We start from the raw sequence: 144,179 nt of genomic DNA on the forward strand, positions 1-144,179 counted from the left end.
TGTTATTGTGTGTGTACATTCTTGCTTGTTAGTTGCACGATTACGTAACGACTATAAGACTTACATACTTAGAACATATACTGGTACTGCTAATGAGATTTTAATGCAACATTTTGGTTGACTTGAAAATACATTCTGGATTTAAAGTACTTTCAGTGAGATACCAGATGACACAGTGGTTAGTTTCTGTGACAGCTACACGATTTTATCACGACGCTACTAATGAGTGACAATTTACAATGTTGCTTTTGCGGTGTATCTGTTTCATATCTGCACAGTTTTTCTGAATTCTTCTGGAAAGTAAAACATGTTTTAGTATTAACTTTTGTGGTACAGCTACAAGGAGACAGCCCTTTTCCGTAGCACAACAATACGTTACAGCACAGTACTTTCTTCATCACGCCAATAAGCGTAATAACTGAGATATCTATATGCAAAGCATTTAACTTTTGTTTATCATGAGGTAAGTACACTGACTTCTGCAGAACGTAGCTTTCGGAGGACGATAACTACGACACTTCCACAGAGATTATCTTACAACAAGATGCACAGTTTAGCGCTACAGTACACGTATTTGAGTGATTAATTTTGTACTTAAAACATTTATTTTTAAAGATTTTTGATTTAAAATGATATAAAGGTTTTCCGTGATACATTTCATTCCATTGCCGTAATCGGTAACACCTGAGGGTATAATTACATTAATCCTCAGGGGGTACACGCTTACTTTGTGTACCATGTGTTTGGCAAGCACAAGGAGCCCTAGCTGATATGGTATTTGCTTATACAACTTTACACATCGGTACCATATTTCTCTAACACATAAATTACACAGCTATCTGTTCATTTAACTGAGAGAGACAAACATATTTTTTACCACATCAGTGACAGATGTTTGCGTAATTACACAGTTGAATAACTTCACACTTATGAAATTGTATTTTGTCTGTACTGTGTGAACTCTTCATATTTTTTCGGAACCATTGTGATACTACGATAGCTTTGAAAGTCGTCTTTGGTATGGGATCATGATTTTTAAAATACGTTTGAGGTAGATGACACTTTTGAAACGAGAAGAGAATTTTTGTTATTTTCAAATATCCAGAAAGCTACGACGATTTTGGGATGTGATTGATCTGTTATGGTTTATTATTATGACGATGATATGTATTATGCTGTTGAGGTATGTTTATGATCAATTAGCTGATGCTATATGAGGAATTTGATTATGCTATGTATTTATTATGATGAAATATTGAAGTGTCGCTGCAAGATTGACGTGTCGATGAATATGTACATGTGTAATAAGATAAGGAATAAGGAGTAGTGGTTAGGGACTCTGATTTATGAAAAGGATGTTGGAAACCAAGAATCGTACTTTAAGAGTTATGAAATGTGTGTATAAGCGTGAATGTATCACAATGCTGGCGAAAATTTTTTGGACACTGTTATATTTACAGGATTTTGTTTCTACACATTTGTAACGCAAATTCTCAACCTGTGAAAATATTTTTATATGAGACTGTCACTGTAGCGGAAACTGCTGTCGTAAATATTTCAGTAAGAAAGGTAAGTGACCTTGGCGTATTGCGTTTTGGGTGCCCAGCTGAGAGATAGTCGTCTGACAACAGAAAGCCATTAGGTGGAGAAAAAAAAAAAAGATGCCATTATCCTCACTACACGCTCACGACACGCTCAAACTTGAAAACATATGATTACACCGTGGAGCTCTTAATTTATGATATTTACTAAAATGCCTAATGAAATGATGAGAAATATTTTACATCTATTGTCTTTGCAGTTTAGAGATTGCTCATTTTGTTTAATATCTAGTTTCTAGCTGCACTGCAGCATTGGTTAAAATAAAATTTTACAGATGTACTAATATAAATATTTTATGCCTACAGATCCAGTAAATAATAACTTTATAGTCTATTCCAAAAAAATGAGGGAGCACAAAAAGACATTTCCCTTCACAGGAAATGCGTACATAATTTTTGTCAATGACTAGGTAACTTATTTAGTAGTGTAAGTTAAGGTGATCCATCACCCTAGTGTTAAGATGTGACATATTAAACATGGCCATTTTTGCTGTAATATTTTTTCTGCTTAAGCTTTTTCATGTTTAGATATAAGTTATTGCATTTGCTGCTGCTGTTTGCCTGGCATAATGTTACTGAATTTGACTTTGTATTACTCTGTTAAGCCAGTTTTACTACGGATTTATTTTTCTTGTTTGCTGTGCATTGCCTTATATTAGTTGTAATATTGCATTTGCTTTGCTAATTTATGCTGCTTGCTTTGACAATTTCCATTTGTTCCATTGCTGTTTGTATTAATTGTTTGGTGCTGCTGCATTGCCTCGTCCTTTAGTTTAGCATCTGAGCTCAGTAGATTTAAGTTAGCTTAAGAGGGGTAGACAATATAAGAGAATGAGTTGCGATGAATTGGAAGAAATGCATTGAGAAGTTTTAGGAAAAAAGTACAGAAAGCAGGTATAGATAGGACTTTTTGGAAATAATGAAGAACGAAGAGAGATTGCTGAGATGTAAAGAAAGTTTTGTTTGCAAAATACTGCAGTGAAACAAACCCTGTCCTTTCCTTGTGTTATCCCACTGTGTGTTTGTGTACCCTTGGGTATTTGTGATCTTCCTGTCTTTATGTGTTTATCTGATGAGAGTTACATTGTAGAATTTTTCTGATAATATGTTATTTACTTTGTAAAATGTTTAGACATTTTTTATTCTGTTTTGTTTTAATGCTCATGTGTGAAGGTGATGTTTCAAAAGTTAGTCTGATCTTTTATGTGTTTACTTATGTCATAATTCCTGTAACAATGATGTATATGTTTATTTCTATTCTTTTGTAAAGCCTGTATTACTACAAATGTTATCTGTACTGTTATGTTCTTTAATGATGTATTTTGTACTTTTGTTATTGTATTCTTATGTTATAAAATTGTAATTGACACCAGTTCATCAAATTAAGTAACTTGTAAGTTACATTTCACTGCACATGTCTCTGTTGCTCGTAGTATATGGACAATATGTGAGACGTAGGGACTCATAGTGTTTGCACGTGTGTTAATAATTCAGCAAGGGACTGGTTAACAGCATTGCTGGTTCTAAGGACAATTCCAAAAACTTTGTGAGTTCACAAGTGGTGGTTTATGGACTTGCTATATTCTCTGCAAGACTCTTCGATGGTGATGGTGCACCCGCACAGTCGCAACAGAGGGCTGCTGGCCATCTCTACATGGACTACAGTGGGTCTGCATCTTTGATGGCCCACCAATACCATTACCTCTACAAGGACTATAGTGGGTCTGCATCTTTGATGGCCCACCAATACCGTAATCTCTACCAGGACTACAGTGGGTCTACTCTGTGATGACCTACCTACCAATATTCTTCAAAACTTCGACTGACTCTACAGTGGGTTTGCTCTGTTGTGGCCCATTACCTGTCTGCATGTCAAGAGTCAGCACTGTCTATCCGCTGGAAGGACAACACTACTTCTTCAAGACTGCATGGAAATCCACTATTTCCGTGTGCATTTTCTTTTACTGCTCAGACTTTGAGAAAAACACTGCAATTTTACTGTGATGAAGGATCAGGATTGTCTTTATGGACTGTGAGAAAATTTTAGCTTTTGACCAACATTGTATCAATAAGTGTATGCATTTGATTTCTTTGTTATTGTAATTATGAAAATTTTTTTTTTAAATCTGTATTGGCCACTGCCCAAAACAATTTGTAAAATTTTTTGTGGGGAGCATGGGGGCTATGTAAGTAGGTTTTTATATTGGTAACACCGTTTAGGTTTTTATATTTGTAACGCCACGTAGCGCTCTGTATGAAAATCACTGGCTGTGCTGTGTGCACTCTGTGGCTAGTTTGCATTGTTGTCTGCCATTGTAGTGTTGGGCAGCTGGATGTTAACAGCGCGTAGCGTTGCGCAGTTGGAGGTGAGCCGCCAGCAGTGGTGGATGTGGGGAGAGAAATGGCGGACTTTTGAAATTTGTAAGACTGGATGTCATGAACTGCTATGTATATTATGATTTTTCAACACTATTAAGGTAAATACATTGTTTGTTCTCTATTAAAATCTTTCATTTGCTAACTATGCCTATCAGTAGTTAATGCCTTCAGTAGTTTGAATCTTTTATTTAGCTGGCAGTAGTGGCGCTCGCTGTATTGCAGTAGCTTGAGTAACGAAGATTTTTGCGAGGTAAGTGATTTGTGAAAGGTATAGGTTAATGTTAGTCAGGGCCATTCTTTTGTAGGGATTATTGAAAGTCAGATTGCGTTGCGCTAAAAAATATTTTGTGTCAGTTTAAGCACAGTCATGTATAATTTTTCTAAGGGGACGTTTCAACTCCTTGAGGCAAAAATTTTATTTTCATCGTGTTTTGTTGTTTTTTGTTTTTTTTTTAACTTTTTTAATATACAAAAAAGGTTTTTTTTAAATTGTTTGTTTCCACTATTCTTTGCGCGAGACATCTCGGCTTATTGACGGCACTCAACGCTCGTCTTCTCGAGGGTTGCCTATTATGGTATACCCCAAGCATATAGCTTGGTCTCGTTTCTTTTCCCCGTTTGTATGTGATCTCCCTTGTCGGCAGTTGTCTTCTCTTAGCACTGAGTGCCCAATTGCCGGACGCCACACACTGGTTGTGATGTGGAAAAAAAAACCACTGCCATCAACGTTATTAACAGTCGGACGCAGTGCATACATCTACTTTGTCGTTCCTTGTTCGTTTTTTTTTTTTTTTTCATCGTCGTTGTCGTACATAGTGTCGTTATTCTGAATGCTCGTATATACACTCCTGGAAATGGAAAAAAGAACACATTGACACCGGTGTGTCAGACCCACCATACTTGCTCCGGACACTGCGAGACGGCTGTACAAGCAATGATCATACGCACGGCACAGCGGACACACCAGGATCCGCGGTGTTGGCCGTCGAATGGCGCTAGCTGCGCAGCATTTGTGCACCGCCGCCGTCAGTGTCAGCCAGTTTGCCGTGGCATACGGAGCTCCATCGCAGTCTTTAACACTGGTAGCATGCCCCGACAGCGTGGACGTGAACCGTATGTGCAGTTGACGGACTTTGAGCGAGGGCGTATAGTGGGCATGCGGGAGGCCGGGTGGACGTACCGCCGAATTGCTCAACACGTGGGGCGTGAGGTCTCCACAGTGCATCGATGTTGTCGCCAGTGGTCGGCGGAAGGTGCACGTGCCCGTCGACCTGGGACCGGACCGCAGCGACGCACGAATGCACGCCAAGACCGTAGGATCCTACGCAGTGCCGTAGGGGACCGCACCGCCACTTCCCAGCAAATTAGGGACACTGTTGCTCCTGGGGTATCGGCGAGGACCATTCGCAACCGTCTCCATGAAGCTGGGCTACGGTCCCGCACACCGTTAGGCCGTCTTCCGCTCACGCCCCAACATCGTGCAGCCCGCCTCCAGTGGTGTCGCGACAGGCGTGAATGGAGGGACGAATGGAGACGTGTCGTCTTCAGCGATGAGAGTCGCTTCTGCCTTGGTGCCAATGATGGTCGTATGCGTGTTTGGCGCCGTGCAGGTGAGCGCCACAATCAGGACTGCATACGACCGAGGCACACAGGGCCAACACCCGGCATCATGGTGTGGGGAGCGATCTCCTACACTGGCCGTACACCACTGGTGATCGTCGAGGGGACACTGAATAGTGCACGGTACATCCAAACCGTCATCGAACCCATCGTTCTACCATTCCTAGACCGGCAAGGGAACTTGCTGTTCCAACAGGACAATGCACGTCCGCATGTATCCCGTGCCACCCAACGTGCTCTAGAAGGTGTAAGTCAACTACCCTGGCCAGCAAGATCTCCGGATCTGTCCCCCATTGAGCATGTTTGGGACTGGATGAAGCGTCGTCTCACGCGGTCTGCACGTCCCGCACGAACGCTGGTCCAACTGAGGCGCCAGTTGGAAATGGCATGGCAAGCCGTTCCACAGGACTACATCCAGCATCTCTACGATCGTCTCCATGGGAGAATAGCAGCCTGCATTGCTGCGAAAGGTGGATATACACTGTACTAGTGCCGACATTGTGCATGCTCTGTTGCCTGTGTCTATGTGCCTGTGGTTCTGTCAGTGTGATCATGTGATGTATCTGACCCCAGGAATGTGTCAATAAAGTTTCCCCTTCCTGGGACAATGAATTCACGGTGTTCTTATTTCAGTTTCCAGGAGTGTAGTTCACGAACTTTACCGATGTGATGGAGATTGTCTGTCTAGCTGTCCTGCAGATAGAGGCAAGGTTCATTCTGCACCATTCCCAGACCAATTTATTTTCTCCGCAGACACATCTGTGTAGCAAGTTGTCTATGAGGGCACACTCTCCACATCTGTCAGTTGCCGACAATCGTATTCTGTGTAATTTTTCTTTCGTGGGTATGGTCTCATTAACGACTTTATACCACGTTGAACTGATATCTGTTCCGAGCACTTTGTTGTGGATGTTCTTCCAGATTTGAGCCCAATCCCGTAGGGGATATTTCGTTTCCATGCGGTTTACTCTTCCACCAGTATTCATTATCCGGTATAGTTGGGCGGTTATAAGGTCCTGTATTGGTGCGCTCAGTTTCGCTCGGAGGTAACTAACTTCGAGCAGGAACATCCTGATGTGTTTGGCTTTGTAGTGGGTTTCCCCAGGTTTATCGGTATTGCCATATTAGTAGGTGTATACATCCGTAGGGCCATATGGAGCGCGCTGTCTGAGTAGTCTTGAAACAGCTGAATTGTTCTCCGTATAAGAAGAGCCTTGCATTTAATTTCAACATCTATTAGCCCTAGGCCCCCTTTCTCTGGTGGGAGAGTAATAACATTAATTTCGCCCCTCCAAATATACCAACAAATTGCCGTCATTATTTGCTTGTAAATGCTGTTGACCACAGGGAATGTCTGCCCTACATACCAGATTTTCGAAAGTATCATTTTACTGATAAACTGCACTCTTTGTATGAGGTCCTGTTCTCTGCCTTTATTTTGCTGGAGACAACCTCTCGTCATAGCCAGTAGCTCTTGCCAGTTGTCCGTAGTAGTTTTCAGAGGGCAGCGGCTCATTTGTATTCCCAACAGCTTGATACTCTCGTGTACTACATATGGGCAGTTATCATCGATTCTAAAACCTCTACCGATCGGTATTAGTTTAGTCTTGCGATAGTTGAGCTTTGAGCATGAGGCTCTTTCATACTCCCGTACACTATTAGTGACTTCTTGTAGGTCTCGCTCCGAACGTACGATGACACTAACGTCATCCGCGTATGCCACACATTTTACAGTCGTCGAATACAGGGTTAAGCCCCAGCAAACGAACAAGTGGCTCAATGGCAATGACAAAAAGAGGCATTGACATGGGGCACCCTTGTCGTACAGATCGCTCAATAGTTATTTGCCGGGAGAGTTGCCCATTGATGACGATCCTAGAGCAAGCAGAGGTGTACATATTTTTGACCATCGTAATAAAACCGTCACCAAGACCTAAATGGTTCATAATTTGAAAAAGGTAGCAGTGCGAGATCCTGTCAAAGGCTTTGCATTGATCTAGAGCTAAAATTGCAGCCTCCGGTTGGGTAATAGCACTAAAGGAGATGATCTCCCTATAATCTGCGAGACTTCTAAAGATCGTTCGACCAGGTACGGCTGCGGTCTGGCTATCATGTATGATTTTATGTAAAACATGTTTAATTCTAGCTGCTAGAACGCGGGCCACAATTTTGTAATCGAAGTTGAGGAGGGAAAGAGGACGAAATTTATTGACATCATCTGGTGGGTATTCTTTGGGGACGAGTACAATTAGACTATCACTGAATCCTGCTGGTAGTTGCCGACCTGCTTTAATTTCATTACATATGTTCAGAAAGCAATGTTCCAGTAAATACCAGAATTGTTTGTAGAATTCAATGGGTAGGCCATCTGCCCCGGGCGATTTATTACCCTGAGCCTCCCTCAAAGCCTCCCGAAGTTCTTCCTCAGTGACGTCACTCAGTAATAGTTGTCTGTCCGTCTCGTCGAGGGTCGCTGTGAGGTAGTTTTTCATCGTCGTAATTGCCTCATCATTCGTGGGCTGTGACATGTACAGCCGTCGGTAATAGTCGGTTATATATTCCTTTATCTCATTCTGGGTTGTGGTGACACTGCCATCTTCTGTTTTTAATCTGTGAAGCAATTTCTGTCTTGCGCGGCATTTCTCTTTCGCAAGATGGAAGGAGGATGGTCTTTCGTCATAGGCGCTGTTACCATCGCGAGAACATATTTTAATTCCTTCCAGTTGTCTTCGTTTCAATAGTGTTAGCTTCGCCTTAATCCTTTTGGTCTGTACAAAGTTATCCTGTGTGACATGAGGAGCAGAATACAGCTCACGGAGACATCGAAAATAAAATTCGAAAAGCTCTTTCTGCTGCCGGCTCCTTTCATAGCTGTAACCTTTCAAGCAATTAATAAGTTTGGGCTTTGCGCAGCGGCACCACCACAGCGTGACCGACGGGAAAGTTTGTTGGCGCCGTGAGCAGAGATCCCATACTTCCTGCACCCGTTCTCTAAAACCTTGATCATTGAGTATTGAAACATTCAGCTTCCAACCCGCTCTGCCACGGTACGTTCCCTGCCGTACCATTCGGATTGTTCAGTGATATGCCTCGTGGTCGGAGAAGTACAACGGCCACGTCACCGTTGCAGAGATCTTGTCCCGCAGGCGTTTTCCTACATAAATTCTGTCTAGTCGGCTGGCAGTTTGAGCTGTTAAATAGGTAAAACACTGACGGTCCCCGTTCAGGATTTCCCAGGTGTCTTCTAGGTCCATCAGTCGAACAGTTTCGGCAAGTGTCGCACAACCGTTAAAGTTCGGCCATTGGTCTTTAGGCTTTAAAACACAATTAAAATCCCAGCCGACGATCACGTCCTCCTCATTCCTCCGTAAAAGATTTAATAAGTCAGTAGCGTAAAAATGTGCTCTGGCAGCTCTATTTTGATTCCCCGAGGGAGCATAGATGTTTATCAATCGAACTCCATTAATAAGGCACGAGATTCCTCTGCCAGACTCTAGTCTTTCCACGTCCGAGACAATAATACCCTCTTTGAATAACAGAGCTGTGCCTGAGGAGCTATCTGGGATGATATTTGTCAGTACGTCATACCCAGAAAAGTCAGGTAGGAAATGGTGAGCCACCTCTTGCAGCATCGCGATGTCTGCATCACAGCTATACAAATAATCGCGGAGACTGTGTATCTTCTGCTCTGAAGTTATTTTGTTTGTGTTTACAGTGACTATCTTGTAGTCCTGAAAAGGAGGCATTAAGTTCTTTATGTCAGCAAAAGCATAATGTCGGTGAGGAAATTAATACGTATCCGAATCATCATCTTTTCTCAGGTTCATTGAAAGCTGTCGTGTCACAAGTAATTCTGCTCTTCCGGCTGGCGTAGCCACCTTTGGTGGTTCAGACGTAGTTAGTCCTCGATCCACCGACATGTCCTCGATATCATCAGCCCAGCTGCCCGCATTTGACATGTCAATCTTCTGATCTGAGCCCTTTCCCGTTGGACACTGTTCTTTTCGCCCCTCTCTCAGGAGCTGCTGAGAGACCCGATCCTCGTCTGCTGCAGCTTGATTTCCAACCCCAGCGTTCGGCGTGGTCACTGTTATCGCCTGGTCGTCGCCACTCGATTGCTTCGCATCTTTCCTGCCAAGAGTTGCGTCCGTTAATTCGCGGGCAATTTGCGAACCTTTCTCGCGCAGCAGTGGAGCTGTTTTCTCAGCATCCTTGTGAGCGATTCGTCGCTTTTTGTGTTTTTTAGGAGAAACGTCAGCCCTTTCATTTGCCACAGAGCAAGAGCTGCAGATTGGTATTCCGGTGTTGTCGTCGCTTCCCATTGATTTAGAATCCGCTCCTTGGTCGGTGCGTGGATCATTCTCAACATCTTTGGTTTTCTCGCCAACCTGGGCGCTAACCAAACACGTAGCCTCCGGATCGTTCAGTTTCATCGTCACGTCGGGGGTGGTGTCAGCGTTGCCCTCTGGGGTGGCAGTCTCCATTGTTGTCTGGTCAGCTTCATGGTGTTGACAGTTGTGTCCATGTGAGTGACCTCCGTCGCTGCCATGGTCGAACGGACTGCCGCCACGTACGTTAGAAGCATTGATGACATCTTGTTACTAGGAACACTTTCGCCTGGTGGCAACTGTGTCACTCGTCTCTGTACGCATTGTGCGCCAACATGATCAGTTGCACCACACCCAGAGCAAGTGCGAGGCTGTCCATCATATATAACAAATGGTTCAAATGGCTCTGAGCACTATGGGACTCAACTGCTGAGGTCATTAGTCCCCTAGAACTTAGAACTAGTTAAACCTAACTAACCTAAGGACAGTACACACATCCATGCCCGAGGCAGGATTCGAACCTGCGACCGTAGCGGTCTCGCGGTTCCAGACTGCAGCGCCAGAACCGCGCGGCCACTTCGGCCGGCCCATATATAACAATTGCCCTGTATCCACAGAGCGTAATATATGATGGAATGTGTTTCTCCAGTTCTATTTTCACCTGCCGAACACCTTTCAAGACAGGAACTTTGAAGGACATCCACTTTTCTGCAATATTGCTGATAATCGTGCCATAATTTTTCAGAACTGCATTTATTTCGTCGGCAGGAACTTCAAAAGGTAGTTCGAAAATTCTAACTGTGCGGACACTAAATCCTGCACGAGATACATGAACTTCGCCAATATTGCCATCGCTGTGAGTAAATTTAAGGCTGCCACCGCATGACTGAACAATTTGATCGCATATTTCAGCAGTTTTAAACTTTATGTGCGCAGTACTGCTAACGCTCGAAAGATGTACACCTATTATTTCGTCAAAAGATCGTTTCAAAACATTCTCAATCCATGCTTCGAGTTCGTAAGCATATTTCGGATCGAAACTTAATTTCAAAGTATCTTTTCGTGCTAGTTCATTCATAGTCAATTCGTGACGTTTTTCACACAATAACCCTTAGCTGTTCAAAAATGGTTCAAATGGCTCTGAGCACTATGGGACTCAACTGCTGTGGTCATCAGTCCCCTAGAACTTAGAACTACTTAAACCTAACTAACCTAAGGACATCACACACATCCATGCCCGAGGCAGAATTCGAACCTGCGACCGTAGCAGTCGCACGGTTCCGGACTGCGCGCCTAGAACCGCGAGACCACCGCGGCCGGCTAACCCTTAGCTGTGTACGCTACAATAGCGTCAACTCACCGTAAGCAGCGCTCAGCCGGCAGCAGCAGAGACGTAAACACCAGCGCGCGTCCGCTCGCCACGGCCTCCGAGGGCCGACTCACCGTCTGAGCTACCCAAGCACGACTCACGCCCCGTTCTCAGGGCACTTGCCCGCGAAAGGCAAAGGTCCAGATTTCAAGTTGTAAGTAGGCTGTTTATGTTTTCTTATTGGCAACGTTACGTAGCGCACTGTATGAAAATCACTGGCTGTGCTGTGTGCAGTCGGTGGCTAGTTTGCATTGTTGTCTGCCATTGTAGTGTTGGGCAGCGGCAGTTGGATGTGAACAGCGCGTAGCGTTGCGCAGTTGGAGGTGAGCCGCCAGCAGTGGTGGATGTGGGGAGAGAGATGGCGGAGTTTTGTAATTTGTCATGAACTGCTATATATATATTATGACTATTAAGGTAAATACATTGTTTGTTCTCTATTAATATCTTTCATTTGCTAACTATCCCTATCTGTAGTTAGTGCCTTCCGTAGTTTGAATCTTTTATTTAGCTGGCAGTAGTGGCGCTCGCTGTATTGCAGTAGTTCGAGTAATGAAGATTTTTGTGAGGTAAGTGATTTGTGAAAGGTATAGTTTAATGTTACTCAGGGCCATTCTTTTGCAGGGATCTTTGATAGATTGCGTTGCGCTAAAAATATTGTGTGTCAGTTTAAGCACAGTCCAGTATAATTGTTCAAAGGGGACGTTTCAGAGTCTCGGTCCGGCACACAGTTTTAATCTGCCAGGAAAGTTTCATATCAGCGTACATTCCGTTGCAGAGTGAAAATCTCATTCTGAAAACGTCCCCCAGACTGTGGCTAAGCCATGTCTCCGCAAAATCTTTTCTTCCAGGAGTGCTAGTTCTGCAAGGTTCGCAGGAGAGCTTCTGTGAAGTTTGGAAAGTATTAGACAAGGTACCGGCGGAAGTAAAGCTGTGAGGACGGGGCGTGAGTCGTGCTTGGCTAGCTCAGACGACAGTCTGCGTTCGGCAGGGCAGCAGTGCGCACCGCGCTCGGCCGTCCACGCCGCTGCGCGCGCGGAGTGTTTTGTTTACTTCCTCGTCACAGCGCTTCTCAGTCGAACAAGCTGTAATGGCCAACTCTTACAGGAAGAACACTCTTAAGTTCACCTCAAACGAATACGCACGACCCAAAGCACTGGCCGTCGAACGCTTCCTACGCGAAGACGTGAAGATCCCGCGTGACGAACTCATCGGCATATACCTATCGATCATTAGCAGCGTCGTTTATGTTAAGATGACTTCCGACGCTGCCTGCAACGAGATCATTCAAAGGACGCGACATGGACTAAAATTTCGGCACTCCGACGGAAACGTAGGGCCTGTGGATGTCGACCATGCAGGACTTGGCCTTCGGACGATCCGTGTATTCGAACTGCCTTTCGAGGTGAATGAAGATGAAGTCATCGCGGCGCTAAGCCCTTTCGGAAAAGTCCAGAGCCACGTAGCCGAGACTTGGGCACAGTTTACGACGTATCCGGTGCTTAATGGTGTGAGACAAGTCCGAATCGATCTCAAACGGCACGTTCCATCGTACATTTCTATCGGCGGCTGCCGTGCGGTGGTCATTTACGACGGACAACCTCGAACATGTTCCGGTTGTGGCAAAGAAGGCCACGTCCGTAATGAATGCCTGCAACGCCGCATCACACAACTACGGCCCGACGATACGAACACCGACAGAACCACGACCACCCTTCCAGTCACCTATGCGGCGACACTGCACGTCCAGCCTTCACAAGGCGCCGTTCATGAGCGTCTCTCTGGTCCGATATACCCGGAGGCGTCCCAGCACCTTGACACCGGCGATGCCGCCCGTGAACATGTCCAACAGCCGGACACACCCCCGCTAGAAGATCACAAGGATACCAATGAGAGTGTTCTGGAGAATGCACCCGCGGCTTTTGTACCGGAACGACGTGAATCTCTTCCTTCCTCCGACACCGAAACTCATTGCCGAAAGCAGAAGTCGCCCAAACGACGAAAAAAAACGCCGTAAGACATCAGACTCGACCATTGAGCCCCCTCCGCAGGACGAAGAGATGCCACATCACTCCGACGGAGAACACGATAACACTTTCTCCTCTGCCACGGAGACGCGTCATCCACAAGACGGTGAACCGTCCAACAGAGATCGTGCGCAAGCCCCGCGCCCAGAAGACATGGAACATAGCACGCCTGTTGTCACCGACGCCATTGAGCCGACTCGGCCAGAGCTGCCACCTCTCGCCGATGTCAAACCTATCGGACACCTTTCATGGGCGGATGACACGGATTTCCCACCTCCATCTGATGCGGAAATGAGATCTGTTTCTCCGTTAGACCAAAACTAAAACGGGGGAAGTTTCTACGGCGACTCCTGCGACTTCTATGGACTTCCAGCATCCACCACAACAATCTTCACCAGCTACGAACCTATCGGCACCACGGATCTCCCATCAGGCGTACCGAATAGCTACTATCAGTACTAATAATATCGGCTCCCACGCTAAACTTCAACTGCTCCGTGACACGCTAAGAGCAGCGGACATCGACATCGCCCTATTACAAGAACTGAGGACAGCGATTTGGACTGGGTGTTATGGATATGAGACGTACGCCGCCCCTGCAGCTATGGAACACACAGGCGCAGCCATCCTCCTCCGAGAAGGAATTGCAGTTTCCGATGTCGCATACCTCCCAACAGCGCGAGGGGTGGCCATAACAGTTGAAGGCCTCAAAATCATCAATCTCTACGCCCCATCGGGCACTGACAAACGGAGGGATCGCTCCCAGTTCTACGCAGAAGATATCACGCCTTTATTCCTCGGTCGATACGATCATCTCATCGTAGGTGGAGATTTCAACTGTGTTCTCGAGCGCACAGACCAATACCCCCATTTCACCACATGTCCGGAACTTCGCTTCCTCGTCCGCCGCCTTCATCTCCTCGATACTTGGCGAGTGGTACACGGTGACCGCCCGGGGTATACACACATCACGAGCCACTCCGCCAGCCGACTCGATAGAATATACATCTCTGACGCTCTGAAATCAGTTCTCCTCGACGCGGAACGTTGGCCGTCTGCCTTTTCGGATCACGACATCTACATCTGTACCATGAACCTACGTCGACAATCTATATGGCGCAGTGCAGGACCTTGGAAACTCAATGTCGCGCTACTGCAGGACCCTGAATGTCGACAACAGGTCTCCGACACGTGGCACACCTGTGTTCAACGCATTATGCGTTACGAGACCACACTGCAGTGGTGGTTGCTGTGCGCCAAACCGGCCATCCGACGCACATTGACACACTATGGCAGAGCCAAAGCCAGGTGGAATCACCATACAACTGATTTCTATTATAGCGCTCTACGTGAACTCATGGATCATCCTCCATCCCCGGATCGCCTCAAAGAAGCTCAACGCATCAAGGCAAAGATTTTATCCTTGACCAGATGCCGTCTAGAGGGAGCCATTCTCCGAGCCCGTAGCCAAGACAGGATTAACGGTGAAGAACCTTCTATGCATCATATTGTTCAAAACGTTCGTCGACGTCGACAGGCTTTAATGACAACTTTAGACTTACCTGATGGACGACGGCTGACTTCGCAAGCTACCATTGCGGATGCATTCACAACGCACTATAGACTTTTCTATCAAGAAGTACCTGCCGGTGCAGAGGCCATTGCTGAGGTTGCCCAGGAGACACTTGGTACTCTCAACGCAGCAGCTGCAACCCTCCTGACTGCTGAAGTGACCACCGACGACGTCCAAGGCGCTGTGGCCAAGGGGTCTCTGAATCGATCTCCCGGCCCGGATGGTTTACCTCTCGAATTTTACAGAACCTTCCAAGATTTGATGATGCCACGATGGAGGGACATGTACTGGGAACTTTTGTCCGGCGCGGCGAACCCGCCACCAATGTTCATGGAAGGCTTCCTTGTACCAGTCCCGAAACCCGCAGGAGGCACACGACTCGACAGTTATCGGCCGATCACGTTACTCAATTCGGACTTCAAGATTTTCACACGGCTTCTAGCAGTGCGACTCAAACGTGTCTTACGGGACATTGTTTCCCACGAACAAACATCCTTAGGCGGCGATCGTAATATACAGACAGCCCTCAGTGAGTATCGAGATGTGATCGCTGTGGCAACACACTCGCGACTGCCAGGCGCTTTAATCTCCATCGACTTCAAACAAGCGTTTGACCGCGTCAATCATGCATTCCTCAACGCTGTGATGGACCGAATGGCAATTCCCCCGACGTTCACGCAAGTGATTATGCGGCTCCTTCGTGGAGCAACGTCCCGACTTCTCGTCAACGGCAGACTTACAGAACCTATACGGATTGAACGTTCAGTACGGCAGGGTTGCCCTTTGTCGACGGTGCTTTATGCCATTGCGATGGAACCACTCATTTGCGGATTACGGCGACGTTTGACAGGTATTCCACTCCGGGATCATATGTTCCGCTGCCGAGCTTACGCGGACGACTTGGCCCTCGTCGTACGTTCAGCGGCCGACGTACAAGCTGCGATGCAGTGGATTACCCGTTACAGTGCAGGGGCAGGGAGCGCTATGAACGTGGCAAAATCATGCGCCATGAAGATCGGCCGCGGCCTTCCCGCAGACAGCGTAGTTCCATTTCAACTGGTGGACACCCTTCGTTGTCTCGGATTGGTGTACACGCGAGACATTCGCCGCACCTCGGCGATCAATTTTCGGGCGCTGCTGCAACGCATCCGGGCCAACATACAAAACCACATACTACGCCCGCTGAATATGTGCCAGAGAGTCACCTTCGTCAATACCCATCTGGCAGCTCGGATACCCCATATAGCGCAGATTCTGCCCATCACTGCGACAATGGCGGCCAGGTTACAGGCGGCATTCGGCTATTTCATTTGTTCTGGACACATCTTCAAAGTCCAGTATGAAGCTCTCACCTTACCGAAGCGGGATGGTGGCCTCGATCTGGTTAATGTGAGAGCCAGGACTACGGCACTTTACACCAATACTATGCTCCTGTTATGGAAAAGCCAAAATGCTAGTTTTACTGGAATGTTGACCACCGAGCTCGCACCTGTTTCGCGACGACCACCGACGTCTTTGGCACACATCCCACCTCCGATGTCACATATCGGCCGTTTCTTTTTGGAGTACAGCTACATATGCACCGAGCTCCCCAGGACCAGGAAGACGACCACCCGCGACATCTACCGCCTTCTCCGAAAGTCTCCACCCCGCAACCCCGTCGAAACACGTCACCCCCAGGTTTCATGGCCTACAGTTTGGAAAACGATCCACCAAATTAAAAACCGATTAGCTCCTATTCTCGGTTCACAATAATCAACCAAATGCTAACCAGTCGGAGTTTACAGACTAACTAGAATCTTACGGCAAGACTTACTTAAAACACAGCTGTGGAGAACTAATTTAACTGTCATCGCCCTGAGTGGCGCTTACAGCAAAATTAAGGTTTTTAGAGTAAGTGAGCCAGGAAATGAACAATTTAAAATATTACACTAAACACACTATGGAACATGAAGCGGGTTTTCTGTCATTCATGAAACAGACAAAATTCCTAAGTATGCGGCGCCTTGTGCCCACGCAATGCACAAAACTAATGGCAAAGTCATGCACTGCAACATCGAGCAAATAAAGTGAGCCACTTCCCGCTGTCCATGTCATGCACTGGAGAGTTGCTTGTCCTGAGCCATAAGAATCCATCAGTCATGTATCGGGAAAGCATCCACAACTGCAACTAGTACAGACAGTGGTTGGCAGCTCCGACTTATCCACCTGATCGCGCACAAATAACACCTCTGTTAAGGGACCGTATTCTCCAACCGTACACTGCAGCTACCATGACTGGTCCCTCCAGTGTGCACTGTGTCAACCATCAAACGACTACGTGCCCATGAGGCTACAGTGATTCCCCACAGCCCGCACAAGCTCTTCCCTCCGCAGGAGACAACAACAACAACTTACTGTCCAGAGAAGGCACTATACAAGCCCCTCTTAGATAAGACAATAGTTGATAGGACACTCGGAGACTTCTCGCTCACGAGGAGAACACGGCAAGTGCCATAATCTGATATACCAGAAACTTCGAAGTGTGGAAGAGAAGGAAAACAAGCGAACACGTGCCTCTGCTTATCCATACATATTTGACCGTTTCTGGCAAAACGACCGTCAAAGTTTCGACGTAATATAGATATCCTTCAGCGCAAGATATCCTCAGCAGAAATGGTGGCACAGTGGCTAGCGTTGAAGCTTCTCACATTCGCACCCCGTGTTCGAAACCTGATTATTACTTTTATTTACTTTAGTTTCATTTATCTGCTCATGTCTGTAGACGGTTACCAGACGACTGTTTCTTGTCAAGGTAGTGTATACTAGGACGTTATATTAATTGTAAAATTACAACTGGGTTCCACAATAAGTGTCTTACATGTATTATACAGGGTGGTCCATTATAGTGACCGGGCCAAATACCTCACGAAATAAGCATCAAACGAAAAAACTACAAGGAACGAAACCCGTCTAGCTTGAAGGGGGAAACCAGATGGCGCTATGGTTGGCCCGCTAGATGGCTCTGCCATAGGTCAAACGCATATCAACTGCGTTTATTTTTAATAGGAACCCCCATTTTTTACTACATATTCCTGTAGTACGTAAAGAAATATGAATGTTTCAGTTGGATCACTTTTTTCGCTTTGTGACAGATGGTGCTGTAATAGTCACAAACATATAAGTACGTGGTACCACGTAACATTCCGCCAGTGCGGACGGTATTTTCTTCGTGATACATTACCCGTGTTAAAATGGAGAGTTTACCAATTGCGGAAAAGATCGATATCGTGTTGATATATGGCTATTGTGATCAAAATGCCCAACGGGCGTGTGCTGCTCGGTATCCTGGACGACATCATCCAAGTGTCCGGACCGTTCGCCGGATAGTTATGTTATTTAAGGAAACAGGAAGTGTTCAGCCATATGTGAAACGTCAACCACGACCTGCAGCAAATGATGATGCCCAAGTAGGTATTTTAGCTGCTGTTCGGCTAATCCGCACATCAGTAGCAGACAAATTGCGCCAGAATCGGGGATCTCAAAAACGTCAGTCTTGAGAATGCTACATCAACATCGATTGCACCCGTACCATATTTCTATGCACCAGGAATTGCATGGCGACGAATTTGAACGTCGTATACAGTTCTGCCACTGGGCACAAGAGAAATTATGGGACGATGAGAGATTTTTTGCACGCGTTCTATTTAGCGACGAAGCGTCATTCACCAACAGCGGTAACGTAAACTGGCATAATATGCACTATAGGGGAACGGAAAATCCACGATGGCTGCTACAAGTGGAACATCAGCGACCTTGGCGGGTTAATGTATGGTGCGGGATTATGGGAGGAAGGATAATTGGCCCCTATTTTATCGATGGCAATCTAAATGGTGCAATGTATGCTGATTTCCTTCGTAATGTTCTACCGATGTTACTACAAGATGTTTCACTGCACGACAGAATGCCGATGTACTTCCAACATGATGGATGTCCGGCACATAGCTCGCTTGCGGGTGAAGCGTTATTGAATAGCATGTTTCATGACAGGTGGATTGGTTGTCGAAGCACCATACCATGGCCCGCACGTTCACCGAATCTGACGTCCCCAGATTTCTTTCTGTGGGGGAAATTGAAGGATATTTGCTATCGTGATTCACTGACAACGCGTGACAACATGCGTCAGTGCACTGTCAATGCATGTGCGAACATTACGGAAGGCGAACTACTCGCTGTTGAGAGGAATGTCGTTACACGTATTGCCAAAAGCATTGCGGTTGACGGACATAATTTTGAGCATTTATTGCATTAATGTGGTATTTACAGGTAATCACGCTGTAACAGCATGCGTTCTCAGAAATGATAAGTTCACAAAGGTGCATGTATCACATTGGAACGACCGAAATAAAATGTTCAAACGTACCTACGTTCTGTATTTTAATTTAAAAAACCTACCTGTTACCAACTGTTCGTCTAAAATTGTGAGCCATGTGTTTGTGACTATTACTGCGCTATCTGTACAAAGCGAAAACTAAAACATTCATATTTCTTTACGTACTACACGAATATGTAATTAAAAATGGGGGTTCCTATTTTAAAAAACGCAGTTGATATCCGTTTGATCTATGGCAGCGCCATCTAGCGGACCAACCATAGCGCCATCTGGTTTCCCCCTTCAAGCTAGACAAGTTTCGTTATTTGTAGTTTTTTCGTTTGATGCTTATTTCGTGAGACATTTGGCCCAGTCACGATCAATGAACCACACTGTATAATATATATGTGTGCGGGATATTTTCAGTGGTCACAATCTTTTGAAATTCTCCTAGTCTTGTATTTCATTCTTATACCAATTATTTCATTAATTCTTATATGTTATTCTTATTAGTAAACGAAGATTTTATGCGTTCCCTTGCGTAATACCTGTCGGGAAACATCGAAACATAGAAATTCCGAACACCACGAGGATCGAGCGAAAGCACGTCTCACACATTGACATTTCTTCAGCTGAATGTCACTCTAGAAAGATACTCGCTGACATTGTTGAAGAATTCATGCGCTGGCGATAATTTCCAGCATATCATCTATAACAGGACACTTTACCAGAATCTGTCGCTTGCAATGGATTACTAATCTAAATACAGTAACGGAATTTCACCAAAAATAATTTCAGATCATTTTCTCATTAATTTGTTGTTCTTTTTTTATTTCATCCACAGTTACAAGACAAACAGGCGCGAAGTTATTTCAGTACACAACGGAAAACATTCATGTAGTAATTTTCTAAGGACTTTTGTAGATTATAAGACGAACAAATTCAAAGTTACTTCTGTATACAACGGAAAACATTCACGCAGTAATATTCTAAGGACATGGGCAGATAAATGTAAACCAAAAATAAAAAAATAACTTGGCTTCGATTGCATGGCGCAAAACGTTCAAGTATTTATGGATAAGCTGACACGCGTGTTCACTTATTTGATCCCTCTTCCACTGAGCGAATTTCTGGGAAATCGGGTTCAGGCACTTGTAGTGTTCTCCTCGTCGGATGGACCGCGTGGCATCCCGTATCCCGACTCAAGCACCTCGGCCGCTTCTTAAAGAGGCGCCGGGGTAGTGTAGCTCTTATCGCGGCCGCAGATCATTGACTATCGACAGCGTACCGGCTGCGAGGGAGTGTCAGTGGGGGGAGAATGGTTGCGCTAGCCGTTACCGCACTTTGTCATCCCAATCATCCTTATTATCCAACTTAAGCTGGCTCAAATGGACCTACATGAGTTTCTTAGTTTTAGGATTCTGGACCCAGTAAGCTGACTGTGGTAATCTTTCGGAAGACCTTACATTGGCCTGCAAATTGCAGTAACATCTTTTCCGTAATGCCGTACGTACCTCTACTATGCGCTCAAACGTTCTTCACGTACACAAAGTCCCTAAGGCGTAGGGGAAGCCCACACGAGCCCCACCCCCTTTCTTCTTCATACTTCCATCTTCTCGGGTAGGAGGTCGCCGATAGTTCACACATTACTGAGTGGGGAATGACTTTCTTCCATTGCTCCACAGTCCAGGTTTTATGGCTTCGGTACCATGCTCTCCTGATACGGGCATTCGCCTGAGTGATGAGCGGTATTTGGATTCCAGTTCGCTCTGCAGTTCCCTATTTCTCGACCTTCCTTCGTGTTGTTTTAGTACAGACAGGGTTCGCAATGCGACATTAAGTTCTGCAGTGATTTTCGCAACTGCCGTTCTCTTATCTTTCTCACAATCCTCTTCAATGATCTTCTGTCACGATCACTCGACAAATGCAATTTCGTTCGCGTTGTGTCTTAGGGATGATATTTCTCCGTTTTCCCTGTATGCGGTTTAAATATTCGATACAATATCCCTTGAAACATAAAACACTTGGACAACCTTGATTACGGAATCACTTACCATACGATCACCAACAATCTGCCCCTGCTCGAAATCACTTAGTGCAACATAGTACAAGTACGCAACACTGTTCTGGTCACGAGTGGTTTTTGTAACGCACTGAGGACATTGCACAGGTCTCTTCGTGCTCAAATGCAACAGCGAAACCCCCCAGGCTTGGTTAGCATATGCATTTGTGTTCATGCATGCATTTATCACCGTGTTTCCATATTTTAGTTCAACCCCTGTATGTTTGCTATAATATTATTTCTATATCTGTTATCATTCGCAATTAAATTATCCACAAATCCCATCGCTCCTTTATACTGAAAGCGTTCTCTTTAATTATGGTCGTCGTTTGTAATCTCTAGCTGCATTATCTTGTCCATCGTGTTAATAGTTATATGGTCTGGTAGCGTAGTCTGGCAGCTTAGCCTTGGCGCGAATAGTTCACGGGTGTTGCATCATTTGCTGCTGCGTAAACCGCCCAATATTTCCACGACGCTGTTACTCGTCATTTTCAGCTGATAATGACGCTTCGTTCCTGTGGCTCGCCAATTTATGGTCTGGCTCCCTAGAAAGACGGCGCATAAACTGGCCAGCCACAGGAGCGATGCGTCATTAGCACCTGAAAATGATGAGAGATTGTGTCGTGGATATTTGTGCCAGTTACACAATATCATCCGACACAACGCCCGTGTCAGACAGCTCACCTGGTACCCCCACGGGGAGGAGATGGTCGACACAATACGTGAGGTCGATAAACCCCGTGACAACATGAATAGATGTGGTGCTCTCTCTCATGTTTACTGTGCTGTCTGGACCATCAGGCTACACCTACGTTCGCCGAGTATACCCACTATACCGACTCTGCGGCCGCTTAGAGGATTTAACAGTGAATCAGCAGGACACTGATGAGAGAAAGAATCCGTTATACAAGGCGAGAATTAGACAGTGTCCAACAGTTTTTGCATCTAAATATCTTGTCGTGCCTGTCAATGGATTCCTGGGAGTGGGTGGACGGCGCTGAGTGGTCGCCTTCAGACAGCATGCGACATCAGGTCATTGCATGCCAGATTCCCAACCCTTTTTACGATGACTATTGAAAGAAGATAATCTACATGTACATCTACGTATATACTCCGCTAGCCACCAAGCGGTGTGTGGCGGAGAGCACAATTCGCGCCCAAGTCATATTTCCTCCCTTCTGTTACACTCGCGGATCGCGCGAGGGAAAAACGACTCAGTACGAGCTCTTATTTCCCTTATCTTTGAATAGAGATCAATGCGCGATTTGGAAGTTGATGGTAATAATATATGCTCTACAACCTCGGTGAAGATCGGATTTCGGAATTTGGTGAGCAGCCCCTTCTGTTTATCGCGCCGTTTATCTGCAAGTGTGTCCCACTTCAAACTTTCTATGAGATTTTTAACGCTCTCGCGATGGCTAAATGTACCAGTCAGGAATCTTGCCGATCTTCTTTGGACCTTCTCAATCTCCTGAATCAGACCCAACTGGTAAGGGTCCCATACAGACGAGCAATACTCCAAGACTGGGCGAACTAGCGTATTGTAAACTATTTCCTTTGTTGAAGGACTGCATCGCTTCAGGATTCTAACAATAAACCGCAATCTAAGGTTCGACTTACCCGTTACTTGTGTAATCTCATCATTCCATTTGAGATCATTTCGAATAGTCACACCCAGATACTTGAATGACGTTACCGCTTCCAAAGACTGGGCATTTATTTTGTACTGTTACATTAATGGGGATTTTCGCCTTGTTATACGCAGTAGGTTACACTTACTAATATTGAGAAATAACTGCCAGTCATTACACCTCGCATTTATTTTCTGCAAATCCTCATTGATTTGTTCACAACTTTCGTGTGATACTGCTTTCGTGTAGACTACCGCATCATCGACAAACAGTCTAAGGCTGCTGTCAATAGCATCAACCAGATCGTGTATGAAAATCGTAAAAAGCAGAGGACCTATTACGCAGCCCTGGGGCAGACCTGATGTTACGCTTGTTTCTGTTGAAGTCACGCCGTTCAGGACGACCTACTTCTCCCTGTCTGTTACAAAACTTTCTATCCAACCGCATATGACATCGGATAGACCGTAAGCGACTACTTTTTGTAGCAAACGACAGTGTGGAACTGAGTCGAACGCCTTTCGAAAGTCGAGAAATATGGCATCAACCTGGGAGCCGGTATCTAGAGCCTGTTGTGTATCATGCACAGAGAGGGCCAGCTGTGTCTCGCATGACAACTGTTTCCTAAAACCGTGCTGGTTTCTGCAGATGAGCTTCTCAGAGTCTGAACACAAAATATGTTCCATGATTCTACAACAAATCGAAGTCAGTGAAATTGGCCGGTAATTGTGTGCATGCGATTTTCTACTCCCTTTATAGATTACTTATAGATTGCTATGACCCGGGCCTTCTTTCAGTCCCGTGGAACTTTCCGCTGTTCCCATGATCTCTGATAGATGATGGACAAGAATGACGCTATATTTGTAGCATAGTCAACATAAAGTCTTACGGGGATACCGTCTGGGCCAGATGCCTTCCTGGTGTCTAACGATCTTAACTGTTTTACAATGCCAGATACACTAAACACTATGTCAGCCATCCTTTCGTTTGTTCGATAATTGAGAGGGGGAATGGTGCTGCAGTCCTCTACCGTAAACGAATTTTTGAAAGCTCGGTTTAGAATTTCGGCCTTACATTACCCGTACTGTCAGGTGCACTGTATTTACTTTCACATAAAAACTACTCAGTACTCTGAGATATCGGTGTTGGAAAAAGGGAATAAATTTTGCGCACTCTCCAAAGACTTTGCCCATCGAAGATATTATCAGCACCGTAGATCAGAATGGCTTGAAACTCTCCCAGCGCGACTGACCAAGAAGTAAGGCTCGAGATCTGAGCGTCTTAACTAGAGCACCCGCGCCCAGTTAGCCATATTACACAACTAACAATGCAAATCCTGCAGCGCACAGTCTGAACGTTCTTTCTGTAAAGTTGGATAGCCATACGTTAGATAGTTTTCCATCTACACTGGCAACCGTCCTGCATTCAAGAAGCTGGTTTCTGTCATCCACCGTGAGGGATGGACACTATCTTTTTTCCCTGCAGGACCATCTCTGATAAAGTGGGTCTTGAAGTTAACCCTATGGCGATGCGAGAAACGGATGCACAACATCCATAATTCCACTAACAGCTAAAGCCGTAATCGTAAGTATCCTCTTTCAGCAGACGATACCCGCCCTATTAGATAACATCTCCTTCGAGCAACTATCCGGCCAGGCCTTGGATTGTAGTGATTCCAATTTCATCTACATTCTAGGGGTGAATTCCAATCTTGTCGAAACATTGTTCGGCTCATCAAGAAACAAGGCACGAAACGAGAGTGTCGGATGTCGCTCAAAATTGGGGTACTTTATGTTGACAGGCATATGCATAGGTATAGGAAAATCACCGATTTTTTTTTCTTTAAAAGGTCAAAGTATATGTCAGTACCTTTGATAAGGTACTCACCAGGTATATTTTCCTGCATTGCACATGATCTGGACTCGACTACGATGGACCTTTTACAGTCCTCAGTGTAGATCTAACTACACTGATCTATTTGCGGAAATAAGAGGTTATTGTTGCTACAGCCTGCTTGGTCGTGGCGTATTCTAGAGACAGTTAAAAAAAAGAAAGAAAAAAAGGAAAAACCTATCGACCTTCATGCCCCTACGGCCAATGTGTCCCGGTCTCCACTACTTCAGGAAAGGACACATGAACTTCTGTTACGGTCTTCAGAATTAAAATTCCTCCGTAACTGATAGGTTGAAACGTGTATGTACTCGGTAGCAGCGATGGTGAGGCACGATAAAATCTTTGACCAGAGTTCCTAGTCTGCGCGTGACCGCGCGAGAGAGCAGTTCTGTTGCAGTCGAGTTACGAGACAGTTCAGTTGCGAGTTAGCAGTTCGAGAGTAGTAGCACATGCGAGATGACGTAGTCTGTGGTAGTAGCGCACGAGAGATAGTTTAGTTGTGTGCGAGGAGTCGGCGGGCGTCGACATCGCACTCTGGTCATGATTCAGGACGAGGTATATTATTTTTATAAGGTAATGAAGCAGCATTGCGCTCAGCTAATAATGTAAATTAACTGTAACTAATTTGTGCAAGAATCGCCCCAATAATAATTTTGTTTTCAAAGCAATTTTTAACAAAGAATCGTTTAATGAAAGAAATATTCCCTTGCTATTCCTTAAAGAAAAGTTTCCCTTAAATTCAAAATTTTTGCAATGAATTTCCTCTAAGCTATGGCGAAAAATAAGAGCAGATGCAGTTTTACTAAGGTAAGAATTACAGTTTAATTAATGAACAGGGCCTAAAGATCGACATTTCGGTCTATTTGCATTTTCATTGTCACTGAGATTTCATTATCACTGAATTGACTTTCATTTTTGTGAGGAACTTATACTTGGGTCAGATTGCTAATTTTTATTTAATTGTCATTGTCATTAAATTTCTCTGGGGAAGTTACACTTAGCTCTAGGTCCATTTGCATTCAAAATATTAACTTTAAAATTTTCTAGGTCTATTTTCATTTGAGTAATAACCTTTTAAATTTTTTTGTGGGGAGGTTACACTTGGCGACCCTGCCAGGATCGTATTTCGTTGAGAATCTTCTGAAAGGTAGTCAGATTCTGCTCTTATTTGCTTAAATATAATTAGGATTTGGCGCAACGCTTCTACTAATTTGTGATTTTCTTTCCTCAGATCATCGGCAATTCTTTGCTCTGTTGTATTTGTGTTTGTTGTTTTTGTATTGTGCTTATTTCTCTTTTGAATAATTTTGACTATTGTAAAAATGCCGCGAAAAACTGTGAATAGTGTGTCGCGAGGTATAATGAATGAAACTGCCGACTTAAACAACTTTACCGATAGTACTTGTGACACGCAGTGTAATGGTGACAATCCTGCGTTCACTGACAATCAGTGCGTTCCAACCACTAATAATGATGTAGATCTTAATGATGAACAAACGAACTCAATTGTCTCCTCTGTTAATTTGACGACAATTGATGACGCGGGGCGCCCTATTGTTATGAGCGCTGCCCAGCTTAACACACCCGGTTTGGAAAATTCAAATAACGTACAGACAAATTTGTCTAATGAAAATGAACAGGATACACAAAGTACGACGGATTTATTTAATTCTGAAATAATGTCTGACAATGTACATCCGACTGATAAACCTTTTTGTAAAGTACAGAATGACCAAATGGTCACACAAAACGCGACAAATGCAAATACGCTGTCAAACGGTACAGAGAATGGAGTAGACATTGTTAGATTGGGTCAAATTATGGCAATATTGCTACAAAATAGTGAAGATTTGAAACAACAACTTAGTGAACAGGCAAAACAACAGAGAGAAGATAACAAACAACTTAGAGAACAGAACAAACAAGATAACGAAAAGCTTAAACAACACTTAAATGAAAAATTAGACAACAATTCCAGGGAACTTAGTGAACAAATTAGTGCCGTTGCCGCGCAGTGTCATGATACTAAGGTACAGTTACGCGTGGAAATTGAGGCTTGTTCAAAGAAAAATAGCGAAGAAATTAGATCTGTTGCTCAAGAATTAAGGGAAATGCAAACAGCTACAACAGAAACACTTAGAGCGGAAATTAGTACAGTCGCTAAACAATGCTCTGAAAAGGCTACACAATTACGTGACGAGTTTAAAACAATGACAGCCGAACTTGCGCGCACAATGGATGAAAAGATTGACGCGAAATTCGACCAACAGAATACTCAAATTAACGAACGTCTTAGTCTTCACGTACAAAACAGTGATACGCGTTTCCGTAAATTTATTCAGGATCAAAATAAAGTAAAACGTCAAGTAATGGAAACAATCACTGCACAGAGACAAGAAGACAAACGTAAAATGTTTGCGAAAGCAAAGACATACGTAGACAACAATATTGCTACAGTGTCCGACAAAATTAATACCATCGAACAGTTGAACGCGGAATTACGTGATGAAATTTGCGATCTCAAATCGAAAACAGACACATACACAACAGATTTTCAGACAGTGACAGACAGGCTCGAACAATTAGAACTAACACAGGATTCCGATGTAATTCAAGCTGATGTTAAAAAACTGAACGAAACAACACGTAAATTGCAAAAACAGATTAATGCTTCTGATTCTAAAACCGACGATCAGGTAAAAATACTGACTGAAAAATGTGATGAACTGGCCAGTCGTATTGACGTTGTTGAAACTAATAATGACAGCAAATCAGACGATACTACACCGGTTTCATTTAATCAAACACCTGAATTTCAAAATCTACAGCAGACAATTAATGAGATCGATTCATCTAATAACACGTTGCGTAGAAAATTGTCAAATTTACAGCAAGAAGTAACAGAGATGAAAAGTATTTCAGTTAATAACACATCACAGCAGACGCCACTTTTCGAACATTTGTCAGACTCACGCAGCGCGTATAATTTAAGCAATTTACAAAGACTACGCGACTTAAAATCTGAAAAGCCACGCAACTTGAAATCCGAAATGACACAGACCAACAGATTCTCACACAAACCTGAACGTTTTCTTAAATTCAGTGACGAGAACGTACATTACGAGCAATTTTTATTTGTAAGAAAATCTAAGGAACTTAATAACAGCAGAGTACAGATACACGATTTGAACTGGTTACGTCGATTTATTTTTGTACTTTCACCAGCTTCGTCTGTAACAGTGAAACAAACTTTGAACCGGATACGACAATTTGCTTTTGCATTTTCAACAGCATTGCGTGTAATACAGAAAATAAAATTAGCATGGATACTACAATTTTCTTTTGAGTTTTTACCGCGGTTGCATGGAACGCAAAAGTTAAATCTTATTTGCAGTGCGTAATAGACCTCAGGGGATTCATTACGCTTTAATGAATATGTGCCGTAGCGAGCATAGGGCCCCGAGCTGTAGTAGTGCTGTTTCATCTTTAGTTTTCTGCACTGCTGCTTTCTCTTCTACTATCCTTTATATCTATCAAAACAGCTCTTCAACTATTGCTCTATCTAGAATTAAGAAAGATGACTAATGAAAACCCGATAAGACAAATTTTACCGAAAATGACATTCTCTTTTGACGCTCCAGAAATGACAACCACGAGAACTTTAATATTAGACAAAAATTTAATCATCAGTATGTGTAAAATTAACAGCAAACGCATTTTTTAGTAACAATAGACGTTTTGAACCACAACAGCATGAAGGTCAGCCGGTTAACATACCTAACCAACAATGGAATCACAAGGTCAACATAACTTTAATGTTTCGCCGCGTGCACGTATAGTCCCAGCTACAATAAATAGTAACGCACAGCAGAGAAATAACTACGTATAGAAACACATTATTTCAATTCCTATCGCAAATGCGCCGTATAGAAATGAGTATCATGACAGACGTAAAAATAATGAGCACAATTTTTCAGCGTACATTTCATAACAGTCGATCTTTTCAGCAGCAAGAACGTTAGCAACAACACATTATCATGAATGAAACAGACAATAGGTGTCATCCATAACGTAACACGCCAGCAAGAAATAACAGAACGATACAAGTAGTCGAAATGCCACAGCATCGTCCCGTAAATTTATATCACGTACGACTGAATTTGACCAGACACAGTACAGGTTGCATATTCCAGTAACGTAAGCCATAATTTTGACACGCAAAATCTTGTTCACGAGAATGTTATTTGAAACATGCTTTGTTGAATGCTCCACTTTTATCGCACCCAGATCTCACTAGAAATTTTTCCATTGCCACCGACAGTTCTAACACCGCTTTAGGCGTACACATTTTTCAGGAAATTGAAGAAGATGGTTCTAAAGTAATCAAAAACATCGCATTTGCAAGCCGCATTCTGTCACCTGCTGAGCGAAATTATTCCGTTACAGAATTGGAAACATTATGTGTTGTATGGGCTTTTACGAGATTTCGGCACTTTCTTTATGGAAGACATACCACCGTTTACACAGACCACAGAGCGATACAATTTTTACTTTCAGCTACATTTACCCACGACAGGTTAAGCAGATGGAAACTGTATTTACAGGAATTTAATTTTACAATAGTTCACATTCCCGGTATACAAAATGTTATAGCAGACGCACTATCGCGTTCTCTCAGCAACAATCAGCAAGACGTAGCAACCAACTTCTGCAAAGCAAATTTCAGTGTCATGTACATTCAGCAAGTTGCATTTGAAAATTTTATTTCATCGTCATTGCAGGACATAGCACAAGAGCAACGTAAAGACAATGTGTGGAAAGAAATTAAACACCTTTGGCAAGATAAGAATAATGTTACGATTAGGAACCACTACACTGTACGCAATGACATTCTGTTTCGCCGCTCTCATCCAGACAGCAACAATTGGTTATTATGCATTCCTGACGAACTTGTTAACAAATTAATTGGTACACTCATTTAAGCTACGCACATTACGGAGCTAGAAAATGTTTTCTTATACTGAGACAAAACTGTTATTTTACAAACATGGAAAAACGTATACGACGAGTTTTAGCGTCATGTAAAATTTGCCAGGAAGCTAAGTCCGACACCACTTCACATATTCCTCCATTATATCCCATTGTACCTGTTAAATTAAGACATATGGCCGCAGTAGACATTTTTGGTCCAATTCCGAGAACTAATAGAGGTTTTTGCTACATCTTTGTCGCTGTTGAACTCACTTCAAAATTTGTTACTTTCACTCCGTTACGCAAAGCTACTGCTAAAACTGTTTCGAAAGCATTTGTAAAACATTTTCTATTTCATGTAGGGCATGTGATGAAAGTAATTTCTGACAATGAATCACAATTTCGTTCTGCTATATGGACACGCATGTTACGAGCTAGAAACATTTCTCCGATCTATATATCCAAGTACCATGCTTCTTCGAACCCCTGTGAACGATTAATGAAAGAAATTGGTAAACTGTGTAGAATATACTGCCACAAAAGACATATTGATTGGGACACACACATATTCTCCTTCCAAGATGTAATTAATTCCATACCAAATGAATCCACTATGCTATCTCCGTCTGTTATACTGAAAAACGTTGAACCACCATACAAAATTAAAGAATTAGTAAACTTTCCTAGATCAGGTCGACTAAGACACCACGAAATAATTGACATTGCGCTGAACAACATCAAACGTGCCGCAGAGCGCCGGAGAAGACAGCAAAAACAGGTTTGTACACGCCAAGACTTTCACATTGGACAGAAGATATTAGTACGTACACACTATTTATCCAGCAAATTAAAAGGTAGGTGCAGTAAATTTGAACTTCTATACGCAGGTCCATATCGGATTCGCAGTATTCCTCACCCCAATGTTGTACACGTCGAAACTCTGAGAACCAGAAAATCGAAAGGAAACCACCACTTATCCAACATAAAACCCTTTATTGAGTGAACATACTTTACGATTTATCACACTGTAATGCTATTTACTAATTTTTATGATCATTTCTGCAATTATATTTATGTGACTAATTATTGATGACTGTCGTATTTTTTCTTGGCAAGTGCCCGGCAAGGTAAGGTTAGCAGGTCGCTCTTCTTATCGTTACATATCAGACCGTGCATAATTTCCAGATGAACTTACGCATTTTATGAATAATTATGCAATTCTATGTAATGACATATTAATTTTATCAAATTCTCTCTCCATTAAAGTCTTTAATTCTCGCCTCTATTAACTACACTACATACAAGCTGAACACAACGAACGTCACATTTTGTCTTTTTATGTACGATTGTTTTCATGTTTTGTTTGTATGCACTGTGAAATAGATAAGATATAGCAAACGCCAGTTGACTTTGACATTTTTTTGCCCTATGATATCTCAACATCGTGACTGTTTTACATTTTTCTTTTTTGCTGCTGCATTGTGATATTCTCTGTACATTTTTGCCTTTGAACACTGTCTATGCTTTTGACATATTACTTTTTCTGTCATGTTATGCTGTATGCTTAATTGTGTCACCATTAACCAGTCATTATTTAGTGGGTATATGACTTAAATGCAAGAGATTAATCTTTGTTCATCAATTTCAGAAAGAAATGATGCGTAAAAGAAATAAATTAAACAAAAATGGGAATTTCAACTACGGAATAGACGAAAGAAGATACAAACACCTTATGAGGAAGAGTAAATGGATCAGAATTAACAAGCATTAACAAGAATATACTATACACATCGTAGAATATCAGTCTTAACTAATTTTTTCTTTCAGAGTACAAGGCGATTGATGCAGGCTGTCAGACAGAACTACACATCTTAGTTTCTTCTTTCAGCTCAATAATCCATTTTGTATTTTTTCCAGGAGAAGCCTTTCATGATACTTACTAAACTTGTTACTTATTATACCTGTTCTAGTACTTGCAATTTTATTTTTTACCCATTTGTGTCTATAATTTACAAATGTGATCACATATACTGTTTTGTGTCACAACCTTGCTACAGCTGACTCATGACGAATGACGTTACACATTTTTCATTTACAGGAACAACCTAGAAGCAATTTTTTTTCTTTTTTTCTTCTTGCTTTCCCTTATAATTACCCAACGCAATGCATTGCTAGCACAAAAACAAAATGTATTACCAGTCCCAAATAATGATACCAGTTTCAGAAAATTCTGAATAATATTGATCAGCTCTGAATAGTATGTCACTTCATTAATGACTCCTTAATGATACAAAAAAAATAATGCTTTGTAACCGGCTAATAACTGCCACTGTTTATTGTAATGAGACTACTATTAATGCCCATGATTATTAATGCTATGGTTGTAATTAACTGATTTTTAATAATGACTTCTTAATGATCTGAATAATACTGAATGATGAACAATGTTTTATACTATTCAATACTTGCTGGCCACTGAGTGCCAATAATTAATATAACTAAATGATTTATGACCTTTCTTGTTCTGTAACTGGCCAATGAGTGCCAATAATTGGTGTCACTAAATGAATTATGTTATTAATTATGACATTAATTAGCTCCTGTTTTCAATGATGACTTTTCATGCTTTAGTAACTGGCCACTGAGTGCCGATAATTAATGTAACTAAATTAGCTGTTGTTTTCAATAATGACTTCATGTTTTAGTAACTGGCCACTGAGTGCCGATAATTAATGTAACTAAATTAGCTCTTGTTTTCAATGATGACTTTTCATGTTTTGGTAACTGGCCAATGAGTGCCAATAATTTGTATAACTCAATGTATTATGTTAATGCTAGGCCAATAATTGACTCTCCTTTTCGATGTAGACTTCTGATGAACATTATTCTGTCATGCTAAATATGCTTTGTAACTGGCCGACGACTGCCGCTGTTTATTGTAATACAATTGCCCATGATGCCAATAATTTAATTTTATGAACATTATTCTGTAATACTAAATACATGGTACAGATATATTCAATGACTAGGCTATGAATGCCGCAAACTACTAATGTAATTACTAATCAAGACTTGTCTGTTACTTAATGTCCTTCACCTTCTGACCTAACTACCTGGAATTACTGTAATATCCATTTGTCTTGTCCATCCTCATGATCACGGAGCACTATATTTGGTTTTTGCACTAATTCTACGTTGGTGTGCCTTGTAAGAGCGTGGTGTTGACACGACATGCTGTCCACCACCGTGAGCGATGGAGACGATATTATGGTCCCACTGTTTGGTGTACCTGATGTACTACCTAAATGATAACAAGAAATATTACTACGACATTTCAGTGTCTTGGATACGCTGATAAATACTTCTGGGAAAAGAACTGCAAATTGTCTCACTTGGTGTTGTACTTCTGTGGAAAGATATGGACTTTCAGTGCAGCTGCGTGCAACCTAAGTGCTACAACCATGACGCAATCCTTCCTATTCCTTCCCTAATTCTTGTAAAATGAAAAAGTCATATACAGTGCGTGTGTATTTTTGCCGTTTATTAATACATTTTGTGATTTGCTGATATATTCTCAACTTCACTGCATGTACACTTATGTCAGTTGTCAAAATGATTTTTTTTTTACCTTTGCGTTTATTTGTTATGAAAATGTTCAAAAGTTTTTCAGTGCAAGTGCACTTATGTTATGTGTTAATATGTCTTCTACTGAACTTTAGTGCCTGTGCATTTTTCTCATTTTTCAATATGATTTGTACTTATTCTGTATACCTTTTGTCAACATGATTTTTTGCCATTCTATTTATTTGTTCTGAAAATGCTAAAGAATTTTTTCAGTGCGTGTGCACTTTGTTATCTATCAAATAATTTGTATATACGTTTTTCTGATATGTTTTGTACTTATATTTTGTCTTTGTCTGAAATGTTTTGTACTCGGTGCATGTGCACCACATTTAATTCATGTACTACATCTGTATATATGCTGTAGTTGTAAATTTAATTAAGAAAAAATTTTGCCGCACTTGGCAAGTCCAAAGGACTCACCATCGTTGCCAAATTTTGGCCCCCCCCCCCCCCCCCCCCCCAGTGGAGGGTTATGAAACGTGTATGTACTCGGTAGCAGCGATGGTGAGGCACGATAAAATCTTTGACCAGAGTTCCTAGTCTGCTCTTGACCGCGCGAGAGAGCAGTTCTGTTGCAGTCGAGTTACGAGACAGTTCAGTTGCGAGTTAGCAGTTCGAGAGTAGTAGCACATGCGAGATGACGTAGTCTGTGGTAGTAGCGCGCGAGAGATAGTTTAGTTGTGTGCGAGGAGTCGGCGGGCATCGACATCGCACTCTGGTCATGATTCAGGACGAGGTATATTATTTTTAAATAAGGTAATGAAGCAGCATTGCGCTCAGCTAATAATGTAAATTAACTGTAACTAATTTGTGCAAGAATCGCCCCAATAATAATTTTGTTTTCAAAGCAATTTTTAACAAAGAATCGTTTAATGAAAGAAATATTCCCTTGCTATTCCTTAAAGAAAAGTTTCCCTTAAATTCAAAATTTTTGCAATGAATTTCCTCTAAGCTATGGCGAAAAATAAGAGCAGATGCAGTTTTACTAAGGTAAGAATTACAGTTTAATTAATGAACAGGGCCTAAAGATCGACATTTCGGTTTATTTGCATTTTCATTGTCACTGAGATTTCATTATCACTGAATTGACTTTCATTTTTGTGAGGAACTTATACTTGGGTCAGATTGCTATTTTTATTTAATTGTCATTGTCATTAAATTTCTCTGGGGAAGTTACACTTAGCTCTAGGTCCATTTGCATTCAAAATATTAACTTTAAAATTTTCTAGGTCTATTTGCATTTGAGTAATAACCTTTTAAATTTTTTTGTGGGGAGGTTAGAAGGTACACACACTAAGATAAAAAGAAAAACCCTGCACCACGGTGGAATTATCGGAATGAGACGGAAAATTGTCTTCGACTTGGGATATCGTTGACTGGAGTAGAAATGCCTTCAGTGATTAGTCTCGCTTTGACACGAGCCTCATTGACCAGCGAAGATGTGTCTGGAGGCGTCTCGGCCAGACGGTGCCATTTCATTTCACTGCAGGACTCTTCTGGTTGTCATCCGGGCCTCGCTCACAGCACAACGGTATGTCAACGATATTCCACGCCTCGTTGTGTTGCCCTTCATGTCAAGCCATCCAGGGCTTACATTTCAGCAAGATAATGCCAGTCCGCACACGGCGAGAGTTTCTACTGCTTGTTTTCGTGCTTGCCAAACCCTACCTTAGCCAGCAACATCGACCAATCTCTCCCCAGTGAGGAACTTTTGGAGCATTGTGGGCAGGGCCCTCCATCCAGCTTTGGATTTTGGCGATCAAAAGCGCCAACTGCACAAAATTTGGCGCGATAATCCTCAGGAGGACATCCGACAATTCTGTCAACGCCAGGTCAAATACACTACTGGCCATTAAAATTGCCACTCCAAGAAGAAATGCAAATGATAAACGGGTATTCATTGGACAAATATATTATACTAGAACTGACATGTGATTACGTTTTCACGCAATTTGGGTGCATAGATCGTGAGAAAACAGTATCCAGAGCAACCACCTCTGGCCGTAATAACGGCCTTGATACACCTGGGCATTGCGTCAAACAGAGCTTGGATGGCGTGTACAGGTACAGCTGCCCATGCAGCTTCAACACGATACCACAGTTCATCAAGAGTAGTGACTGGCGTATTGTGACGAGCCAGTTGCTCCGCCACCATTGACCAGACGCTTTCAGTTGGTGAGAGATCTGGAGAATGTGCTGGCCAGGGCAGCAGTCGAACATTTTCTGTATCCAGAAAGGCCCGTACAGGACCTGCAACATGCGGTCGTGCATTATCCTGCTGAAATGTAGGGTTTCGCAGGGATCGAATGAAGGGTAGAGCCACGGGTGGTAACACATCTGAAATGTAACGTCCACTGTTCAAAGTGCCGTCAGTGCGAACAAGAGGTGACCGAGACGCGTAACCAATGGCACCCCATACAATCACGCCGGGTGATAGCCAGTATGGCAATGACGAATACATGCTTCCAATGTGCATTCACCGCAATGTCGCCAAACACGGATGCGACCATCATGATGCTGTAAACAGAACCTGGATTCATCCGAAAAAATGACGTTTTGCCATTCGTGCACCCAGGTTAGTCGTTGAGTACACCATCGCAGGCGCTCCTGTCTGTGATGCAGCGTCAAGGGTAACCCCAGCCATGGTCTCCGAGCTGATAGTCCATGCTGCTGCAAACGTCGTCGAACTGTTCGTGCAGATGGTTGTTGTCTTGCAAACGTCCCCATCTGTTGACTCAGGGATCGAGACGTGGCTGCACGATCCGTTACAGCCATGCGGATAAGATGCCTGTCATCTCGACTGCTAGTGATACGTGGCCGTTGGGATCCAGCACGGCGTTCCGTATTACCCTCCTGAACCCACCAATACCGTATTCTGCTAATAGTCATTGGATCTCGACCAACACGAGCAGCAATGTCGCGATACGGTACACTGCAATCGCGACGTTTATCAAAGTCGGAAACGTGATGGTACGCATTTCTGCTCCTTACACGAGGCATCACAACAACGTTTCATCAGGCAACGCCGGTCAACTGCTGTTTGTGTATGAGAAATCGGTTCGAAACTTTCCTCCTGTCAACACGATTTAGGTGTCGCCACCGGCGCCAACCTTGTGTGAATGCTCTGAAAAGCTAATAATTTGCATGACACAGCATCTTCTTCCTGTCGGTTATATTTCGCGTCTGTAGCACGTCATCTTCGTAGTTCAAATGGCTCTGAGCACTATGGGACTTAACTTCTGAGGTTATCAGTCCCCTAGAACTTAGAACTACTTAAACCTAACTAACCTAAGTATATCACACACATCCATGCTCGAGGCAGGATTCGAATCTGCGACCGTAGCGGTCGCGCGGTTCCAGACTGTCGCGCCTAGAACCGCTCGGCCACCACGGCCGGCCATCTTCGTAGTGTAGCAATTTTAATGGCCAGTAGTGTAATTGCTTACGACAGGGTGAGAGGTGTACCAAAGCGTTATTGACTTGCTTAATTTGTGAAGATCTTACTCTAGAATAAATCATCCAATTTTTCTAAAATTGTAACTATTTGTTTTTGTGTATATGTACATCACATCTACTGATTTTGTGTTAGAGTGTATTATTCAGGAAACAGTAACTTAATTTAACTCTCGTTACTTAAAGAGATAATTATATTGAATTCCTCTTTGAAAGTCACTACACGGAAATTTAGAGTGTCAGAATACGTAACGATGTGTCTGTGTAGTTACTGTCCAGCCATAGCTAACGTTACCTTGGTAACTGCTTGATCTGGTAAGAAACGTAAACTTCACAAGCGCTTTCTCTTTTTAACGATACGTCATGTTGAACTGTTTAATTAGCTTAAGATAGTACATAAATTGAAAACATCGAAAGTAAATTTGCTCAGGTTACAGACACGAACGCAGCGAATACAACTTAACGAACTTTCAGACAAATAGTTTAATTTGTTTTTGCTACATTATTTCTGATATCACTTTGTGTGATAATTTATTTTTGTGTTCACTTACGCTGTACGACGCATACGAGTGACCAAGTTGTACAGCAGCCTCACTTTTTGTTTCGCCCATGCGCGTTCCGCCGACGCGATACGGGCGGGTCATAAATATTGTGGATTACGGCGGACGTATTCAGGGGGTGGGCCTGCTGTTGCTTTGGCTGTGTTGTGTGAAGGGGTCAGTGTAGAGCGCAGCTCTCCGACCACTGCCCAGCCATGCATAGCCCATTCTTGTGAACCCAGAAGGCACACTGCGATATTCCCTTCACAGCCCTTTTCAGACATTCTAACGGGAACTTCACGTTTTCAAAATGAGGTCTGCGACGGTTAGCCATTAGGTTTTGTTTAGTACCTCAGAAAAATGAATTTGTGTAATTAATATCTAGTTTATTTTCAGTTACATTTTAGCAGCGTTGGTGCACATAGCAAACCCAGTGCTATATTAACAATAAAATGCCACATATAACTTGAACAAAAAACTGCCCAGCGATTGGAAGAAAGGCCAGGACACACTTGTCGACAAGAAGGGCAACAGAAGTGATCCACATAAATAACGTTTAACTTCACTGACGTTTATAACGTAGCAAATTATTACGAGTTGTCAGTTTGCACTGAAAGCGTAGCTTGCCATGGAGCCGGGACGGGAGCAGATGTTAGTTCTCAAGATGGCACACCTGACACTGGATACTGTACCGACCGAGCTGTGTTCTTGATTAACGCTGCATGCTGTAAGTTATACATACTCTCTATGAATCTGAAGAAGTACTATTAAATACAAATCGATCTTTTTCATACTTAGTGCACCAAATTCTGTGGATAACGGAACCATACTGCTAAAATTTCAAATCAATAACTTCCATACTTTCCGAGAAACAGATTTATTCCCAAAACACATCATAAACGTGCTGGCACTGTCAAACTGAGTTAGGCACTGTAAGGTGTTCGTTTAAAGTATCAATTGAAATTACAACTAAGAGGATAGGTTTATGTAAGCTGATTTTCTGAAGTTTTCTTTAGTTTCATTACCACAGATTTCTGACGAAATAAAAAATAGTTTGGAAAATTATTATTTCATCGTGTTTTGATTATGTGTGTGTTTTTGGAGAGACAGAGAGACAATGGAGGACGTGCGTAAAGGAAGAGAGTGATATTGTATTAAAACTATGTAAATGTATGCGTGAGAAAGTTGTTTGCAATAGGGGAATTAGTGACGTATGGCCGAGTGAGATTGATTTCGTGAAAGGCAGCCAGAAGGGGTGTTGTTTATTAAATTTATTAGTAATTTATTTTGAGGAGAGCAATTGTACTTAGTTTTCATTAAATTTTATTTCGTTTCGGAACTACGAAATTTCTAGTCTGTATTACTTGTGGTAATGTAATTGGCTGACATAAGTAACACCGCCACTATAGCGCAACACGAGATGTTCTGAATGGCTGTTTAACACACTAGCCAACTGAAATTCAGCGTTTCCCGCGCGTTTGAGACTCGATAGAGTCGCTTGGGAGACAACTTGTAGTAAACACCTATGTTAAACCGCGCTGATCAAATTTGTACCAAAATGAAGAAATTTGCACGTTTGATCGGTTCTCGCGTAGTTGACGAAAGGCGACTACAGTGTCGATTATTTGGTGAGAGTTTGAGCGTAGTGAGTGGTTTATTTTATGAGATATTCGCGTGTGAACGTTTCATGTCGTAATAAACTCCGCGTAGCGTGCTTCGTACAGATTACGAGACATTATGGCGAGCTCTTCTCTGCAGGATGCCTACTGAACGACTGAAAGTGTTCACTCGCAAATAGTTGTGGGTCTGTGACTGTTTAGACCATTTAAAATATCGGGTCGGACTAAATATCTTCTGGCTGCTTTTGGGTGTGAACTTTTTACAGAGACAGTCAGTACCATTGCATAATTGATGTTGGGATATTAAATACAGACTTGACAGCCATTTTCCTTGTTTCAAGGACAATAAACCAACTAAAAGGACATTTTAGATATCTTCTCAGTCGAGTCATGCTAGAATTCCGAACGCACGATTGTGTAACTAACTTCCAGGTAGGGCCCATGGACTGGAGTTATGTGGCCTTTGCGTGGTATTTAGTCGAATTTTTTCAACTCTGATTCTGTTGGCTAAACCAGTATCAAAGTGAAGGGGCAGACAACCTCAAGCCTATCCAGGCAGATGGACAAATTTTTTAAAGGCTGTTGAGTGACCAACCCTCTCCGCCGTAACGTCAATGTTTTGTAGAATCGTAGAACATATTCTTACCTTACATATATTGAGACTTCTACAACAGAATCGCTCCATCATTGGATTCGAGAAAACTAAGCCCTGCTGGGTCTCAAGCTTATGTCAGATGATAACATGAAAGCCATAGATCAAGGCAATCTGGGATATTTCCAGAAGGCTTTCGACTCAGTACTACACCTGCACTATCTATCGAAAGCAACATCCAACAGTGTATCAAGAGAAATTTGTGACTGGGTTGAAGAATTGTTGATAGGGGGAGGCGGCATGTTGTCTGCACAGCGACAACTGCAATTAACGTCTCAATTATTTGCTGGATGTATTCCAATCGCTCTCTTCCTCTAAAGATTTTCCCTCCACAGCTCTCTCTAGTACCAAGGAAGATATTCCCTGATGTCTTAAGAGATCTTCTATCATCCTGCACCTTCTTCTTGTCAGTGTTTTCCATGCATTGCTTCCTTCGCCGATTCTGCCGGTAACTTCCTCATGCCTTACCTTATCAGTGCACCAAATTTTCAACGCTTTTCTGTAGCATTACATCTCAAATGCTTCGATTCCCTGCTGTTCCGATTTTCCCGCTGTCCGTGTTTCACCTCAATACAACAGAGTTCCGAACGTACATTCTCAGAAATTTCTTCTTCAAATTAGGGTCAATATTTGATACTAGTTGACTTCTTTTGACCAGGGATGCCCTTTTCGCCACTGGTATTCTACTTTTTATATCCTCCTTGGTGCGTCAATCATGAGTTATTTTACTGTTTATGTAGCAGAATTCCTAAAATTCATCTACTTCGTGGCCATCAACCCTGGTGTTAAGTTCCTCGCTGTTCTAATTAGTCCTACTTCTCATTACTTTCGTCTTTTTTCGATTTACTCTATATTCATATTCTGTATTCATTAGACTATTCATCCCATTCCACAGGTACTGTAATCCTTCTTCACATTCACTCAGGGTAGCAATGTTATCAGAGAATCTGATGATTAATGTTGTTTCACACTGAATTTTAATCCCACCCTTCAATCTTTCTTTTATATCCATCATTGCTTGTTCGATGTATACACTGAACAGTAGAAGCGAAAGATTACATCCCTGTCATACACCCTTTTTAATCCCAGCACTTCATTCTTAGTTTTGCTCTCTCACTTTTCCCTCTTGGCTCTTGTACATACTGTATATTACCCGTCTTTTCCTACAGCTTACCCCTATTTCTAGCAGAATTTAGAACATCTTGCGCCATTTTACGTTATCGAACTTTTTTTTCAGATCGACAGATACTATGAACATGTCTCGATTTTTCTTCAGTTTTGCTTTTATTATCAACCGCAAAGTCATATCTGTCCCTCTGGTGCCGTTACCTTTGCTAAAGCCACACATATCGTCATCTAACGTATCCTCAGTTTTCATTTCCAATCTTTTGTATATCATTTCTGTTAGAAACTTTGAAGCATGAGCTGTTAAGCTGATTGTGCGGTAATTCTCGCATTCGTCGGGTTTTGGATCTCTCGGAATCATGTGAATGATGTTTTCCCGAAAGTCTGATAGTACATCGCCAGTCTCATACATTGTACACACCAACGTGAACAGGCGTTTTGTTGCCAGTTTCGCCAACGATTTTAGTAATTCCGATGGAATGTTATCTATTCCTTCTGTCTTATTTGATCTTAAGTCGTCCCAAGCCCTTTTAAATTCTAATTGTGGATCCCCTATCTCTTCCTTGTCCACTCTTGTATCTTGAATCACGTCGTCAGACAAGCCCTCCCCCTCGTGCAGGCCTTCAGTGTCCTCTTTCCATCCATTCGCTCTCTCCTCTGCAGTTAACAGTGGAATTCCCATTGTTCTATTAATTTTACCGCCATTGTTTATAATTTCACAGAAGGTTGTACTGACTTTTCTGTATTTTGAGTTAGTCAACCCGACAGTAATTTCTTTTTCGATTTCTTTACATTTTTCATGCTGCCATTTCGTCTTAGCTACCCTGCTCTTCCTATTGATTTCGTTCCTAAGTGACTCGTATTTCTGTATTTCTGAATTTCATTGCACGTTTTTATACATCTTTCGACGTTCAGCAGGAGCATTTCTTCTGTTACCACTTGATTTTATTTCCAACCTCTGTGACTGCGCTTTCTAGATATGCCAGTTCCTCTTCAGCTGAACTCTCTACTGAGCTATTCCTTGTCACAGTATCTAAGCCTCAGAAAACTTCAGGCGATTCTCTTCATTTTTAAGTACTTCCGTAATCCACTTTCTGCTTTGATTCTGCTTGACTAGTCTCTTAAACTTCAGCCTACTCTTCATAATTACTAAAGTGTCTTTATCTACTCCTAGGTAAACCTTACGATCCAATAACTAATTTCGGAATTTCTGTCTTACCTTTTGTAAGTATCCCTCCTCGTCTTGTGGTTATTGAAAAGAGTGTTTTCTATTACTAACTGATATTTATTGCGGGACTCAATTATTCTTTCTCCTGTTTCGTTCACACTACCAAGCCCACATTCTTTCCTAACCCTTTCCTCTACTCCCTCCCCTACCACAGCATTCCAATCCCTCATGACTATAAGATTTTCGTCTCTCTTCACTTACTGCATTATCCGTTGAATATATTCATATATTTTCTCTTTCTCTTCATCCTCTGATTACGACACCGGCATTTATACCTGAACTGTCGTTGTTGGTGTTGGTTTTCTGTTGATTCTGACGAGAACAACTGTAACATTGAACTGTCCACAGTAACTCACCCTCTGCCTTATCTTCGGTTTTGTAACGAACCATATTCCCGTTAAACAATTTCTGCTGCTGTTAATATTACCGTATACTCGTCTGACCAGAAAGCCTTGTTTTCTTTCCATTTCAATTCACTGCCCCCACTATATCTTGATGCATCCTCTGCACTCCCCCTTTTCAGACCTTTTCAGCTTCCCTGCCACGTACAAACTTCTGACATTCTACGCCCCAACTCGCTGAAAGTTACCCTTTCGTTAATTACTCGATCTTTTTCTCGTCTCCCCCTTACCAGTACCCTCCCGGAGATCCCAATGGGGCTATTCCGGAATCTTTTGCCAATGGAGAAATCATAATGAGTCTTTTTCAATTACAGGCTGCAACTTCTGTGGATACATATTATGTCTTTAATGCAGTGGTTTTCATTGTCTTCTGCGTCCTCAGGCCGTCGATTATGATGATTGTTCCGCCTTTTAGGGGAAGTTTCCCACTCATAGAGCAAGAGGATACCCTGACCGCTCCTCCTAATTCTTAGACAAGGCCATTGGCAAATAGAAGCTAACTTCTGATGCCGGAGGTATTCGGCCATTAGTGCTGATTATTGTATTCAAAATTTAAGCAGTGACGAGGTTCAAACCCAGGAACAAGGACATTTTAAACACAAATCAAAAACACTACCCTTATTTTGAACAAATATATTTATTTATTTAATTTTTTCCACCAGATCCTACTACCACCTTCAAAATGTTCCGAATCGTCTTCAAGCAAATTAATGGAGGAGTGACTCCTCTAAACCGTTTTCTCGAGGATCCATTACACTATGTGATCGAAAGTATCCGGACACCCCCCAGGACATACGTTTTTCACATTAGGTGCATTATGCTGCCACCTAATGACAGGTGCTCCATATCAGCGACCTCAATAGTCATTAGATATCGTCAGAGAGCAGAATGGGGGCTCTGCGGAACTCACGGACAGCGGCCGGAGTGGCCAAGCGGTTCTAGGCGCTACAGTCCGGAACCGCGCGACCGCTACGGTCGTGGGTTCGAATCCTGCCTCGGGCATGGATGTGTGTGATATCCTTAGGTTAGTTAGGTTTAAGTAGTTCTAAGTTCTAGGGGACTTATGACCTCAGCAGTTGAGTCCCATAGTGCTCAGAGCCATTTGAGCCAACTCACGGACCTCGAACGTGGTCAGGTGATTGGGTGTCACTTGTGTCATACATCTGTACGCGAGATTTCCTCACTCCTAAACATCCCTAGGTCCACTGTTTCCGATGTGATAGTGAAGTGGAAACGTGTAGAGACATGTATAGCACAAAATCGTACAGGTCGACCTCGTCTGTTGACTGATAGGAGACCGCCAGTAGTTGAAGAGGGTCGTAATGTGTAATAGGCAGACATCTATTTAGACTATCACACAGGAATTCCAAACTGCATCAGGATCCACTGCAAGTGCTATGACAGTTAGGCGGGAGGTGAGAAAATTTTGGATTTCATGATCGAACGGCTTCTCATAAGCCACACATCACGCCGGTAAATGACAAACGACGCCTCGTTTGCTGTAAGGAGCGTAAACATTGGACGACTGAAAAGTGGAAAAACGTTGTGTGGAGTGAAGAATCACGGTACACAATGTAATGATCCGATAGCGGTGTGTGGGTATGGCGAATGCCCGATGAACGTCATCTGCCAGCATGTGTAGTGCCAACAGTAAAATTCGGAGGCAGCGGTGTGGTCGTGTTTTCCATGGAGGGGAGTTGCTCCCCTTGTTGTTTTGCGTGGCACTATCAGAGCATGTTGATGTTTTAAGCACCTTGTTGCTTTCCACTGTTGAAGAGCAATTTCGGGATGGCGACTGCATCTTTCAACACGAACGAACACTTGTTCATATTGTACGGCCTGTGGCAGCGTGATTACACGACAATAACATCCCTGTAAGGTACTGGCCTGCACAGTGTCCTGACCTGAATCAACCTTTGGGATGTTTTGGAATGCCGAATTCGTGCCAGGTCTCACCGACCGGCATCGATACCTCTCCTCAGTGCAGCACTCCGTGAAGAATGGGCTACCATTCCACAAGAAAAATTCCAGCACCTGAATGAGCGTATGCCTGCGAGTGTGAAAGCTGTCATCAAGGCTAAGGGTGGGTTATCACCATACTGAATTCCAGCATTACCGATGAAGGGCGGCACGAACTTTTAAGTAATTTTCAGCCAGGTGTCAGGATACTATTGATCACATAGTGTATGTTCCGTAAGTCGTCTCCAAGTGTGCCTTCTGGTACTGGGAATGCTCCAATGGGCAGTAGGACCCTCAAATAATGTGTCTAAATAATTAGCTACTCCTGTCCGGTACAAAGTGGAGTGGTAGAACGGCTCTTGTGTCATCGTCAGATGAAAAACTAAGTCATGAGTGCTTTCAGGCGCGGCTTACAAAACGTAACACAGCACCACGCCCTTCAGCCAGTTGACGACGTTCGTTCTGTTGGTGGGAAAGTAAACAGTACATGGGCATTGGAGTTCGTCCGACATGATAGACTTCGGCTGTCGCCGCGACAGGAGCGCCGGCATACGATGTGTAAAATACCAGCAGCTACCCATCGCAGCACATATCAAGCAGTGCATGTCCGAATCGACGACTGCGCACTGCGGGTACAAAGCATCGTCCATAAGATGGATGGAATGAAGGCACGAGTGTATGGCTAATTTGCCATTCGCCACCAAATACCGCAAGTAACGAGCCTACGTTGGGAGGTATGGGGTGTGGATGGTCCGCCACAACGTGGTCCAGCATATTGCCGGTGTTGGTGTTCGATCTTGTTGCGGGGTTGTCGTGCTTGCGAGAGGTGGTAATAGTCTCTTGTGCGCGGCACTCTGGTCACCGGCAGATCATCGGACAAGTTGCTCAGTTCGAACAGGAAATCTGGACGTGGGCGAGAGACGGCGCTATGTGGCCCACGGCGACCGGCAGTCGAAGATCTAGGGGCGCGATGATCTGAAGCAGCGTCCCTGCCAAGCTAGTGCTGGCCGCGTTCCATGCGAGTCGCGTCGTCCTTTGGTATAGCACCCGCGTGCGGTTGTGGACGTGAGTCAACCCCAGACCTCCCGCCAGTGGTGGCCTGGTTAGAGTAGTGTAACGGACTTTGAATATTTGATCTGTGCTCACAAAGTGCGCGTAGGCTGCCTCGTAACTATAGGTCTTGGTAACAGTTAAGGGAAGAATGTATGCAAAATAATTAAGTTTGGACGCTAGGTAAGTGCTGACGTAACGTGTCCAGAGAATAGTAACCGTGCGGTACAATTTTCTGTCACAGAGCAGCGCACGTGTCCATTGTAGTATCTAGCGAAATGTGGCTGTCGCGGTTTGGCGAACTGTACTGGAGAAATGGACTCCCACTGCGTTCAGTGCGGGAACCTTCTGGAAGGTGACCGCTGTCGGGCGGAGAAGACCTCTTCCGACATGCATGTAAGACGTCTTGTGCACGATGACGACGCTGCCTGATACCGCGCCGAAGCGACGCAACCATTAAAGCGTCGTTTGGATTTCGTCGCCCGACCACACCAATAGCACCACGTCGTCAACGAAGGCACTGTATGGAAGGTCACGTCTCGAACGCAGATGCATTCCAGCGCCTTGTAGGGCGGTTTCGATGGTCGCGTCGAATAAGACGCTATTACAATGGTAAAACTTCTAATTGGGGATGGTCTAAAACGTGTAAACTACGTACGCCAACTCTAACTGAAAATATGTGTCCACCTACCAGGGCTGAAAGGTGTTTCTACGACCCTGGAAATGTGTTACAAGCCTGGAACTCATTTGTGTTTCTGTGCCCCTGTTGAATATTATTTTGTTACATGGCAAAATAATAGCAAGTAGAGCGAAGTTCAAAGGACCACATTAATCATACAGAAAATACTTAGATTTGATTGAACAAGAAGCTTTTATTGGGTTTTTATATTTATCAGGATATATGATCTCTGGACATGCAGATGCTTTTGCGTTATTTGCATCAGGTGGTACTGGCGTGGACATGTCCGCGCAAGAATGTGTATGGCACGGCTTTTTTTTTTTTTTCATTCTGTGTTGTCTCCGATTTGATGATCACTCCATCAGAGCAGAAAGAAAATTTTACGATAAACTCGAAACCGTAAATGGAATATGGAATTTCTTTACTTCTAACTGTCTTATCGTGCACCAGATGATAACATCACTATTGACGAAATGTTCGTTTCTTTTCGTGGGTAATGCAGTTTCAAAATGAACATGCCAAAAAACGCCTGAAACATACTGTATAAAAATAATGTGCATGTGTGACTCACGTACTCACTTTTTGTGTAATGCTTTTGTACGCAGAGGTAAGACACGACGAAATGATGCGCTGTCGGTTCCCACCAATGCTATACTGAAACTTATTACTTCCATCCAAGGTTCAGATTCGAATTTCGTAGCTGATTATTGATTGTTTTGTCTCTTATTATGTGAAAAATTGACAGGAAAATGATGTATGTTAGGTACTCTAGAAATGAAATAAGCCGCAGCTGCCTCCTGAATTTAAGCGTAACCTGAAACGTCTGGTAGGTACAGTACTTTTTGGCCATAAAGATAACATGACCATCATTTGTCTACACGTTCCTAGAAAGAATAGGACATTATCTTACAATATACAATGCACCATGATCAAGAAGTAAGCAAAAAATGGAAAGCCATAGATGACAAATGATTACAACGATGCTGAAGGTCTAGTTGACGACCTGGAACAGCTTCGGGCTCATTACTCAGTGTCTAGGATATGGCCAACATACATATTTTTTACCACAATGAACATCGCTGGTGTAAATGTTTTAAAGTCCCTTGAAAATTGCGAGGAAAGAAACCACAGAGAAGCACTAATGTAGCTTGGAAAACCTCTACTTCGATCGCATGTGCAACGTAGGGATTTGAAGCATGTTCCTCGAGATCCGCAAACCATCGTACCCAAGCTCTTAGGGATAAATACCCTTCAACGTGACGTGAGTGAAAAACCACCAGAAAAATCCAAATGTGAAGTATGTCTGATGCAGGAAGACAGAAAAACTAAAAATCGGTGTGAAAAGTGTGACATGTTCATTTGTGGGTAACATACCCAATTTCAGTGTGGAAATAGTCGATGACTTTCTGTCAACTGATGCAGTACTGTGTTTTTTCACACTACTCGTATTATGGTTTATAAAAAATGTTTGTTGTATTTGTCCACAGTCAGAAACAGAAACCGAAAATTGGTGTGAAAAGGGCGTTTTCTTTATCAATGCTTTGCTAACGCTTTTAGAAAGTGAAAATTGATAATATCCTTTTGTACCCAGGGCTTATAATGTATTTTTTCATAAATTATGAGTTCCAAACAACATTTTTATTTTATATTTTGTATAAATTTTTTATTTCGTTTATGTAAGACACAATCAGGATACTAGCGCAACCTGAAAACACAAGCATATTTAAGGGTTAAAAGCAACATCAGACAATTAGCAGATGGTGGAGTTATTTAGTTTGAAATGGTATATGGAAGGAGCTGCGCAGCTACTTAGTCAAATATTAATAAGATTTCAAAGTGACTTCTTACTGGCAGTTTCATTTGAATGTTCATAAATGTAAAGTTCTTCAGAAAACCAAAATACTAGTATCCCAAGGCTACAATAGCAATGAACCAGTCAACTCGAACAATTCTCTAGGTGTAACAAGTTGTATAGGTATGAAATGAAACTATCATATACGCTCATTCGTAAGGCAAGTGACAGACTTTGGTTCATTGACAGGACGCTGATAGCATGCAGAGGGTCTTCTACAAAGGAGACTGCTTACAAATAAGTCATGTGTCCCGTGTTAGAATACTTCTCAAGTGTGCGGAACCAACTGCACATACGGCTATCCCAGGAAGCTGCACGTATAAAAATATGAGTAGCACTAACTGTCACAGGTTTGTTTGACTCTAGGAAGAGCATCAAGGAAATGTTGAAAAACCTGAAATAGCAGACTCTTGACGCAAATTGTGGCACTAAAGCATGCTTACTAAATTTCAAGAACCGATGTTCTGTGGTGAATTCTTCTGGTCTCTGCTTATCTCTCACGTAGGGACGGTGAAAACAAAATGAAACTAAGTCACAGATCGTACAGATGTATTACAATATCCATTCTTACTGCTCTTCATGTGTCAGGTGTTGCGAAACAACTCAAGTCACTTAAGAAAGGCAAGTCTTTCGGTCCAGATGGTAAATCAATCAGGTTCCTTTCAGAGTATGCAGACACAATAGCGCCTTTCTTAGCAATCATATACAACCGCTCACTTGACGAACGGTCCGTTCCTAACGACTGGAAAGTATCACAGGTCACACCAATATTCAAGAAGGGATATAGGAGTAACCCATTGAATTACAGACCCATATCACTGACCTCAATTTGCAGTTGGAGTTTGGAGAATCTACCGTACTCGAACATTATGAATCACCTTGAAGAAAATGACTTATTGATACATAACCAACACGGATTCAGAAAATATCGTTCTTTTGCAACACAGCTTTTTATTCCCATGAAGTAATGAATGCTGTCGACAAGGGATCTCAGATCGATTCTACATCCCTAAATTTCCAGAAGGCTTTTGATTCCGTTCCTCACAAGCGACTATTGATCAAATTGGGTGCATTTTGAGTATCGTCTCAGTTGTGTGACTGGATTCGTGATTTCCTCTCAGAGAGGTCACAGTTCGTAGTGATAGACGCTAAATCATCGAGTAGAACAGAAGTGAAATCTGGAGTTCCGCAAGGTAGTGTCATAGGCCCTCTGCTGTTCCTGATTTATATAAATGACCTAGGTGATAATCTGAGCAGCCCCCTTAGGTTGTTTACAGATGATGCTGTAATTTACCGTCTAGTAAAATCGTCAGACGATCAATTACAATTGCAAAATTATATAGAGAGAATTTCTGTATGGTGCGAAAAGTGGCAATTAGCGCTAAACAAAGAAATGTTCGAGATCATCCACATGGGTACTAAAAGAAATTCGATAAATTTTGGATATACGATAAATCGCACAAATCTAAGGGCTGTCAATTCGACTCACAATTAATAGCAACTTAAATTGGAAAGACCACACAGATAATATTGTGGGGAAGGCGAAACAAAGACTGCTTTGTTGGCAGAACATTTAGAAGATGCGACAAACCCTCTAAAGAGACAGCCTACATTACACTTGTCCGTCCTTTGCTGGAATACTGCTGAGCGATATGGGATCCTTACCAGGTAGGATTGACGGAGGACATCAAAAAGTGCAAAGAAGGGCAGCTCGTTTCGTGTTATCGCGCAATAGGGGTGAGAGTGTCACTGATATGATAAGCGAGTTGGGGGGGGGGGGGGGAAGTCACAGAAACAAAGACGGCTATCTTTGCGGCGACACCTATTTACGAAATTTTAATCACCAACTTTCTCGTCCGAATGCGAAAATATTTTGTTGACACACACCTACATAGAGAGAAATGATCACCATAATAAAATAAGGGATATCAGAGCTCGAACGGAAAGATTTAAGTGTTCCTTTTTCAAACTCGCCATTCGAGAGTGGAATGGTAGCGAAGTAGTATGAAAATGGTTCGATGAACCCTCTGTCAGGTATTTGGGGAATGGTAGCGAAGTAGTATGAAAATGGTTCGATGAACCCTCTGTCAGGTATTTAAGTGTGAATTGCAGAGTAACCATGTAGATGTAGATGTAGATGCAGATGTTGAGAAAGGAAGAAACGGTAACATGTAGCCCCATGCCAAGCATCCTACAACGCAGTTCACAGTGGTTTGGAAAGAGTAGGTGTAAATGTTGATCAAGGCCGGCCACGGCGCGCCAAACTTAGCGGATGCAAGGTGTGCGGACCGCGGGCAGGCCAAGCCTCGGCCTGTCACTCGACTTCACTCGTTCCTCCCCGGAAGTACTCGGTAGAGCGCGACGTGTAACTGAGTAACGCGGCGTCGCATTTTTCGGTTGGTACAACTCTCTTCTGCTCTGCAGAATCATGGTGTCAGTGCTGTTTACCCATTACTATTTGGTCATGATATGAAGCACGTTCACAGGCCCAGTGATTATTTGCATGGAAACAAGCTATCTGGCGATCTATCATTACAAACCTTCAAAAATGAATGTGAGTAACAGAAGCGAGAGATGAGACTTCCGAATACATATTATGCAGTCGTGTAAGCGACGAGTACTGCAGATTTGCTGTGGATCCGTATTACAATGCCATGCTGAAAGAATTTAAAGATTTAAGTGGCAATGAAAGAACAAAAAATTACAACTATCTATAGACGGGATTAATTTTTCTGTATATCGTGAAGCACTTGGTGCTAAATTTACGGGCATGGAACACGTGAAGAATTGATAGCACGAACAGTGAAATTTCTGATGTTACACGCACTGTTCCACTGTCAGCTGCAACAGTTTTCGATGGAACTGAACAAAGGGTATGGAGACTTTATATATTCATCTACATGTACATCTACATTTATACTCCGCAAGCCACCCAACGGTGTGTGGCGGAGGGGGCCTGTTCCAGTCGCGTATGGTTCGCGGGAAGAACGACTGCCGGAAAGCCTCCGTGCGAAGAAAGTTGGTTAAGTCAAGGGGCACGCTTGGAACGATTTTTCGATTTAAAACTCGCTTTATTGAATTTATGAAGGAAAAAAGGGTGCAAAAACGAAAATTAGAGCATGCAGAATCGATTGCAGACGTCGCGTTTTAAGTGGACTTGACTGCAAAAAATGGTTCAAATGGCTCTGAGCACTATGCGACTTAACTTCTGAGGTCATCAGTCGCCTAGAACTTAGAACTAATTAAACCTAACTAACCTAAGGACATCACACACATCCATGCGCGAGGCAGGATTCGAACCTGCGACCGTAGCGGTCGCTCGGCTCCAGACTGTGGCGCCTAGAACCGCACGGCCACTCCGGCCGGCCACTTGACTGCACACTGCCCACAATGACTTGCTACAAGGAGAGAAACAACTTATTTCTGATTTCACGGGGATGCATTTAAAATGGAGATTTCGTTGTAGAATGGACATATTCTGACCAACACAGTCCAGTTCCGTAAGCTTCCTGGCGTTAAAGAAAACGCGAGGTTTGAAGAATTCATTGTCGCCTAGAAATAATTGCAAGGATAGTTTCCTAAACGTTTTGATGACGTAGCCATCTCACGTCTGTTTTCGAGCCCGTTCGCTATTTCAGTTGAAAGCGACACTGTGCATGTGGAGATGTAACTGATGGGTCTGCAAGGTAATTCCCGTTTTAAAGCCAGATCCCTTAAACATTAAAACTGTCCAGTACGTCTATACTGCTTTCCTCAGGTAAAGTTTGCACGTGTCCATAAGAAGGCTGCGATAGTGCTACAGTATTTTGAGCGACATACACTCCTGGAAATTGAAATAAGAGCACCGTGAATTCATTGTCCCAGGAAGGGGAAACTTTATTGACACATTCCTGGGGTCAGATACATCACATTATCACACTGACAGAACCACAGGCACATAGACACAGGCAACAGAGCATGCACAATGTCGGCACTAGTACAGTGTATATCCACCATTCCCAGCAATGCAGGCTGCTATTCTCCCATGGAGACGATCGTAGAGATGCTGGATGTAGTCCTGTGGAACGGCTTGCCATGCCTGTTCCACCTGGCGCCTCAGTTGGACCAGCGTTCGTGCTGGACGTGCAGACCGCGTGAGACGACGCTTCATCCAGTCCCAAACATGCTCAGTGGGGGAAAGATCCGGAGATCTTGCTGGCCAGGGTAGTTGACTTACACCTTCTAGAGCACGTTGGGTGGCACGGGATACATGCGGACGTGCATTGTCCTGTTGGAACAGCAAGTTCCCTTGCCAGTCTAGGAATGGTAGAACGATGGGTTCGATGACGGTTTGGATGTACCGTGCACTATTCAGTGTCCCCTCGACGATCACCAGTGGTGTACGGCCAGTGTAGGAGATCGCTCCCCACACCATGATGCCGGGTGTTGGCCCTGTGTGCCTCGGTCGTATGCAGTCCTGATTGTGGCGCTCACCTGCACGGCGCCAAACACGCATACGACCATCATTGGCACCAAGGCAGAAGCGACTCTCATCGCTGAAGACGACACGTCTCCATTCGTCCCTCCATTCACGCCTGTCGCGACACCACTGGAGGCGGGCTGCACGATGTTGGGGCGTGAGCGGAAGACGGGCTAACGGTGTGCGGGAGCGTAGCCCAGCTTCATGGAGACGGTTGCGATTGGTCCTCGCCGATACCCCAGGAGCAACAGTGTCCCTAATTTGCTGGGAAGTGGCGGTGCGGTCCCCTACGGCACTGCGTAGGATCCTACGGTCTTGGCGTGCATCCGTGCGTCGCTGCGGTCCGGTCCCAGGTCGACGGGCACGTGCACCTTCCGCCGACCACTGGCGACAACATCGATGTACTGTGGAGACCTCACGCCCCACGTGTTGAGCAATTCGGCGGTACGTCCACCCGGCCTCCCGCATGCCCACTATACGCCCTCGCTCAAAGTCCGTCAACTGCACATACGGTTCACGTCCACGCTGTCGCGGCATGCTACGTGTTAAAGACTGCGATGGAGCTCCGTATGCCACGGCAAACTGGCTGACACGGCGGCGGTGCACAAATGCTGCGCAGCTAGCGCCATTCGACGGCCAACACCGCGGTTCCTGGTGTGTCCGCTGTGCCGTGCGTGTGATCATTGCTTGTACAGCCCTCTCGCAGTGTCAGGAGCAAGTATGGTGGGTCTGACACACCGGTGTCAATGTGTTCTTTTTTCCATTTCCAGGAGTGTATGTGTGTGAAAGACTTGTTTTGGATTACAAAAGTAAATAAGCCACGATTGCATGGCTACCTGGATGCGGAAATTTATAAAACTTTGTGCGGCTATCCGTATGCCGACAGTTTCTACAGCAAAAATTACTTGTCTTAAGAACGCCACAAATAATTAACTAATACTGAACCATCAGGTTACGTTCCATTAGGAACGTGGGTGCACTCAGCGGCTGTGAGATGACTGTCAAATGATAGAACACCGGTTTTATTCGGCAAATCTAGATTTCGGATAGTGCCTTGTCATTATCAATGCACCATTTTGTAGGACCAATGCACGTTCTAATACGGGCTTCAGAGTCTTGAAAGAAATGTTACAAGAGCCCGAACAACAGGGGACTGATGTATTAGAATATGCATGCTATGCTATACTGTAAACTGGTGCATTGATAATGGCTAGGCACTAGCCGAAATCTAGATCTGTCGAACAAAACCTGCAATAAAAGGGCGACTGTTTGGTGTGCTCTCTCATTTGAAAGTAATACTGAAAATTTGTTCTGTTTTTGATCTACGTTGTTTAGAAACGTGAAATATGAAACCAGGTCGTACGCATTTCCACTGTATTGCCATTTAAATGAGACAAGTTCGCTGCTGTTTTCCCCTCCTCGCGCTCAGACAGCTTGGTGGCGGTGGGGAAAATGTGCCAGCAAGGCTGAGCGCTACGGCTCCTGTGCCAGGGCATGGCCTCCGAACCGAATTCTTGGCCACTTCTGGTGTTCTTGTAGATGCAGTACTGGATAGAGTAAAAAAAAAAAATTGTGGCAGCTCCTTCCTCTGCGTCAATGGTCTGCGTGCTTTCGTTTCGCTCCCTCTAGCGGCGTTGTAACGCTGCGTTTTCATTGGATACCATAACCGCAGACGTGTATCTGCTGCCGATGGCAACTTTATAACTACCACTCTCATCGTCCTACATCCAAAGGTAATATGCAACGATAACAGAATAACTGTGACTGATATGGACAGAGGCGCTGTTCCCCTGAAAGAGGGTGCAGCCTACAAGTAGGCAATGCTAACCTCCATTTATTCGGTGAGGGGCAGAGTCGTTGCTATGAGTTCTGCCGCCCTAGGCGAGAACTGAAAAATAACGCCCCCTCTTTTTAACTACCAATGATCTCCCCAATATCCTTCCTCCCCCCTTCCCCCACCCTCCCTCCACCACCAACATCCAACGGCACAGCAATGCGCTCCTCCTATTACATTTTTAATCATTAAACTAATGTAACCGAAGGTCATTTTCTGGGGACAGTCCTAAATTTTCATGCTTGACCTCAATTCCTTTTAAACCGGCTGAGGTCGACAAATGTCCTAAATTTCTTATTCTCTGTCCTTAAATTTGAAATTTCTCGAAATAATTAAAATACGGAGAATGCGGTGAACATTTTAAACTAAGACTCAAATAAATATACCAGTGCAACCAAATTTGGCATCAATTACTTACTTTATTTATTTTGAAGAAATTGGACTAATAAAGGTGTGGAACTATTTTCTAGTGCTAACGAATTTTTCCTTGAATTTAGAAATTGTGCTATACAAATGGCAGACATGGAGAAGCATCAAACTAGGATAATGGTGGTGTTATTTCGCTTGTTTCACTCTGAAATATTTTTAGCACATTATTAGAATCTCATATTTTTCAGCATCCACATTCGTCAAAATAAGTAAAGACCTATTAAGTGACAGTTCTGTACGCTTTTGAAAACAATTTGGTGTTTTAGTTTTTCCTTTTCTCCATTTTTTCTCATTCTCTCAAAATTTTCACTGTGTGATTTGAAATTGTTTTCCGCTCTTTGACGCTCCTAAAATTTTGCCGCTCTAGGCGGCTGCCTAGTGTTGCTTAATGGCAGAAACAGCCCTGGTGAGGGGCGCTCAAGACCAGGAAGCAGCGAACGTAGCCACTCAGCGGCATGTGTTGCGGTCCTTCACTGATATCCGAAAGAGCACTGAAACATCCAGTAACAACCTCCTACAACTGTTTACTTTCATTTGGCGACCGCTGTACAACTTTGAAGTACGGATTTTGCCTGCATGAAAACGTGCATCTTCAGATTTTCAACTACTAGCTTTCAGTCTAAACTCTGGAATTAGAACAGTGAATGAAGTTAAACTGTGTAGTTCATTACAACTAATCAAGAACTCCCATCATAACCCTGCCAAAAACTCAGTTAAATTTCGTAATTTGTGCATTAAACATTTTTTCACTCTGTAGTTTGCCATTCCTTCTGCTTTTTGTATGATCTAGCACTTAGATTAGTGCTCTCAATTCTTGGTCCCCGCCATTGTCAAACTAACCCAGATGTTATGTTCACTTTTATTACACAAATGTGCTGTTAGGGACAATATGACTAGATATTAATACTTCGAAAAAAATTCTATTGTCAACACATTTCGTACATTTGTTGAAACAGCTATATACCAATATGATCTTGAAAATAATAACAATAACAATAATATTAATAATAAAAATAATACTCACAATTTTATTTTTAAATGTCTTATGATAACAATAATAAGTGTAAGTAGCATTTGCGTGATAGTGTATGTGTGTGTGTTTGTGTATACATTCTCTATTTCCGACGAAGGCCTTGTTGGCCAAAAGCTCAATTTCCAACAGTCTTTTCGTTGTGCCTGTCTGCTACTCAGCGTCTCCGCTATATGGTGAGTAGCAACCATCCTCTTAGTGATATTGTAACTGTAATAACGCAAAGAACGTTTTTAAAGAACTTTCTCATCTTAAATTCCCATAGGGTAAATTTGGAACAGCAGAGAGTTTTGAATAAGGCGACCTTCTTAGAAAGCATTAGATTATTTTTCTTTTGATACTTTTTTGTTATTTTAATGATTGCAATTTGGACACAAGTAGTCACATAATTATAGACGAAATCATAAATATCAAACAAAAGTTTTCAATACAGGCAATTATTTTTGAAAGCATAAAGATTTATTTTCTCACTTTTGTTCTTACTCATTGCAATTTGGACACAAGAAGGTGACATGTGTCTTGCACAGTTATTTATGACACGTTGCAGACAATATGTTTGTTTATTGTTATTGCTTTCTGGATCCAGTTTACAGTGCGCATGTTAGGAAGGTTTTCTTGTTGTTGCTGCTTTTGATACACTTACCACAACTTCAGCATTTTCAATTCACATGGAATCTTCTGTTCTTGGGAAATACTTCCTTGATCCAATGTGTATGCTATCAGTGACTTTTCCAGTCTGTCCAAGAATGTTCTGAGCCTCAATACTTGACATCTCTATTATTTAATTCTGAGGCACTCTGCGAAATTCTACTTCTAATGAGCTTTTTATGTCACGTATTTTGCTCGTTCTACTCATCGTAAATCCAGGGGAACTCTTGGTGGTATTTAAAGATGATAGGGGACCATATTGCACTGGTGGGTGTAACAATCATTCAGTAGTCCTATTTTTATTAAGATAAGCATCTATAGTAATTTGTACACGCTCTGTACTGTCGTCAGTGTCATCAGAGCACTAGCTTTCAAATATGTTACTTCCAACTTGAAAAGTGTTCCACCAAGAGTTGAGGAATCTCAGCATCAGTCTGTGATCTAATTGACATAGCCTCACAATTCAAACTAATAGGAAACAATAAAGACTCATAACTGAGAAGTGTTAAACAGTTTCTTGGATAACGCGAGAAAAAGCCAATTGTAGAAAATGCAGGGGATAGAGTACAACAGACAACTAAAAAGATATTTGACGTCAGAATAATAATATTTGTGATGGGGCATTATGAAACGTCCGCAGCTCGTGGTCGTGCGGTAGCGTTCTCGCTTCCCGCGCCCGGGTTCCCGGGTTCGATTCCCGGCGGGGTCAGAGATTTTCTCTGACTCGTGATGACTGGGTGTTGTGTGCTGTCGTTGGGTTAGTTAGGTTTAAGTAGTTCTAAGTTCTAGGGGACTGATGACCACAGATGTTAAGTCCCATAGTGCTCAGAGCCATTTGAACCATTATGAAACAAACATTACATGTATCTCTATTAAGGTTTATGGTCAAGCTACTTAAAATATTTTAAAATAGTTTTATAGATTTATGTTTTATGCATTTTCAGACCAAGTCGCCAAATCTCATAAAATTATCTTTTTATTAAAATTATAAGAAATGAAATATATTACCATTTCGAGTCATATAGACTCGAAGTGAATAGCAAGAGTTAAACGTGATGCTTCAGTAGTAGCTCTCTTCACTGTAAGCACCACGCACAACTCCGAGGCTCACGTAGACCAGCGGTAATTACTCTTATGTCGATGTTAATAAAATTTCTCTTTTTCTGAAACATTCTATCTGATATTCATAGTGTGTGTCTTAAATACCCTATACTTCGACCATCTTTTTCTACTCATACAGTAAAACTCGTCGACTACTTTCAGCGACACATTTTCGATACTAATTCCCACTTGAAATTTTATGGTTGTCATAAACATGGCACAGGGATGAGCAGCTTTCTTGGTGTTACTAGATATTTATAAATTTCTTCATAAGTTTATAACTTCATTACAAGTGTTCAGCATATTAAAGTTACCAGCAGTAATTTCAGTGGAAAATGAGGAATCTGAAACGGCACACTTTGCGACGGACAATGGATAAGGATTTTTTTTACTGAACACAAGCTATGTCACAACAATTATACCCCGGAACCGAGAATACAGAGGGAGATTGTTGTCGTGGGCTCTGTGGCTAAATATCCGTGTGCTGTTCACAGGAGCTGGACACAAATTTGGAAATGCCCCATATATACATGCTTGAACATGAATGCAGATGTTAGCCAAGCCTGCAAATGGCGCTATTGTATTTGACCACGAACTGGACCTGTGCAATGCGCTCGATATGTTGAAAGTGTCAGTCGTGATCAGAACAGTACATTTTGTAGTTGCGAGTGCGTTATGTCGGAGCTAACGAGCAGAACACAGCAAGTGATTTCCCAGGAACTTCACTCAGTGGAAGAGGGGTCAAATTAGGAAATCTCGTGACTCGATTTATCCATAGATACTGGACCGTTTCTGAGAAAACGACCACCGAAATTTTCGAGGTCCTCTATGTGCCTTTTAGCGAGTAAGTAGGTCAATTGAAGCGGTGGCACTGGGGCTAGTGCCACGGTTTCACACTTTTCCGCACCGTGTTCGAAACCTGATCATTACTTTTTTACTTTTCATTTCATTTATCTACCCATGTCCACAGAAGATTGATACGCCAATGTTGTCCAAAGCATATTGAAATAATGTTGTTCTCATTGTTCTGCTAATTGTATGGTGAAAGAATTAAAAAGAAAAAAGATAAGAAAAGAACGAAATAATTATTTGAAATTGTTTTCTATGAAATTCCTGTGGTGTATCTTGATTCATAATCAACTGCAAGCTCCAGTTCTCGAAAAAGTGACCCCTTATGCTTGGCTTGTCACGAAGTTAGTGTCAACGCGTGAAATCTTCAGCAACGTTAACGAGTTTCTTTGCCGAGTGCGATTCATACGAATAAATGTGGCAAAACCTGCTTTCGCGCGATGCTCGTATTGTTCGGAATTTCTGTGTTTCGAATGTTTCTACGGTGGGTATCATACAAGGGATTGCACCAAATTTTCATGGAGAATAAAGATACCAAATTTTCCTGGAGAATAAAGATAATATGAAACATAATACGAGATTTTAAAAAGACTGTAGCCCCTTAAAATACCATAACTCAAAAAAATGGCTCTGAGCACTATGGGACTTAATATCTATGGTCATCAGTCCCCTAGAACTTAGAACTACTTATACCTAACTAACCTAAGGACATAACACAACACCCAGTCATCACGAGGCAGAGAAAATTCCTGACCCCGCGGGAAATCGAACCCGGGAACCCGGGTGCGGGAAGCGAGAACGCTACCGCACGACCACGAGCTGCGGACATACCGTAGTACATATGTTATTCAATAAATATATGAGACTTGTTGTGGAACACAGTTGTAATTGTAAAATGAATATAACGTCCTTGTATCCCGTAACTTGATAAGAAACATTCTGCAGTGACTTTCTACGGACATGAGTAGATAAATGAAAAAATTAAATAAATAAAAACAATAATCGGGTTTCACCACAGACGGAAATGTAGGAGGGTGCAACGCTACCCATGGTGCCACTACCTGGGATGAGCTCATTGCGCCCTAAAAGGCATCTAAGTTACGTCGAGAACTTCCTTAAGAGAAGTTTCTGTGAAATCGGGTTATGACACTTACCGTGTTCCCCTCGGAAATGAATTCGAACGTGGGGGAATTGTCGCTGGCATGGCGAGTGCTTCCGTAACCAAGGTAGCCGAAGTGTGTTGGTGTTTTCAGAGGCACCATGTCGAAGATTTAGACTGCACGCATGGAAAGCGGGAAAACATTATTCGCAGAACCACTGAGCGGAGGAAGATGTGTGTTGAATGATCGTGACAACAGTACTGTGGCGAAAAATAAAAGGACGACAGCAGAAAAGTCACTGCAGAACTGGTGTCGCACTCGCAGACCCTGACGGCACCAAAACACGAAGGGAACCCCATAAGCAGGGATTTGTAAAGCTAGCTGGTATCCCAAAACCACACATCAGTCTATGCTAACGCCCATAACGTGGTGTTGAAGACATAAATCCTGGACTATGGATCCGATGAGTCTTGTTTTTAATTCTGGCTGAGTTTATGTCGCAAGAGTGAAACATGTAGGAGTCGGTCAGAATTTGGGATGCTTATGGTAGTATTGCACAGGCTCCATGGTTGCTCAACACGGTCGCATTACTGCCAAAAACAGGGCCACTGTCGCATTTCTTCTGGCCACTACAGATCTTAACATTATTGAGACTTTGTGGTCTGCTTTGGAGAGAAGGGTGTGTGATCGATATTCGCCTCTATCATCGGTATCTAAAACTACTACTATTTTGTGGTTCAAATGGCTCTAAGCACAATGGGACTTAACATCTGAGGTCATCAGTCCCGTAGAACGTAGAACTACTTAAACCTAACTAACCTAAGGACATCACACACATCTATGCCCGACGCAGGATTCGAACCTGCGACCGTAGCGGTCGCGCGGTTCCAGACTGAAGCGCCTAGAACCGATCGACCACACCGGCCGGCACTATTTTGTCGGAAGAATGGTACAGGATTTCCTTGAAAACGATATAGAACCTGTAGTTATACATTCTGAGATGACTGGAAACTATTTTGAATGCCAACGATATTCCTGCTTCGTATTTGGCCCCTCCAGTGGCCTCACAGTTCTTTCGTGAGTTCGTGTGTCCCCCCTGCCCCCTCCTTCCCTCTCTCAGTGTTCTTATTTATGCTGATCTAGCTATCCCTCTGGTTTCCTGTATTCCTTGAGGTTTTGTTCTCCTTGCCTTTTCTTTTTCATCCTTCCTCTTTAGTATTTTTGGTACCCCTTTGGCGTTTAGCCTCCACTTCTATATTGTCTCTCGGTAGTGTGAACTATTTGTTAAAGACCTCTCTGCTTAGCATCAACTGCTTGCATACAACAACCAATTCCTTCCCCTCTTCCTTCTCCACTGTAGCCCACTTCCACCCCACTAGGTCACCAGCAACTGTAGTCAGTCTGTGTGGTGGGGCTGTTATGTAGCCATCTGGCTCAGCCCTCTGACGACACAGGAATCACATTTCTGATACCGTAGCTGATGCCTCTCCTTGCATGCCTAGGAGTGGTTGCTTGTCATTCTGGAGCATTGGAATACCCAGCAATGGCCGCTGCGCGAGACAATCCTTGCTGTGGTTGGGTGGTGCATGTGGGGAGAGCTCCTGATCAAAATGAGTGGTATCAGGCCGAATGCTTTGTGTATGAACCGTATCAAGCTGCAAAAAACTGACCATTCTCCTAAGGTTGTCTCTTCAGTTGGTAATGTATCATTTAATGCTGCTTCTTATGACACTGTGCCCTTTTCTTCCCTGGCTACATTGTGGGAGGAAGGACAGGCTCACTGGCTTGGAGTGAAATCGTTTTCCCTACCTGCTCTGCACTAGGACAGACTGGGACATGTTCACTGCCACAGCCGTTATTTTTTTGTGGAGAACATCGAAGGAAAGTTTGGCAAAGGGCAGCCTCTCAGTAATATGTGTAATATGTGGTCGGGTTCAGCACTGATCAGAGCTTCTTCTGCTACCCAGTCTGCAGCCGTTCATGCTTACGACCATTTTGAGGAAATCAAAGTATCCATTAGTCCTCACCAGCCATTGAATCTACTCCACAGACTCAGTCATTTTTCATAGGGACCTCATCCTTCAAACTGATGGAAACTTTCGGGCCTATCTCAAAAGCTGTCCGGTGTGGCCGAGAGGTTCTAGGCGCTACAGTCTGGAACCACGCGGCCGCTACGGTAGCAGGTTCGAATCCTGCCACGGGCATGGATGTGTTTGATGTCCTTAGGTTAGTTAGGTTTAAGTAGTTCTAAGTTCTAGGGGACTGATGACCATAGAACTTAAGTTCCGTAGTGCTCAGAGCCATTTTTTGAACCTATCTAAAAAGACGGAGCATTAATTTCGTTTGGTATGGTCAGAAAGGTCGTAAGGAGAATCACACCAACATCTGCGCCTTTATTCTGGCGTTTTAGGGAAATACCCTCCCAGAAAAAGTTAAGGTTATATGTTATCAGTATGACGTGAAACCGTACATCCCATTATGCATGAGGTGTTTTCAGTACTTGCATTATGGACACATGTCCTCCAACTGTATGGCGTTGGACATGTGATTCTCCACACTCACTAGATTTCCTAGGTCATGAGAAGGAGGAGAAGATGCAGGTTCCTCGATGGTTTATCTCGCACTGAAGCTTGGCAGAAATGTGACCAGCTTCACCTTGGGTCGACGATTTCTTCATTTGCCTCTATTATGTACTTTCCCATTCCTCCACCTTGTGTACCTTAGTCACACTCCGCTCTCCTTTGCCCTCCCCTGCAGCTCCCATGCCCAGCCCTCCAGGTTCTGCTACCTGTCCATGGTAAGAGAATTCTTCCCCTTCTCCAGCGCCCTGCGGTGATGGTGCTGCCTCCTGGGAACCCTCCCCTCTGGAATTTGTCAGGCTAGAGGCCTGCTATCAGAACTCAGCCAGGGTCCACACAGTCTGTGTGCCCAAGGTTGCCAGCTTTCTTTCAGCTCCAGATTTTGAAGAAGTTTGCTCTTCTTTCGTGCCCTGCTCTTCTCAACCCATGAAAGAGAGGAAGAAGGAAAATAAGTTTCAGGACTAGGCACTCCTGGTGCCCACGAAGGTGAGACTTCCCCCCCCCCCCTCCCCCAAACCCTCCCTCCCCAAAATTTGACCTTATTTATGGGTGTCACCCTGTCCTCCTTGGCCATGGTTGGTGACCCAGAAGTACGATTGGCTACCAGCCCATTTGCCCCCCATCTGGATACCCACACCGTGCTTATTCAGCAGAACTGTAATGGATACTGTTGTTACATCCCAATCTCCTGCCTTTTACTTTTCAGCTTGTGTCGTTGTTCAGGAATCTCATTTTACTGATGCTCACTCACTGACTCTTTGTGGTCTCTGTGCTTTCTGTCACAACTGAGCTTCAGGTGGCGTTTGCATGTTGGTCTGTATGGACATTGTTAGTACATGGACCCCCTTTGTACTAAATTAGTAGCAGTTGCTGTCCAGGTCCACTTTGACTCTGCAGACATTCTTTGCGATCTCCATATACCTCCTGACAGGCCACCTACACCTGCTGCCCTAACTGATCTTCTTCAGTAACTCTCCCCTCCCCTTTTCCTCCTTGGGGAGTTTACTGCCCATCACCCTTTGTTGGGCAGTGCTTTTTTGTCTAGTTCGAGGCTCCATTGACCAATTTCTTACAGACCATGACCTGTTCCTTCTTAATGATGGTTCCCCTAATTTTAGTGCCACATATGGTACTTTCTCTGGCGTTGATCTTTTGTTCACGTTCCCTCCTCTTGTTCCTTCCTTACACTGGTCGCCACGCAATGACCTCTGTGACAATGAACACTTCCCATTGATTCTCTTGTTCCCTTCCCACCTCCTGACAACCATGTTACTCCACTAGGTTTTCCATCATTCTGACTGGCCTCTATACACGTCCCAGGTTGTGTTTGCACCTTCTTTATATTGATGAGGTCGTATCTTCACTGTCCGATAAGATAATCCACGCTATCAGCATTGTTGTTCCCCATACAGCAGGCCCTGTTCGCCGTCGGCCAGTTCCATGATGGCACAACCATTGCCACAAGCAACTGTGATCGCTGTCCCTCCCCAGTATCTTATGTGGCACCCGTTCATTCCAAAACCTGTTACTTAATCAAACAGAGCATTCAGATGTGTTGGGAATGCTTTGTCTCCTCTCTAGGTTCTCCTGTCCATCATGGATGTGGGCTATGCTCCACACCCTCAAAGATTGTCAGTGGTACTCTTGCATTCCAGGCCCTGTCCTTCCAGGTGGCCTTTGTATAGATCCATCAGTTCTCGCCAACATGTCGTGACACATTTTGCAATGGCATTGGCATCAGCTCTCTATCCAGTCACCTTTCTCCTCAAGAAACAGTGCCCTGAAGTTTCTTGCTTATGTTTTACTCCTTGTCAGGTGGAGTCCTCAATGAGAGCTGCTTCTGGCCCTCACTTGTTCTCACGATTCAGCCCCTGGCCATGAATCCATCCATAACCAATCGCTTCATCTCTTCAATCCTTCACCTACCTCCTCCAAGTTTTTGACTGCATTTGGCTGCAAGGCATTTTCCCCTCTCAGTGAATAGATAGTATTGTGGTTCCCCTCCTTACATCTGGCAAGGATGTGTTATCACTTGATAGTTACTATCCAGTCAGCCTGATCAATGTCTCCTCCAAATTATTAGAATTTACAGTGGCCTGTCAACTCATCTGAGTTCTTCAACCTTAGGACCTTCTATCTCCTTACCAGTGTGGCTTTCAGGAGGGACAGTCTCCAATTCATCAAATGCTTTGACTGGTAACTGCGGTTTACCAAGTCTTTTCTCAATGACGCTATCTTGTAGCAGTTTTCTTTGAACTTTGTAAGGCCTATATGACACAACTTAGCGCCATCATATTCTCCTTACATTCCGTGAGTGTGATCTTTGGGCCGCTCCCGACTTTTACTTGCCACTTTCTGTCCAACAGGTCGTTCAGAGTTTGGATTGGCACCATTCTCAGCTCTCCACAGACCAAGGAGAATAGTGTTCCACAGGGCTTTGTAATAAGTGTCCTTTTTCTCATTGCTGTTAATGGGCTTAGGGCCTCTACCAGACAGTTAGTCACCCTTGCTCTGCATGTGGATTTCTGTATATGGGCTGGCTCAGACTTGGTGGCTTCTGTGGAATGACAGCTCCAGGGTGCCACCTGGTGGACTTCCAATTGGACACTCCTGCATGGTTTTCGATCCTCTCTCCTTAAGTCAAGGATAGTGCATTTCTGTCTCCATACTATTGTCTATCCTGAACCAGAGCTCTGCCTCGACACCCATCACCTACTGTGGTCCCCCAGTTCCATCTCTTCGGTCTTCTTTTCGACAAGAAGTTTACTTGGTTCTCCCATATCCGTTATCTGAAGGTTGGCTCTTTTTGTAAATTCAATGTCCTTCGCTTCTTTGCCCACATCTCTTGGGGCCCAGATCATTTGACCCTTCTCTGCCTTTATTGAGCATTAGTTCTGTCTTTTCTGGACTATGGTTGTCAAGTTTATGAATCATCTGACCCTTCCACGCTCTTGCTCTTGGATCTGGTTCACCATGGTGGTATCTGTTTCGCCACTGGTGCTTTTCGCACTAGTCCTGTCGATAGTCTTCTATTGACGCTGGGATCCCTCCCCTCTTGGGTCGGCAGTCACAGTTCCTGGTTTCCTAAGGCATCACTATCCACTCTTAGCTGCTCAACCCTCCCATTCAATTCTTTTTGGGTCGTCACCTGCCAGCTGACTGCCCTCAGCAGGGTTTACCATTAGGGCTCTGCCTCACTTCTCTCCACCATGATTTCCATCTCCTCTCCTTGTCTTCTTCCTCATGTTCTCTCCCAGTTATCCCCTTCTCCTTGGTTGATTCCTTGGTGACACATTCGGATGGCTCTCTTCTGTGGTCCAAAAGCCTCCAACTCTCCAATGGTATTCCATTGTTTGTTTCAAATGCTCATACGGAGTTTAAGGATATCATTGTTTTCTTGCACTGATGGCTTTAAATCAACCTATCATGTGAGGATATGCCTTCATATCTTGTATTGGCATGGAACACCATCTCTTGCTTCCTATTTGTGGGGTATTTACTGCAGAATTTATGGCCATCTTTTGGGCCCTCTGCTTTGTTAAACAGTCTTGCCTCACAGGAGTTTTGTTATGTATGGATGCAATGAGTGACCTTCAGGCTATAGCTCAGTGTTTTTCCCACACCTTGGTCTCTGTCAAACATGATCTGTTTGCTGATCTTGGTGATGCTGTTTGTTCGATTGATTTCCTCTGAATTCCCAGCTATGTAGGTATCCTGGGTAATGAACTTGCTGATCGCCTGACGGGGGGGGGGGGGGGGGAGGGCTACCTGCCGTTCTCTGTGACCCCTTCAGGGGCGGATTTGCGGCTTTACATCAAATCCCTTTTTGCTCAATCGTGGGCCAACTCTTGGGAGATTACTCCCTGCCTAATCAACTTCATGGAATCAAGGAGACTCCAATCACATGGCGTTCTTCTCTTGTCTCTCCTAACAGAAATCTACCATCCTGTCTTTGTATCAGCCATACTCTTTCAGGCAATGGCTTTTTACTCCAAAATGAGTCATTGGCCCCTCTCCCATTGTTGGTGCGGGGCTCCCGTCCCAATGATCCATATTTTCTGGACTGCTCTGTCTCTTGGCTCTTCACTGTTAATATGCCCTGGCACCTTCATTCTCCCAGGTGTTAGTGGACGACCCTCGCATTGTTACATCTGTCCTTGGTTTTCCTCGCAAAAGTTGTCTGACCTGTCAGGTTTAAGTCCTTGAATTTTCCTATGGAATTGGAGTCCTTCAGTTAGCGTTGACGTTGGTTGTGGAGACCTTGGTCCTGTTTATACACCAGCAAGGTTCTCCACACTTTTTCCCAACGTTTTGTTTGGTCATTTGTGCAGTTTTTTCGCCTTTCGTTGTGCCTCCTTCCTCTGGATTTGTCCCTATCGTATCGTGATCGTGGAATGGTGTGGGGAACAGGATAGATTGGTGATGCCACTGGTGCACCAAGGTACATAGCATTCCTGGGGCATCCATGCTATCACCATTTTCCCCCAACACCCTCCTGTTCTTTCCCCTTTTTTTTGTACATTTCCCCTTCTCCTTGTCTTTATTGTGCTGTTTGTGTTGTTCCTCCCTTGATTTCTGCCTCCTTACATCATGGGACTAGTGACCTCGCTGTTTGCCCCCCCCCCCTTCCTCATTCGACCAACCAAACAACGTATTAAGCATAGTAATGACTAACTAGGATTCTTGGTGTTTCCATATTTTTGCCCACTCCCAGTATATGTTCAACACTTCGGTCATGTTTTGCTGCTCATATAGCAGAACCCGTCTACTACTTTCAGCGTCACCTTTTCCACATTAATTCCCTTAGTATGTTTCATGGTTGTCAAAAGCTTGGGACGGCGATGAGTACCTTTTTTGGTGATAAGTGATATTTATAAGTACCTTAATATGCCTATACAATTACTGAAGTTATTTCCCCTTATTTAAATTATTTGAAGTAGTTGTAATGAAAATGTAGAAAATTGTAAGGGCGTACTTGGCAACGGAGAGTCAAAAATGATTATCTAACGATAGAATACAAAGTATGTTACAGTACTTATCTCCCAGAAAAACGAGTACAGGCGGTTAACAACCTGTGTGCAGTTAATGGTGGCTAGTGTTACGTTTGATGCTCACATTCTAGAGTGCACGCAGGTAATTTGCCGAGTGCGCCCAGTGGCGGTATCATCATTAGGCAGAGTGCAGAGGCAGTATCACAGTAGCTCTTAGTTTACTTTCAGTGAATGTGGAACGCCATGAGCACACCTAGTGAAAGTGAAATGAGTTGTAACGGTAAGCGCAGTCTCTGCACGCCGAGAAACCAGCAAATAAGGATAATTAACTTACGCGTTTCTGTAGCTCGTGTAAATGTACTTGATGAAACAGAATAATAACCAGCGGAAGAACAAAAGGCGATTACGATTATCTTTAAGAGACAGAAAAGTGGGGAACAGCTGCCTCAGTCCTCATTTGGCTTTTCTCGCCAAAACGTTTGGCACATGAGCAAAGCTACTTTAACACAGAACGTCCTAAATCCTTTTGCTCAGTCTCTCTTTGTACTTAAGTCACCATACTCAGCATCTACCTCTCACTGCCATTCTCTACATACGTCTCTCTCTCTTCTTTTCCTACCATTGATTTACAGTATATCCCACTGTCAATTTATCCTCTCTCTCTTACACTGATTTTTCCCTTCTGTCTTTCTTTCCCACTGTTGTTGATATTTCTTCCGGGTTATATGGCCGTGGTCCACGGAATACTTCTATTCCTAACGTTTCGTCCAATACTACGTTGGACATCCTCAGAGGTATGGCTGGTCTGTTGAGTCCTGCCGACTTACACTGATTTTTCCCTTCTCTCTTTCTTTCCCACTGTTGTTGATAATTCTTCCGGGTTATATGGCCGTGGTCCACGGAATACTTCTATTCCTAACGTTTCGTCCAATACTACGTTGGACATCCTCAGAGGTATGGCGGGTCTGTTGAGTCCTGCCGACTTACACTGATTTTTCCCTTCTCTCTTTCTTTCCCACTGTTGTTGATAATTCTTCCGGGTTATATGGCCGTGGTCCACGGAATACTTCTATTCCTAACGTTTCGTCCAATACTACGTTGGACATCCTCAGAGGTATGGCTGGTCTGTTGAGTCCTGCCGACTTACACTGATTTTTCCCTTCTCTCTTTCTTTCCCACTGTTGTTGATAATTCTTCCAGGTTATATGGCCGTGGTCCACGGAATACTTCTATTCCTAACGTTTCGTCCAATACTACGTTGGACATCCTCAGAGGTATGGCTGGTCTGTTGAGTCCTGCCGACTTACACTGATTTTTCCCTTCTCTCTTTCTTTCCCACTGTTGTTGATAATTCTTCCGGGTTATATGGCCGTGGTCCACGGAATACTTCTATTCCTAACGTTTCGTCCAATACTACGTTGGACATCCTCAGAGGTATGGCTGGTCTGTTGAGTCCTGCCGACTTACACTGATTTTTCCCTTCTCTCTTTCTTTCCCACTGTTGTTGATAATTCTTCCGGGTTATATGGCCGTGGTCCACGGAATACTTCTATTCCTAACGTTTCGTCCAATACTACGTTGGACATCCTCAGAGGTATGGCTGGTCTGTTGAGTCCTGCCGACTTACACTGATTTTTCCCTTCTCTCTTTCTTTCCCACTGTTGTTGATAATTCTTCCGGGTTATATGGCCGTGGTCCACGGAATACTTCTATTCCTAACGTTTCGTCCAATACTACGTTGGACATCCTCAGAGGTATGGCTGGTCTGTTGAGTCCTGCCGACTCCAGGACTCAACAGGACCAGCCATACCTCTGAGGATGTCCAACGTAGTATTGGACGAAACGTTAGGAATAGAAGTATTCCAATGGACCACGGCCGTATAACCCGGAAGAATTATCAACAACAGTACCATCCGGTCGTGAAGGCCTTCATTGTTTCTTTCTCACTGCCACTGCCTCCACCATACATCGGCAGCTCAAAAATTCTGGGGGTCAAACTTGTTTTTTCCCCTGTGTTTAAAATTTCGGTGCAAAATGCGCAGTCCCTGTACCTACATGTTGCAGTCCGCGGGCGTGTGTGTGTGTGTGTGTGTGTGTGTGTGTGTGTGTGTGTGTGTGTGTGCGGGGTCGGGGGTGGTGGTGGGGGGGAGGAACGCCGACAACCACACCCTGGTCTCCACTCACCTCTCTTTCTCATTTCGTCTATCACCTCTCTCTTTCGCTACTGCTGCTAATACACAGTTTACTCACATTAACGTGAACGCCTCCTATGTTCGACGTAAATGTGCAATAACCATTCGCAGAGGGGAGGTGGCTGCACTAGGTACATAAAGCAGTTGTCGAAATGCGGGAAGGGAACGATTTGTCTGACTTCTTGATTTTCCAACCAAAGGTGGAAGCATTTTCGAAGCGACGAAGGGTGTAAACTTTTCGTGTGCCGCCATGGTTAAAGTGTACAGTGTCTGGCTAAATGGATCTATCCAAAAGCGGCGCCTAGGCAACTGTGGTGCACCATGGGCAGCTGCGGAAATGTTTACGGACGAATACATGTGCAACTGTTGATCAACTGGCCGCCCAAGTGAACCAAGGTGCTACCAACAGTATCTCCTCAACGACCGTTCAGCGAACGTTGCTGCGTATGGTCCTCCATAATAGGAGCCTGGTTCATGAAATCATGCTGTCTGATGCTCATCGGTGACGAAGACTCGAATTTGCTCACTAGTACCGCACCGTAACTGGACGCCAACTTAGGCGCGACAAGTGGCCTTTTGAGATGAATCACGTTTTATGCTCCATTGGTGTGAACCGTATGAAAGGAACCATCCTGCAACAGTCGTAAGAATGGTCCAACCTGGAGGTGGGGGCGTTATGGTCAGGCGAATGTTTTCGTGACATGCTCTTTGTGATATTATCACTCAGGAAGGTACAGTGGATCGACGTAAATATGCATGTCTGCTTGGGGACCATGTCGATCCCAACACGCAGTTTGATATTCCTCGGCACGATGACATCTACTAGCAGCACAATGCTACGTGGAAGACCGCATACAGTCTACGTACGTCGTTTCGAAGTGCACCAGGATGAGGTCACCGTACTCCTCTGGCCACGAGACTCACCGGATTTAAACCCAACCAAGAAACTGTTGGACCACCTTGATCGGGCTGTTCGCACCATGGATAGTCAACCGAGAAACTTATCGCAGCTGGCGACAGCACTGGAGTCGGGATAGCTCCACGCTCCTGTCGACACCTTCTAGAACTTCACTGACTCTTCCTACACGTCTCACAGCGGCCCGCGCTGCAAAAGGTGGCTATTCGGGATTTTGAAGGGTGGTCACATTAATATGACTGGACATTGAGTCTCTTTCTCTTTTACCGCCACTCCTTGTTATTGACCACCGCTATCTCCTCTCTCTTTGGCTCCCGCTGCTATTGGTTTCATCTCAGATTCAAGAGAAGTAATAACCTATTTAAAGAACAAAAGCTGAACGAAGTGAAAATGAGTGCAAGGAGAACAATGGCAGAAGCGTTCGATGACTTAGAAAGTAAAACTTTGTCAATCGATCTGAGTAAAACCCCTAAATCGGTAAGTGGGTCAAAATCATCTATTCATTCACAGTAAAGATCACAGAGATAAGATCGAAACACTGAATTCGGTCTTCCGAAATTGTTTCACCGTGGAAGATCCCTTCTCTCAATCGTAGGACGAATGTCGAATTGGCACATGTTGAGATAATCGAATCAGCATGGACTCCGCAAACAGACACCCTGCGAAACTCAGCTCACTCTGTTTCTCCATGAGAGCCACAGCGCTGTAGACAGCGGCGCCCAGGATGATAGCTTGTTCCTTGACTTCAGGAAGGCATTTGACACCGTCCCGCACTTTCGTTCATTAAAAAAAAGCTTATCGAGTATCGGAGCAGACTTGCGACTGGATTCAGGACTTCCTTGCAGATAGAGCTCAACACGTCTCTTTAGAGGACAAAATCGACAGGTGTAATTTCCGGAGTACCCCAAGGAAGTGTGATAGGATCGTTGCTGTTTACAGTATATATAAATGATCTAGTAGAAAGCGTTGGATACTCTTCAAGGCTGTTCGCAGATGATGCGGTTGTCTATAACAAATTAGCAACACCAGAAGATAGTAACGATCTGCAGAATGTTCTCCAGAGAATTGATGAATGTTGCAGGCTCTCGCAGTTGACCCAAAAGGTAAATAAATGTAACATATTGCATATACATAGGAAAATAAATCCACTACTGTACAACTGCAGTATTGATGACGAAACCGCTGCAAACACTATCTACCGTGAAATATCTATGAGTAACCACCCAGAGCGACCTTGAGTGGAATGACCACATAAAACAAATAGTGGGAAAAGCAGATGCTAGACTCAGATTTATAGGAAGAATCTTAGAGAAATAAATCTCATCCACGAAAGAAGTGGCCTACAAGGCGCTTGTTCGACCGATTCTGGAGTATTGTTCATCTATCTGGGATCCCTATCAGGAATAAGATCCAACGAAGAGCGCGCGTTTCGTCAGGAGATCGTTTAGCCGGCACGAGAGCGTTACGGAAGAACTCAAAAAACCACACTCGCAGACGTTACAAGGGAGGCGTTGTGCGTCACGCAGTGACTTACGAGAGAGCATTTTCCGGGAAGAGTCGGACGATATATTACTTCCCCCCATTACGTCTTGTGTAATGACCGGGAGGAGAAAATTCGAGAGATTAGAGAAAATAAAAAGACTTGCCGATAATCATTCATCCCACGCGCTTTTCGCGAAGGCAACAGTACCATCCACCTAACGCCATTAGGTGGCTTGCGTAGTATGATGTAGATATTGATGTCGTCATCATCATCTCTCTCTCTCTCTTTGACTGCCACTTCCTTTCTCCCGGTATCTACCACTGGCTCTCTCCCCTCTATCGTCCACAATCATTGTCTTTCTGCTGTTGTCTTTCACCACAAAAAAAGCGCGAATATGTTCGAAAGCCAAAATTTTTACGAGGAAGTTGGAAGGAGGACTGTGGCTGCTGATTCACCACTTTTCTGTCAGTCTTCTAAAGAGGCACATATTCACTGATTATGTTCTCCAAAGAGAGCATTTTTCTGCTTGTGGCCTTCGTTTCCCTCCTACAGCAAGGTGTGCTTCTTACATAAAACTACTTCTATAGGCCAGTAAAGTTTTGACAGTTTACTCTTCTACTTCGGCACAATTATATATTTCTACACATTTATACAACAAATAAGTACGCAAAATATCGTTAAAGTTTTATTTTTCTGGATACATCGCAGTCTATCGAAAACGCCCAGTTTATGATTTGAAGGAGCCCCCCTCCCATGATCCATAGACCTTGCCGTCGGTCGGCAGGCTTGCGTGACTCGGCGATACAGATACCCGTACCGTAGGTGCAACCACAACGGAGGAGTATCTGTTGAGAGGCCAGACAAACGTATGGTTCCTGAAGAGGGGCAGCAGCCTTTTCAGTAGTTGCAGGGGCAACGGTCTGGATGATTGACTCATCTGGCCTTGTAACACTAACCAATACGGCCTTGCTGTGCTGGTACTGCGAACGGCTGAAAGCAAGGGGAAACTACGACCGTAATTTTTCCCGAGAGCATGCAGCTTTACTGTATGGATAGATGATGATGGCGTTCTCTTGGGTAAAATATTCCGGAGGTAAAATAGTCCCCCATTCGGATCTCCGGGCGGGGACTACTCAAATGGACGTCGTTATCAGGAGAAAGAAAACTGGCGTTCTACGGATCGGAGCGTAGAATGTCAGATCCCTTAATCGGGCAGGTAGATTATAAAATTTAAAAAGGGAAACTGATAGGTTAAAGTTACACATAGTGGGAATTAGCGAAGTTCAGTGTCAGGAGGAACAATACTTTTGGTCAGGTGAATACAGGGTTATAAATACAAAATCAAATAGGGGTAATGCAGGAGTAGGTTTAATAATGAATAAAAAAAATAGGAGTTCGGGTAAGCTACTACAAAAAACATAGTGAACGCATTATTGTGGCCACGATAGACACAAAGCCCATGCCTACGACAGTAGTACAAGTCTATATGGCAACTATCTCTGCAGATGACGAAGAAATTGAAGAAATGTATGATGAGATAAAAGAAATTATACAGATAGTGAAGGGAGACGAAAATTTAATAGTCATGGGTGACTGGAATTCGATAGTAGGAAAAGGAAGAGAAGGAAACGTAGTAGGTGAATATGGATGGGGGGGGAGGTATGAAATGAAAGAGGAAGCCTCTTGGTACAATTTTGCACAGAGCACAACTTAATCATAGCTAACACTTGGTTCAAGAATCATGAAAGAAGGTTGTATACATGGAAAAAGCCTGGAGATACTGACAGGTTTCAATTAAATTATGTAATGGTAAGACAGAGATTTAGGAACCAGGTTTTAAATTGTGGGACATTTTCAGGGGCAGATGTGGACTCTGACCACAACCTATTCGTTATGAACTGTAGATTAAAACTGAAAAAATTGTGAAAAGGTGGGAATTTAAGGAGATGGGACCTGGATAAACTGACTAAACCCGAAGTTGTACAGAGTTTCAGGGAGAGCAAAAGGGAACAATTAACAAGAATGGGGGAAAGAAATAGAGTATAAGAAGAATGGGTAGCTTTGAGGGATGAAGTAGTGAAGGCAGCAGAGGATCAAGTAGGTAAAAAGACGAGGGCTAGTAGAAATCCTTGGGTGGCAGAAGAAATACTGAATTTAATTGATGAAAGGAGAAAATATAAAAATGCAGTAAATGGAGCAGGCAAAAAGGAATACAAACGTTTCAAAAATGAGATCGACATGATGTGCAAAATGGCTAAGCAGGCATGGCTAGAGGACAAATGTAAGGATGTAGAGGCTTATCTCACTAGGGGTTAGATAGATACTGCCTACAGGAAAATTAAAGAGACCTTTGGAGAAAAAGGAATCACTTGCATCAATATCGAGAGCTCAGATGGAAACCCAGATCTAAGCAAAGAAGGGAAAGCAGAAACGTGGAAGGAGTATATAGAGGGACTATACAAGGGCGATGTACTTGAGGGCAATGTTATAGAAAGGGAAGAGGAAGTAGATGAAGATGAAATGGGAGATACGATACTGCGTGAAGAGTTTGACAAAGCACTGGAAGACCTGAGTGGAAGCAGGGCCGCGGGAGTAGACAACATTCCATTAGAACTACTGACGGCCTTGGGAGAGCCATTCCTGACAAAACTCTACCATCTGGTGAGTAAAATGTATGACACAGGTGAAATACCCTCAGACTTCAAGAAGAGTATAATAATTCCCAAAGAAAGCAGGCGTTGACAGATGTGAAAATTACCGAACTATCAGTTTAATGAGTCACGGTTGCGAAATACTAACGCGAATTATTTACAGACGAATGGAAAAACTGGTAGAAGCCGACCTCGGGGAAGATCAGTTTGGATTCCGTAGAAATATGGGAACACGTGAGGCAATAATGCCTCTACGACTTATCTTAGAAGCTAGATTAATAAAAGTCAAACCTACCTTTCAAGCATTTGTAGACTTAGAGAAAGCTTTTGACAATGTTGATTGGAATACTCTCTTTCAAATTCTGAAGGTGGCAGGGGTAAAATACAGGGAGCGAAAGGCTATTTACAATTTGTGCAGAAACCGGGTGGCAGTTATAAGAGTAGAGGGACATGAACGAGAAGCAGTGGTTGGGAAGGGAGTGAGACAGGGTTGTAGCCTCTCCCCGATGTTATTCAATCTGTATATTGAGCAAGCAGTAAAGGAAACAAAAGAAAAATTCGGAGTAGGTATTAAAATCCACGGGGAAGAAATAAAAACTTTGACGTTTGCCGATGACATTGTAATTCTGTCAGAGACGGCAAAGGACTTGGAAGAGCAGTTGAACGGAATGGACAGTGTCTTGAAGGGAGGATATAAGATGAACATCAACAAATGCAAAACGAGGATAATGGAATGCAGTCGAATTAAGTCGGATGATGCTGAGGGAATTAGATTAGGAAATGAGACACTTAAAGTAGTAAAGGAGTTTTCCTATTTGTGGAGGAAAATAACTGATTATGGTCGAAGTAGAGAGGATATAAAATGTAAACTGGCAGTGGCAAGGAAAGCGATTCTGAAGAAGAGAAATTTGTTAACATCGAGTATAGATTTAAGTGTCAGGAAGTCGTTTCTGAAAGTATTTGTATGGAGTGTAGCCATGTATGGAAGTGAAACATGGACGATAAACAGTTTGGACAAGAAGAGAATAGAAGCTTTCGAAATGTGGTGCTACAGAAGAATGCTGAAGGTTTGATGGGTAGATCACATAACTAATGAGGAGGTATTGAATAGGATTGGAGAGAACAGGGGTTTGTGGCACAACTTGACTAGAAGAAGGGATCGGTTGGTAGGACACGTTCTGAGGCTTCAAGGGATCACTAATTTAGTATTAGAGGGCAGCGTGGAGGGAAAAATCGTAGAGGGAGACCAAGAGATGAATACACTAAGCAGATTCAGAAGGATGTAGGCTGCAGTACGTACTGGGAGATGAAGAAGCTTGCACAGGATAGAGTAGCATGAAGAGCTGCATCAAACCAGTCTCAGGATTGAAGACCACAACAACAACAACATGAAAGAGCAAACGTCTTATAAATATTTTACTGAATTCGCAGTCTTTCCGGTTTTATATCACTTTTGCCAGTTATTGTATGTTTTTCTCGGACATGTTAAGACCCTTATTAGCTCTTTTTTGTCACTACAGCACGAGTTTGGGCAAATTTGTATAGGCGTGAAGTGCCCATTATACACAGACATCTCGTCACGTCATAAGGTTTTCCTCGTGAAAAAATGCCGACTAAAAACATAATTTCGTGTCCTCAGAAATCTTGCGGCGATTCTACAGCCTTTGTCATGTGTTCACTACGTCAATTAAAACTACGTATACGCCTCAGACCGGATATTACGCTCATATTTTGTGTGCATAAATATGGTAACTTTGAATATCTAGATCTCGGTAACGGATAATGATAGCGAAAAAATTCAAAGGTTCCCATAAAACAACACCTCAAGAACACATGGTATAAGTTTCGACGCTTTTTCATCAATAGAAATTATAGAAGTGGCAATCCTGAGAGCTGGTACTTTTTGTACCCAAAAAATCATCTTTTTTCGGGTTTATTTTGATAAGGGGTACAGATTTTAGGAAATGGGAAAATGGTGTTTCTAGATTAATGTCTAAAAAATGTACAGTTAAAATTTTAGCCATTTGTTATGGTTATTTATTTAGATGATTGCGGCCAACCATGCAAGACGCCTAAAAATCGTTTTTTTGCGCTTTTCTGCCTAAGTACAGTAACTTTGAACCTGTGGATCTCAGTAACGGATAATGATAACGAAAAAAAAAAAAATTAAAATTTTCCTAGAATATCATCTTAAGAAAAAATGGTTAAAATTTTTGTTGTCTGCCACTAATAGAAATTACATAGGTGTCCATCCTCATAACTGGTCTTTTTCGTACCTAAAAATCATGGTTTCTCTGAGTTTTCTCAGGAACCACACATGAATAAATGGCACTTTTAAAATTCCCCTAAGGTTCACTCTAAACCACAACTAACGCAAAATAACCAACAGTTTTTCTCAATTTGCCTGGTCTGGAGGAAAGGTGTAATGTTTTAATTTTGACTGTGGTACTGTGCATGACAGAATGCAGCTGCCAGCGTTGAGCATATTGCATAGGTAATGTCGTCGACTACGAGCCACCTCAGTGGGAAGACTTTGCCTAATCAGAAACAGCGAAGTGAATCCGAGCCAGGTCCTTTGAATCCCCACATCCGACAGACTGGATAGTTCTCGCCCCGCAATTTATTGAGAAATAACTTCATTATTGAACACACAATTCCTTTGACTGGCTCAGCGAGAACTGCAAAGAGGTACACGTCTCTGAGGAATCGCTTGGGTAGTGGGTAGGGGTTCCGTGTCCTTGGGTTGTCGCCTTTGTACCCCGCGTATAATGGACGCTGCAAGCGGAACGCGGCTGCGAAGAATACTGTGCCGAGTTTTCCGTTGTTGCGAACAGACACTGCTGCAGCGAATAAGGAGTAGTGTCAGCAGGGGACGTTTCTAAAAGGTTCGATCGATTTTGTTACACTACGTCTATACCTGTACCCTACAAACCACTGTGAACTGCGTGGGGGAGGCTACATACTACTGTACTACTTAAAAGGGCTTCTGCCCATGCCATCCATGTAAGCAGCATGGGAAGAATGTCTACAGTGTGCGCACTAATACTCCAACCTTATCTTATTGGTACCGAAATGAGGAATACGAAGAGGGTTGTAGTAAATGTATCCTACAAGCAACGCATCTTTTGAATGCATAATAACAACAAAAATTACTGAAGTTAAGTAATTTGCATTTTGCTTGAGCGTATGCTATCTGTGATTCTGGTGAAACACAACTAGCTCTTTATTCTCAAGGAGTAACGAGTACTATCGACAGTGGAGTCATATTGATTCCTTATTTTTAAATTTACACAAAGCTTTTGACACAGTTTCTCACAAGCGACTTCTAATTAACTTGCGTGCCTATGGAGTATCGTCTCCGTTGTGTGACTGGATTCGTGACTTTATGTCAGATAGATCACAGTTCGTGATAACAGACGCAAAGTCAACGAGTAAAACCGTCATGTAAAGCCATCAGATGATCAAAATGAATTGCAAAATGGTTTAGACAAGATGTCTGTATGATGCATAAATAGGTAACAAACTGTAAATCATGAAATGTGTGAAGTCATCCATACAGGCACTAAAAAGAATACGATGTTGTTGTTGTGGTTTTCAGTCCTGAGACTGGTTTGATGCAGCTCTCCACGCTAATCTATCCTGTGCAAGCTTCATCTCCCAGTACCTACTGCGACCTACATCCTACTGAATCTGTTTAGTGTATTCATCTCTTGGTCTCCCTCTATGATTTTTATCCTCCACGCTGCCCTCCAGTACTAAACTGGTGCCGGCGTCGTTACCGTGCGGTTCTAGGCGCTACAGTCTGGAACCGCGTGACCGCTACGGTCGCAGCTTCGAATCCTCCATCGGACATGGATGTGTGTGATGGCCTAAGGTTAGTTAGGTTTAAGTAGTTCTAAGTTCTAGGGGACTGATGATCTTAGAAGTTAAGTCCTATAGTGCTCTGAACCATTTGAACTAAACTGGTGATCCCTTGATGCCCCAGAACATGTCGTACCAACCGATCCCTTCTTCTGGTCAAGTTGTGCCACAAATTTCTCTTCTCCCCAATTATATTCAATACCTCCTCATTAGTTATGTGATCTACCCATCTAATCTTCAGCATTCTTCTTTAGCACCACCTATCGAGAGCTTCTATTCTCTTGTTGTCGAAACTATTTATCGTCCATGTTTCACTTCCATACATGGCCACATTCCATACAAATACTTTCAGAAACGACTTCCTGACACTTAAACCTATACTCGATGTTAACAAATTTCTCTTCTTCAGAAACGCTTTCCTTGTCATTGCCAATCTACATTTTATATCCTCTCTACTTCGACTATCATCAGTTATTTTGCTCCCCAAATAGCAAAACTCATCTACTACTTTAAATGTCTCAGTTATACGAAAAATCACACAAATCTAAAGTTGTAAACTCAAATAAATACTTAGGGATTACAATTACGAGTAACTTAAACTGGAACGATCACATGGGTAATGTTGTGGGGAAAGCAAACCAAAGACTGCTATTTCTTTGTGGAACAATTATAAAATGTAACAAATCTACTAAAGAGACTGCACCCACTGCGCTTGTCCACCCTCATCTGGAGTATCACTGTGCTGTGTGGGATCCGTATCAGATAGGATTCACGGAGGACATCGAAAAAGTTCAAAGAAGGGCAGCTCGTTTTGTACCATCACGAAACAAAGGAGAGAGTGCCACGAATATGATACACGAATTGGAGTGGAAGTCACTAAAATAAGGGCGTTTTCCACTGCGGCAGGATCTTCTCAAGAAATTTCAGTCACCAGCTTTCTCCTAAGGTGGTGAAAATCCTTTGTTGGTGCCAACCTAAAAAGGAAGAGATGATCACCATAATAAGAGAGAAATCAGAGCTCGCACGGAAAGACATAAGTGTTCCTTTTTTCGTGCGCGCTCTTCGAGAGTGGAACGATAGAGAAGTAGCTTAAGGGTGATTCGATTAATCTTCTGTCAGGCACTTAATTATTAAATATAGAGAAATCATGTAGTTGTAGCGATTATGTACGAAATATGATATTACTAAAATGCCTTCTACGACTCTGCAGGCCCATTTCTGTTCTTTTGATGCAGTTTTCCACAATTTTTCTGCATACTTGCTCCTATAGTTCGGAACTTACATGCTCAATCTCGACCTTGAGCTCTGGAAGTAATCGTAGTCTTTGGCACATACACGAGATTTAAAATACACCCACAGAAAGAAATTGCATGGTGTCAAATCTCAAGATCGGTGTAGCCATTACCAGGGGCGGGGGCGGTGGCAAGAGGGGGGGGGGTTCTATGGGGGCTATAGCGCCCCCCCCAATGGAGTATCATATTACAGAGGATAAAATGACTTCAGAAATCAGCGAATATATTACTTCAACAGATTCAATCATTTTTTTAAAATTATGTAGCAATATAGGTTGCAATGTATTTCAAACACATTTTAACAAAAGAATAAGAGCGGCAAATAGCTTAGTATCTAAACCAATAAATATCATTTAACATAAAACAGGTGTCTTATTACTTATTAATATACGCTGGATGTATATTAATGTACGAGTACCACTTACAATAATCAAGAAAGCTAAATATGCCGGGTATGCCTATCAACACTTAAATTGCTGACCCCAGAGAAAAACTTCGAAATCGCCGGACAACTGTGTCAAATCTTATTATTTTCTCGGACACACACATTCTGTAGACACGTTTCTACCCTGAACTCCAAAACTACTCTAAGCAACACCAAATTTTACCAATTTGTCAGTGGAGGACCCCAACTCTCCTTTTGTTAAGCAATATTCCATCCCCTAAACCCCATCCCCCCCTCCCCTCCGCCATTAGCCATCCTCCTTGACCGACTTCTAGAACCGCCCCTGGCCATTACACATCAACAAAAATCTCTCGTAACAATTCCAGTGTTACAATGGATTTATGACAAGTTACACCATCTCCCTGACACGAAACGTTTTCAGCATTCGCACTATCCAGTTCGAATCCAAAAAAACTGTCTTAACGCATAGCGGGAGCCTTTGCTTTCCACTATTAACTCGTTTCCAGCACCGTCTTCGAAGAAGTAGGCCCACTTAGGCCTTCGGTCCGAATGGGACACCACACCATTTCTCATGGATGTGATTTTTTCTCCGTAGTTACCCGAGGGTTTTCAGTAGCCAAAATCCTGAATTTTGCTTGTTCACGTAGCCACTCAATACAAAATGCGCATCACCATTGGATGTTTTCTGTTGGTGAATCTATTGTCCGCTCTTTGTTTCCCAACCACCTAATGGGCAAATGTTCGTCGCTTTTCGTGATCGTTTGTCTTTAGTCCTTCTGTCAGTTGGGTTTTATAGGCTTTCTGAATTAGTTGCAAGCTAGTTTTTGAAGTATCCAGTTTCGCCGAGGTAACAGAAAGATCAAAACTCACGATGGCGATGTTTTCCGCGAGACGACTAACACGAGGACACCCCGAATTTTTAATGTCCACATCTCAAACGGTTTTCTCAAATTTACGAATCATTCTCAAAACGGTCGATTGGTGCATTACGTTATCAGGCTCTGCATAACATTCACGGCATTCGCAATACGTTTTCACTATGAAAATAAGCTGTTCCTTCGTGAAGCACTTCACTACCAATCAGGAATAAAATGGATGAAAATCGAGCAAAGTTCACTGCTGCCACCATACTAGAACAGAAATGGAGTTGATTTCAAAAGCTGCGCTGTTTATGGGACACCCGTTGTACTCTATTCCTGTATTGCTCACTTGGTGCTGGTTGTTGAAACTTGGCAAGAAAGCTTTCGCCGTATATCTGTGTATCTGCATGCAGCTGCGAGATCAGATTTCTCAGCATATTCGCAACGTCTGGCGCTATCTCATGTCTTAAACCTGTGACCATTCGTGTTAGCCTTATTTGTACACATTCAATAATCACATGCAGTATCTCCCGACATCAAATTTAGCATAGGTCCCACAACTTTATCACATAATCTTGGACTGGTCGCACGACTGGTTCTGTGAGAATGAACATAAATTTTTCTCTTACACAGAGTTCTTATTCTCAAAATATCCATCCGATTTTGTAACGGTATATCTTCTACATGCAATCGCATACAAAACTGTGATATTTTCATACAATGACGGTTATGATCAAAATTTTAATTTGCCTTACACAAATGTTCGATGTGCTCTCCACCGGAAGCATCACATACACAAAACTAGCCGCAAAGTACACTGTAAAACAACAAAGACGCACAACGAAGAAATTATCCAAGTGGGACGGAAATCGGTAGATGCGATGTACAAAGACAGACAAACAAATGATTACAGTTTCGGAAAAAATGGATTATTTATCGAAGAGAAAGAGCTTCATAAATGAAGCAAGTCAATAACGTGTTGGTCTATCTCCGGTTGTCCTGCAAGCAATTATTAGGCTTGGCTTTGATGATGGAGTTGTAGTATGTCCTCCTGAGGGATATCGTGTGTAATTCTGTCCAATTCTCGCGTTAGATCTTCAAACTCCCGAGCTGGTTGGAGGGCCCTGACTATAATTCTGCAGACGTTCTCATTTGGGGCGAGCTCCAGCGTCCTTATATTCAAGTACAAGATTGCCTGACTTGAAGGGAAATTGTTCATTAAATGACAAGCACTGACGATGTCTAGTTTTTCGTCTTATTTCAAATTAACAAAGAGTCTGCTAATTTCACCCTGCAATTTACATATAACAAGCACAGTTCTATAGTTGTTACCTGGTGGTGGTCGTTGCTGTGCTCAGACTATAGTACTACTTTCAGTGTATTCATTTAATGCTATTCACATACAAGTATTCTCCTACCGAAATATTAACACGAGCCTTCACACTCCTCGTTCTCTACGTGGAACAAACCATTTGCTGGAGGCTGGTAGTTAGTATTTAGAGCAGAAAAATCCCAAAAAGCCTCTGCTCTAGTATCCATCTCGCGACATATTGCAGACAAGCCACCTTCTTACGACAGCACATGTCACAGTAGTTATTACTCGTAAAACAAATTTTATGTGCAAATTAAGTTCACAGAGTACTGAGACCATACAGATCTAATTTAGTAGCATGAGACAGCTAATTACTCACAGTTCTGAATTTATATTGCAACCATTCACACGAGATGTTACTCAAGTGAGCTCACACTACAGACCGAGTCGTTATTTCTGTATGCGCTGTGGCGCATGCTGTTAGTTTTGGCACCTTCCACGTCACGAGTACTTTCCCGTCACAGATACTCTCTCAACAAAGAATAAAAAATAAATAAATAAAAAAAGTACGCACGACGAAGTAATTATCCGAATGGGACGGCAATCGCAATGTATAATGTACATGCACCGATAAACAAATTATTACAATTTCACTAAAATTGGTTTGTTTATTCTAGAGAAAGTGATTCCCGAACTGAGAAAGAAAATAATGCGTTGTTCCAGCTCTGGCCTTTATGCAAGCAGTTATTCGGCTTGTCACTGATGAAGTTCTTGGATGTCCTCCTGAGGGATCTTATGCCATATTTCATCCAGTTAGGGCGTTACATAAGAAAAATCCCGAGATGGTTGAAGGGCCCTGCTCATAATGCTCGAAACTTCCCCAATAGGGGAGAGATCCAGCGACCAGCTGGCCATGGTAGGGTTTGGCAAGTAAGAAGAGGAGCAGTAGAAACTCTCACCATGTGGGGCATTATTTTGCTGAAACGTAAACTCAGGACGGCTTGCCATGAAGGGAAACAAATCTGGGCGTAGAACATCGTCGACGTACTGCTGTGCTGTAAGGGTAGTGTGGATGACAACGAAATGGGTCCTGCTATTAAAAGAAATGGCACCTGAGACCATTACTCCAGGATGTAGAGCCGTTTGGCTGGTGACAGTCAGATATGTATCCCATCACTGTCTGGCGTGTCTCAAGACAGGTCTTCGCCTGTCATCAGCGCTCAGTTCGAAACGGGACTCACCACTGAAGATCATTCTACTGCAGTCAATGAGATTCCAGGCTCAAACGCCCCAGACAATGGCGGGATACCAACCTAACTGTCTCCTGCCACATGGCCCGACAACCATGAGTGATGGTCTGGAGTGCCATTGAAAGGGTACAGTACCGCCCGACATTGAAAATAGCTACAACATTCTTCGTTATTCTTGTCAGAACAACATATTTTTTCTAATAATAATTCAAATTCAGTTAATACAGGGAAGCTGGATACCAGTGTGGGAAAGAATGTCAATTTATTTATTTAATTGATCACATCTGCACTCCCACAAAATAAATCCCTACATCCAATTTGGTGAGATCTGTGAAATGAATGAATTTATGGTCATCTGCTAACCGCAGATAGTGAATGTGAATATATGATCATCTTTGAGACGGTACTTGGGTCACCTTTGGTGGGACCAAAGAGATGAAATTTACCTGAGCTCTGAGCGCCTGAAATGTGGCTGACCAATACGGTAGCAAGGTGTTCCCCCACTTCGGCAGAGGTGTGAGAGGACCTGAAGAACGGCCATGTTTCAGCACTCTGCCGCTGGATCTAGTGTTGGTAAGACCTGTCTTAGGTGTGCTCCGTAAAGACAAAAGAGTGGAGACATGGTATGCATGTGGAATACTTAAGAGTAGTTTGAAATAATAATTTCTCTATTTCAGGAACTTTTGTGGGGAGAATTAAATGTCAGGCAGGTAATATTAATGGGATCGTAGTAATCTTCGGAAGTGACCAACGATCACAATGAAACCACGTGTAGCAATAAGTTGAAATACTTCCCTGTGCTTAAGTTAAGCTGAATTACTAGCGTGTGTACTATAAGTAGAAATATTTAAGAAATGGCGTGTGCAGGACTTGAAATTAGAGACGAGTACTTCCACGTGGTGAGTACTGTGAGAGTCTCAATCTGTGTATGAGACAAAGGATAAAGAGAAGTACTCGTCCATGGTATCAGTTGAGGACTCGCGTGTGTGATGAATATGTTCTTAATATTACTTTGCGTGTTATGTTTCCGTGTGACGCTTGATTCAAACTATAATACTCTGAGAGAGAAGCAAGGTGAGTCAGCCGTCTATCCAGCAACGCCACTTGGCTTGCATTGCACGGGAAGACGTGCATATATCCTCCAGAGTTCATAGTAGGAAAGAAGAATTACGAAGTGGGGCAGTGTCGTGTGAAACTGGGATAAATACTAATTGAAGTGGGAAAGCTGAAAGTGATAATGTTGTGACTATTCCTTGTGTTGTATTCCATGTTGTAGTGTGGTGTATGTCATGTAATTTAAGTATGTGTCGTTTGCATGGGAGAGTAGCTAGGTAGTTTCAGAGGTAGTGGGTTATGCGTGTTTCTTTTGTACTGCTCGGTCTGGAGGAAAGTTTTGTGATGATGGTTGTGAGAGTCGAAGTGTGAGATATAAAAAAAAAGGATCCACCATCCTATCCAGAAAGTGCACTGTAGCGTTAAATAATTACGAGACCATAAGATAGAGAATCACCAATGTAAAGCCATGCCCACTGGGCGGAATTTCGCATGTGTTATTGTTATAGGTTATAGAATTTGTGTGTTTAGGTTATAGAATTTATCGGAATAAATAAGATAGTGAAAAGAAAAAGATTGGTGGTCTTTTCCTTCGAATAGTATGTTGTCATGATACCCAGAATATATAATGTGTGCGCCATTCATATTCAGTGCGATGGCCATGTGTTGTTCAAAGCCGTTGAATGAGAAAGAAAATGTGGTATTGCCAGTGCGTAGTGAACAGTCAGAGTTGTGTTAATTACTAACAGTCAGATGTGCGTTGTCTGCTGCGTAATATTCATACAGGAGGATAATTTGTAACTTAATTGTGAGTACGAGAGTTCATGTTACTCGATAAATAAGAATGAATCCACTCGCTTGGCAGACCACTCATCTTGCAGGCCTGACTGCTTGATGCCACAGTATGAGCAAGGCATGTGGGTGCCTCTCATAATTTCGACCCTGCCAGGATTTTGCTGTTAGGGTTTGCTGTTAAGATTTTTTTTTAATGGAATATATTGTGATAGCGCTAAGCAGTAAAATTTTTTTGTTTACAATTTCTTTCTGGATTGGTGAGGATCTTTTATTTTTTTATGTAATCGCTTGTTACGTCGTCCAAGGCTGGAATATCGTTGTATAATATTTTTTACGTAATGTCCGTATTAACTAGGTCGCAGTCGAAAAGTGTAGTCACCATGGGGAATAGTGATTCTGGGGTGAACGTAGCAGTGCAGCAGGAAGTAGGTGTCGACCTTGGGCTAATGAGAGAGAACGGCAAACACTCAGAAGGGGCTGAATTGGTCAGCGGACCGTGGATAGGTGATCCTTTAAGCGGCGAGCTTTGTCCAAAATCGGGGGCTTTTCCCGACGATGCGGGCGAGCCGGGACTAGGTCAGGTATGCAGTGAAAGTGTAGCTACCCTTAGCGAAGCTACGGTTTCTCAGGCGAACGAGGTGAGCGCACCGAAAGTAGCAAATGACAATGTGCTACTGCAGTTTTTACAGAGGATGGATAGAGATAATGAGGAAAGATTGGAAGCGATGGATAGAGATAACAAGGAAAGATTGGAAGCGATGGATAGAGATAATAAGGAGAGAGATAGGGAGACTAAGGAAAGATTGGAGGCAAATAAGGAAAGATTGGAGGCAATGGATAAGGGAAATAAAGAGGCAATGTGGAAGCTACACACAGTTATCGATGAGCATCTGTCCACAGTTAATAATCGGTTAGATGAGGGGGAGAAGAATCTGGATGCGTTGAAGCAAGTATGTAATGCCGTGAAAGAAAAAGCCAATAATTTGGAGGTATGAATAAGTGCAATAGAGAGTGATATTACAGAACGTAGGGACGCGTTGCCGGATGAGCAAATCAAAGAGATAGTGGAGGACTTACTTGCAGATAAACAAGGGGCATTAGACAGCGTGGAAGCTCAAGTCACCCGGCAGGAAGTGGCGCTAAATAAACACAGGGATGAAGTTGCGGAGGTAGTGGTCAGAATGAATACAATTAGCGCAGATGTAGAAAAGATCAGTATAAGAGGCGAAACAGGCTCTGACAGTACGCAGCGAGAGGTTTATGCCGCCCAGGAGGAGATACAATCACTATTACAGTTTAAAGAGGCACAATTAGAAACAAATAGGAAACATAGGGAAGAACTAGCACAGTTTCAATTAGGCGTGCAGAAGCGAAGGTGAAACACCACCAGGTAGACTGCAAAAAACGAAAATAGGCAGAAAGAGGAAGACGAACTCAGAGAGTTAGAAGAACGGTTGTGTCGGATAAAACAGGTGGCAAACCCAACTGGGTATAGTCCAAGGTCGGAAAACATAAATGCGGAAGAAGAATGTAGGAGGCACTTGATGTCGGTACAAACGTACACTTGTTTTCCGGATCCTGATGATTACCAACATCCACGCCTGTGGCTGTCTCAATTTCAAGATCCATTACCTTCATCGTGGGGACCGCTCCTCAAAATGAAGTTTGTGTGTAACCATTTGTGGGACGAGGCTAGAGCGAAAATGCAGGAAGTTATTAAAGACTGTAGTAGCTACAAGATATTTTGTGACAAGTTTTTAAATGAATTCTGGTCGAAAAGTAAGCAGGACCAGGTTAAGCAAAGCATATTGCTCATGCCAAATTATAACGAAGGTGGTACAAGAGATCCATTGGTGTGCTATCAGGAAATGCTGAGACGAAATAGGTATTTGGATGTGCCATACGAACCTGGGGAGCTCATTAGGATCTGTATAACGAAGTTGCCAGTGAAATTGCGCAGAGATATAGCGATAGCAGGCAGAGGCGTAGACGATTCTGCGTCATTTCAGCACTTGTTACAAGAATTTGGTAATGAGAGCAATATCGTGAACGGAGACACGACTCATAGGTCAGATAGTGTCGAGGATAGGAACGGCAGAAACTATCAGAATGACAGGAGAGCATGGAATCCTGGCATTTCATTCTTGTCATAATGGATTTGAAGGATAGGAGCAACTAATCCAACATATCAGCCCTTAACATTTTGCTTTAAAACACATGCTGCTGGCACTGAAAATTGTCTATGTAGCAGACATATTCTACTGATATGTAGGAATGCAAATACCATACTACTGATCAGAGAATAAAGCACCAGTAATGGAATCTGTTAGGCTGGTCTCTCAGAGCAAAATTTGCAAATTTTTATTTGGAACAGTAAAGTAAAAGGACTGTTTCCTCAACAACAAAAAAAAAAACCGGTTGCTAAAAATGTTATGTAATAATGCTAATGACTCCAGTTTAATTAGTGCGATTTGACTATTGCAGGTACTTAACACGTAATGTAAAAAGTCAACATTGTGATCTATATGGAATAGGGTACGTTTATACTGCTGTTACAGGTAACATCAGTAATGTGATCGAAGTTTTTAAATTAGATGCCATCTGATCTATAGTATGTCATAGTCGTGGCGACAGTTATAATAAGGTGCTGCGTATGGTTGTTCGGAATCTGGTGTTAGGGAAAGAGACCACTAGCACCCAAGTTTCTAACACTTGGGCTGTCCCATCTCTCCCAGCTTGTATACTCTCTGCACACATTTAATTTTCATGTAAGTTCAGATTCCTAACTAGCAAATTCTTTACTGTGTATAGTGGACCATTCAGAGTGAGGCGGATTGTCCAGTAAAATGCTGTACTGATTGAGACGATTAAGGGAAAACAATCGCGTGGGCTTCATCACATTTCTAACATCAAACTATGGCAAATTGAAGGATAGATCGAAAGTAGGTAAGTTATGGTAGATAGTCAGTGTATTTATATGTGGTGTGTAACGTTGTGCAGGGTCAAATCGAACATAAGAATTTTCAGGTGGGATGTCAGGAAGTATGACGGAATTGGCTGGTAGAATGAGTCATGAACAGGAGTTGACAGAGTGGTGTATGCACGTATTTTTTGTCATATGAATAAGGATAAAGCAGAAACGACGTGATGATTAATGAGTGGATAAAGATGGTAGATAGAGAAGCTACGTGATAAATAGTAGTGGATAAAGGTGATATTTAAGGAGAGAAGCGACGTGAAGCAGTGTGATTAATAAAGAAAGATTCGACGTGATGAAACAGTGGTAAATAAAGGTGAGTAGAATTGAATAATGTGGAGATGTCTTAGATGTATGTTACAGAGAGGCCTGTGTATGCTGCAATCGAGATTGATGCGAATGGCGAAGGAAGACCAGGAAATGATGGAGTAATGGACGGACGGAGAGCCGAAATACGAATGAAGAGATGAGGACAACTGCACAACGTGACGGACATAAAGGGAGTATGAGATCCAGATGGTGAACGTTGTGGAATACTGACGTAAGATGTAATACAAGTGTACATCTAATTCTTCCCATAACATTTGCAATATGAAAAAAATAACTTTTGTTGTTGTTGTTGAAGCCTGGTACCAGTATAACTAATCAAAACGGTACCAAGAATGTGTACAGTTATTTTGCAGGATGAATAATTGGTGTATTTTTTGTTCTTAGATGAAATGTCGCAATTCAAAGTTGATATTTAGCAGGATGAATAATCGGTAAAGTGAATGCAGAGGTAAGCCGATGGAGAGATGTTGTAACGTGCGCGTGGGGCACACAATACTCATTAAAGCCTGTACTATGGTAAGTGAGCGGGGTTCACCTTACGAGACAGGATTTTCGTATAGATATTGACCACGTGTACCTGAAGGTGGAAAATCAGACTTGCACCCACTCTGTAATAACAATGATCCGCCAAGTAAGTTCAAAATGCAACTACACGTCAGTATGTACCAAAAGCAACACAGAAGATGCTACCAATTTGATAATAATACGGTCGCCAGCCTAATTAGGCATTAACTTTCTCCCCTTTACAAGTTGATGTATATTCATACAAAACAACAAGTAGTAACACTGCATAATATAATAGAATTTTAGAACCAGCCATCACCTGTTCGCTATTCGTCCGTCTCCTCCAATGGGGTGGATTAATATAAAGACCAATAGAAAACAGCTATTTCAGCCAATGACAGATAATAAAGGAAACACCAATAAAGCATACCTTTCACCCCTCCTCCTCCTCCTTTTACAGCCAATCAAGTAACGACACGGTTTTCTCGTGCAGCTATTTAAGGAACCAAGTGTGTTCATTTAGCAGTTAACGTAAGGCCCTGATGAAGGCTAGCTGCAACGCTGGCCGAAACGTTGGCGCATTTTAAATTATGACGATGCGGTCTGATACCCTGAAGAATTTTATTGAAGAAGACAACGGCCGCGGAAGCCTACGCTTACACTTAACCAACCTGTATGGGCAGGAAATCCACTGAAACATCAAGAAGTTAGAAACACTGCGTTTAAAAAGATGTAAACTGCTGAATGACCTTGCTTTTTTGAAGAGATGCAGAGACACGAGTGTCGTGCCGTATTCTTTGCGGTTGACGTCTCACATAAAAACGAACAAGGCGAGGAATATTTGTGTTAAAGCCAGTAAAGCATTGCTACGGGAAAGGATCCGCCACATCCGCATAAGTCTCGATGCTCACAACAGGAATTTGTGTGATCTGCACCTATTTCTGGCCGAAAAACTTCAGATGGAAGACTGGGATAAAGTCGACAGTTTAACCTTTCAGCAAGCATCAAGGACCAGCAATAGTATTACTAACCGCCAGATGAGAAAGTACGACAAACTACAACAGAAAGCCACGGACGAAACATTGACGCTGGACAGGCGACGGACAGTGGTCAACCTCTCCAGCCACACCTTGAGCGAAGCAACCACAGCAATTCTGGCCAAGGGGATGAATTTCGCAGTCGCACCTAAGCGAGTTCCAAAAGAAGATATCATAGAATCCGTAGAGGCTTCGGTACGTCATCTGCCACAGGCCGAGGCGGAGAAGATCCGGCAGGAAACGGTCAGAGTTCTGAATAAAGCAAAGCCACCGAAGCAAAACATCAACGCTGAGGAATACCATGCCATCAAGGAACTCAGGGACAACCCCCACTTAGTAGTGGTACAGGCAGATAAGGGCAACGCCACTGTAGTCTTGGACACAACTGATTACAACAAACGAATGGAAGATATTCTCGCAGAACCTATCTACAAGAAACTTCAGGGAGATCCGACGGCCAAGGTAATCAAAACGACGCAGGCACTGCTCAAGCACTCTAGAATCAACTTCGACAAAGCCAGAAGATTCATCCCACAAGTGACACAGGCACCCAGGATATATGGTGTACCGAAGGTACACAAAACCGACTTCCCCTTAAGGCCCATAGTAAACAGTATAAATTCGCCGACCTATTACCTAGCGAAAGAACTGGCACCTAGGCTCCGACACCTAGTGCATCAAACCGAGTCCTACGTTAAGGATTCCACTCACTTCGTGTCTCTCCTAAAGGAAATGCGTGTTACGGACCAAGATCTGATGGTTAGTTTCGACGTCAGATACTGTGAACATCCTAGAAGAACGCGTGGCACCTGATACATGTGAGCTTGTGCGCCACTGTCTGACGACCACCTATTTCAAGTGGAGAGGTCAATTTTATGAACAAACTGACGGTGTAGCTATGGGCTCACCCCTATCGCCTATCGCAGCAGAAATTTTCATGGAGGCATTTGAGGAAACAGCCCTCCAGTCCGCACCATTACGTCCAAATTGTTGGCTTCGCTATGTCGATGATACTTTCGTCATCTGGCCCCACGGAGAAGAGGAGTTACAGAACTTCCACAAGCACCTTAACCAACAGCATAGGAAAATTCAGTTTACAATGGAAACAGAGAAGAATGGGGTGCTGCCTTTTCTCGACGTGGAAGTTTATCGAAAACCTGATGGTAAACTTGGCCACAAAGTGTACAGGAAACCAACCAATACGGACAGGTACCTTCACGCCTCCTCCCACCATCACCCCACGCAGAAGAAGTCCGCCCTGCACACGCTAACGAAGAGAGCGTACAGGATAAGCGACGAAGAACATCTGAAGACAGAACTTGAACGCCTCAGGTCCATCTTCGGAACGAATGGCTATGGGAAGCAGATGATAGACAGCACCATGTCGACAAGGGAGAAGACTAATAGGGAAGAGGAGAAGGAGGCACAGAGTATTGCTGTGTTACCTTATGTACAAGGGGTCACCGAACGTATTGGCAAAATTCTACGAAAAGCCGACATCAAACCAATTTTCCGAAGCAGAAACAAAATATCAGACATGCTCGGTTCTACCAAGGATGCAGTTGACAAACTACACACAGCTGGCGTGTATGAAATTGGTTGTGCGTGTGGATTAGTCTACATAGGTGAGACGGGACGTCCGATTAGCACAAGGCTCGCGGAACATGAAAGATATATCCGCCTGAAACAACACACTAAGTCAGCAGTGGCGGAACACCGAGACGAGTGCGGGAAACCAATATTTTTTCAAAAAGCCCGCGTCCTGGCGAAACAGCCTCTCACTTTCAAAAGAAAGATTAGAGAGGCGATAGAAATAGCCAAAAGACCCGCCAACATGAATAGAGAGGACGGGTACAAGCTTCCGAGGTCTTGGCTGCCTGCAATAGCAGGGCTACGGAGCGGCGGCAGAGCCGTGGTGGCCCATGCAGACACGCGGAGAGCCGCAGTAGTGGTCGCCAGCACACAAAGCAATGGCACGCCGCAGCCGGCTTCTGGACAGCATGGAAACAGTGTGACGTCACAGCCATCACCTGTTCGCTATTCGTCCGTCTCCTCCATTGGGGTGGATTAATATAAAGACCAATAGAAAACAGCTATTTCAGCCAATGACAGATAATAAAGGAAACACCAATAAAGCATACCTTTCACCCCTCCTCCTCCTCCTTTTACAGCCAATCAAGTAACGACACGGTTTTCTCGTGCAGCTATTTAAGGAACCAAGTGTGTTCATTTAGCAGTTAACGTAAGGCCCTGATGAAGGCTAGCTGCAACGCTGGCCGAAACGTTGGCGCATTTTAAATTATGACGATGCGGTCTGATACCCTGAAGAATTTTATTGAAGAAGACAACGGCCGCAGAAGCCTACGCTTACACTTACTCATTATTATTAAATTTCTCAGATAAATAAAAATCAAAATTTGGAACACAAACACTTAACTTCAAAGCAGATACAAATGCCTATATACACTATAAAACAATTTGTTGCTGCTTGCATTAAATGGCAGTCATTTCCTTATTTCCTAATAAACACACAATATTATTTAGAAAAATCACTACATCTATTTGCTGCCTATTATTCAGATTTGGGCAGTCCATTTCGCATCATTTTATCACATCACCTGCACCGCACTTACAATTCTCCTTTGACTATTTATCTGCCCTCTTTGGTGTTTGGCAGTCCTTTATATTATGACTCATATACTGCCCACTTTGATTTTTGGCAGTCCCATCTTTTATTTGGCTTGCAGCATTTGCTTTTTCTTTTCAGCCCTTTTTTCCATACACCTTTACATTTATAGTACATTTGGTAATCTGAAACTTACATAAGTACATTAGCACACTGACATTGGTATACATACATTTACAAAGATTTGTTACATTTAGAATAAAATAGTTTCAGTATAAGATACAGCACATTTACTGCAGATTGCTTTCTGATTGTACTTAGGTCACTCACTTCTAGGAACATACAGTTTCAGGTCCACAACGTTTCTTACACCTAAAGGTCTCTTGGATTTTGGGCTGATCAGGTAGTAAGCATTATTGTGTGGAATGTTCTGTATTATATACGGTCAAATATAAATATATTTAAATTTGGAAATTTCATGGTTCAGTTCATTAGATTTTTCTTGGGTTTTTAAACGAACATAATCCCCAATTATAAATTTTGAAACTTTCAGGTTTTTATCATGTCTTTTAGATCTAGATTCAGCTTTTTGCTTTGCCCTTTTTCTGACTAATTCTTTCTTTTTGACTCAACCCCAAGCTTGTACAAGGAGGAAACTTTAGTTTTTCCTCAATTAAACTTTTGCTTCTGCTGCCTAACAAAATTTCTTCCGGTGGGAACCCAGTAGTTTCATGATGTGAGGTGTTCATGACATTCTCAAAGTCCGATATAAACTTGCCCCAGACTCTAAATCATGCCCCTTCCTGTTTTTTCCACAACGCACCTTGGTCGACTGTGACATCGTCCCAAGGTACGTTCCTGACCTGTGAACCATTTCTATCTGGTGGCTTTCTAGGTTTCTGGAGTTCAAAGTCTTTACTTACTTGAACTCTTTGTAACAATAACACTGAGTCGTCCGGTGGCTCCTTTTTCCGGTATTCAGTCTCAACATTTGGGTTTTGTTTTGAAACTTCGTCATCAGTAGGTACAATATCGCAATTAGCTGTATTCCCATTATTTTCAGTAGTACCGAAATACTCGTCGTCTGAACTATCGTCCGAATCCGACCATTCTGGATCGCTTTCAGGTTCTAACATAAAAGCTTTTCTGAGACAGGCACTAAGTTGTTCCTCTGCATTTTCGTCAGGCTTTGATTTTAACTCAATATCCTCTTTAGGCAAAACGACCTCATTATCAGCTTTACTCACATCCACTGTTACTTCATATTTAGTGTAATCCTCGTGGACTTCAATTACTCTTAGGTAATTACCTGCCCCTTCCCCATGGTGCCTTGCGGTAACAGCTTGTACTGTTGGCGGATCGTTAACAGAAGTTACCTCCTCATCAATGCTTAGGACTTCATCCTCCAATTCCTTCCTATTTTTAACCATCGTCCTATCGGCAGCACGCGTACTTTGCACGGCGCTATTTACTCTCTCCTCTTCAAATTCGGGCCACGTCACCTTATCGACGTCCCTACTATCTCCCTTTTCACTAATTAACCTCCTTGCCTCATACTGCTTCTTAAAATCCTCCCACTCACATTGCTTGAGGCCCTTGTACAGATCATCGATCTGCACACGCCAATCAGTTACTTCTGCTAATTCATTCTCGCCATTTACTTCATTGCTAACACTGCTAACCGCACCTCTCTGTGTATCCACTGTTCCATCTACTATTTCCTTCGCCACGGAATTATCACTCGTAATGTATTCGCCAGCTCTTATGGCAATGTTCGTACCTAATGCTGCCGCCTTGCTAGCGGCTTTTCTCTGAACAGCTGATCTGCTAGGCTGGGCCGTTGCCCTCTGATGCTCCACTCGCCTGTTAACATGTATCGCTCTGCGCGGCATAGATGACTCATCTGCGCACGCACCTGATGCTTGCTTCGCCACAACACGCTGCGTCGTTCCACGCCTGTCCCTAACCTGTCTCATAACTTCAGTGTCAGTCCGGTAATGTTTCTTATATCGGGGCCGGTACATTCTGTCCGCTTCTGTTTGGCCCGCAACGTTCGCGGAAATCAGTTTCCCGCGTCGTTATTATTTTGCGCGGTGTATCCTCTACCGCGACCTGGATAACCCCCTCTTCCTCTTCCTCTGCCTCTACCTCTCTGTATGATGTTGACGCGAAACCCATAGCTGTCATTTCTCTCATCATTATTGCGGTTATTCCTGTTACTAAAATTCTGATAATTGGCACTACTTTCGCGCCAGTGATCTTCGTCTTCGACCCTTTCGAGAAACGCTTGGAAGCTGCGATGATTGATTCCCACATATCTCTTCGAATCTTCTGGAAGCTTTTTACATAGCTCCCATATGATTTCAGAATCGAATCTTCTCCCTCTTAAATGTGTCAACTTTCGGTACCAATATTCGCAGAAATCTTTCAAAGAATTCCTGCCCCTGTTATCATGAAGTTTGGCCATGATAAACCCGCGCCACAAATGTTCCTGTTTTTATTTGGACCAGTATTCTTCCGTAAACTATTGTTTTAACTCTTCAAACGTCATTAGTTCGGTATTCAAGTTAATTCCCCAGCGCTTAGCGTCACCTGCTAAGGCGCTAATTACTACGTTTATCTTCTCCTGACCAGACAAGTGTTCAGGAAACATCCTCTCGCAATTTTTGATGAAATCCAATGGATGCCATCCGTTATGTTTCTTGGCGGGATCGAAGCGCTCCTCACCTTCTAACAGCTTCGTAAGCGGCTTGCCATTACAGACAACACCAGGCCTATCTTTGATTTTACTCTCGAGATCGAAAATTTTGCCTTGAATTTTCGAGGTATTTTGTTCACACTTTTGCACACATCCGATAACTTTTCGCCTAAATTTCTTTCAGTATCTGAAACCGCCTTTTTCAACTGTGAGATTCCATGTTGGCATTGGTTTACGATCTCAGTTTTAAGACCGAAAACGTTTTCGTCTACTTTTGTTTCAACTAGAGGCTCTACTTTCTCTTGGATGTTGAGAATTTCAACATCAAACCTACTGTTAATGTTGTCAATTTCCCCCTGCATAGTATTCATGTTTTTATTAATTGTGTCAATTTCAGACTTCATAGTATTTACTGCAGAACTTAAATTACCCACTTTTTGTTTTACCTGTTCTATTTTGTTTACTAATTTTAATTCCTTGTTTTTCGACCTGTACTTTAAGCTGACCAACTTGTGTTTTAAGCTGCTCGTCAACGTGTGTTTTAAGCTGATCATTCTGTCCTGCAATTTGTTTGGTTAATCGTTCAAATAAGTCGGTCATGCTTAAAATTTTCACACTGTTTTGTTCTACGGAATCGGTGTGTTATGATCCTACTTCAAAATTTTCTTTCGGTTCTTTCTTTATCTGTGGTGAATCAAACATGTCAGTGGATTCATTCACATACCCACTATCATCTACAAAGCCATCCTCTACTTCCTGTTTTACTCCTTGCTGTGTTCTAGGCAATCTCGACATTTCAATCTGTTCGTTAACATGTTCGTGGTATTGTATGTACGCCAATTGTCTACCACTAACGCCATCTGTTATCTGGCCACGTAAACTCCTGTCATTACCAGCCGCATCTTTCATTGCGCTAGGCACATCTACTGCGTCTATGATCTTTTCCATACTGAACGCAAATTACACCTCACTACCGTACGTGACGTTCACTGCTATTTACTTTACTGAATATTATTACAATTCGTGCCACTGTGCCACTGCTCGGTATTCACGTTAATTTGTGATCGAAAACAACTGGACGTCCTGTCACCAGGAGCCACTTGTAACGTGCGCGTGGGGCACACAATACTCATTAAAGCCTTTACTATGGTAAGTGAGCGGGGTTCACCTTACGAGACAGGATTTTCATATAGATATTGACCGCGTGTACCTGAATGGTGGCAAATCAGACTTGCACCCACTCTGTAATAACAATGATCCGTCAAGTAAGTTCAAAATGTAGCTACACGTCAGTATGTACCAAAAGCAACACAGAAGATGCTACCAATTTGATAATAATACGGTCATCAGCCTAATTAGGCATTAACTGAGTTTCTTCCCTGTACAAGTTGATGTATATTCATACAAAACAACAGTAGTAACACTGCATAATATAATAGAATTTTAGAACCAGAAAATCTATTGAACTGATAATTTCACATTCTGTACTGATATGGAAAAACCATAAATACATAACACTACACTATAATGTATACTACAAAACTTCGTACTATCTATTGATCTGATTAAAATTGGGCATAGGTTACCCTAGAAATAGCACTTTCGAGTCACACACACAATGTCAATTTTGATAAAGGTAAAACACTGATAAATTTTGGCTTTTATATTGACTTTAACTTTTGCTGGTCAAATCAATTTAGAACACTTCAGAATTCAAATGAATAAAAAAGGGGGGGGGGCCTGAAACTGTTATGATCGCTGTATTAAAAAAATTGATTACTGAAATTATTATGCGCTCAAGATTTCAAGTATAAGAGTTACTACTCTTTTTATCTTATTTCCTGCTTATTTAAATACCTTTATATCTGTCTCAAAATAATTAAATTTCATTACTATATCAATATTAAAGTTATCTTTCAACTTCGTTAGACCTTCGTTATTCATTTACTGGTTCAATAACAAATCAGTTCTTTAAACACCATTCTAACATAGCTAGGTCTGCAAGTAATTATTATTAACACAAAATTTAATTTTTCATTTCGGGACACTCGGATTGCACAACATTTGGAAAGGACCCTATCTAGGCTAGTTGTGAGGATAATTAAATGATGGGAAAGTTCTGGTATAATTTTGGTTATTATTGTATAGTTCTCTCTCTGGTCCATATGAATACAATACTAAAAGTTTCAACCTGCTTGTATGGATGCGGCGGTCAGCGGGCGGCGAGATGGCGAGGCACAGAGCACATATACAACCACAGCTATGGTTCTTGACGTATCGGCACTTTAATTCTTCTTAGCGTCGCAATACTTTTCCATTTATTGCCTATGGAGTTTTGCCATGCTGTGTGGGCGTTGGAACGGCATACCCGAGGCTCAATGAAACTACATCTTCCAGGAGAGCCTCCTCGCTCCAGGAGGTGTTGCTCAGACCAATGCCAAACTCCAACTAAAACTGTTGAGCCCGTTGTACCGTACAACGGCCGCGTGCATTTTCCCGCGCTCGCCTGCCATCCACCTTTTACCGCTCCCTTACAGACAGGGTATTCACCCGAGGTTTTGCATTCTACATATCCTAACACATTGCCTACGTATAGACCAGATGCACAGTTACAATTTTAAGCATGTTACAACAGTTTCAACATTTGTTACATTTCAATTCTATTACAATATTGCTTGACATTTGACATAAACATTAATTTTCACATTGAAACTCGTTTACAGTTTTCTTAACACAATGGCATGAAACAAAAAAGAAATGAAAGCAGAACATCAATTACTCAAGTTTATCGAAAAATCAGAAGAAAAAATAATTACTTCTTTGTACAATAGTACAGCGTTGTTGTTGTTACAAGGTGCCAGAGTGAAAGGACGAATTCTGAGACTGGAATGCTATCCCCGAAACAGCTTCATGTGTTATGTGGTTGAGTATAAGGGAGCAAAGGTATGGTATGTTGTCGTACGTGTGGTGGTGTTAAGGTTAGCTGACTTCTAGACCTATTCTGTTAGTGTATTAATGGATTGAATGAGAAGGAAAATGTGATGTCTGGTGAGTGAGAGTCGTAGAGTAGTGGGATCAATGCGCACACTCCTCTAAAGGGGATTCTACCGATCCATAACTAAAACATTATTGTGCTTTATTGTTTGATTTGGAGGAACCTCGATGGCAGGTCAGGATCTGACATCATGTGAATGGTACATACATGTCCTAGAAATGTTGTTATATATAATAAAAGGGTAAAATATATAAAGAGATACTAATTTCAGTCTGTCAGAAGCACAAAGGTGTATTGTATGTTGTAGATTTAGAGTCATCAGTTTCTAAAATGTTTATTATGTTAGGATGTTAAAGTAGTTTACTATTTAACATCATGTGGTAGGTAATTGTGAGCTGTGTAGATTATTTCTTATATTATTGTTAGAACACTTTCAAGGGGTATTAATTTCAGTCTGTCACAAGCACAAAGGTGCATTGTATATTGTAGTTTTACAATCAACAGTTTCTAATATCTGCACTCTGATAGGATGTTAAAGTAGTCTACTATTTGATATTGTAATGATGAGCTGTATAGATTGTTTCTTATTCCTTTTTTTTAAACACTTTCATGTTGTGTATGAGGGACGACAGGTACAATCAGTAGCACAAGTGTGGGCTGTATATAGAAAAGGGATAAATTTTGATGTTGTATGTGTAGAAAACTAGGGTGTATAATTTTATGTTTTTTAGAACAAATATTCTTTTATTACCAATGTATCTAATAGATCATACATGTAATCAATGAGTATTTAAATACTGTAAGAATATCCTTTTGTCTGTAATGTTGCGAGATGTACGGAAGGGTCTGACTGATTGGGTGTCGTAGCGCTGAGGTGCTACGCAGAACGCGCCCATACCGCTAGCGGGTTCCAAGCTGATGTCGCCATGGGAGAGGCGACATAGCCGTGGCACTCCCCACTCCACTGCCGGCCGAGGTACACTCCACGCGCCCACTACAGCAGGTCAACGGCCTGTGGCGACACGCACGTACCACTGGCCATTCATAAGTTGCGCCACCCTTATGACTGAAGACAGTATCCCGCGGAGGCAACAGCGGGTGGTTTCTTCTGCTCAACGGCTCGCACGGCGGCGGTGCGACGGCAGAATGAACGACACGTGGCAGAGTCCGGCGGGCATTTTTTACCAGCAACTATTAACTAGTACTGGACTGTGGAGCCATGAAACAAGATGACTGCTCGTATGTCTCCATAAGGTGGAAAGTGAAGGACTGGTGTTTCCACGTTGTGAGTGGTGGAAAAGATTTTTTCTTTAACAGACGGGACGATTGTTTTGTTTTGTCTTGACCACTGAACGGTGGGATCCATAAACTTTTTGCAGTGTCTTGTTAAGTGTGCTTTGTGAATTGCATGTGGGACGCTTGGTATACTTAAAGAGGACAGTTGTTGTTTGGTGACTAATTATTGTATGAATGTAAGAAATTAAAGTGGGACATTGACATTTGCATTTGTAGTAGGAGACATTTCTTTAATTGGTGTGGGAATAAGTGCTGTTTGTTGGAACTTACGACTTTTAATTACACCATGAACTGAAAGGACTGAACCGTGGGTAATAGTAGTTGTAGGGCCATTTCTGGACGACCAGATTTGTATGGATGGTACTCTGAGAGTGACTATGACATTTGTGTTTAATGTGTTCAAAATGCCGATTTGAGTGACTTAAAAGACTTTCGTCCGGGTAACCATGGGAGAGCTTTGACACCAAGACAGTGTTTCTAGGAAAACTATCAGCAACTTTTTGACCCCAAGAAAATCACAGAATGAAATGGTTCTGTGTGACTCGCAAGATAGGGAATAATGTATTTGTACTTGTAATTGTGTAAATTTTTTTTATATGTCTCATTCCTGAAGGGACAGCCAGTGTAATTGTATTTCATTAACATTTGTGTTTAGAATAGTTAGTGTTTTTTTGTTTGTTCTGGGTTATCAAGTTCACGTAGCATGTTTATTAGAATATTTGGTACAATGATGCTTTAATTATTAGCCAGTGGCGTAATACTAACGTAGCGGCTCTTGTTGCATTGGTCAGTAAGGTTGTCACAGGGGGCAAAAGTTTGCATTGCACAACAAATATCGGAATTAACTGATGCATTTTGATGTCGTGGACAGTAATGATCTTGTTGGTGTGTTGACTGAAGCCACTTATTTGCATTATCACAGTGGTGATATTTCACATTAAAGTGTAACGAAGGCTAGTCGAAATGCAAGTTCTTGTCGTCTAAATGTCTAACAACAGAGAAATGAGCAGTAGAGTAAGATACGAGAGCTACTGGTGGATTCAAGCACTTATTGCTAAACTATTTACTGCGTGTATTGATCAAAATTGATGGACTGACTAGCTCAGCAGCAGGTATTTGTACTGGTGGACAAGGATAAGGTTAAACTCACAGTCGAATAGTGGTGGCAATTGCTTAAGTGATGATAGTTAATGAGGTATGACATGATGTCTTAGATGAACTAACCAGTATGTAACTTGTGGTATATTTCATTGTTTTTCTTCTCAGTTTAATTTCTCTGTAGGTTTGATATACATTTTAGAGTAATGGTATGGAGCCTGGCATTCTACATGTAACTAGTGTAAGCAATTTTTTTCTTTTGTTGATTTTGTTTTGTATTTAGACATTGCCGTGTAAAGATTATTACAACGCAATTTATGAATGTCAGATTACTTGTTCTGTGTTTGGACCGTGAGCTATTTAAAAATTTATGAGTACAATTAGTATTTTTTTTATTTGTTTTAGAATTATTGAAGTTTGGATTACTCCTAAAAATAACGGAGATTCCGGTAACCAAGCAAATTTTTAACTCACCATTATTTTTTATTAGTATGATGTAATGTTTTATTTGTCACTTGGATTGTTGTAAATTTGTATGTGTACGTTACTTCGGATTGTGGAGAGTACAATAATGCAACAACTGTGTCAATAATTTGGTAAAGTAACAGCATTTGGTCGTTTATTTGAGGTCACCAGGGGTTAAGGTCTCCTCCTGGTTATTTTGATGACTTGCTACGTTTGTTCTAATACAGTTTTCTTAAAAAAATGTTCGGAACTACCCTCGCATTGCAAGGATAGTACCGTGCCATTTGTTTCTGCATGGGTAGCCGGTGGTGAAAGGGTACAGTACCGCCCGACATTGAAAATAGGTACAACATTCTTCGTTATTCTTGTCAGAACAACATATTTTTTCTAATAATAACTCAAATTCAATTAATACAGTGAAGCCGGATACCAGTGTGGGAAAGAATGACAATTTATTTATTTAATTGATCACATCTGCACTCCCACAAAATAAATCCCTACATCCAGTTTGGTGAGATCTGAAATGAATGAATGTATGGTCATCTGCTAACCGCAGATAGTGAATGTGAATATATGATCATCTTTGAGACGGTACTTGGGTCACCTTTGGTGGGACCAAAGAGATGAAATTTACCTGAGCTCTGAGCGCCTGAAATGTGGCTGACCAATACGGTAGCAAGGTGCTCCCCCACTTCGGCAGAGGTGCGAGAGGATCTGAAGAACGGCCATGTTTCAGCACTCTGCCGCTGGATCTAGTGTTGGTAAGACCTGTCTTAGGTGTGCTCCGTAAAGACAAAAGAGTGGAGACATGGTATGCATGTGGAATACTTAAGAGTAGTTTGAAATAATAATTTCTCTATTTCAGGAACTTTTGTGGGGAGAATTAAATGTCAGGCAGGTAATATTAATGGGATCGTAGTAATCTTCGGAAGTGACCAACGGTCACAGTGAAACCACGTGTAGCAATAAGTTGAAATACTTCCGTGTGCTTAAGTTAGGCTGAATTACTAGCGTGTGTAGTATAAGTTGAAATATTTAAGAAATGGCGTGTCCAGGACTTGAAATTAGAGACGAGTACTTCCACGTGGTGAGTACTGTGAGAGTCTCAATCTGTGTATGAGACAAAGGATAAAGAGAAGTACTCGTCCATGGGATCAGTTGAGGACTCGCGTGTGTGATGAATATGTTCTTAATATTACTTTGCGTGTTATGTTTCCGTGTGACGCTTGATTCAAACTATAATACTCTGAGAGAGAAGCAAGGTGAGTCAGCCGTCTATCCAGCAACGCCACTTGGCTTGCATTGCACAGGAAGACGTGCATATATCCTCCAGAGTTCATAGTAGGAAAGAAGAATTACGAAGTGGGGTAGTGTCGTGTGAAACTGGGATAAATACTAATTGAAGTGGAAAAGCTGAAAGTGATAATGTTGTGACTATTCCTGGTGTTGTATTCCATGTTGTAGTGTGGTGTATGTCATGTAATTTAAGTATGTGTCGTTTCCACGGGAGAGTAGCTAGGTAGTTTCAGAGGTAGTGGGTTATGCGTGTTCCTTTTGTACTGCTCGGTCTGGAGGAAAGTTTTGTGATGATGGTTGTGAGAGTCGAAGTGTGAGATATAAAAAAAAAAGGATCCACCATCCTATCCAGAAAGTGCACTGTAGCGTTAAATAATTACGAGACCATAAGATAGAGAATCACCAATGTAAAGCCATGCCCACTGGGCGGAATTTCGCATGTGTTATTGTTATAGGTTATAGAATTTGTGTGTTTAGGTTATAGAATTTATCGGAATAAATAAGATAGTGAAAAGAAAAAGATTGGTGGTCTTTTCCTTCGAATAGTATGTTGTCATGATACCCAGAATATATAATGTGTGCGCCATTCATATTCAGTGCGATGGCCATGTGTTGTTCAAAGCCGTTGAATGAGAAAGAAAATGTGGTATTGCCAGTGCGTAGTGAACAGTCAGAGTTGTGTTAATTACTAACAGTCAGATGTGCGTTGTCCGCTGCGTAATATTCATACAGGAGGATAATTTGTAACTTAATTGTGAGTACGAGAGTTCATGTTACTCGATAAATAAGAATGAATCCACTCGCTTGGCAGACCACTCATCTTGCAGGCCTGACTGCTTGATGCCACAGTATGAGCAAGGCATGTGGGTGCCTCTCACCATTTCACTTCATAGCAGGACCCCTTTGGTTGTCATCCACGGCACGTTTACAGCACAGCGGCTCGTCGACGATATTCTACGCCTCATTTTGTTGCCCTTCACGGCGAGCCATCTTGAGATTACATTTTAGCAAGATAATGTCCGCCCACGTACGGCATTGAATTTCTACTACTTGTCTAAGTGCTTGCCAAACCCTACCTCAGCGAACAGGGTCGTCGGATCTCTCCCCAATTGAGAACGTTTGTAACATTATGGGCAGGGCTAACGCATAAGTTGAGCACAGTTTGGCACGGTACCCCTCAGCAGAACATTGAACAACACTATCAATCAGTGCCAAGGCAAATAACTGCTTCAATAAGGGGCAGCGGTGGACCGACGCATCACTGGCTTGCTCTATTGGTGAAACTCTTTCTCTTCAATAAAACATTAAATTTTTATCAAATTGTCATTATTTGTTTGTCTGCATATGCCCGATTCGGGTAATTTCTTCGTGTTGTGACTTTTTTTTTTTTTTTTTTTTGATCGTATTGCAATTTGATATCGCTTAGGGTGAAATTATGGAGATTGAGTCAACTGCGCCCAGATTTTCACATTCAAATTCAGATGGCTCTAAGCACTATGGGCCTTACCATTTGAGGTCATCAGTCCCCTAGACTTAGATATACTTAAACCTAGCTAACGTAAGGACATCACACACATCCATGCCCGGGACAGGATGCGAACCTGCGACCTTAGCAGCAGCGCGGTTCCGGACTGAAGCGCCTAGAACCGCCCGGCCACAGCGGCCGACTTTTCACATTCTCTTACTTGCTATGTACAAACTATTAGTCCTACAGAAAATAGTGAACAGGTTTTTTTGTAGGAAATGTAATATAGTTAAGTTTTGTACTGGGATAAGCTTTCGCTGGACGCCGAGATTTTAGAGTTATTCGCGAAAAATATGTGTGAAGGTCACTTTTGTAGGTTTTTCTTGAATAATTCGGAAAATAAGATCTCTAGAGAAAGCGTATCCCAGTCTAAAATTTAACTTTATTAAACTCCCTACAAAATGTTCCTGTTCATCTTCTCTATAGGAACAATCGTTTGTATGTATTGGCGGAGAGAATATGAAAGTCCTGCTCCTGCTATGGGAAGGTGATGCGGGTTGCAAAAAATCAATACGCAGTATTCGAACCCATGTCTGTAAACGTACCGTTTCCGTGCAACAGCCGTTTCAATACATGTTTGGTAGGTAGATGTGCAACTAGATAGTCATGGTGGGGAAGGGGTGCTTACGTTGCATCGGCTGATGTCATTTGACGTCTCCTCTACCTCTCTGACCTAATTCGAGTCTCATTCGCGTGTCTATGAGTGTCAGAGCAACATAGTTGAGTACACTTTCCCACAACACACCGACTTGATCCTTCTGCATGGCGAAGTTCACGGTAATGGAACAGCTGCTCATCGCCTTTACCAAGGTCGTCCTCCAAAACGTCAGACTTGACCGTATATTCTTTTCGCCACAATTGCAAAACGGCTTCGAGAAAGGCTTATATTCAGCAGGCATAACTGTCGTCCTCCAAGGAGACACCACCAACCCGAAATGGAAGAGGCTGTGCAGCATCACGATGAAGATAACCCGTCAACGATTACACCAGCAATTGCGCGTGCAATGGACGTTGCTCATAGCACCGACTGGTATGTTCTGCATCACTAGCAACAACATCCACACCACCTCTAGAGGAATTTTCAAATGGCTATACCACGGAAACAGTAGGTTTGCGGACATTGGTTCCCATTCAAAATATTATCTACTCAGCCCCTCTAGAAGTTCTAGAAGTTTTAATGGGAATTTTAAATCACTCTGTATGTCCTCTCTACTTCGTACATCGTCCATTACTTTGCTGCCGAAATAGAAAAAGTCGCCTACTACTTTTAGTGTCTCTTTTCCTAGTCTAATTCCCTTTGCATTGTCTGCATTAACTCGACGATCCTCCATTACTTTACTTTTGTTGTTATTGTAGCATCTTTTGACGACACTATCCCTTCAATTAAACTGATCTGTTGCTACTCGTATGCACAAAGGACAATCTAGAAAAACATACGCTATGGAAATGCCACGCTTATACCAGTGGGGTTGGGTCCTGACTAGCCCATGTTCCCTCACTGATACTAGCAGTGTAAGTATACGAAGAGCCTAAGTGAGTGCGATTAATTCTCCTCCTCGCCTCCCCCGACGGCTGACAGGGCCAGCTCTTGGTCTGGAGAAGAGGGAGCCACGTCGGCGCCACTCAGGCCGGCAAGAACATATTGACGTGCCGCTGATGGCCTATCGGCTCCAGAACTGGAGGAAGGGATCTTCCATGCCGAGAGCGGAAAATGAAGTTTTTACCCCGGCCTGGTTCCTCCTTGTGAAGGATGGAGTCCGCTCTTCCGTTGGCACTTCTTGCAACACAGACTCCCCGAGGAGAACATAACATTCTCCAGGGTGGTGGCTCCCGAAGACTAGCACGTTGTTACCGTGTTGTCTGCACGCGAGAGGAAAAACCAAAGTAACTACATGTCAGAGCTGCTTACTCCCCAAACATTAATACCTACAAAGCCTACACCACAACTCGGTAATAAATTGGTTTGGGAGGATAATACGATATACCTCTGAAAAGTCTAATACAGGGTGTACATAAAGTACGGGAACACTTTTAATTATTTATTGCACAAGAACTAAACATTGTACAGATGTCATACATATTGCATTTTGAAGGGAAACTCTGAAAGATTTTTTTTTTTATACAGACATTCGATATGCGAACCATGAGTGACCCGGCAGACGTCAATACGGTAATCGAATTCTTGCCATACCCGTCCCAGCATGGCATCGTCGACTGTGGCAGTCGCTTCCTGTATTCTCTCCCAGAGTTCTGCTACATTACATGGTAGAGGCTGTACATACATCAGATCTTTAATATGTCCCCACAGAAAGAAGTCACACGGAGTGAGATCTGGTGATCGGGCAGGCCATTTCATGAAACAGCTCTCCCCTTCTGTAGCACGGCCGATCGTTTGATGCGGCAGCTCCGTGTTCAGGTACCCACGAACTTCACGATGAAAATGGGGTGGAGCGCCATCCTGTTCAAAGATGAACAGAGTGTCCGATTGCAATTGAGGCATCAGCCACTGCTGCAACATGTCCGAGTAATGAAATATGAATGATATCTGTACAATGTTTCGTTCTTGTGCAATAAATAATTGAAAGTGTTCCCGGACTTTATGTACACCATGTATATGTTTGTTTTGATTGCAAGTGTTGCTAGCCGGGTATTCCTTCTTTCTTCACTACCATCGTTGTTCTTGGTATTGTCATTCCCGGTCCGAAGACTTGTTTGATATAGCACTTCCCGCCAGGCTATACTTTTATTCATAACGAGGACAACGTACATCAGTCTGAACCTGCTTACTGTATTGAAGCGTTTGTTTCTCTCTACAAATTTTATCCCCTACACTTTGAGATGCATCATATAAAATGTTTATTTTTTATTGCTTTTATAAAGAAACAATTAACCTGTAAGAAACCGTCATATCACAAAACGTATACGTAATATCAATGGTGTTAATTATAATTCACAGACTGTGTGCATAACGCGTAACAATAATCTCTGTATTGCATTCAGTTTCTTGACAAGCAGACGATGTATTAGGAAGCTGAGACATCCGCTTCTGGCTACTCATTTATGTTTCAGATTTCGATGCATTAGGAGGTAAGCGTTGTTAGCTCTGTGTCATATCTGATCAATCGAATCGTAATCATTTTATCCATAATTACTGGTGTCTGCAGTTACTAAAGAAACCTTTGTTCAGATGGTTCTGAGCACTATGGGACTTAAATTCTGAGGTCATCAGTCCCCTATAACTTAGAACTACTTAAACCTAACTAACCTAAGGACATCACACACTTCCATTCCCGAGGCAGGACTTGAACCTGTGACCGTAGCGGTCGCGCGGTTCCAAACTGTAGCGCCTAGAACCGCTCGGCCACTCCGGCCGGCTAAGAAACCTTTGTCATTATCGTATTAATTTTATTTAATGATCTCATATGTTTCAGGTGGATGTATCAGGAAATTTTGCACACATTGTCTGAAGGCACAACGACCGATTGCTTACCACGTCGCCTCGTTTGAGCACTGTGTTTTCCACAAGTCGAACCTGCAGATCAATTTTACAAACAAAAGGTTAACAAATTCCTCTTTTTGAGAAGCAGTTCTTTGCTATTGGCAGTTTCTATTTTAAAGCTTCTCTACTTTGGCCATCATCAATTATTTTCTTTTCCAAATATCAAAACCCAAGGACTGCTTACAGCGTCTGACTTCCCAATCTATTCGGCATCACCTGACTTAGTCAGACTACATTTCATTACCGTTGTCATAGTTTTATTGATATTCATCTACTATCCTCTTTCACGACAGTATCAGTTCTATTCACTTGCTATTGCATGTTCTTTGGCGCCCATGACAGAGTTACAATGACATAGGCGAACCTCGAAGTTTTGTTTCTTCTTCGTAACGATAACTTCGTCCTGAGAAGTACCCACCCGTAGATCCGACTGAAGGACTATTTTTCCTCCTGAATATTTTACCCAGGAGGTTGCCATCACCGTTAAACCATAAAGAACAATGGATGTCCTCAGGAGATACACGGTGTTTCAATAAGAATAAACGTATTTATTACGCGTATATTTATTAAACTCTAAGACATGGTACAGTGAAACTTGGGACACATATTTACAAATCTCTGAAGTTTCGGTTACAGATGTTCAATATGTGCTTCACCAGCGACCCAAACAACACCACACCGATACTCTAATTCCTCCCATACTTGCCTAAGCATGGCCATTGTCACTGAAGTTAAGGGTGTACCGATCCGGTTCCTCAACTCATCTCTCCACAGGAAAAAGTCACTGAGGGCCAAATCCAGTGACCGTAGAGGGGCCAGCTGAGGATCTGCTATGTCGTCCGTTGTTTGACGACCAATCGAACGGCTCGGTAGAGTTTCATTCAGATATTCACTCACAAGGGGAATGAAAGGAACGAAGGAAGATTGGGTTTAACGTCCCATCGACGGAGTGCAGGCTCGGGTCATGTCAAGGATGGGGGCGTGGGGCGGAGGGGGGGGGGAGTTGTTCCTGCCCTTTCAAACGAATCATCCCGGCAATTGTCTGGAACGATTCAGGGAAATCACGGTAAACCTAAATCTGAATGACCGGACGGGGATTTGAAGCGTCGTCTTCCCGAACGGGAGTCCAGTGCACTGACCAATGCGCCTCCTCGCTCGGTTTGGGGATTCCAGTGATGGGATGTCCCATCTAGTGGAAAAATGAAATTTGCCCTGCTAAGCGCCGAAAACAACCAGTTTCGCAACGTAGCGAGGTACTGCTGACTGTAAAACAGTGTTTCTATCAAAGGAGAATGGGTCGTAAAGAGATGAGTGGGATATCATACAAAATACATGACTTTGGGTGAAACTCGTCGATGTTCAGCTGCGAACGTAGATTCTGTAGGCTCTAAATTCGAACACTGTGTTTGTTTATTTTACCGCTAAGGTAGGAAGTCGCTTCATCACCGAACACGATGCACTGTGCGAAAGTGTTAGCATTCTGAAGCTCGTCAGAAAATGCCTCACGTTTGCCTTTGTCGTCGTGACATAGACTTGTAACAATTGTAACTTTTACGGTTTCATAACGGACCGACGTCTCAGAACACTCCAAATTATTTTTGTAGGAAGCAGTAACTACCGACAGGTACGACCAGTTGCTTTTGTGGGACTACTTTCGAAAGCGATTTGAATTCGTGTGACATTTTCGGCGACAACACGGGGGCGGTAAGAGTTCTTTCCTTTATACACTCCTGGAAACGGAAAAAAGAACACATTGACACCGGTGTGTCAGACCCACCATACTTGCTCCGGACACTGCGAGAGGGCTGTACAAGCAATGATCACACGCACGGCACAGCGGACACACCAGAACCGCGGTGTTGGCCGTCGAATGGCGCTAGCTGCGCAGCATTTGTGCACCGCCGCCGTCAGTGTCAGCCAGTTTGCCGTGGCATACGGAGCTCCATCGCAGTCTTTAACACTGGTAGCATGCCGCGACAGCGTGGACGTGAACCGTATGTGCAGTTGACGGACTTTGAGCGAGGGCGTATAGTGGGCATGCGGGAGGCCGGGTTGACGTACCCCCGAATTGCTCAACACGTGGGGCGTGAGGTCTCCACAGTACATCGATGTTGTCGCCAGTGGTCGGCGGAAGGTGCACGTGCCCGTCGACCTGGGACCGGACCGCAGGGACGCACGGATGCACGCCAAGACCGTAGGATCCTACGCAGTGCCGTAGGGGACCGCACCGCCACTTCCCAGGAAATTAGGGACACTGTTGCACCTGGGGTATCGGCGAGGACCATTCGCAACCGTCTCCATGAAGCTGGGCTACGGTCCCGCACACCGTTAGGCCGTCTTCCGCTCACGCCCCAACATCGTGCAGCCCGCCTCCAGTGGTGTCGCGACAGGCGTGAATGGAGGGACGAATGGAGACGTGTCGTCTTCAGCGATGAGAGTCGCTTCTGCCTTGGTGCCAATGATGGTCGTATGCGTGTTTGGCGCCGTGCAGGTGAGCGCCACAATCAGGACTGCATACGACCGAGGCACACAGGGCCAACACCCGGCATCATGGTGTGGGGAGCGATCTCCTACACTGGCCGTACACCACTGGTGATCGTCGAGGGGACACTGAATAGTGCACGGTACATCCAAACCGTCATCGAACCCATCGTTCTACCATTCCTAGACCGGCAAGGGAACTTGCTGTTCCAACAGGTCAATGCACGTCCGGATGTATCCCGTGCCACCCAACGTGCTCTAGAAGGTGTAAGTCAACTACCCTGGCCAGCAAGATCTCCAGATCTGTCCCCCATTGAGCATGTTTGGGACTGGATGAAGCGTCGTCTCACTCGGTCTGCACGTCCAGCACGAACGCTGGTCCAACTGAGGCGCCAGGTGGAAATGGCATGGCAAGCCGTTCCACAGGACTACATCCAGCATCTCTACGATCGTCTCCATGGGAGAATAGCAGCCTGCATTGCTGCGAAAGGTGGATATACACTGTACTAGTGCCGACATTGTGCATGCTCTGTTGCCTGTGTCTATGTGCCTGTGGTTCTGTCAGTGTGATCATGTGATGTATCTGACCCCAGGAATGTGTCAATAAAGTTTCCCCTTCCTGGGACAATGAATTCACGGTGTTCTTATTTCAATTTCCAGGAGTGTATACACGTTCTGTGTCTACAAACTGTCGATAACAGGATCAGTTTTGTATGTCAACCAGAAACGTCCCTGTATTATAATGACGGAGTTAGACTTCACTAAAGCGTGGACGCAAAATGATTTTTGCTACGGTGTAGGCATTTTGCAACATTTGACAGTAACCAAGCGAGCAGAAGACAACCAGCATTTAGCGTCAATAGGTATAAGCTACACTACCTATTCGTTTCTCCAATGAACGAGCTGCGGCGCAGCAATCGATAATTTTGACAACATAATACTTTGTAATAAGCATGTTCTTTTTGAAACACCCTGTATAACGGCTGCAGTTTTCCCTTGCGTTCAGGTGTTCGTAGTACCAACCCAGTGAGGCCAGATAAGTAAATTATTTAAACTGATGCCCCTACAGCCGCTTCAGGAGCCACATGTTTGTCCGCCTTTTTATAGGTACCCCTCTGATATGGTTGCTGCTATCGGTACGGCTATCTGTATGATATGATGTTCATGTTTGAAGTCTTTACGGAAGAATGGAATTCTGGTAGAAGCTTGCCTCAGGGAAGATCAGTTTGGATTCCGGGTATTACTGAGCCTATGACTTATTGCAGAAGATACGAGGGTTATTCGGAAAGTAAGGAACGATCGGTCGCGAAATGGACAGTACAGTGAAAATCTGATGAAGCTTTGCACAGATGCGTTGGGCACTGTGCCTAGTACGCCCGTCGATCGCATCATGTCGCCTTTTTCAGTTCTGAGCTCACGGTGAGAACCTAAAGATGGCTAGAAATTAGCGTCTCCCGCCAAGTATGAGGGCCTGACGAAAGATCTCGCCTGAAGCTATGCAATCAACGTAACATAACTGTCATGTGGTTTGTTCTACACGATAATTCTCGATCGCATTCTGCAGGGGCAATGAAGATGCTCCTGCAAAGTTTTCGTTGGGAAGTGTTTGACCAGCCACAATACAGCCCGTAATTGGCTACCCCTGAGGTTCATCTCTGCTCAAATGAACCGCTGGCTATGAAGACAATATTTTGACACAGACAACCAGCTGCAGTCCAGAGTAGAAAATCATCGAAAAACACTGGCGGCTGTCTTCTATAACGAGGAAATTAAAAAGTTGCTACAACGCTACGACATATGTCTAAGTCTGAGCGGCGGCTGTGTACAGAAGTAGGTGAAAGGTGTAGTTAACCGTTGCAAATAAAAAAGTTTTGATTTTCACTGTAGTTTCCATTTCGTGACCTATCGTTCCTTAATTTTCGAATAGCCCTCGCACGTTAAGAAAAGGCAAACCTACGTTTATAGCATTTGTTGACTTAGAAAAAGTTTTTGAAAATGTTGACTCGAGTACTGTTTTTTAAATTCTGAAGGTAGCATGAGTGAAATTTAGGGAGTGGAGGCAATTTATAGACTGTGCAGAAACTAGACAGCAATTATAAAAGTTGAGGGCAATGACAGGATAGCAGTGGTAGATAAGGGAAAGAGACAAGGTTGTAGCCTATCTACAGTGTTATTTAATCTGTACGCTGAGCAAGCAGAAAGCAACCTAAAAAAATTTTGAAGTGGGAATTAAAGTTCAGGGAGAAGAAATAACAACTTTGAGGTTTGCCGATGACAGAGACAGCAAAAGACTTGGAAGAACCGTTGAACGGAATGGATACTGTTTTGAAAGGAGGGTATAAGATGAACATCAACAAAAGTAAAACAAGGATAAATGAACATACTCAAATTAAATCAAGTGATTCTGAGGAATTAGATTAGGAAACGAGACACTTAGAGTAATAGATGAGTTTTGTTATTTGGACAGCAAAATTACTGATGATGGCCGAAGTACAGAGCATATAAAACTTGCAACAGCAAGAAAAGCGTTTCTGAAGCAGAGAAATTTGTTAACATCGAATGTAGGTATAAATGTTCGCAAGTCTTTTCTGTAGGTATTTATATGGTGTATAGCCTCGAATGAAAGTGAAGCATGGACGATAAACAGCTTAGACATTAAAATAATAGAAGCTTTTGAAATGTGGTGTTACAGAAGAATGCTGAAAATCAGATGGGAAGATACGTTAGTAGCGAGAAGGTACTGAATTGAATTGCGGAGAAAAGGAATTTGTGGCTGAATGGTTCAATTAACTAGAAGAAGTGATCTGTTGACGGAACTCATTCTGAGAAATCAAAGGATCACCAGTTTAATATTGGAAGAAAGTGGGAGGGGGGGTGGAGGCAAAAATCGTGGAGAGGGACCAAGAGAGGAATACAGTAGGGAGACGCAGAAGGATGTAGGTTGCAGTAGTTATTCGGAGATGAACAGGCTTGTACTGGATAGTGTAGCATGGAGAGCTGCATCAATCAGTCTTCGAACTGAAGATCACAACATCATCTGTATCATATCACTACACGCACATCTCGTCTCTTTACTACTAGAACTACAACAGTTACTGTTCATGTGCAAGGTGCAGGTGTGCATTCGGACCTGATCTCCCGAGTATCAGCAATGTGCAAGTGGGTACTTGATAAAAAACACTGGTTCGCCAAGAGCAACAAAATGTATACATCCCTGACTTAAATTGTAAAAGTCAAATGTGTTGAGCCTGTAACAGAACAGATTGACTGGTTCTAAAAATACTCAAGCCTGAAATGGAAATAGCAGCGATGAACATGTGGAAAGGGAGTGGTCCATAGGCCAAGTCATATCAAAAACTAGCGCGTCCTTTTCATAAGCATATATTCAAGCAAAAGCATGGTAATACTGGGAACACAAACGACCGTGTGTCTGATAAAACAAAAACATGAGTGGTCAATAACTGACAGCTCACGTTAATCAAACACAGGTGTGTTTACTGAACTGTTTTAACAGTTATGGAGGCTGACACAGCTAATCCAACAATGATACAAAACAGGTGTTGGTTATGAAAGAATACAAATGAATTGGCTAACAGGGTAGGAAAAAATATCTGCATAAAATGGTTTGTCTGGCGAGATCGTTATAGGTTAAACACAATGGAAATCTCATCACCCCTATGCAATTCGCAACAGCATGGTTACAACAGATACTGTATGTTAACTGGACCACCAACAACACTCTCACGTGAGTATAAGCTATCATTTAAAATCAAACTTCAATACTTTAAAGTAGTGCAATGCCAGAAGTTGCGCATTAGAGAAATCAACAGTATGTTAGCACAAATGTCGAGTTTGAAAAACGCAAATTACAACCCAGGCTCAGCAACTTAATTCACTGCGACGCATATCTTCTACAGATATTCTTCCGACGCATTTATAATGTAAGAACCGTAAACGAAGTTGCGAATAAGATTAGACTTCGGATGTACAATTTATTAGTGACATATGAAAATTTGTGCCGGATCGGGAATCGACTTTAATTTCCTGCTTTACGGGACTGGTCGCCTTAACAATTTCAGTTGTCTGAGCACACTTAATTGCTCTGACCCAAACCCCCATATGTGACCGTGTGTCCACGTCATGCATTCGCAAGTTAGACGTGATTTCCGCACAGAGAGAGAATTTATTATTATTGTTGCAGCTTGTCTAGGCATGTGGTACTATTTTTCAGTGCCTGTGTTTTAGGTTGTACTATGCAAGCCCTTCAGACTAGTATGCATGTCTGAAGGAACAGACACTGCTACCATCTAGAGTTGTATGAAGAACATTGCGTAACACACTGTAACACAGAGACAGGCTGCAAAAATGATAAATAAGTCCCTCCATGTTGGGGAATTACTGTAGCTGGGCGAGTGTAGTTGACAGAAGGAGACATATTTGGGCTTGGGTCTGTCTGGGAACCATGCTTGGGTAGCCTAAATGGCTAAGGCTACTACTCGATTAAAGGAAGAACTCTGGGTTTCAGTACCGGTTCGGCACAAATGTTAATGTCACTAATAAATTGTGCAGCTGCAGTTGATTAAGCTGCGCATACATTTCTTCTATTTCGTTAAACTATAGTCCATAGCAGTTTCTGTTCCCTCAACATGCATACATTTCTGTGGGACATTGCGCAGTACACCGTAAAACACAGACGCAACAAAATAGCGCCGGCCGCGGTGGTCTAGCGGTTCTAGGCGCTCAGTCCGGAACCGCGCGACTGCTACGGTCGCAGGTTCGAATCCTGCCTCGGGCATGGATGTGTGTGATCTCTTTAGGTTAGTTAGGTTTAAGTAGTTCTAAGTTCTAGGGAACTGATGACCACAGATGTTAAGTCCCATAGTGCTCAGAGCCATTTGAACCATTTTGGACAAAATAGCATTTATATTAATCACGCAAGCGAATTTTCAAATAAGTTGACAAAATGTAACTTACTCCTCCATCGTAGCTTCAAAACCATGCCCAACCACAAAGTTCTCGTCTTCGAGTACTCGGTGTTCACACAAACCGATCTCGCTTATCGCTTCACAGTTCTCGACTTAAGATTGTAGGATCTCAGCTGTCGCTCGCTTATCGGTTCTCCGTTCTCTGTTCTCGCTTTCCAGTTCCCGGTTGTGTATTCGTCTCGTTTCGTCATTTGTAACTGCTATCAGTTACTGCAGGAGTTCGAGCAACATTTATGATTCTTTCACTTGTTATGAAAGTATGTATTAAAAACCATAAAATATTTGCAACAAGAACAACTTCCAAAAATGATCACGGAAATGGAGAGGGTAAAATATTTTGAAAATAACGAAATTGTGACACAACTGATAATTATATGTAGTTGAATAGAACTTAAAATACTATGCAAATTTTTAGAAACGAACTGACCTCTTCAGGAATTTATACAAAGAATTGAAATTCTGGACACCTGTGGAATGCGTGACTCAGCGGGCTCGCACCATTGGACCAATCCCGGGCCACGGCTATCGGATTCTGTCGCAAACATGAGTTTCCGTTGCCAACTGCGAGATACTGGCTAGGGTGGTTTCGATCTATGGTACCACACAAACCAAGGATGCAGTAAGCTTCACAAAGGTGGGGAACGTAGGAGAGCCGTCAACATCATATACACTGATCAGCCACAACGTTATGACCACTGACCTACAATCGATATAAACCCGTCTAGGCGATAGCAGCATCATCTGGCGAGGAATGACTGCAGATACACACATGGTGCATGTAGTATCAGTTAGCATGCTCTCCGCATGTAGAATAGGGGAAATGCACGTTCTCTCTGAGTTTGACCGAGGCCAGACTGCCATGGCTTGGAGACTCAGTACAAGCATTTTGGAAACTGCACGACTTGTCAGATATTCTAAGAGTACTGTGGTGAGTGTCTTTAACACGTGATGAAACCGTGGTAACACAACGTCCAGACATAATGGGACTGGGAAGTCACCCCGCCTTACAAATGTTGGACTTCGTAGGCTGGTTAGACTGATAAAAAAGGACAGGCGTCAAAATGTGTAGGAACTAATATCAGGCAGAGTACAAATGTGTCTGAACACACAGTGTAACGATCACTCCTAGCGATGAGCCTTCACAGTAAACGACCCATGCATGTGCCAGTATTAACACCACGACATCGGCAATTACTACTGAAATGGGCACGTGACCATCGGTACTGAAAGTTGGCGCAGTGGCAGAGCGTTGCATGTCTGATGAATCCAGATACCTTATTCACCTTGCCGCCGCGCGGGATTAGCCGAGCGGTCTCGGGCGCTGCAGTCACGGACTGTGCGGCTGGTCCCGGCGGAGGTTCGAGTCCTCCTTCGGGCATGGGTGTGTGTGTTTGTCCTTAGGATAATTTAGGCAAAGTAGTGTGTAAGTTTAGGGACTGATGACCTTAGCAGTCAAGTCCCATAAGTTTTCACACGCATTTGAACATTTTTTTCACCGTGCCGGTGGGAGGGCGCGAATACGTCGCCCTCCGAGGAAACAGCACATTGACATCTGAAATGTGGGGTGGGGGCAAGTTGGCGTTGGCTCCGTCATGCTCTGGAAAACATTCACGTGGGCATCCATGGATCCAGTGGAGCTCGAGCAAGGCCCACGACGACCAAAAAGTATCGTACTCTGGTTGCAGACCGCGTACACTACTTCATGACGTGTTTCCCGACGGCAGCGGCATTATTTTTCAACAAGACAATGCGCCATGTCACAAAGCCTGGAGTTTGATGAAGTGGTTCGCGGAACACAATGGCGAGTTCCGATTGAGATGCAGTTCCACCAACTCTCCACATCTGTTATGTGATTGAACGTGGTGCCACAGCTTATCGCCCCCATCCCCGGAAATTACGGGAATCAGGTGACTTGTGTATGCAGATGTGGTGTCGACTTAGCGACCTACCAAGATCCATGGCTTCCATGCTACGACTTGCCGCCGCTTTTATCCTTGTCAAAGGTGGGCATACTGACTTTTAGGTAGTTTGTCATAATGTTCTGGCTGATCAGTGTATGTGAGTAATGAGAGTCGACTGCAACAAAGCGGGGAGATGTCCAGATGTGCAGCGGATAATCTTCAATGCAAGGAAACCGTATGCAAGTGTCAATCATTTTCCAATGATGCAATGTTGCAGATGATACATCTACCTTTCAATGTTCTCAGACACAGAGACGAAGAAGATGGACTCTAAAGTTATATCATTTTCGTTTTAGAGAATTAATTAACTATGAAATTATCGTAACAAGTAGTTGTATGGTATTGTAGGAGATAGTAACCTTTTCACATAATACTACATAATACATTAGATTTTTAAGCGATTTCATAATAATAAACATTATTGTTTCTTCTGTTTATTTACGAGTTTTGCAACAAGGACGTCTGCTACGTTACTAAGAAATAATCTCTAGAAATATCTCTTCGTTACTTTTATTGTCTGGCGTACCTTAGAGGAAAATAATTTCACGAGATACCACGTTATTATCTGCAGGATATTTGCGCCCGCTGTTGTCGTTCCAGCAAAGCCGAGACGTAAAGCCAGCTAGCGTCAAGCGAGAAGCAATTAGGGCGGTTGTCTGTGCCTCGGCTTTCCTCGAATCTTCTCTGTTTGTCCGGTAATGACGACTGCGGTCGGTTTGTTCTCTGGTCCTCGTTAAATCTGAGAATTCCTGCCGCAAGGGCATAGGGAACTTCACCACAGGAAGGTCTTATTCCTTGAACAGTGAAGGCACGGCATCTGATATGACGTATAACCGCTTTCGTAACCTAATTTACTTATTGTTCAGTGTGCAACTATTTCAGGCAGATGACAGTGTGCCAAATACCTTATTAGCCATAATATAAGCAGTGCCAAAATATTACCAAAACCATCAATTCTGGAGGAGGATGTGTGTGTTTGTGGGGGGGGGGGGGGGGGAGACGGGGAGGGGGGAAAGAGGTAGGCGGGGATGGTGGGGGAAAGAAAGAACTCACTGGACAAAAATTTGTCACAGTACCCCTTTACAAAAAGTGATGACAATAACGTCACTCTTAACCACATTTTTTAGCTTGTAATGTAGATAAAATGCACAAAAATACTAGCCTTCTAGTTACACCCGCAGTCAACTTCTCTACCAGCATTGGTTTCATCTCTTCCAGCGTTTCTGTCACACAGGTGACATGCAACGACTAATCCTTGTTCAAGTCAGTGCGATCTCTTGATCGTTCCTTTCTGTTGTTACCGCTTCGCTACTGACAACACAATACGTCTTTCCTCATTTTATACTTCCGGGTCCACGTTTCGTAATAGAATTGCTGAAGCACCTAAATAAGACTGTATTTGTAGTGAGAATGATATCAGATGTAAGAGATTTAAACATAAAAAACCAGCATACTTCGCTTACTTTCATTCTATTACGCCATTTGGGATCATATTCTGGGGTATCTCTTCTAACCGACCAAAAGTTTTTAGGGTGCAAAAGCGTGTTATAAGACTCATTTTTGGTGTAAATTCAAGAATATCGTACATAAACCTGTTATAACCACCGCTTCTCAGTATATTTGTTCCTTAATGAAATTTGTTGCAAGTAATATATCTCTTTTTCCAACCAGTAGCTCAAAACATAATATCAATACTAGTAATAAGAGCAATCAACATAGAGACCTACAATCACTTGCCTTGGTCCAAGAAGGAGTCCATTATCCAGAAACACACATTCTCTATAAACTACCGGCAGCCATTAAAAACTTGGTGTTAGGTAAAGCGCAGTTTAAACAGAATTTGAAAAACTTAAGTTAAGCAGCTCCTTCTACTCTATAGATGAAAATCTTGACAGGGACTGTTAGACCAGCTTGAGTAAAAGTGTCTGTTAGATTTCAGTTTTGACAGCACTTAGTCACAACAGTCAACATTAATATCTAGTGTGATAAATTTATTAAAAGTGCATAACTGTGTTTCATTCTGACCGTGTACAAAAGGTGTTCAAAAAGTTTTGCACAGTCGTCTATAATTTTGTTATTTTTTGTAGGAGGAGAATGAAAGTTTTTGTGTATATACTTGGAACATTTAGCTATAAGTTGTTATATAAAAATATTTTCTTTTATTTACAGATGATCCATAATGGACCGTGAAGTAGATGTCAGGTTGCGACAACGATCGGTGATGGAGTTCCTCTTCAAGACCGGCGATGGCTCTGCCACATCGATTCACAGGAAGTTGCTCCCGTTTATGGGGAGGACACAGAATCGCAGCAGTATCCAGCGGTGGTTGCAGAGGTTTAAAGAAGGTGATTTCCCTCTACTGGACAATCCACGATGCGGTAGACCACCGACGACAGTGAGTGATGTAAATAAGGAGACCATTGACAGATGTGTAAATAAGGAGACCATTGACAGATGTGTGGCGACACGACAGCTTGCTGAAATGACTCGTTTGTCATTGGGTAGTGTGGTATCACTGATACAGTCACAAGGATATAGAAAAATCTGCACACGTTGGGTGGCTAGATTATTGACTAGAGAAATGAAAACTATGAGTAAGAATGTGTGCGAGGGTCTCATGGAAACCTTTACTGAAGAGTGGAAACACTGTTTTGACGGCGTCATTACCCATAATGAAACATGGTTGTTTTTGTCCGAATCTGAGAGCAAAAACCAATCCATGTAGTGGCGTCATCCGGGTTCCCCTCGGAAGCAGGAACCAGGACTTTCACGAACAGCAGGCCGAAAGGTGATGGCCTCCTTTTTCTGGGATCAGTGTGGTGTCATGTTCCTTGACTTTTTGGAACCTGGCTCCACAATTAACCGGGACCGTTATTGTTTGTCACTGGACAAGCTGCGACGTGCCATCAAGACCCACAGACCACAACCTCAGGGTCAGCTCATCAGACTACACCATGACAATGCCAAACACCAAAGAGCCCTTATGACACAGGAGAAAATCAGGAAAATGGGTTGGAAAATTGTTACTCATCCTAACTACAGTCCGGACGGCTCCGTCTGATTTTTAGCCCTTTGTTCGTCTGTAGGTCCACCTGCGTGGTATAACATTTGATAGTGAGAAAGACCTTATTTCCTGTGTCAAGTGATAGTGTAAAAGTCAATCCCCAGAATTCTACCAAAGTGCATTTACATCATGAGAAGAACGATGGGCCAGATGCGTCACAGCTGATGGAGACTACACTGAGTAGGTTCAATGTATAGCTAAATGTTCCAAGTATGTTCACAAAAAATTTCATCCTCCTTTTGCAAAAAATTAAAAAAAAATTAGAGACGACTGTTCAAAACTTTTTGATGGCCCTTTGTATTAATTCTATAAATATCAGTGGTTATGTTTACCGTAATGTATTGACCTATTTCGACAAACTCCTGAAAAATGACCAGTGTAGCGAGTATAATAGTCAAATGTTTCATGTTTTTTATGTCATACTTTCTGATTTGTTCCACACCCACGAGAATCATTTCAGTCTTGGGTATATGGAACGAAAACTGAATCTAATCTAATCTGATCTAATCTGCCGGCCGGAGTGGCCGAGCGGTTCTAGGCACTACAGCCTGGAACCGCGCGAGCGCTACGGTCGCAGGTTCGAATCCTACCTCGGACATGGATTTGTGTGATGTTCTTAGATTTGTTTAAGTAGTTCTAAGTTCTAGGGGACTGATGACCTCAGCAGTTAAGTCCCATATCCCATAGTGCTCAGAGGCATTTGAACCATTTTTAATCTGATATAATCTAATCTGAAGCTACACTATCTGATCAAAAGTATCCGAACGCACCTTTGTAAAGCCGAATCGACCGCTAGACGTCACGAGAGGCGGATATGCCAGTATAAAAGGAGGAAGGGCGTACTGTGTTGCCAGTAAAGTAGCAGTAACAGCAGAATGGGTCGGTCAGGAAAGCTCAGCGAAAGAGGACCAGTCACTGGATGTCACCTAAATGGCAAATCGATCAGTGACATTTCAACCTTTGTAAAGCCGTCCAAGCCGACTGTTGGTGACGTGCTGTGAAGTGGAAAAGCGAAGAAGTAAGCAACGCTAATCCAAGACCAGGCAGACGCCGCGTGCGAGTACAGATGGACGGGAACCGTCGAGCACTCCGGAGGTAGTTTGGGAAAAACCGCATGAATTTAGCGGAAGAAGTCACTCGTGAATTCCAAAGTGCTATAGGCAGTCTAGCTATCACAGTGGATGTACATAGGGAGCTAAAAAGAATGGGGTGAAATGGTCGAGCAGCTCGTCATAAGACACACATTTCTGTAGTCAGTACTACCACAAGGTGGTGCAAAGGGCGACGCCGCAGGACAGCTGCTAATAGTAAAAGCTTGATGCTTTATTGTAAAGGGTTGTGCTATCAAACAGGAAACAGAGTGATTGCTGCTACTGCCGCAAGCTCGCGTGCTACGCGGGAATATGCTTACTTAAAGATTGCAGCTGCAGCCTGAATACTCTTGGCTATGGTTTGGGATTTAATGCCGTGCATTTAAGAACGTAAGTCACAACCTACCTAACCTTGGGCTAATTTAAATAATTTATAATTCCTGAAAAACAATGGCCGGTGTTTAATTCAAATGGTTCTGAGCACTATGCGACTTAACTTCTGAGGTCATCAGTCGCCTAGAACTTAGAACTAATTAAACCTAACTAACCTAAGGACATCACACACATCCATGCCCGAGGCAGGATTCGAACCTGCAACCGTAGCGGTCTCGCGGTTCCAGACTGAAGCGCCTTTAACCGCACGGCCACACCGGCCGGCGGTGTTTAATTACTGCGCAAGAAAATAGTGTAAGATGCACCCTGGATCAGAGGTGGATGGGGCGTGGAATGAATTTCTTTTATGAAACGCTGAACAGAATTACGGATGAAATGAACATTTATTAACCAGCATGGTTTTAGGAAACAGCGGTCATTTGAGACACAGCTGGCCCTCTTTATGGCATGATATACAACAGGCACTAAATACCAGCTCTAAGGTTGATGCCATATTTATCGACTTTCGAAAGGCGCGTTCGACTCAGTTCCGCACTGTCGCTTGCTCCAAAAAGTGCCCGCATATGGTCTATCCGATGACATATGCGGTTGGATAGTAAATTTTGTAACAGGCAGAGAGCTGTATGTGCTCCTGAATGGGGTGACTTCAATAGAAATAAGCGTAACTTCAGGTGTTCTCCAGGGCAGCGTAATAGGCGCGCTGCTTTTGACGATTTATATAAACGATCTGGTTCATGGTATTGACAGTGGCATTCGTCTGCAGGAAGGTAGTATCACACTAAAATTGTGAACAAATCAATGAGGATTTGCAGAAAATAAATGCGTGGTGTAATGACTAGCAGTTATCTTTCAATATTAGTAAGTATAACCTACTGCGTATAACAAGGCGAAAATCCCTATTAATGTGCGAGTACAAAATAAATGCCCAGTCTTTGGAAGCGGTAACATCCGTCAAGTATTAGGGTGCGACTGTTCAAAATGATCTGAAATGGAATGATCAGATTAGATAAGTAACGGGCAAGGCGCACTCTAGATGGCGGTTTATTGGTGAAGCAGTCCTTCAGCAAAGGAAATTGCTTACAATACGCTAGTTCGTCCAGTCTTAGAGTACTGCTCGTCTGTATGGAACCCCTACCAGTTGAGTCCCATTCAAGAGATAGAGAAGGTCCAAAGAAGCGCAGCAAGATTCGTGACTGATACATTTAGCCATCGCGAGGGCGTTACAAATCTCATAGAAATTTCAAGTGGGACACACTTGCAGATAGACGACGCGCTAAACGGAAGGGGCGTCTCACTAAATTCCAAAATCCGATTTTCACCGATGACGCAGAGCATATATTATTACCACCAACTTTCAAATCGCTCAATGATCACCACTCAAAGATAAGGGATATTAGAGCTCGTACAGAGGTGTTCAGACAGTCGTTTATCCCTTGTGCCATCCGCGAGTGGAACAGAGGGGGCGAATACGACTTTGGCGCGAATTGTGCCCTCCGCTGTACGCCGCTTGGTGGTTAGCGGAGTACAGATGTAGAAGTAGATGTAAAGATATTAATCAAAACTCTTGTGAGTATAATAAAAGTGACGATTGCTTGTGCCTGAAGTTCCATAAGTGATAAATCTTAAACCTTGTTTCTGAATCCACCACTAAATTTGTGGGTTGTGGAAGGGGAATAATCAAAGGATGAGTTAACCATACATGTATGTAACACCCACGTGCAGTCGATAAGGGTCGCACAGAGGAGGAAAGATGAGAACAGAGGCACTCCACCATTACCACACGTGGCTGCAAAGAGTCGCAGCTCCCTCGATTTTAAAACGCGGAATGAATTTGCTAAGTTACCGTTCAAAAGAAGCAGGTGAAAAGGAATACAGACGTCTCAAAAATGAGATCGACAGGAAGTGCAAAATGGCTAAGCAGAGATGGCTGTAGGACAAGTGGTTCAAATGGCTCTGAGCACTATGGGACTCAAATTCTGAGGTCATCAGTCCTCTAGAACTTAGAACTACTTAAACCTAACTAACCTACGGACATCACACACATCCATGCCCGAGGCAGGATTCGAACCTGCGACCGTAGCGGTTGCGCGGTTCCAGACTGTAGCGTCTAGAACCGCTCGGCCACCCCGGCCGGCGCTATAGGACAAATGCAAGGGTGTAGAGTCATATATCATTAGCGGAAAGACAGATACTGCCTACAGTAAAATGAACGAGACCTTTGCAGAAAAGAGAACTACCTGTATGATTATCAAGAGCTCATATGGAAAACCACTCCTAAGCAAAGAAGGGAAAGTAGAAAGGTGGAAGGAGTATATAGAGGGTCTATACAAGGACGTTGTACTTGAGGGCAATATTATGGAAATGGAAGAGGCTGTGGATGCAGTTGAAATGCGAGATATGAGCTGCTTGAAAAATTTGACAGAGCACTGAAAGACTTAAGTCGAAACAGGGCCCCGCAAGTAAATATCATTCCATTGGAAAAATGATAGCCTTCGGAGAGTCAGCCGTGACAAAACTCTTCCATATCGTGTGTAAGATGTACGAGATATGCGAAATACCATCAGACTTCAAGAGGAATATAATAATTACAATCCCAAAGAAAGCACGTGTTGACGGGAGTGAAAATAACAGAACTATCAGTTTAATACGAATTCCTTACAGAAGAATGGAAAAACTGGTAGAAGCCGAACTTGGGGAACATCAGTTTGGATTTCGTAGAAATGTTGGAACACGAGAGGCAATACTTACCCTCCGACTTATCTTAGGTGATAGGATAAGGAAAGGCAAACCTACGTTTCTAGCATTTGTAGACTTAGAGAAAGCTTCTGACAATGTTGACTGGAACGCTCTCTTTCAAATTGTAAAGGTGGTGGGGGTAAAATACAGGGAGCGAAACGCTATTTAGGATTTGTACAGAAACCAGATGGCAGTTATAAGATCGAGGGGCATGAAAGGGAACCAGTGGTTTGGAAGGGAGTGAGACAGGGTTGTAGCCTATCCCCGACGTTATTCAATCTGTATATTGAGCAAGCAGTAAAGGAAACAAAAGAAAAATTCGTAGTAGGTATTAAAATCCGTGGAGAAGAAATAAAAACTTTGAGGTTCGCCGATGACATCGTAATTCTGTCAGAGACAGCAAAGGACTTGGAAGAGCAGTTGAACGAAATGGACAGTGTTTTGAAAGGAGGATACAATATGAACATCAACAGAAGCAAAACGAGGATAATGGAATGAAGTAGTATTAAGTCGGGTTATGCTGAGGGAATTACATTAGGAAATGAGACACTTGAAGTAGTAAATGAGTTTTGTTATTTGGGAAGCAAAATCTCTGATTCTGATCGTAATAGAGAGGATTTAAAATGTAGACTGGCAATGGCAAGGAAAGCGTTTTTAAAGACGGGAAATTTGTTAACATCGAGTATAGTTTTAAGTGTCAGGAAGTCTTTACTGAAACATGAACGATAAACAGTGTAGACAAGAAGAGAATATAAGCTTTCGAAATGTGGTGCTACAGAAGAATGCTGAAGATTAGACGGGTGGATCACGTAAATAATAAGGAGTTACTGAATAGAATTGGGGAGAAGAGGAATTTGGGGCACAACTTGACTAGAAGAAGGGATCGGGTGGTAGGAGACGTTCTGATGCATCAAGGATCACTAATTTAGTACCGGAGTTAGGCGTGGAGGGTAAAAATCGTAGAAGGAGACCAAGAGATGAATACACTAAGCGGATTCAGAAGGATGTAGGTTGCAGTACTTACTCGGAGCTGAAGAGGCTTGCACAGATTAGAGTAGCGTGGAGAGCTGCATCAAACCAGTCTCTGGAGTGAAAGCCACAACAACAACAACAAGCACTGAAATACACGAAACTGATCAAAACATGAGCTAAAAGACACTTTTAATTTAAATGCTTAGTGTAAGAAGAATATTACGGAAGGTACAACGCAACAGGCTCTTAAACCAGAACACGACCACATGATGGTAACGAAATGAAAGTACGTACGGAACAAATAATAACTTCACGATAAAGGGATCGGAACTGAACTGAATCTGTCGCAAAAGTAACAACAAGAGAAACCTGAGACTCTTAAAGATGAAGACTAACACGAGGTGGTAATCAACAAACGAAGTACCGAACAGTGGAAGGAACGGAATAAAACGAATCGATAAATCAGTGACAAAATCACAGAGATGTCATATAATGAGCACACGCTCACGGCTAGAACAATGAGAATGAATTAAACTGAGTCGTCATCCATCCAACACAACGCCACATGTTCAAGTGACTAGTGGAATTAAACAACAGCTTAAGAAATCACCTAAATTTCAGGGTACTCAGCACTCGCGATATTAAAATGAAACACGTCACACAAACTAATAGGCTATAAAAGAGCACTCCGTCTTCAGGCCACAAGTGGCCCATCGGTACCATCCGACCGCCGTGTCATCCTCAGTTGAGGATGTGGATAGGAGGGGCGTGTGATCTGGACACCGCTCTCCCGCTACTATTCGGTCGAGTAGCTCCTTAATTGGCATCATGAGACTGAGTGCACCCCGAAAAATGGCAACAGCGCATGGCGGCCCGGATTGTCACCCATCCACACGTCGGCCACGCCCGACAGCGCCTAACGTCGATTATCTGACGGGAACCGGTGTATCCACAGCGGCAAGGCCGTTGCCAATAGGCAATAAAGATATAAGAGAAAAGCATTAGGGTTTTAGTTAGGCTGGAAACTTACAAAGATTCAAACATTAAATCAATTACCAAGGAGAAGCTCTTACGAACAACCGATCTAAACAAGATCCCAATGAACAGTGAGCGAGCTCCCCTCGCGACATTAGGGTTCGACTACTCTAACTCCCACGGTAATGCATATAAAATTCATACGTAACTGCACACAAACACATTTATTCGTTTTAATATTCCGGGAGGGAAAAGAAAGGACAAGTACAGAGAAATATGGAACTGAGGCGTTGTAAATCTGAGTATGGGACTCATAAAAGTAGCAAAACTTAATGAAAATTGCACAAGTGCGTCTGAATTGGAGAATTAGCAGACAAGTTTAGTATAAAATATAAAAATACGTAAACTGTGGCTGATTTGAAAGCACCCAGCTGCTCGCCACGTGGAAGAGGTGTTACAGAGTGGGGATGATTTTCGTGGTTTATTTCGCTTAAGAAAGCACCAAATGCTGGCGTATATAAACACATTTTACAGCGTTGTGTACTGCGTACAGTAGAGACACAGTTCTGAGATAATGACTGACTGCATGAGAATGGCGATGCGCCCTGTCATACAGCGGCAGCTGTGAGGTCATGGTTTGAGGACATCCCCGAAATGGATTGGCCTGCCAAGAGCTCCGTCTTGTATCCAATCGAACGCCTTTCCGTTGAGTTAGATCATCGATTTTGCTCCAGGCCACAGCATTTGACATCATTAAAGTCTCTAGTATCTGCACTTGAGGAAGACATTCATTGAATGTGTGCCCAACAGAGTTGAAGCCGTCATAACAACGAAGCTTGGACACACCCTTCTTTAATGACCCCTTATAGGTGACTGAACTCTTCTAATCAGGTGGTGCCATACACGGTATTTGAGACGCAGCACTTCTTGAACCCTTTGGTGATACAATCTGGTATACTGGGCGCCATGAAGTGAGAATACTCATACATAACAGTGATGGCTTTTTTCGCGAGACCCTGTTCTCCAGATAAATAGGTATAATGACTGGGTCCATCTCCAGTGCAGCAATTCCTTCAGACGTGAAGTGAAATAGAAAGGTATCCAAAACTAGTACACATCTCTCACTGATCAGCGCATAGGCTCTGAGATTCCATGTTCTCGCAGCAGTTACGCTGTGCTACCTAACATTATCTACAGCACCAAAACAACCAGCCTAGGCCTTCAAAAATCAGGAATTTGCAATACTATTTGTAAAAATTTCCCAACCTCTTATCTTTGACAGACCGGAAGAAGAAAATTACCATAGCCACCCACATTAATCAGTATGGACACTGTTCCTGACTTCAACGACAACTTACATACCACTAACAAAGGCAAGAAAACGAATCTCCTAGAGAAACTAGAAATGTCACACCCTCAGTTCACCACAAAACATTCTAAATGAGCAGCTGGAGCTATCCAATAAACAATTTCTAAATAATTTCCTTAGACTCCTTTCATATTAATGAAACACGAACTGGACCCGATCAAAACTCCGCAAAAAAGATGACATGACTAAACCCAGCTTGTCCTATTATCTTTTAATAGTAAGTTTACTCTTAGAGCGCTGACATATTTTGTTTTTAACATGTTGCAATTTGCATATCTCACGCATCATCTTTGCTCTGTTTAGTTTTCATCCTTGGTGAAAGGAAGTTAATCATATCTTTGTATCTTTTGGAATTTTGTGGTAAGTTTCTGAGGGACAAAACTGCAGAGGTCATCGATCCCTGGGCTTACACAATACTTAATCTAACTTAAACTAAGTTACGCTAAGGACAACACACACACACACACACACACACACACACACACACACACAGGCCCGAGGGAGGACTCGAACCTCCGACGGGGGGGAGCCGCACGAACCGTGCAAGGCGCCTGATACCGCGCGGCTACCCCACGCGGCTTTGTAGCTTTGCTTGATGATAATCTTTGTATTTAAAAAAAAAAAAGAAACATAAAGTGTGTAGCACATGTGTGATGCTCTACACTGACATCAAGAATATTATGAAGTACGCCACAAAAATTTATTTACAATATGTGCGCTGTTTGCATTTCAGCAACGGATGCATCGACCTTGAAACCGCATTAACCACAACAAAACAAATCGCCCGCTATTGGAACATATATAAATGAAATAAAACTCACATTAGCTATATAAATAAAAAAACAAGTGCTACATGTACGCAAGATCATCAACTGAGCACTGCTTGACCGATTCGGTTGTCTTTTTTATTTGTTTGTTTGTTGTTGTCTGGATAAGGTTCGATTGAAAAAAGCTTTCGTAAAATCCAGCGAAAAGCCTGAAATTAACATCAGTTGCTGTATGTATGAAATATCATCGATTAAGAGCAGCTCGACAGAGGGGCTCGACCTATCCTGTTATGTATGGAACAGAAACTGAAAAAAAAATGCGTTCAGCTTTAAAGTGATATGTATAATATATAAATGAATACGTAATATATAAAGAAGAAATGCTGTTACTGAAAATCTCGAAAAGTTCTTGAACACTTTACTTCAGTTTTTTACTTGTTACTCTACTGAACATTGAGACGGAAATGGGCATACAGAGGGCGGAGACGTACAGCGAGGGGCGGGAAGACGTAATGCACAGAGAGATAGGGGAGGAGGTGATGTACGAAGAGAGAGGGAGGATGAGAAGATGAGCCGATAGAGGAGGGCAAGGAATTTAGGATGTGTAAGTAATTCCCATGAATATTTAGCAGGTGCGAAGTCTTGCCGGGTTCCCTAATATCTAAAAAACTGCAATCACTTTAGTGTGTTTTTATTAATGAGAAGCCGCGCCGAGTGGCCGCTCGGTCTGAGGCGCCACGTCACGGATTGCGCGACCCCTTCCGCCGGAGGTCAGAGTCCTCCCTCGGGTATGGGTGTGTGTGTTGTTCTTAGCTAAAGTTAGTTTAAGTAGTGTGTTAAGTCTAGGAATTGATGACATTAGCAGTTTGGTCTCTTAGGAATTCACACACATTTGAACATTTTATTAATGAAACAGCTTATAACCTGGCACTAAATATTCAGATATTTGTGCGCAGTATAGGAGCAGACGACATGCTGTTGAATAAAACATGTATGTAACTGCAAGTATTAGACAGCTGAAGATGGGCGCGGAAGCCCCGAATCGTTTATGGCAATACAATAAAACATTTAAAAAGTATTTGCGGCTGGTTGCGTCATTCACCAACTATCGTTAAAGGCCGCGGAGTTAGCAAGATCCAACATGGATAAAATAAAATAGAATTCCACTTCTGTTATGTCTGTTTCTTAATCGACCCAGAATTTTATGTTCTTTGCATTCAGCGGAGGACCAGAAGTGAAAATTAGTTGTTCTGTAAGATTCTCTCGCCCATGAAAAGAGGCGTCACGGTCAGTTACTTGTTTAGTAATGTTCACAAACGTGGAACTCGAGGCAGTACCAAAATCGGATAATACACAAATTTCCCGAACGAGGAGGGCATAATAATAGTGATATGCTTACTTTCAGTCTGTAGATCGCTTTTGTTATCTTGACTGTATGCGACTTTAAAACTGGTTGTGATTCTGAAGGACAAGTTACCGCGCATCTAAAACAGATCTGAAGATGTGTGACAGTGCCTGAAACTGGTAATCAGAAGATGATAAAGTACAGAAAACCTCGTTAATCCGACCTCGGGTGGTCCGAGCCCCAGGACGGTGTGTTTGTTTACATACATGGGTCGTTGCTGCACTCTGTCATATCTGGATTTATCTCCATGACTCATCGTCTGTGATATGGTTCAGTAGGCAGTTGACCGTTGCCAGGTGCGACAGTTCCATCAGCCTTAGAACGAAATTACTTGTTTCTATCTCGATCAATAACTGTTATTGTGCTCGTATTTACTTTATAAATTAGTGATAGTGTTCCTGTTACGTACTGAAGTGTGTAAAACTAAATTATGGCACCAAATAAACGTAAACGTGTGACGCTGTCTTTACAACCGGACGTTGCGCCCAGTGACATAAGTGAGCGGAGCAGTACGGCTGACGTTGACTGCACAACGGAGGCAGAATTAACTTAACGACCGACTCACTGACACTGTAACTCGAACAACAAACGAGAATGAGAAAGATGATAAAATCGAAGGCGATGAACCTTCAGCTCGAGTGTCACATGCAGATGCTAAAAATGCATTTGATATAGCCCTTCAATACATCGAAAAAAGCTCAGCGTCTACCCCAAAAGGCATTTTGTGAATTAGGGAAAGCCGGAACATCGCGGCAGAATCAAGATTGTAGTCTGCTAAGCAAAAGAAGTTATACTTTTTTCATCCAGATTAAGAATAGATTTTCTTACCGTGTGATTTCTCACGCTTTAAACAGTTTAGTGCAATTCATTTGCGTGTCAGTGCATTACTATAAGAAGGTATGTACAGCTGTTACACTTTCACTCCCAGTAACAATATGTCACCGTACAATACAGACATATTTTACAGTAAACGCACTACTGTACATTACTCTTCCGTATAAAGTTTTTTAGTGTTTTAACATGGACCAATATTTCAGACAGTATTTCCAGTTCAAAATTAAAGTTGTGCTGTACTGTATTGTGATGTTATGGGTCAACAAAAGTGTTCCTGTGATAATCCGGCCTCTTTTGCGTTCCGATCATGCTCGTGGTCCCGTAGCAAGGTTCTACTGTAGCTATCGACATACAGAAAATGTTTTTTTTTTTTTCAATTTACTGCACCAAATTCCGATGTTTGTTGTTAATTTTTTTTCGACGTTATCACTCATTGGTGAAGACTAAATTTTACTCTTTGGACAGTGAAAAGAACTGTGCCTGTCCTGACGTATTAAATAACGGAACTATGGGCGTGATTATGGTCACCACCCAAAGGAAACGACTACAGTGAAGTGAAATGATCTCATTGAAGTTGGGCTGCCTAGTGTAAGCCTTTCTATTTAACACCGCTTCGGCGACTTCCGCGTCGATGTTAATGAAATGCTGATGAGGGCAACCCAACACCCAGTGCCCGAGCGGATAAAATTTGCGACCCGGTCGGACCACGAGCTGTGGCAAGCCAACATTGGAAAATGGCTATATTGTCGCCTGAAATTACACGATTAATCTCTTCATATTAGGTACACTGCCGGAAAAACAAATTTGTACACCTGGAAAGACGACGTCGATTTTGATCCGATGACGGCATGTGCTACATTAGGGGTAGTAGACGTAGAAGTAACGGTTTCAACTTCGTTCGTCTACAGATAGCATAGTTACATAGCTACCAAAGCGCCATCTGGGTCTACCCTTTAATAGGAGTGCTCAGAATCCTCAGTGTGGTGCAAATGTGTGAATCAAGCAGAAATCTATACCATGCAGTTGCTCTCGTGCTTCGTACGGTCAACTGAGTTAGTTTGAAATGGGTCAAACTGTGGCCTTCCCAATGGCAGGATGGTCCTTTTTGAGAAATGGAGATAAATTTGACGTGCTGAGTCAGTGGTGCAACGATACTGGTATCAGTGGTCACGTGGAAATTCACACCTGTTGGCGAGGTTCTGGACGTCCACGCAGCACAGATGCCTGCCTGGATCGTCGTGTTGTATGGGCATCAGTGGCAGACCATAAAGCAACCACAGTACAGATTAGAGGGTTTGTGAGTCTAAACGTGACAGCACGAGCTGTTGTGAACTGCTTATTAGCATGGGACTACGGGCACGCACATCTCTAGTCCGTCTTCCACTCACACCATAGCATCGCCATGCACATCTCGACTGTTGCCGTCAGATGATCACTTGAAAGATGGAATGGCTCGCCGTTTCAGCGATGAAAGCTGATGCTGCCTGTACGCAACTGATGGTCGTTTCCGCATACGAGGTAATCCTGGTGAGCGCTGTCTCGTAGAGTACATTCGTCCCAGACACACTGGCTCCACCTCAGGCCTTATGATCTGGGGTGCGATGAGCTACGACTCTCGTTTGTCTTTAGTGTATCTGGGCGGGATGCTAACCAGCACTCAGTACGTGCAGAATGTTGTTATACCCTTTTCTTTGCTCTTCTTGCAACAGGAAGGTGAAATGTTGTTCGAACAGGATAAAGCTCCCTCACACACTGCCCGTGAAACTCAACGTGCTCTGCAAGACGTTTAGCAACTTATCTGGCTAGCACAGCATCCGGACAGTCTCCAACTGAGTGTGTGTGGGATATGATGGGACGAGAAGTGTCTCGTGTGACTCGTCAACCAATAACTCTTACAAAATTACGTGACCGGGACGAGCAGACTTGGCGTAACGTTTTCCAGGACAGTAATTGCCACCTATACGATCGATACTATGCCAGAGTCAGAGCCTGCATTGCCGTCGATGGAGGCTACACCACGTATCGGTATGGGTGTTTCAGCATTGGTCGATACTGGGTACTTCAGAACCGCTTCTTCTATTCATATATAAAGGTAATCATTTCATCTACTCCGTTGCTCTGCTGCAATAATAAATCTTGAGTGAGCTGGAAATTCCTAAACGGGTGTACTAATCTTTTTCCGGTAATGTATATTAGTCATTTCGAATTAAGAAACATGTGACGGCTCTATGTTGCGAAATATACAGCAGTTTTCCTGTTGTTGCGCAGATAAAACGTATCCTGAATTTTCGCAGCAGAAGTCTTGGGATGTAAGAGCGGTTACATTCTGGCCTGTGCAGTAAGTAGCATTGTGCCTCAAGCGATGCCCCTTTCCCAGATAATTTTTACAGGTGTGACACTAAGTCAAGGCCATACATTTCAGAAGACATTCCAATTCGTCCGATTGTTAAAGCGCTGCTCAAGTTTATGTGAACGTTTTCAGCAGTTCGAGAGCATCCAGAAGTGAACAAAACCTAGACATAATTTCACAAGAAAATTGTAACTTAGTCTATGTGTAGATCCTGAATTGTAAATGGGACAAGTAGAAACTAAAATTTCCACTTCTTATACTTACTGACTTCTAACTTCAGTACCTCAGACAAGACGTGTAGACCTTGACAGATGTGCAGGTTATGCTTTTTATTTGATAACCTATAGGACTGAGCACTGGTGCAAAAGAGAAAAAATAGGGTAATTGAGTCAATTGTCCCTTCAGTTAGTTGTTGGTACAATATTTCATACATTATGTGCGAAAAACTCATGAGACTTGTCTAACATTTTACAACATTTGCAAACATGCTGTTTGTCCGTAGCTCGTGGTCGTGAGGTAGCGTTCTCGCTTCCCGCGCCCGGGTTCCCGGGTTCAATTCCCGGCGGGGTTAGGGATTTTCTCTGCCTCGTGATGACTGAGTGTTGTGTGATGTCCTTAGGTTAGTTAGGTTTAAGTAGTTCTCAGTTCTAGGGGACTGATGACCATAGATGTTAAGTTCCATAGTGCTCACAAGGGGGGGAACCAAACATGTTGCCTTTCATTCAATGATACGTCGCCCAATATCCATAAGCATGAGTCATCAGAACTTCCAGACGGAATTAAACACAATCAAATGAGTAGCATAACAGTGGTTACTCTCCTACCTTGTTAAACGCCATATAACATAACAAAAACAAAAAAAGTAAGATCTCCACTGTTCTGTTTCCCGTGTGCGATCGACCACGTCAAGATCTCATCAAATAGTGTATAGTCCCATATTCAGGAAAAGTCGCTCATAACGCGGCCAGAAATCTTAAGTCTGGGAACCGGGAAATATGACTGCGTGTACACAACGCTACTGGACACATTTCTCTCAATGGTAAGGACAGCAAACAAGCTTTCGAAACGAATGGAATATACAAAATCACTTGTAATTGTGGCAGTAACTACTGTAGGTAGCCCAAACTGATATGGCAATATAATATCGTCTGAAAGAACACGACACTCCACCGGCTTAACAGAACGGCAGTTATAAGGTGATAAGTGAAACATCCCGAGAGGGAAGTTAGTAAACATGTAGCTATTTCGTCAGTCTTACTACTGCATGATCAGCACTTACTCACCAAAAATTGCAAATACACCCATCAACTTTGCTTTGTACACCCGATATTTTGCTTTATGCCTGTTGTTGTGATTTCACTTACCCTATAACGTTACTTTGAATTGAACTGTTGCACTTGTTTCACTCACCAGCATGGACTCAACATGTCTCGTTTGCCGTTCTACACTTATTTAAGACATTATTTATCTTGTTCAGTCATTCTTGTCAAACATGTCGCCAAAGTTTCCTGTATTTTGTTCAATTTATTTTTCTTTTCTGAAGAGTAGTTGTAATTTGTCATGCAGTACGTTAAGTCAGTGTCAAATATTTTATCTAAACTAAATATTATTACTTCGCGTTTAAATGAAATGTTTCGTTCCACTTTAGTCTTATACCGCAAGTTAATAATTGTCATTTCTGTCACGAACTGAGAGACTTTTTGGATACACCTCGTTTAAAATCTTTGTTCTCACGAAATCCAAAGCCACGCATATTTATCTCTGTACCTGATGAGGGCCTAATGACCGAAAAAGATTAGTTAAATAATGAATACTGTAGAATATTATACAAATGTCATGTGCTTTTCACTCAGAAATAGAGTAATGCTACAGTGCTCTGCAGCATGAAGTTCGTAGATTGTCCTCAGAGGAATAAAATTCCCCGTAAGTCGAGCAATACTGTAACAGTCCCACTTCGCAAGAAAGGAGACAGAGACGATATAAAAACTTCAGACTTCTCATCCTGCTTACTATTATATATAGTTGTTGTTGTTGTGGTCTTCAGTCCTGAGACTGGTTTCATGCAGCTCTCCATGCTACTCTATCCTGTGCAAGCTTCTTCATCTCCCAGTACCTACTGCAGCCTATATCCTTCTGAATCTGCTTAGTGTATTCATCTCTTGGTCTCCCTCTACGATTTTTACCCTCCACGTTGCCCTCCAATAGTAAATTGGTGATCCCTTGATGCCTCAGAACAATGCCTACCAACCGATCCCTTCTTCTAGTCACGTTGTGCCACAAACATCTCTTCTCCCCAATCCTATTCAATACCTCCTCATTAGTTATGTGATCTACCCATCTAATCTTCAGCATTCTTCTGTAACACCACATTTCAAAAGCTTCCATTCTCTTCTTGTCTAAACTATTCATCGTCCACGTTTCACTTCCATACATGGCTACACTCAATACAAATACTTTTAGAAAAGACTTCCTGACATTTAAATCTATACTCGATGTTAACAAATTTTTCTTCTTCAGAAACGCTTTCCTTGCCATTGACAGTCTACATTTTATATCCTCTCTACTTCGACCATCATCAGTTATTTTGCTCCCCAAATAGCAAAACTCCTTTACTACTTTAAGTGTCTCATTTCCTAATCTAATTCCCTCAGCATCACCTGATTTAATTCGACTACATTCCATTATGCATGTTTTGCTTTTGATGATGTTCATCTTATATCCTCCGTTCAAGACACTGCCCATTCCGTTCAACTGCTCTTCCAAGTCCTTTGCTGTCTCTGACAGAATTACAATGTCATCGGTGAACCTCAAAGTTTTTATTTCTTCTCCATGGATTTTAATACCTACTCCAAACTTTTCTTTTGTTTACTTTATTGCTTGCTCAATATACAGATTGAATAACATCGGGGATAGGCTACAACCCCGTCTCACTCCCTTCCCAACCACTGCTTCCCTTTCATACCCCTCGACTCTTATAACTGCCATCTGCTTTCTGTACAAATTGCGAGTAGCCTTTCGCTCCCTGTATTTTACCCCTGCCACCTTCAGAATTTGAAAGAGAGTATTCCAATCAACAATGTCAAAAGCTTTCTCTAAGTCTACAAATGCTAGAAACGTAGGTTTGCCTTTCCTTAATCTTCCTTCTAAGATAAGTCGTAGGGTCAGTATTGCCTCACGTGTTCCAACATTTCTACGGAATCCAAACTGATCTTCCCCGAGGTCGGCTTCTATCAATTTTTCCATTCGTCTGTAAAGAATTCGCGTTAGTATTTTGCAGCTGTCACTTATTAAACTGATAGTTCGGTAATTTTCACATCTGTCAACACCTGCTTTCTTTGGGATTGGAATTATTATATTCTTCTTGAAGTCTGAGGGAATTTCGCCTGTCTCAAACATCTTGCTCACCAATAGTAGAGTTTTGTCAGGACTGGCTCTCCCAAGGCTGTCAGTAGTTCTAATGGAATGTTGTCTACTCCGGAGGCCTTGTTTCGCTTCAGGTCTTTCAGTGCTCTGTCAAACTCTTCACGCAATATCATATCTCCCATTTCATCTTCATCTACATCCTCTTCCATTTCCATAATATTATCCTCAAGTACATCGCCCTTGTATAAACCCTCTATATACTCCTTCCACCTTTCTGCCTTCCCTTCTTTGCTCAGAACTGGGTTGCCATCTGAGCTCTTGATATTCATACAAGTGGTTCTCTTCTCTCCAAAGGTCTCTTTAATTTTCCTGTAGGCAGTATCTATCTTATCCCTAGTGAGATAAGCCTCTACATCCTTACATTTGTCTTGCAGCCATCCCCGCTTAGTCATTTTGCACTTCCTGTCGATCTCATTTTTGAGACGTTTGTATTCCATTATATATAGTACAGTTATTAAAACTGTCACCAACTGCGTGGAAAAGTAGTTTAATCAGGCAAACGAACAAATTGGCATTAAAATCGAATACAGCACAAATGGCCGTATTCGCTTAATATATTTCTTTATTTATTATGATATTTCGGCTATTACCATCACCAAATTAAATCTTAAATGAGTTCAAAATTTTGATATGATGAGGGGCCCTATAAGCAAACAAATCCACAACGATCGCGGATGGTATTTGAAAGGTACAGGGGAAAAACCAGGTAATCATTTTTCTTTTCTAAATGAATTTGAAGTGCAATTAGATTCTCCATCGAAACGCCTGTGTTTTAGAGAAACGAAACAGATATAGAAACAGATTAGTTATGGGTTTACTTAACATTAACTTTCGGCGTTTAGGGAACGAAGAAGGGTAAGTCATCTAACTACAAAAGTGGGAATGCGATAGTCGAAATGCTCCGTTCTGGGTTTTCCATTCGGTTTCTTACTGTAGGTTCTAATTTGAATGTTGTGTAATAAAGTGTGCTGTTCTGTTGAGATGTACACTTTGGAAAATTAAGAGGTTGGTATTCTACAAAATGAGCCCAAAAATATGGACAAACTGGCTGGATGATAGATGGTTGCAAGAAATTGGGGTTAAATTTACATGAAATGGGGAATGCTATCAAATGTCCCTGTCTTAAACACCGTGAAGTCACCTATGAAGCCGAAAGAGCTGAAATAATACGCAAATTCAACAGCCTAGAAACATACAGTAATCAGAATGTCTATTTTGGGAAGGTTAATAACACTCGTCAGTGTTAACAATCGAAGAGCAGGTCAGAAAGAAGAAGTTGCAAAATTATCAGGTGCTGTAGCTGCCTATAGGGTTCGATTTTCTGTGGGGTCCGACCATAAATTCTATATAGCAATTTGTGCAAAAGCGTATTGTGCAGTACGTGGTATCACGATGAACAAATTGGAATATATACAGAAGTACCAGAAAATGAAATAGTCAATTAAAGGCTCTTTACAATATTTGTTGTCAAAAACATGATATTGCCGATGATTATGATGATGTGATTAATTTATTCGTAGCTATGTAAAACGCTCCTTCATTAAGGCAGCTTTAATAGTGCCTGTTGTAAGTAGGCTGTTTAGGTTTTTATGTTGGTAACGCCACGTAGCGCTCTGTATGAAAATCACTGACTGTGCTGTGTGCAGTCTGTGGCTGGTTAGCATTGTTGGAATATTCGCTGTTGTAGTGTTGGGCAGCTGCATGTGAACAGCGGGTAGCGTTGAGCAGTTGGAGGTGAGCCGCCAGCTATGGTGGATGTGGGGAGAGAGATGGCAGAATTTTAGGAGCGGACGATCTGGACGCGTGTCCGCCAGAAAGAGTAAATTTGTAATACTGGTTATCATGAACTGATATATATATATATATATATATATATATATATATATATATATATATATATATATAACGACTTTTGAACATTATTAAGGTAAATACATAGTTTGTTCGCTATCAAAATCTTTCATTTGCCTTCGTAGTTAGAATCTTTTATTTAGCTGGCAGTAGTGGCGCTCGCTGTATTGCAGTAGTAAGTGATTCATGAAAGGTATAGGTTATTGTTAGTCAGGGCCATTCTTTTGTAGGGATTTTTGAAAGTCAGATAGCGTTGTGCTAAAAATGTTGTGTGTCAGTTTAGTGTTGATCAGAATAAGTAATGTCTGAGTACGTTCAGTTTTGCTCAGCTGTTTGAAAATCAAATAACGCAGAGGTTTATCAACACAGTAATTCATTAATTTTTCAAAGGGGATGTTTCACTGTTTACAATGTTTGAACTTGGATTTTTAAGGTCACGGTCTACAAACACGACGCTGTTTGGCTTCTCTCGGTAACGTAACGAGATTGCTAGGGCACTGTTTTTACGCTGCGTTTTCACCAATCGCCACGGCTGGAGTAAACACACAAAGGCTGCATGTTTTCCTTTCCTCTTCGGTATCAGGCCAACGTGGGGTCGTTCAGATATGGGAGCAGCCGTTTAGTGACGAGATGTGCCGTCGTGCTGTCGGACGCACGGGTAGTGGTTGACATGCAAAGTGAATGTGTGTGTGTGTGTGTGTGTGTGTGTGTGTGTGGTGGGCGGTATCTGTGTAGGGGAGGGTGGACAGAGATAACGGTGCGGGAGGTAGAAGAAAGGGAAGGGGATGGAGTGAGGTGTCCTGGCCCGGACGTTCAGGTCAGGTTTTCGCTGCATTCATACCGTCAATTCAGCGAATTCCATCCTTTTTTCCTGTGCAGTTCCGGTTCATTTGTTGAATTTTCCATCGCTCTGATTCCTTACCGGCATAGCCTGCTTGCTGGCCTCAGCAGCGTACAGCGGTTAGTTGGAGATAATCTAATCCCTTTTCCTCTACCGCTGCACTCACAATTTGTGTCCACATTCGTCTTCTGCACTTTCTGAACTACTACTGTGTTTAACGCGTGTTTGGAGAGTAGTCACCCCCATTTTTATGGACGTTGTTTCATCGGGTTTCAGTCATATTTAACAAAGGGAATGCAAAAATTTGTGCTGAATAATTCAAACAATGTTGGAAGGGTAGAAGCTTTTAGTGACTGGGGAGAAATCACAAAAGGAGTCCCACAGGGTCCATTCTTATTCCTTATGTATCTGAATAGCCTTCCACATAACATTCAACAAGCAGAATTGGTATTTTTTGCAGACGATGCTAGTGTCGTGGTAAGTCCTATTAGAGAGAAAGCCACAGAAGAGATTGTTAACGACGTTTCTGAAAGAATCTGCTGGTTTTATGAGTATGGGCTCTTCCTAAATTTTGAGAAAACACGCTGTATTCAGTTCGTTACAACAAATTGTTGTACCAACAATTAATTTAGAACATTTTTGTGTGAACACGCTGAACTGGAATAAGGTTCTTAAACAGTCAAGTTCAGCTACTTTTGCTCTTAGTTTTACTGTTACTCTTGGAATTAAGACGAATGAACCTCCTTACGTATTTTGAATATTTTCAATCGATAATATCTTACGGAATAGTTCTCTAGGGTCACTCAGCCCTTAGAAAGAAAATATTGGTAGCACACGAGCGAGCAGCAAGAATGATGTGTGGTCGCGTTCGTCACATACATACCTCTTCAAGGAGTTAGGCATTTTAACTAGATTGTTACAATACATATTCGCCAATGAAATTCGTCAAAAATAATTCATAGTGATGCCAGTAGCTAAAACACTAGAGGAAAAGTTGTGGCCGAGCGGTTCTAGGCGCTTCAGTCTGGAACCGCGCGACTGCTACGTCGCAGTTTCGAATCCTGCCTCGGGCATGAGTGTGTGTGATGTCCTTAGGTTGGTTAGGTTTAAGTAGTTCTAAGTTCTAGGGGACTGATGACCTTAGATGTTAAGTCCCATATTGCTCAGAGCCATTTGAACCATTTTTGAACTAGAGGAAAAAATCGCATTTCCCTTTGCTAATGCTGTCGGTGGATCAAGAAGGAAATCAATATGCAGCTACAAAATTTTTTAGGTTATTTGCCAAGTAACATAAAGTGTCTGACAGGTAGCAAAGCAAGTTTTAAATCTACACTAAAATCATTTTTCCATGACAACTCCTTTTACTCCATGGACGAATTTCTATTTAAAGCCTGGTGACCTAAAAAAAAGAATCTTGTCTTTTAAGTGTAGTTGAATTATAAGGACAAAAGTAATCACATATACAATTTCTACAGAATCACTCGTTCCACGACAGTTCGATAAAAGAATCGTTAAAATGATCTATGGAACAAGTAACTAAGTAACTAACTAAAGCCGATCAGTTGCCTTCTTGAGGTGCTGCTGTTTGTGCTGTTTTATTTGGCCTGGACCCACACCACACTGGAATGTTGGGATCGGGCCGCTATTTACAACCAAGTAAGACTCCCGGTGGCCACTATGCTCTTTGATCGTCATTTGTTCTTCATTTGTTTTTTCGGAGTCCTCTCTGTCATTCTGCGAAACGCAAACTCTCTCACTTTTTCCCATGAGACGACCGGCGAGATATTAATCCATGCCTGATACGAGCTCTTACTTGAATTGAAATCTACGTCACGGTTATTGAGTGTTTGCACGTTTTTTTAGATCATCTTCATGTACATTTTCGCATTACAGGTCTTTGCCCGCAAGTTAAAGCAGATTGTGCCATCTACTTCGTGGTCGTCCTACCCTTCTTCTTCACTTGGGTCTGTTGACATGGGTTTTCCTAGGAATCCGACATTGACGCGTACGAAGTAGATGGCCATGTCATTCCTTTCTAAGCTGTCGAATCTTTTCCTATTGTGCCTAGAACATACAGCGTCAACAGCTTTGCTACAACACCAGTTCCCGTCAGATAACTGAAGTTAAGCGTTGTCGGGCTTGGATGGGTGACCATTCGGGTCTGTCGAACACTGTTGACAAGCGAAGATGTAGTCGGCTGTTGTGAGGCCAATTCATGAGCTACTTGGCTGAGACACAGCGGCTCACACATGTCTATGCATGGGAGAGCGGTGTGCTGATTACATGCCTCTCCTCATCCGTATCGAGTAAGGCCGTTGGGCTGACGATGACACGGTGGTCGGTCGCTATCATTGGTCGTTCAAGGCCTGGTCGGAAAGAGTTTGGCTTAGAACTTGAAGCTCCTCCCTTTCTACTATTCGTCTCATGATTTTTCAATTTGTATCCTGCCAAAACTCTTAGAAGTCTTATTTCTGCCGCTTCGTTTCGCTAGAATTGTCTGGTTGTTAAAGTCCACACTTCGAATCCTTAGAGCAGTAAAGGGACAGACAGAATATTGCATAATTTAATTACTGTCTCTTTCCTGGCCGCGCCCAGGAGCGTGCTCTTCATCGTACCTACCATGCGCAAGTACCTTTGTGCTGTCTTTTCAGGGACATTATCAAAAGCAAAGTAGATATCACGGCCACGTTAGTTAAATATGTTGTGGCGTAGTAAGACAACCACGCCGCTTGGAAGTAGCCGAAAGGCACGCCTTAACTCACGCAGGCTAGTAGATACGTCTGAAACAGGATACGTAATGAATGCTATAAAGAAAAGTACGTAGCTCCTGGAATACTTAACTTTAATCCAACCTTGTGGTACATCGCTCTTGACTGTACAAGTGAGACTCTTTAGGTACAAGCTATGTAATGCTAATGGCGCCTTGCTAGGTCGTAGCCATTGACTTAGCTGAAGGCTATTCTAACTATCGGCTCTGCAAATGAGCGAGGCTTCGTCAGTGTGCATCGCTAGCTACGTCGTCCGTACAACTGGGGCGAGTGCTAGTAAGTCTCTCGAGTCCTGCCGTGTGGTGGCGCTCGGTCTGCGATCACTGACGGTGGCGACACGCGGGTCCGACATGTACTAATGGACCGCGGCCGATTTAAAGCTACCACTTAGCAAGTGTGGTGTCTGGCGGTGACACCACAAAATATATGGACTTGATCCAATATGCTACTCTCGATTATAATTTTAAATCTAACAAAGAGACATCAGTAACTTGACCTCATATTTTAATGGGGGAAACGCGTATTTGCAAGATGTCAGCGGAGAAATCGACCCCTGTGAGCCGTAATTCAGATAATATGCACTTACGACCTTCTGAATGTACAGCTTTAATTCTGCTCGCACTGGTTGTTTGTCTGTCGCTCCGCCCCGCCGCAACCGCTAAACGCCAGAGCATGAAGTGAATAAAAAGGTAGTGAAATCCTACTGTGACATTGGTAACATGCTTCCTTCACTGTGTCAAACTGCGCGGTTTCTAACCTCTAGCTTATGCCGGAGACCTTTTCCTTTGAAAATATTTACGTTCTTTTTCACAAATGTAGTGTAAATGCGTAAAACTAGAGAGTGTGTCATTAAAGGAATAGCGATTGCATGTTATCTTCTTTGAATTTTAAATCTGGAAGTCTTAAAGGGACGTACATATTCAGGAGATGTGCTATTCTTCAATAGGTACGATTAAATTGTAAGTCGATAATAACTAAAAACTGAACTCCTGCGGAAAAGGCCATGAAGGCCCAAAGGTACCAACCGGCCGCCGTATCATCATCAGCCCACAGGCGTCACTGAAAGCGGATATGGAGGGGCACGTGGTCAGCACACCGCTCTCCCGGCCATATGTCAGTTTCCGAGACCGGAGCCGCTACTTCTCAAACAAGTAGTTCCTCAGTTTACCTCACAAGGGCTGAGTGCACCATGCTTGCCAACAGCGCTCGGCAGACCGGATGCTCACACATCCAAGTGCTAGCCCAAAAAAATGTTCAAATGTGTGAGAAATCTTATGGAACTTAACTGCTAAGGTCATCAGTCCCTAAGCTTACACACTACTTAACCTAAATTATCCTAAGGACCAACACACACACCCATGCCCGAGGGAGGACTCGAACCTCCGCTGGGATCAGCCGCTCAGTCCATGACTGCAGCGCCTTAGACCGGTGCTAGCCCAGCTCGACAGCGCTTAACTTCGGTGATCTGTCGGGAACCTGTGTTACCACTGCGGCAAGGCCGTTGGCCGATAACAATGAACTTCACTTGAACTAACAAAATTTGTGAGTCAGGAAAAACTGAAAAAAGCTGAAAGAAGAATTCTAAGGTAAATATTGGGATCTCGAGCTAATAGTGATGTCAATACAAATTAAGATCAGAGGACTCTGTTTGAAAATGGAAAAGGTAATTGACGTAATGAGAAAAAGAAGATTACAGTTTTATGAATGCATATATGCAGACTAACTAAGCAGATCTTCAACTTGCTAATCAGTTGCAGATCCAAAACCACATGATTCACCAAAATTGACAAAGATATGAAAAACACAGGAGTCAGAATGGACATAAAAGATAACAGAACAGTTTTTAGCAAGCAAAACAAAATACCGGATTTCAGAAACGAGAGTTGTGCAGAAAGGAGAAACTGGACCCAGGAAGAATAGGAATTAGAATGAACGTAGTAGATAACAGAACAAATTTTAGGCAAGCAACACAAAAGACCGGATTCCAGAAAAGAAAGTTATGCAGAAAGGAGAAAGTGGACCCAGGAAGAAAAGGAACGACACTCTCGAAAGAATCTGGGGGCGAGGAGAATTAAACCCTAAGACGCAAAACTAAAGTTGATTTTTCGTACCCTCCAAAAGAGTTATTCGAATAAATAATAATTCTTCAGTTGGCTAGGTTTACTCATTTTGCTTTCGAGGCGTCTGTATAGTTTCAGAATATCAATGCGCGAATATTGTTAAATAACATTACTCGTATATGTTCGTGAGGCTGATGTATTACGTACCCTACTTGCATTATGTACCTATTTTTCACGCAAATAAACCATGCGTTCGCTAACAAGATTTCGTAACAAGTTTGGCAGATGTGTGCTCCTGGGAGGGGACGGAGCGAATGAAAAACAACGCGCACGAAATGTAAAAACTGTACGTACAAAACGTCAGAAATACGTATTAGCAGACTTATGGCCCAAATTTTCGCGCGTTGTCGATTGCTGGGACTGATATCTTGCAAGG

Source organism: Schistocerca nitens, chromosome 7 (assembly GCF_023898315.1).
Source record: "Schistocerca nitens isolate TAMUIC-IGC-003100 chromosome 7, iqSchNite1.1, whole genome shotgun sequence".
Classification (NCBI taxonomy): Eukaryota; Metazoa; Arthropoda; class Insecta; order Orthoptera; family Acrididae; genus Schistocerca; species Schistocerca nitens.